The 143,100-nt window shown below is 51.7% G+C and overlaps 2 protein-coding genes across 2 annotated transcripts; both read left to right on the forward strand.

The window, feature by feature from the left end:
* The first annotated feature begins 10,196 nt into the window (after window positions 1-10,196).
* LOC130531886 (C-type lectin domain family 4 member M-like) lies at window positions 10,197-12,870 on the forward strand. Its single transcript, XM_057044063.1, has 6 exons — window positions 10,197-10,625; window positions 10,766-10,850; window positions 11,125-11,226; window positions 11,300-12,130; window positions 12,410-12,587; window positions 12,735-12,870. Exons 2-6 carry the CDS (start codon window positions 10,778-10,780, stop codon window positions 12,868-12,870), a joined length of 1,320 nt encoding a protein of 439 aa, XP_056900043.1. The 5' UTR covers window positions 10,197-10,625; window positions 10,766-10,777.
* Window positions 12,871-16,737: 3,867 nt separating this feature from the next.
* fat4 (FAT atypical cadherin 4) lies at window positions 16,738-87,663 on the forward strand. Its single transcript, XM_057043448.1, is given in 19 exon segments — window positions 16,738-22,461; window positions 52,718-52,849; window positions 56,780-57,041; window positions 57,118-57,468; window positions 58,345-59,267; window positions 60,239-60,413; window positions 68,088-68,268; window positions 70,116-70,366; window positions 70,540-74,889; window positions 75,747-75,851; window positions 76,649-76,956; window positions 78,873-78,958; window positions 79,459-79,638; window positions 79,899-80,023; window positions 81,165-81,382; window positions 82,958-83,219; window positions 84,763-85,343; window positions 85,345-86,167; window positions 86,170-87,663. Coding segments are annotated over 19 exon segments (14,919 nt in total). The 5' UTR covers window positions 16,738-17,358; the 3' UTR covers window positions 86,673-87,663.
* Window positions 87,664-143,100: the final 55,437 nt, after the last annotated feature.

A 143,100-nucleotide genomic window follows, 5' to 3' on the forward strand; every position in this document is an offset into this window, starting at 1 on the left:
AGCGGCGGCCTGTCATCGTGGTCAGCTTCTTCCTTTTTTATTATCGCCACATTATCATTCCGGCTCGGTGAAATATTGATTTTCTGGGTCATCGCGTTGGTGGCGGGGGCCTGAATAGGATGCAGGGGCGTGCAGCCGCATCTTTAGAAGGGTTCCTCCCCCCTCCCCCCCAACCTTTTAGGAAAAACAGCATCTGTATACACACACACACACACTTTTCCTCTACATTTTCATTTAAATGTTTGATTGTTTTATGTGCTCGTGTGTCTGTCTTTAATTAATCTGTGATCTCACCGGCAGATGTTGCCACATTTTACACACGTGGCGTTTAAAGACCGGCCGACATTTTCAGTTGTTCGCTCCTCTCTGAGCCTGGGAACCTTAGAAGGTCCTGAACGCCACGTGCACAGGTGCTGACTTGTGAACTTCTGGGGTTCGTGCATCGAGATTTGTTTTTAAAAAGTATGTACATTCGGCCATTGGCGCTAGCTGAGGTGAAATGCATTGTGGGATACGTAGCTGTCCCAAGTCTACACAGGGCACGTCTGAGTCCTTGATAAAAGGGGCGGAGCCATTAAAAGTAAACAGTTTGCACACTGTTAATGTTTTGTAAGTTTAAGAGAAACAAACACGGGCACACCAACAATCGTGTCTTGTACAGGGGTCGAAGGTTAAGTTCATTCCAGGCAAAGCTCAGAAATATTTTTTTCAATGTCAGTATTACTTTCCAAAACTTTCTTTTCCCCAAAGTTTTCCTGAAAATATAAAGTCATCAAGCCAGATGTCGACCCGCTTTATTTCTTCTGTATGGATCATAAACTGGTCATGAACTCCTCTCTAAACTGGTGTTCGCTCCGTCTCTCCAGGCAGATCCAACCCAGCAGACTGGAACTAACAACAGCCCCCTGAAATATTTATGTCCCCAGAGGGAGGGAGACAAAGCGAGGGGGGGGGGGGTGTTCGGCTCACATATCGACAACGTTTGTTAAGATTTGATTGTTCTAAAATTAAACTCTATGTAAATTTAATAGACAATCTGCGAGTTTCAATCAGCAGGCTCGCCGATTCAAACAATCAATGGAATCGAACAAACGTTGACTGTAGCTTTAAGCTAGGTACAGCTAGGTACAGCTAGCACAGCTGCGAATTTTATTGGTTTGAAGTCAAACAAATGGAGACATCGGCTGGACTAAGTGTCAGTGTGGCTGTCGGTTAATGCTTCTCCCTGTGGTTTTACTTTCACAAAGTCGCTATTATAAATTCATAACCCACATTTTGAATGATTGATGCTAAAACAACACAAGACCTCTCTCGCAGTGGTGTATGAGCCTCAACGCTAACGAGCGCTAGCTGCCCAACTGCAATCTTTGTGCCTAAACTAGTTAGTTGGAACAGAAAAAACTAAATAAATAAAGGGATAAAATAAACTAGTTTGTCATCACTAGGGGAAGATATGGTTTTAGAGATTCAAATAAAATTTTGTAAAAGCTCAAAAATATTGTTAAATCCTTTTTGTTCAGCAGAATCGCTATGGAAACCTGAGCTAGCATAATCCATTTTTAAGACATCACCCTTAAGAGGAGGCGTATTTGTCCTGTGTTTAGGACATTTGCTGACCTTGTTCTAATGATCCTCCCTGTGTGGAGAAGGACGTCGTGTTTCAGGGGAAGGCGCTCGGCCGAAGCTGCACTTTGTGTTTCCAGGGGGGGCAATAAAGCTAATCGGAGGGGCACTGTAACTGGATTTAAATGTTTGAATTTTTATAATTTTTTTTAACTTTTGCCGCATCAGCATGCTGATAATTTCACTTCCTCTGGACTTCCACTGAATTACCACGGTTACCAAGGAAAAAGGTGGGCGAATGGCTTATTTTTATTTTATTTTATTTCTTTTACAGTGTGCAGAAAAACAAACAAACCCCTAAATGATGCTCCCAGCGTCGTCATCATTGTCTGAAATGTAGGAAATCATTGAAAATTAGTGATTAGTGGAACAAATGTGTGATTGATTCGCTGTTCCTGTTCTTCCTGTTTCTGATGCAAAGACAGAACTTTTCTGTCTAAAACAGTATTTTCTGTCATTCTGTTCGCAGAATTTGCTCTTCTGCTGTGTGTGTGTGTGTGTGTGTGTCGGGGGGGGGCTGCACTGCTAAGGCCTTGGAACAAATGGCTCAATTATGAGGTACCAATGTTCTCCATACATTCTTTATTTAACCGCTTGTTGCCTCACACACACACACACACCACACACACACACACACACACACACACACAGAGTCTGATGGGGTTAGGGGTCACTGCACCTAGAGCACAGGGTCTTAACTTTTCCTCTCTCTTTTCCACTCGGATTGATTTGGCATTTTAATGCGAGGGTGGGTGCTGGGGGGGGGGGGGGGGGGGGTGGCTGAGGGGTAGCTGAGGGGTAGCTGAGGGGTAGCTGAGGGGTGGCTGAGGGGTGGCTGAGGGGTAGCTGAGGGTACTGCGCAGTAAAATCCCTCGTAAATACTCACCAAAGTGTATCAGAGCTGTAAAATGCTCCATAAAGACTCCGTTCGGATTCGACAAAGACGTCTTTGTTGCCTTTCCGCCAGAGAAGTCGAAATCTTTCACGCAAATTAAAGCGTTTAAAAGTAACTTACACTCGCAATCCGACAAAGAGATCACGTAAAACCAACCCAGTGACGATACTTTTACAGTTAGAACTCAATCTCCTCATGAAGGCGGAGGGATCCGTTAGATTTGCTTTGGCTGTATTTGGCTCATTTGCCCGTTAATTCCAGGCTGAACTCATTAGCTAAAGGCTTCGCTGCTGCCGGATCGATACGCTCGACATCAGTTATAGAGACACGTGGCAGCGAGAGACGAGCTGCCCTTGTCCTGCTTTGGTGGTGGGGTGGGAGGGGTCAGGGGTGGGGGGGGGCCTCAATTACCCTCGTTGAACTGAAGAAATAGGCCCATCAGGTGGGTCGTTGCCATGTTACTCCCATCTCAGGACAGTTGTTGAACTTCCTGTTCCAACACATCCCTCTCTCTCCCTCCCCTCTCTCTCTCCCTCCCTCTCCTCTCTCCCTCCCCTCTCTCTCCCTCCCCTCCCTCCCCTCTCTCTCCCTCCCCTCTCTCTCCCTCCCTTCTCTCTCCTCCCTCTCCCTCTCTGCTCTCCCTCCCCTCTCTCTCCTCCCTCCCCTCTCTCTTCCCTCCCCTCTCTCTCTCCCTCCCCCTCTCTCTCTTGCTCCCTCTCTCTCCTCCCTCTCTCTCCTCTCCTCTCTCGCTCCCTCTCTCTCTTGCTCCCCTCTCTCTCTCTCCCTTTCTCTCCCTCTCAGCGCTCTCTCCCTCCCCTCTCTCTCCCTCCCCTCCCTCTTCCCTCCCTTGCTGTCTCCCTCCCCTCTCTCTCCTCTTCTCTCCCCTCCCTCCCCTCTCTCCCTCCCTCCCTCTCGCTCCCTCCCCTGCTGTCTCCCTCCCTCTCCTCTCTCTCCCTCCCTCCCCTCTCTCCCTCCTCTCCCTCTCTCTCTCCCCCTCTCCTCCCTCCCTCTCTCCCTCCCCTCTCTCTCCCTCTCTCCTCCCTCCCTCGAGCTCTCTCCCTCCCTCTCCCTCTCCTCTTCCTCTCTCCCCTCCCTCTCTCCCTCCTCCCTCTCTCTCTCTCTCTCTCCATCCCTCTCTCCCTCCCTCCCTCTCTTCCCTTCCCTTCCTCTCTCTTCTCGTCTCTCCCTCTTCTCCTCCTCCCTCTCCCTCTCTTCCTTTCTCTCCTTCTCCCCGTTTCCCTTTCTCATCTCCCTCCCTTCCCTCCCTCCTCCTCGCTCTTCTGCTCTCTCTCTCTCCTCCCCTTCTCTTCTCTCCTCCCTCAGCTCTCTCTCCCTCTCTCTCCCCCTCTCCTCTCCTTGAGGACTCTTTCTCCCTCCTCTCCTCTGCTCCTCTCTCTCTCCCCCTCTCCTCCCTCCCTCCATCTCCTCTCTCTCGTCCTCTCCCTCTCTTTCCTCTCCTCCCTCTCAGTCTCGACCCCCTCTCCCTCTTCCTCGGCCCTCCCTCCCCTCTCTCTCTCTCCTCCCTCCCTCTCCCTCCTTCCCTCTCTCTCTCCCTCCCTCTCTTCCCTTTCCCTCTCTCTCTCTCTTCCCTCCCTCTCTCGCCTCCCTCTCCTCCCTCCCTCTTCCTCTCATCATCTCTCTCTCGCCGTCTAAAGCCCTCTCCTCCCCCTCCGCTCCCTCTCTCCTCTCTCCTCCCTCTCCCTCCCTCCCCTCTCTCCCTCCCCTCTCTCCCCTCCCTCTCCTCTCTCCTCTCCCTCTCTCTCTCTTCCCCTCTCTCTCGTCCTCTCTCTCCTCTCTCTCCCTCCTCCCTCTCTTCTCTCTCCTCCTCCGCCTCTCTCCCTCCCTCCTCTCCCTCTCTCCTCCCTCTCTCTCTCCCCTCCCTCTCTCGCTCCCTCTCTCTCCGAGTATGCCTCAACAATCCTCCAACGCAGAGAAAGCTCTGAGCTTTCAGAGAAAATTGCTCCGTCAACCTCTTTAGGCAGCGATTCCCAGCATGACGCTCACTTCCTCTGCACAACCAATATGCAGTTACCACCTAAACTGGGCTCTGAACTGAGGCAGCAGTTTTGACAGGCGTGTTGGGTCGTGGGTGGAGGTTTCAAATGAGACAAAACGAAACAGGCAAATGGAGAAATCATTAGCAGTTCCGTGTTAGCATTACCGCTCCTTGTACACATCGTGGCAACCCTAAACGAAGCGGTGTCACAACACATATCGCAAAAGCTAGCCCCAGAAACGCCAACCAGCTACGTTAAAAAGATACCACAGCAGTACAGGGGTTAGCGTAGCACAGCTTACTTATGCTACATTCTCTTCAGGCTTTCAAATATATGACAGTCGGCTAGCCAAACACAAGATTAAGTGGATTTTGAACAAAACATTAAGAGCTAAATATTCACGAAGTTCTGTGTGCGTGATGCTTTTGACAAATTCAGGTTTTGATACTCATAAATGAGTCAGTTGGACCTAAGGCTAACCCCCGGGGCAGGTGCAGTCGTGACGCGTTAAACACGTCATTATCGGGTGTTAATTGTGTGCAGAGATGTAGCCAACAGCAGTTTTCACAATAACAATAACCAAGCATCATGAACAAGAGTCGGCTTGAGCCCTGGCACAAAATAATTAGTCATTCTCGCTTCTTCCGCTCATTAAGAAAATGAAGATGGGGCAATTTTTTGGGGAAAAAAGAGCCCTCCCAGTATTCAATAGCGGATCTTTATAGCGGGCCATTTTTCCCTCCAATTTTTCTTTTTTGTGGCAGAAGTCGGATCAGATGCTCATCCAGTAATGAAGCTCTGAACTCGTTAGGGCGCGTTACGATGGAAAAGCTTGTGACGGAAGTCAGACCGGGCCGTTTTGGCTCACACGTCGGGCGTCCTCGGTGTTCCGTACACCATCTGCTGATGGGTTTTAGACCCGTGGGTGGGTGACACGTATGAAGCGAGCTTACATATGTGAACGTGAGGTCTGTGTTACACCATATAGACCAGAGTGCTAGCGCCAACAGCTTTGCTAATATTTGCCAGTTCTCCAGAATTTACTAGCATTTTAATGCTGTCACAACTAGCTAATGCAGGCTAATTGTACTGTATGCTAATATTGACATGATGATAACGTTCTGTGAGCCTGACTCTGGTAGGCTCTGGGTAAACCTGTTTTAGGTTAAGTACACACACACACCCACACACACACACACACACACACACACACACACACACACACATGCAGGTCTCCACTGTGACAACAAAGAGCAGTGAGTCCTCTCTCAGATCAGCTGTTTTCGTGTCTCCTGCTGCTGTTTGTACAGCAGAGTCATGTTTCCACTCTGTGTGACGTCCATAACGAGCCGGCGGCTAATGGCTGTTTTGATAGACTTGGGTGACTTGGATTGGATGAAAACGAGTGAAAGGCAGAAGATTTTCAGACCGACGTGAAGGCGATGAAGACGAAAAAGATAACACATCTAACAGAAGAAAGAATTTGGCTGGGAACCAGGACAGAACCGGAGATCCTCCGGTCTAAACCAGACCACACTGGCAGAGCTGAAGCCCCCAACAGGATCATCACGGCTGGGTGAAGATCCTCCCCCACGGCCCCTCACCCGCCTCAGACAGGAAGTCGATCACACCGTTGGCCTGCTAATGGGAAGGATCACACATGGCGGTACAACAAGGGTGGGACAAGCTGTCACCGCTTCTCTGACAGGTGCAGATTTCCCAGAATGCACTGCAGCCATCAAAGCCCCCGGATCTCCAGCTGCTCCCTGCTGACGAGCCAAACGAGTCTGTTTATCTCAAACTCGAGTGGTTTTTAGTCAGGCAGGCAGCAAACTAGGTTTCACCCCGCAGCTCTACCAGCACGACTGCTCTTCTCTGCTCGTAGCTCAGGGTTGCAGGGGAATCAGCCAGACCCCCCACCCCCCAGCCACTCCCAACCGGCTCCTCAGGTGAAACCCTAAAGGGCCAGCCAAGAGATATCATCTCTCCCATGTGCCCTACGTCTCCCCCAGGTTCTCTGACTGGATGGACATGCCTGAATCACCACCCCAGGGAGGGCGCGCTGGCTCCAACCTCCCTCAACCGGCTCCTCTCAACCCGGAGGAGTAGCGGCTCTATTGTTACCTCTAAATGAGAGGCACAGATGGGACGGAATCTTGTTGTTTTTGGCCATTTTCATTTTATGTAAACAGGCCCTAAAACTCGTCCATTAAGGGCGGTATCGCCGATCCACGGTGGGCGATCCACCCAGATTTATCTGTGTATGTCCTGTTACTGAATACGTGACAGCTAGCTAACATCCGTACCAGATTACTGTCACGACAAACATCCGTCACGTAAGTCACAACAAGTTTCTCAGTGTTTTCGTACACCTACAGTTGATTCACGGCCCTTCTCCTGAAACAGGCAAACGAACCAAACCATGCTAGCACACAGTCTCTGGTCTGATGAAACGGCGGGAAACCATCTCAGGCCGCGATGGTTGAGATTTATGCTTGTTTGGTGCAAATATCTCAAAAATTTGATAAATGTTACCGCGGACTCGGGTCGGTATTCGCGAAGTCCCGGGTGCGAACGGACTTGAGGCGAACAATATGGATCCTGGTTTATTTCCTGACACACTTTTCTAAACAGTGGACAAAGAAATATGCAGCGAGCGCACTCCCCCTCCTCGGTTTTTAGGGCCGTTTGACGTAAGTAGGGCGACACTCGACATTTTTCGGGGGGATGTTTGCGGCGCAGAAGTGATGTTTTTGTTTCCCGCAGCTGAAAAACTCGTAAATCTTGTTCCGTGTTTTATTACTGCGGCAGATTCATGGGAGCAAATTTGTGTTGGCTCGTATTTTCCTGGCCGGAGCTCAACAAATATCGTGTGAGGAGTGGAGCTGTCGTTGGTGTTCTGGTGGATTCTCCTCCAGCAGGCGGTGACAGTCGGTGTGTCGGTGTGCGCGAACAAAGAAATCGCTCTGTTTCTGTTGCCTGAACCCTCGTTGGCTCTCTTTCCGAGCTCTTTCTCTTTTTTGAAAATGTCTCAGAAAAGTTTCCGTCCGCTGCCGGATTTTTCGCAGCGTAAGCTTCAGTTTGAGCGACGACGTCGTCTGTGTCCGGCGGAAAAAAAAAACTTTTACGAAAACACTTTTCAGGCACAAAAATCTCTTTTATTATTCGCTCCGACAGCAGGTCTGAAAGAGTCAGTCTGAGGGAAATAAAAGTTGGGGAAACTGTCACAAAGCTTAAAGAAACGTCAGATTTTACAAGCTGTGAAGGGTGAAGAGGGCAAATAAAACCCTTTCATGATATATTAAGTTTATGTACGTCTGAGTCTAAAAAGTGACGATAAACTGGAATCAGAGTGGAAACTAGCGAACATGCGCTAATGCAACATAAACATTTGGACTTTTTTTTGTGTTTTTACACAAAGGAATTTGTGTTATTCTAAGCAACTGATGCGTTATAATCACTGAGATCAACATGCTAATCAGCTAGCTGACTCTGAGAGGCCCCAGGTGGGCAACAAGACCGTCATCCCCACCCCAAACGCCCAGTCTGGCTACGACCAAAGATAAGAAGCAGCAAGAGATTCAAAAAAGTTCCTAAATGATGCTGTAAATAAAGTACAGTCGAATTAAACCCGTTAGTAAATGGCTTTTTACTGAGCTAATACTGAGCTAAGCTACCATTAATGTCCGCAGGTCTGTTGTCCGTATATATATTCAGCTTGTAACAGATCATTTTACTTCCATCCCTACAGCTACGACTACTAAAATTAGTTCATTTTTAAAAACAAACATGACGAAGTGACATGAAAAATCCCCTTTTTGGTGAAACCCTGAAGAGCGTGAGCGGCGTTAACGAGGACGAGCCGCTCTGCTGCCGACAGGCTCCATTAGGAGGCGGCTGGGCTGCAGATTGGGGTTAACTGGGGCAGATCGGCCCGATACGGCCGCTGGAGCGAGGAGCTCTGTTGTCAGGAGAAGAGCCTCGAAAAGAGCAGGAAGACGGAACCATCCCAGCTCATCCCACTTTTACACCTTTATTAAAACGTACACACTCTGGTCACTCCGTGGACGCCGTGTTGGACCTCCTGCCGACTCAAGTGTCAGGTTTGTTTCGCCGTTTCGCCACCTCGGAGTTGTTTTCCGCCGTTTTTGGGTGAAATCTGAGCCCGTGTGGTGGAGGCGGATTCACACTAAGCCCCGTCTTTACGCTCCGCTGGAAAATCCGTCAAAATCTGGCAGGACGGAGACGGTATCCATCAGAATTTTCCACAGACTTCCCGATTCCTTCTTCTCTCGCTTCAGGAATCCCAAATGTGAAGACCAGGTTTGACAAAAGCGTGTCAGAGGGATCCAGAACGGGTTATTTGGGACTGGCTGAAACGCAAAGGTCCGAGCCTCTGGGCCTCAGCGTCGTGCTAGCAACCGCGCAGCGATAAAGCTGCTGCTCTTCAACACACTTCCCGACCCAAACCTCAAAGGAGCGTTTACGTCCAACACAAAGAGATGAAAGAGCACGATCGGTGAAACGGGAACCTTTGATTAGGATTAATGGAGATTTACGTCCAGCAGCCAGAGAGTCCGGTTGTCCTGGGAGGGACCCCGGTGTGTGCTAACGGAGGCTAACGAGCTAAAGGCGAGTCCCATCCATTAAAGGGTGAGTCGTCTGTGTTTCCGAGGTTGGACCGGCTCCCTCGCCGGCTTATCGCACTCTGGACTCACGCGCTGATGAAAGCCGGCGGTCCTAATCGAGTTGTTTAGCGCCGTCAAACTGTCAATTTAATCCGGAACGAGAGGGAGATTTTCGCAGGACGATTTGGAGAGTCGACTGATGGTTAATTACCAACGGGATCGTTTGCAGGCTGCTGGAGCTCCGGAGGCCGCGAGGTCGCCGGGTTTGGGCTGAGTTTTGATGAACAAACGAGTCGTTCTGCACCGGCACTTGGTTCCAACAACCCGGAGAAGCCCTGGAAAATCGCGTTTAATCATATTTTGGAGTAATTATTAATGTTTAGTTTGTAGTTTCACCCATGGGATTCAGAACATAATTAAAAAAACGATAACTTTTCTAATGGACTCTGAACACCATCGGGTCAAAGGTCACCGGCCAAGCTGGTTAACAATGGCAGAAAACAGATGTTTGTCTTCAGGCTGGAAAACAAAACACGTCCAGTTTTTAATAATTAATTCAGTTAATTACAGTTAATGTGACACAGAGGGATTCCTCCCTGCCGTCTATAGAACCTTGTGTTGATGTCTCTCTGTCCCTCTGTCCCTCTGTCCCTCTGTCCTCTGACCCTACAGGTGACCTGCTGCGAGGCTTCCATACACAGCATGGCCACGCCCCCACCGCGTCGTTATCTCCGTCACCTTGGAGACGTCTAATTGGCCTCTGTGCCAGTCGCACCTCCCTCGGCTCGGGATGAACGACAGACGGAGGTCAACTCATAACCAGCCCCATGAATATGGACGAGGGCCTTCGGGTTTTGGCGAGAGGACGGCCCAAAAGATAACGGCCCCTCCCCCGACTCCCCTGGGACCCAGGCGCTCAAGGCTGTAACTAAAACAGACACAGTGCATCATGGGAGTGGGGGCTGATCTCAAATCGCCTGACACGTTTGCCACAAACCCCCTCCGACGTCTCATCTCTCAGCTGCTTTTTTCCGGTTTATTCCACCTTAAGATGAACACGGCTCTTGTCACTTGGCAACGATGAATGCTAATGCTACACAGCTGCTAGCTGCTGCTAGTGGATGCGTTCCCTGTTTGACCGAAATAAATGAGCACAAATGCACCACTTTCACCTGTTTTGTTAAAGGCAGACGTGCTGACGAGTAGAAGCTGATTATTATGGGCTGCGCGGGCTGCGCTAGCCTGAAGGACGGACGGCCTGGGAAGCGTGAGGTCTGGTGAGTGACACCAAGTGAGCAACCTTAAAGCCAGAGTCATGGAGTTCAAAGAAAAGGGAAGTAAAACCAGCAAAGCTGTAGAACTCAGGCCGCGGAGGGTAACGCCTGCCATAAGCAAAATTCACATCCTGCTTTCTGCGCGATAAATAACGGAGCGTGATTTTAATGATGATGAATCCGACGCGGCGGCTGTGGCGGCAGCGGGGTGAGTGCAGATTTATGGATTTTACACTTCGGCTTCATTTTCTATAATTAAGTCACCGGGTTTGATGTCAGATTTATTGCAGAACAAATCCGCAAATGTCGGAATTAAACATCCGATCATCTATTTTTATTTAAAATTAGGGATTTGACAGGATGGACAAAATGGAAATAGATGTCAGCGTGTATCAGAGGAAGAACCTGAAGATGGAAGGCCTCATCCCCAAAGGTGCGTGATCACCTTCAGCAGAACCTGAAGAACCTTGTGGTTCTTTATCTTCTTGGATGCTTCTTTCCTGGTTTCGTGCGTTCACGACAACGTTCCACCAGTTTCAAAGGTTCTCCTTGGAACCTTTCCGGTTTACAGGATGGATCAAACAGATTATTGAAAGGAAAATGTCCTCATGAGGCTCAAGATCAAAGCAAATGCCCTTTTTTCATAGATCTGTGTCTAACTTTTCCAACAGAGATTCTAAATCTTGTTTACCCTTTTTTATTTTTAGGGAATGTTCAGAGGAAAACGTCACCTTCCCGGTGCCTGAGCGTGTGTTTGTGGTTAACGTGCGCTCTCCTGCTGGCTGGAAACATCGGACAGTTCGTCTACTGTGAGCAGCTCTTCGTTTGGAGCCGGTAGTGATGAGAATCATCTCGCTCCTCATCAAATTTTCCCTTCCACAGATAAACTAATGGACCATCTCGTCTTGGGGACTCAAGAGAAGGGAGACCTTGAGGCCAGACTTGGAAACCTGACGGAGGAGAAGGAGCAACTACAGGAGACTTTGAAGGCGGCCCACACCGAACGAGATCAGCTCTCTGTTACCCTCATCAACCTGGAAACCACCAGAGACCGACTGGAAGCTAGCTACAACCTCTCGAAAGAGGAGGTTGGAAGGTTGCGGACGCGGTACAACGATTCCCGTGAGGATCTGAAAGAGCTGCAGGCGAAGTTCAACCGACTGAAGACGGAGAACGACAGATCAAAACAGGAATTTCGGCAGCTCCAGGGCAACTTCTCCTCACTGGGGACGGAGAAGGACCAACTGCAGACGCAGCACAGGCAGCTGAGCGACGCTAAAACTCAGCTTCAGAGCAGCTACAGCTCCCTGGAGAAGAGGTTCACGTCTCTGCTGACAGAAAAGGATCAACTCCAGAGCAACTACCAAAACCTCCAAACACAAAGTGACCAATCCAAGCGGGAACTTCAGCAGCTCCAGGGCGACTTCTCGTCCTTACAAGCTGAGAAGGACCAGTTGCAGAGGAACTACGGGGCTCTGAGCAACGGCAAGAGTCAACTCCAGAGCAACTTTGATGCCTTGAACAGGGAGAAACAAACGTTGAAGAGTAATTTAGATTCTTTGAGCCACAGCAAGAGTCAACTCCAGAGCAACTTTGATGCCTTGAACAGGGAGAAACAAACGTTGAAGAGTAATTTAGATTCTTTGAGCAAGGAGAAAGGCCAACTCCAGAGCAACTTTGATGCCTTGAACAGGGAGAAACAAACGTTGAAGAGTAATTTAGATTCTTTGAGCAAGGAGAAAGCCCACTGATCAGCTGTGAGGGCTATAAATGCTCCACAGTCTGGGCAGTCACTCTCTTGCTTGGCTCCCTCCAGGACTGCTTGGGTGTTCTGCTTTGGTTTGTTGTTTTGCCTGATCAATCAATAAATTCCCTTTGTTCTAAAATCCATCCTGTGTGTTCTCCCTACTTTGTCTGATCCATGAGCTGGTTCATGACACAAGTCCAAAGTTGCCTTCCAGCAGCTCCAGGGCGACTTCTCGTCCTTAAAAGCCGAGAAGGACCAGTTGCAGAGGAACTACGCTGCTTTGAGCCACAGCAAGAGTCAACTCCAGAGCAACTTTGATGCCTTGAACAGGGCGAAGACGGAAGTTCAGAGGCGCTACGACGACGCCGTCAAAGTCAGGGACCAGCTCCAGAAGAAGATCTGCCAAGTCAGGAAAAGTAAATTGTGTGATGTTTTTGTCGCTGTTGTCCGCTGGTCGTGCGACGGCTGTGTGACTTCAGCTGTTACTACGTTTCGACTACGACCAAAAGCTGGAAACAGAGCAGAGATCCGTCTAGCTGGATCCGTTACCGATCGCCGTTTGTTCTGCAGGTACTGGCAGCCCGGACAGCCCAACAGCGACGGAGGGAACCAGGACTGTGGGGAGCTCCTGCAAGACTCGTCGGGGGCGGGTCAGTGGAACGACAACGCCTGCACGGCCGAACAGACGTGGGTCTGTGAAAAATAAGAGCGGATCGGACCCCAAAGGAGGCGTGATCGGTCCGATTGGTATTGTTGGTGATTCTGGAGGCGGAGACTGAGGGAGGAAGGCTGGTCAGTCAGGTGTTAGCCCCACCCATGCCCCGCCCCCAGCTCATTGGATATGCAGAAGCTTGAGACCTGATCAACATTATTATTATTACATGTATTAAAATGTCAAATGTAACTTGAATCAAGGCTGTTTTGAGGTTTAATTGCTTCCATGTGAATTTTTTTTTTTACAATTTTTTGGTTTTTTTGCCTCCAAACACACGTTGAGAACGTTTCTGCTGAGTCGTGGCTCCCTCTGGTTAATGATTCTAACCCAGGAAGGTCCAAACTCACGTGTGAGACCGGAGACGACCCGTCTCTGAGGTCGCTCCGGGGTCGCGGAGCGGTTTGGGGACCCAGCGTGCAGTTCAGGTTGGCCGTGGTGGAGGTTAGCCCGGAACGCCACCGGTCTTCCCCTCAGCCATTAATCTGGACTGTGATGTAATGCAGCTGTGGTCAGGTGGTGAAGGAAGCCCCTCCCACTAACCTCGGCTATGCCGAGGTTACCTCAAACTGCGGCACCACAGAAGAAGAACCACCGCGGAGCATCTGCTACTGCTGTTCGGGGTTTACCCAGAATGCTCTGCTTCAGGACCAGCCAGCAGATCAAAGCTTTTCTTCACAGCGACGACCTCGGCGCACGTCGCCCCCCCCCCCCTCGGCTGCTCATATCCACAGGTGCGTTTTCTGCCCGCAGGTGCGTCTGACTCAGCATCACGCCGCTGCATCAGGACGCCGCCGGCCCCCAGGACCACACAGCCTTGTTTACCGCATTCTTCTGCCACCTGGGGTGAACATGATTGACACCTGTGGTCAGTGATTCACCAGTACGGCTCCCCCTCGACCCCCCACCGACGCCGGGGGGCGGGGCTAACTATCTTGTTGCTCTTTTATCTCTCTTCTCTGATCAGAAAAGGCTAAAACGCGGCCAAAGATCTTGCATTTTATCTTAAGACTTTTTGTAGCACACGTAGCCAGCGTGCTAACATTAGCCAGCATGCTAACACAACACGGATAAATTAAAAGACTCGACACACCGAAATGTCACCATGAAGGCCTCATCGCCGCCGTTTGTGGGCGAGAAAGAGTTTAACGCGCCAAACGCCCCCTGGTGGTCGATCCTGGTAGCGAACAGGTTTATTTAGCAGTTAAACCGAAATAGAAGTTTAACCACATAATTAAGATGCGAAATATTCTGTTTTTAAAAGTACAAACAAGGTAAAACGGCTGCATTCCTCTTCTGCTGCGTGCAGCTTTGTTTCTGATCCAAACACGTGCAGACACGTCCGCAGCTGCCGAGTCCCGATTTCACCGAATTATTACACGTTTTATTCGTCAGGTGCGCTGCAGATTCACACCCGTCCATTTTCCACGTGCACAAGTGTCACTGACGGGCTCCAGTAAATAGTGTAGTCACGCAAACGCACCGCGTCAGCGCCACTTAGTCAACACTCGTCTGTCCGCCGGCCTCCAGGAGGGGGGACACAGGTGATCCGACGCCCCCGCTAGGGGACAATCAGAGCTCCCACTCATCAGATGTTCCCGGCGTTCCCACCAACACTCACATCGTGTTTTTATGTAAACACCCTGAGAGGCTCGGCTTTAACCGCATCTGCAATAGCCAGGGATTAGCGTGATGACGGTTAGCTGAAAGAGCAAATGTGAGTCACCATTACGGAGGCTGAAGTTCATCAAAGACGTGTCGAACTGGTTTGAGTCATCAATCACCTGGAAGGTACAGACGTCACACAACGAGCCCATTCAATACAGAGAACACACCGGCTAACAGAGAGCTAACGGAGGGCGAACAGAGGGCTAACGGAGGGCGAACAGAGGGCTAATGGAGAGCTAACGGAGGGCTAATGAAGGGCTAACAGAGGGCTAACAGTGAGCTCCCGAAGGGCTAACAGAGGGATAACGGAGGCCGAACAGTGGGCTAACAGAGGGCTAATGGAGAGCTAACAGAGGGCTAATGGAGAGCTAACAGTGAGCTCGCGAAGGGCTAACAGATCTGCCCCTCTGCTTTTACCATGGCAACCCCACAGACAGGTTATTTACTCGTCCCCACAGGAGTTGGAATTAAAACACAGCTCTGGAGATGGACACGGATCATTTGCCAGGCTGAAACACAAACTGGAGCCGGTCACAGGGCCCCGTTCCGTGTACGGAGGAACACGGGAGCGGCGGCGCTCCGACATCAGGGCAGATACGATAAACACGGCATTTCCCTCAGACGCCGCTTTTCAGCTGAAACAGACGTCTGAGGAGCAACAGTGTGGAACCACAGCGCATTATCCAGCCTGATGGAACTCCAGATATGCTTTCAGCTCAGGATGGGGGGGACACTTGAGACCCACAGCGTTAGCTTAGAAAGGCTAACAGCACAGGGATACAGAGTCATGTATTCATTTTCCTTTAAACATCAAGATAAGGTGTTGGTGCCCAGCTACTGGTACTTGTACTGGTGCTGGTTCTGCTGACTGGCTCTGGATCTGGTTCTGCTGATGGTGCTGGTTCTGGTGCTGGTGTTAATGCTGATGCTGGTTCTGGTACTGGTGCTGGTTCTGCTGACTGTATCTGGATCTGGATCTGGTGCTGTTGTTAATGCTGATGCTGGTTCTGGTATTGGTGCCCAGCTACTGATACTTGTACTGGTGCTGGTGCTGGTTCTGCTGACTGGCTCTGGATCTGGTTCTGGTGTTGGTGCTGGTTCTGGCGTTGTCCCCATATGCGATGCTCACCTTTGGGGCGAGAGGTGGGCGGGGCTTACTGTCTGAGGTACTTTGTTGTGGGAGGGTCACAACCCGACCAGGTGCTCTTAACGAGCTAACGAGGCAGCTTTAGATGTTGGGAGTTCTGGTTCTGCTGAGTTTCAAACCTGGGCGACGTGGGTCCAAACAATCCTGACGGACCTGGTGACCTTTGACCTCAGGTAAACTTCCTCAACAACCCGGTTGAAAAGCAACAAAAAACTGCCTCTAACAGGCAGAAACCGTGAGCGGAACCGCTTCGCATCAGTTGTGGAAGCTAAACCATGATGGTGCTGATGGGGTTTTTCTGTGAGCAGGTCCAGGTTCTGCGGTGCTGCCGCCCATCGACCCGGCTCAGAAAAATCACCAGTCAGCAACTGGATAGTTGTGCTTCAGCGCCCCCGCTGCTGCTACATCAGCTAACCTGATTAGCTGTAATCTACTTTGATGTTTCTGCTACCGACGCGTCCGATCCGGACCGGGAGCGGCTCCCACCGGCCCGACCCGGCCCGGCCCGGCCCGGCCCACTCTGTAATTGAATCCCAACGGTCCACTCTCCTCCTTCCTGTGTTTGAGCTGATTGTGGAAGCCAAAAACTGTCCATTTAGCCTCTGGAACGATCTCCCATCAGCAACCTCCTCCTGCGCGAGCATCACATCTCATCATCGGATCCTTTAACGCTGTTTTTATTTTCGTTTTCATTTAATGACGGATCGATCCACTTATATTAAAGTGCGTCACGGTGCAGTACCGCGGTGTGACCGGTAGAGGGAGCCACAGAACCACGTTTGATGAACCCTCGCGGCGTTCAAAATATCACCAGTTAAAATCTCCAAATGAAGCAAGAAAAACCTTCATTACAATCGATTTTTACTGTTCATCGATGTTTATTATTGAAAACGGTTACAATTTGAAGAAAAAAAAAAGAATTTCAAATGCGCTTAAAAACGCACTTTTAACGGATCTTTCAGGCGCGTGGACAACATTCAACTGTTGAATGAGCATATTCATCGCATCTCGAACCCCACGTTTCTAACTTTTTATTACTCCTTTTGCCCCTTTAGGTGTTTACGTCTCTCGGCTGAAGGTAATCTATTACTGGCCGATGCCGCTGTTACCTGGACCGGAGCTGAGCTCCTCGTCCAGGCGGGGCTGCGCCGCGGAGCGGGCGGTGGGAGGGCGCGCAGGACCCCGCCATCCAATGGGATCGATGCTGGGAGGGAGTTTGTGCAACTCCAGCTTTGTTCTAACTTACTGGGACTCCTGAGCACAATATGCCTGCAGCGGCTGCACCGTTATTTCACGGGACGGTGCGTTCAGGCTCTGCGCGCACGCACTCCCAACGCAGCTCGGTCGCGTCCTGAACTTTCGGATTAAACTTTTCCACGCAGGCACGAACTTTCCCCTCCGTTCGTGGATGCCAGGTCCTGCTTTTAAGCGCGGCGTGAGGAGTTAGAATGAAAGCGGGATTCTTTCTGAGGACTTCTGTGCGCCGACAAGCGCGATAAAGCTGCACCTCTGGAGTACGTGAAGAAGTTCTTGTTTGGATCCCCCCCCCCACCTCCGCTCTGCACATTTACTGGAATATAATGCCTCAGTTGCTGGTGCGCGCCCAGTGAAGTGGATGCGTCTGAGGCATGGACTCTGTCTGAGAACGGTGGAGTGGCTCAGTGACCATGGCGCTCGCAGGTAGGAGCTCAGGCCGCTTTCATTTAATTCTGCTGCTCTTGTGGACCCTGGGGCAGCATTCGACATCCAGCCAAGTCCGCCAGGAGTTTCAGGTGCTGGAGGAGCAGCCCGTCGGCACCTACGTGGGCACCATCGAGACCAAGCCCAGCTTCACGTACCGCTTCAGCGAGAGCCACAAACTTTTCTCCATCAACGGCAGCAGCGGGGTCATCTCCACCTCCGCGGTGATCGACAGGGAGGCTCTGCAGAGCGGCGTCATCAACGTGGTGGTCCTATCCAGCCAGCCCACCTACCCCACAGAGGTCCGGATCCTTGTTCTGGATATTAATGACAACTCCCCCGTGTTTCCAGACGCCTCCATCGTGGTGTCGTTTAAGGAGGACGCCAGTAGCGGCAGGCAGGTGATCCTGGACACCGCCACGGACACGGACATCGGCAGCAACGGGGTCGACCACACCACCTACAGAATAGTGAAGGGCAACGAGCAGAGGAGATTCCGCTTGGATATTACAGTCAATCCCAGTGGGGAGGGGGCATTCCTGCACCTCGTTTCGACTGGAGGGTTGGACAGAGAAGTCACTCCCTTTTATCAGCTGCTGATCGAAGTGGAGGACAAAGGAGAGCCCAAAAAGTTTGGCTACCTGCAGGTCAACGTCACCATCCAGGACATAAACGATAACCCACCTAGTTTTGAGCAAGATCAGTATCAGACCAGCGTGTTCGAGGACGCGGCCGTGGGCTCCAGCGTCCTGCAGGTCGCCGCTTCAGACGGGGACGAGGGGGCCAACGCTGAGATCAGGTACTTTTTAGACGAAGGCACGCCCTTTCAGATTGACCCCAAAACGGGTACGGTTGTCATAAAAGAGGGTTTAGATTACGAGAGTAAGAGGGAGTACTCGCTGACGATCCACGCGGTGGACAACGGCGTTCCCTCGCTGTCGGGCAGAGCCGAGGCCACCATCAAACTCTTGGACGTGAACGATAACGACCCTGTGGTGAAGTTCAGGTACTTCCCCACCACTTCCAAATTCGCCTCCGTCGACGAGAACGCGCAGATCGGCACAGTCGTGGCGCTGCTCACCGTTTCAGACTCGGACTCCCCCGCCGCCAACGGCAACATATCGGTTTCCATCCTGGGGGGCAACGAGCAGAGACACTTTGAAGTGCACACGTCTCCTGTGCCCAATTTGAGTCTGATCAAAGTGGCCAGCGTGTTGGACCGGGAGAGAATCTCCTCGTACAACCTGACGGTCTCCGTGTCGGACAACGGCCGGCCGGTGGCCAGGTCCTCCTTTGCTAGCTTGGTTATTTTTGTGAACGACATCAACGACCACCCGCCCATATTCCAGGAGACGGAGTACAGAGTGGACGTCAGTGAAGACATACCCAAAGGCAGCTACATTAAAGGGGTCTCTGCAACAGATGGTGACTCCGGGCAGAACGCCAACCTCCGCTACTCGCTGGTGTCTGGAAACGCTTTAGGCTGGTTCTCCATCAGCGAAAACAGCGGTCTGGTTACCAGCGCCGGGTTGCTGGACAGGGAAACGACATCTGAAATTGTGCTCAACATCAGCGCCAAAGACCAGGGGCTGCAGCCCAGGGTCTCTTACACCAAACTCGTAATCAACATCACCGACGTGAACGACCAGGTGCCCACGTTCACCCAGAGCACCTTCCACGTCTCCCTGGTGGAGCACGCGCCCGCCGGCACCGAGCTGCTGGTGCTCTCTGCCACCGACGACGACCTGGGGTCCAACGGAACCGTGCACTTCTCCTTCGATGCAGAGACCCCCGCCTCGGCCCAGGAGCTGTTCCGTCTGGACGCTCTGTCGGGGCGTCTGAGCACAGCTGCCGAGTTAGACAGGGAGGAGCGGGCCTCCTACTTGCTCCACGTTCAGGCAGCAGATGGGGGCAGCCCTCCGCTGCGTTCCGCCGGGAGGGTCAACGTTACTCTGAGGGACGTCAATGACAACAGGCCCGTTTTCTATCCCGTGCAGTATTTCGCTAACGTAAAGGAGAACGAGCCCTCGGGCTCTTACGTCACCACCGTGTCGGCCACGGACCCCGATTTGGGTCGAAACGGCACTGTCAAATACATGATCACAGCTGGAGACACGGTCAAATTCCACATCAACGGCAACACCGGCAAAATCGGCACGCTGGTTCCCTTGGACAGAGAGGAAAAAACCACCTACCAGCTGCAGGTGGCGGCGGCGGACGGCGGCGGCCTGCGCTCGCACACCCAGGCCATAGTGACCGTGACCGTGATAGACACACAGGACAACCCTCCCGTCTTCAGCCAGAAGGTCTACAGCTTTGTCATGTTCGAAAATGTGGGCGTGGGAACGGTCATAGGGACGGTGTCGGCCACCACCGTCGACCTCAACACCAATATTTCCTACCTGATCACCTCTGGGGATCAGAGGGGGCTTTTTGGCGTGAACGGCGCAGGTCAGATCACAGCGTCCAGTCAGATAGACAGAGAAGAGCAGAGCTTCCACCAGCTCAAAGTGGTCGCCAGAGCCGGCGAGATCACCGGGGAGGCCTTCGTTAACGTCACGGTGAAGGACCTGAACGACAACGCCCCTCACTTCATTCACGCCGTGGAACACGTGAGTGCGGTGGAGAACTGGGGCACGGGTCACGTCATCTTCCAGGCCAAAGCTTCTGACCCCGATGAGGGCACAAACGGCGTGGTGGTGTACAGCCTGAAACAGAACCCCAGAGGACTCTTCCACATCCATGAGAAACACGGCCTCATCACGCTCACCGGCCCGCTGGAGGTCACCACCAGCTCCTACGAGGTGGAGGTCCTCGCTGAAGACCTGGGGGTCCCCAAGCACACGTCCAGCCTTGTCCTCATCATCAGCGTTTATGACGTGAACGACAACTCCCCCGTCTTTGACCAGCTCTCCTACGAGGTCACCATCCTGGAGTCTGAGCCCGTCAACAGCCGCTTCTTTAAAGTGGAGGCCACTGACAAGGACTCGGGTTTCAACGGCGAGATCATGTATGACATCACTGGTGGCAACACGGCTGACGTGTTCGGAATATTCCCGGACGGACAGCTGTACATCAAAGCCGAGCTGGACAGAGAGATCCAGGACAGATATAACCTGGTGCTGGTGGCCAAGGACCGGGCGGTGGAGCCGCTCAGCGCCAGCGTCAACGTCAGCGTGCTTCTGGACGACGTGAACGACAACCGCCCCCTTTTCAACAGCACCAACTACGTGTTTCATTTTGCCGAAGAGCAGAAGAGGGGCTCGCTGGTGGGCCGGGTTTTCGCCGAGGACAAGGACTTTGGGCCGAACAGCGAGATCAGGTACGCGTTTGAGACGCCGCAGGCCAACTTTGAGCTGAACGCCATCACGGGGGAACTGACCAGCACCGCCCAATTCGATCGCGAGTCGCTCATGAGACAGAGAGGCGCCGCCGTGTTCAGCTTCGTGGTGCTTTCCTCGGACCAGGGTCTCCCCAGGCCCCTCAGGGACCAGGCCAAAGTGCAGGTTTACATCCAAGACATCAACGACAACCAGCCCAAGTTCACCAAGGACATTTACCAGGCCTCCGTTTCAGAATCCGCACCGAACGTGACCCAGCTGCTGCGCGTCTCCGCCTCCGACGTTGACGAGAACAGAAACGGGCTGGTGCATTATCGCGTCGCCGAGGGCAACGAGGAAGGGCAGTTTATGATTGACGGCAGCTCGGGACAGGTCACGCTCGTAGGAAAACTGGACTATGAGACGACATCCTCCTACTCGTTAAAAATCATCGCTGTTGACGCCGGAGCCGAACCGCTGTCCTCCTCCTGTATGCTCAGTATCAGCATCCTGGATGAGAACGACAACGCCCCCGCCTTCCCCAAACCCTCGGTGTCCGTGGACGTCCTGGAGAACATGAGGATAGGCGAGCTGGTGGCGTCGGTGACGGCCACGGACGCCGATTCGGGCCAAAACGCCGACATAACCTACAGCATCACAGCCACAAACAACCACGGCACGTTCAGCATCAGCCCCAGCACCGGCAGCATCTTCCTGGTTAAGAAGCTGGACTACGAGACCCAGTCCGTCTACAGGCTCAACGTCTCTGCGAAGGACAACGGCAGGCCGCCCCGCTCCTCCTCCATCCCCGTCATCATCCAGGTCAGGGACTTCAACGACAACCCCCCCATCTTCACCCCAGGTGACATTTTCAAGTCCATTCCTGAAAATCTGCCCGTTTCCACCTCGGTGATGATGATCACGGCTCACGACACCGACGCGGACATAAACGGCCAGCTGGAATACTCCATTGTCCAGCAGGTTCCGAGGGGAAACCACTTCAGTATCGATGCCAGCACGGGGGTCATCTACACCAACCAGGAAGTGGACCGGGAATTCTCAAATCTGTTCGAGCTGACGGTCAAAGCCACCGACCAGGCGGTTCCATTGGAGTCCCGTCGCTTCGCCCTGAAAAATGTCACAATCTGGGTGACGGACCAGAACGATAACATTCCCACCTTCATGTCCCAGAACGCCCTCGTGGCCGAGCCCAACATAGTCATCGGCTCCATCCTGACAACGGTGGTGGCCTACGACCCCGACGAGGGAGCCAACGGGGAGGTGGAGTATGAGCTGGTGGAGGGGGATTCTGGTACCTTCATCATGGACCGGTACAGCGGAGACATCCGTCTGGCGTCCCAACTGGTGCCGTCCCGACTGCTCTACACCCTCACGGTGTCTGCCACCGACCACGGCATGGAGCGCAGAACCTCCAGGACCGAGCTGACCATCATCCTCCAGGGCCTGGAGGGGCCGGTCTTCTCTCAGCCCAAATACATCACCATCCTCAAGGAGGGCCAGCCGCCCGGCACCAACGTCATCTCCCTGGACGCCTCCAGCCTGCGGGGCTCCGGGTCCAAAGTGGAGTACTTCATCGTGGCCGTGCGCAGTGGCGGGAAGGCCGCGGGTCGCCTTTTCACCATCGGCCGCCACTCCGGAGTGATTCAGACGGCGGCGGAGCTGGACCGGGAGCAAGGCTCGGACCTGTACCTGCTGGACGTGTACGCCATCGAGAGCGACGCCAGCCAGCCCAGGACGCAGCGGGCGGAGGTGAGTACACTGCTGACTCGTCTGCTGCACGCAGGTACTGGAACGCCGCCCCGCTTCTGGCTCCGGCGGCCGTTTCGAGCGGTTCTGGCAGGCGCGGGGCATGAACTCACCCGCTGGCATTGTTGTAGACGCTTGGATGGAATAAGTGTAATAAGATCAGGCAGCGAAGTGGAAGAAAAAACAGGCGGATACTTTTCCAAGTCACACATAAATCAGAGGCACCTATTGCATCTGTCTGCTCGTTAAATAGAGTTTTAGATGCGTTCGGTCATGGTTTAGCTGCACGGTTATTGTTCTTTATTGTCCCGAATCAGCGGCGATACCTCTCAGACTCGCGTATCTGCTGCTTTCTTCACAACACACGTGATTCCAGGCTGTTGTTTCAGACTTTGGGGCAGGAATGAGAACCAGAGCAGCACACAGGCTCTTCCAGTGCAGGTCTTCACCATCTGCTCCAGCATTAGCCGGAGCCCGGGGCCGTTTTGGTACTGGGGTGGTCCTGGGGTACCTTTATACCCCCAACAACTGCTCCAAAAGCAATAAGTGACCATTAAAGTCAGGTGACCTCTGTGAAAGAGGGACCAGGGCCGCACAGGGTGAAACCTAAGCCGGCCTCTCCGTGAGTTCTTTAGCGTTCTGTAGCTTTTTAGCCACCATCAGCTATTCTGAAAAAAACCCGGCAAAATTCTCTGAAGCGTAGTTCTGGAACCCAAAACCAAGTTTTGGGTGGCTAAGGCTTTGCCGCTGGTCAAATCAAAAACACTTGTGAGGCTATATATGTTTTGGGAGTCTAACCAGCGCCTTAAATTGCCGTATTATTACAGGCTCGATGACACACTTATAGCATTCGAGCTGGACTTTTTTATAGCAGGAACTAAAATCTGACTTCCCGGCTCGACAAACGTGCTCGCTTTTGTCTTCAAAACAGGCGAAACCTGAAACGCGTACGGTTTGAAATGGAGGATCGGCTGGAGAAGTGGCCCGAGTTAACCTGGAGGCTTTTATCTTCCAGGAGGGAAAAAATCACGTTTCCCTCGGATAAAAACCAGCCTCCCTGCAGACTCCGACCGTCCGCCAAATGACTCGACTCGGTACTCCGTTAGCCGCCCTTAAACTCTAGATTAGCTTCACGCTGCGCTCCGACTTTCTCACCGCGCACAAATACGACTTTAGCAAACCAGCTGGGTTAAGTTTGAGAGGCGTGACACCCAAAACCACCGTCACAGTTTGGGCCCGTGTGTGTGTGTGTGTGTGTGTGTGTGTGTGTGTGTGTGGTGTGTGTGTGTGTGTGGTGTGTGTGTGTGTGTGTGTGTGTGTGGTGTGTGTGTGTGTGTGTGTTGTGTGTGTGTGTGTGTGTGGTGTGTGTGTGTGTGTGTGTGTGTGTGTGCGCCGTCAGTGGGATGGCTCCATACAAAAGTGTAAACTTTCAGACTTGGACTAATGTTTTCCCAGTGCCCTGTTTATACACCAGATACCCAGTAGCAGCCGGGGGTTCACATCCACCCTCGGGGTCGTGACCCTCTCACATTCTCCATTTCCCATTTTCCCCATTGATTGGATGCACGAGGGAATGTTGGGACCCCCCCCCCCCTTACCTGATGTTTTGGAAGCAAAGAAAACTTGGCTGGTTCAGTTTTATCGATGTTCACGATGGTGGAACGTCAGGGTTCTTCTGACCCAGCCGATCCTGGATTAGATCCGTCGGTGGACGGCTGCTGGTGTCTGGGAATGACGTCTCCTTCCTGCTTGGCAGGAAGACGCTGCAGAAATGTAGGATTTGGTTTTTCCGTTATTTAGAAATGTTGAACAAATGACTTCATTACTCAGAAATCTTTGTTTCTTCCTCCGACTGCGAGCGGCTTGGCAGCAGGTCTGCCCATTGTTGGAGAATCCACATTCCATGGAGGATGTTTTTAATGGATCAGTCCATGTTCTGCTGAGGACTCGAACAGAAGACTTCTCCTCCCGATCTTAAGTGGCTCCACTTTTGGAGTGAAACACCTGAACCGAGGAGAACCGAGCTCTCCAAGTTGTTTTGGACGGACCGGTGACCTGAGCAGCACAGACACGTTCTTCCTTTAATCTTTCTCTTTCTTCCTTGCTTTGATCTTTCGGCTAATGCTACGACGTCGCTTTGCTCACTGCTGCTGCTGCAGCTCTCGTCATCCCTCCAGATGTTCCTCAGCTTCAGCTGGAGGTGTCGTCCTGGACCTAGAACGCCCTGATTGTCTTGTGGAACCTTCCAGAATAATTCAGCAGAGTTCTGAATTCTTTGGTTACTTTCTTCTCACCATTTCTTCTAAATTCCTTTCATTCATCTGCCTTCCCGCACTCCAACCTTCAGACTGTCACGCCTGTTTTCCTAACTTGTCTGAGAATTATGCTGGTTTTTTTTTGGTGCCACATTGCCCCCCCCCCCCCCCCCCCCCCAATTCATTGTTCCCTGTTTAAAGCAAACAGTCGGGGTTGTTCTAGGCCGCTCCACTGGTGGAGCTTCACATCTGTCCGGACAATCGGATGCAGATGCTGCCGCTTTGGTTGCATGTGAGGGCACGAATAAACGTTAACGTTCGACAGCTTTTGCTGGGAGGAAAGTTCAAACGGTGATCTCCCAGCCAACTCCAGCGGAAGTCCCGCGGAGTTTTACACCGATTTTTCACAAGCGCTGGAACGGGAACAGTGCAGAAGGGACTCTGATGTAATTCCGAACTTTTAACGCGGTGCTGAGAACGTTCGGTTCGGGCAGAGTTCCACGTGGATCCGAGCCTTCGAGGGGAAGGGAGGGTCTGGTAGGTGGTCGCTCGGGGGCCGACTGCTGTGTGGCCGGGGTGGGGTTGTCCCAGGACCGCCGTTTTTGACCACGGAGAAACCCCTTGTGCACGAGTGCAGGTATCGCCTCGTGCAGTTTGATCTTCTGAACATTGGAGCTTATTCTTTAAGTGTTCTTTAAGAGCTGCGGGGTGGAATTGTTCCGCCGAGCCGTGTTCTATAAAGCTAAGCCCAGTGTCGCCTCGCTAATGAAAGAGCAAGTTTAACTTTGCTGCCGGCAACAACCCACAAAGGCCGTTAAATCCCACAATTCACAGCGTGTTTCACGACCGCGGCAGATGTGTAGATGTTCTAATCTACAGGATTTCTACGGGTTTTGTTATTGTGGTGCTGAAAACGCACAAAGATGAACAACTCTGAAGACCTGGACCACTTCGCTCCTGTTGAATTAGCAAACAGTGCTTGCTAAAAACAGCTAGCCCCGTTGCCTCCTACCCTACATTAGATGTTCCTCAGGTGGGTTTCTCTGGTTCTGAAGGGCCTGGATGAGCGGAAGCATGGAGAGTTGCGGCGTTAGCCTCCGGTTAGCATCGTTAAACAAAAGAACATTCTTATTATTTGGAAACGAAGAGAAGCTGTTGCAGTATTTTCCATTTTCCTGTTGAATTCTGCAGCATCACCCAAGTCTCCTTAAATCAGCTTCCTGTTTTGACCCCGCCCCCCCCCCTTCGCAGACCCAACGCGGGTTAAAACAATAAATGGATGCAGGCAGATTTTTACGCCGGTTTATTTTCGCACCAGAGATGCATTTTTCATGTCCGTTGACTTTGATTGTCACGCCTCATTTGGGAGTGGGGGGGGCGCACATGTTCGGACCAAATGGGCGACCGAAATAGTCTAAATCTCTTCTGGGAATTCTGGGGGAAAATATCGACGTTTGCACAGATCTAATATCTTCTCAGGGGCGCCTGGATCCAGCTGGGTTTTCCGTCCTACCAGGCAGAAAACGCTGCACCAAGGAAAACGGAGCAACAGGTGGAGGCGCCGCCTACTGGGTAGGACGGAAAACCCGTCCCGGATCGCGGCCCTCGTGGACTGGATCCGGGCACCCCATGACGTCAATCCGAGGTCGCATTCGTTCGTCTCGTCTTTCATTCCTGAAGTTCTGCAGAGTGGGGAAAAAAAAAAAGTTCCACTGACTCAAAGTGCGAGAAGGAGGCTTAAAGGGTTGATTTTTGGCAAACGTTATAAATGGCTCCGGGCCACGGAATGATTTGTTGTAACACGTGTCTCGCTGAGCTGCTAGCATCAGCAGACTTCCATCGTTCCCAGGGCTCCTCGCTTGACTCCGGAGACGCCGAACCCGCTCGCCCAGTTTGCGGATCCTCCCCAGCAGTAGCGGGACTTCCTGCTTCGTCGTCTTCTGCCACTCACTCGTGCTAGCGGTTTAGCTCGGGATCATAAAAGTTGGCCGTGACGACGTGCTAATCGGAGCTGTTGCTTCTCGGTCAACAAAACAATGCTGAGTCATTCCCGGAGGTCTGGATCTGATCTAAAGTCCAGCTTTTCCTGTCGGTTTTCGATTGTTTCTGCGGGTCCAAAGGTCACACAAACATACACAGAATTCCCAAGCAGGAGTGGGAATCTCCATCCGATAATTTAGGAGAGGAGGCCGGGGGAGGTCCCGCTGTTGTTGTCGCCCTTCTTATTTTATGAGTTTTCCATCGGAGATCCTCCAGAGTCGCCGCCCGGCGTGCGGCGCTCGCTCCCGACTCCATCAGGAGGTTTGGCGGCGCCGCGAGCCGCACACGTTTTCCTACGCCTGGATTGCTTCGGCTCTGCAGCGCCGCCGTCCCGAGCCAAACCGCAGTCAAATTGCAGCTGTTTTCCATTTCGGAATTGAAATATTTCTGCCTTCAAAATGTCCCTGCTCGACTTTTCCGGAACTGTGTGTCTGTGCGCGTTGGTTAATTTTCATGCATGCGCTCGCTGGCCGTAACTCTCCCCAGGCTCTCCGCCTGACGTCTCTTTGGCCTCGTCTGCAGCCTTGAAGATGCTCTGGCTGATCCGGGCCGCTCTTAATGGCTGTTTTTGGCCTCATTTAGCAATTTTTCCTGATCAGTCATTCTTTTTTTCTCCGCGCAGAGGAAACTTTAGCGACATTTTCACACCATATAGTACAATTTGCAGATTTGCTACACAAACTGGGAGGCTAATCGAGCGTTAGCATAACGCGGCCCATAAAACGTGGAGCGATGACTCCGGTGGGCGCTGACGTGGAACTGTTGATCTCATCCCTGTGTTATTGGAAAACGGGCTAACAGGTGCTCCGTATCAGGTGTTCCCGCTCCGCCATCGGCGCTGAAGCGCTCCACAAAGCCGCCCCCTCATTTAAACGGCGTGTCCACATCCTCCTCCTCCTCCTGCGGGCGGAGAGGCTGCGGTTCTTTGAGCACGTAGCCGAGCGGAACGGCTGCAGGGAAAATAGCCTGTGGTCAGGGAGACAATAACTGCAGCGCACGAGCCTCACGTCAGGGGATTAGCATCTCGCCCGGGGCTCTTTGTCAGTGCTAGAATATCAGAGAGGACCCCGGTGGCCTGCAGAACCATCTGGAACGGGAGTTCTCCAGGAATAGCCTTCTAGACCGGACCGAATGGGAGCCGAGAAGGCTCCGTGTGGAATGGAGGGTTCTCCTTGAGGAGACATGGTTGTCTTTTTATTTTGAAGAGATCCTGGTCCGAACCGTCCTTCCTCTCCCTCCGGACCCGTCATTGATCCAGCTGGCGCCGGTTCTGAGCGGCGGTCCGGTCTGAAGCCGTGACCTCCACCAGCAGACCCGAGTTGTGTCTTTATTAAAGCCGAGAGAGAGAAAAGATGTGAGACCGGACAAGAAAGTGGCAGCGCTGCTTCCAATTACACCCAACATGACAATGTGCTATTTTCTCCTCTTTTCTTCTTCTCCTCTCTCGTGTCTCCTCTGGCCCGATTCCTTTGATGCTGCTTCAGCTGCAGTTTAACTCTTTTTCATTCTCTATCAACACACAAGTGTTTCAGCCTCCTGCTGGAGGTCTAACTCGCCACTTCCTGCATTCTCCTAGCAACATTCCCGGCCCTCTCGTCACTCTTTTGGTGCAGTTTTCCGGCCCGGCGTCTCTGGTGCTGAAGCTCTCCGGCACAATCAGAAATCTAGTAAAGATTGTGGCAGCGGAATTCGCTAGCTTCCCAAAATAGCATCCACCTAAACATTTGATTCAGCTCGATTTGGAAGGTGAGCAGAGGCGCCGCTACGTGCTACATGGAGGAGGACCCGCTTTAAGGTTATATTCATAAAGCCACCTTTGCATATGAACCCAGACGTGATGGCTAGCAGTGGTTAGCTAGCGTGTTACATAAATTAGCTAGCGGTGGTTATCTCCTGTTTTAGCTCCGCCCCCTCGCAGGCCTGTAAAGGGGCTCCATCTCACTCATTGCTCTTTGATGGAGGAGCGGACCTCCTCGGTGACCTCTGACCTCACTCCCCAGAGCCTTTGAGCTGCATTGTTCTCTTCTGGCTTCGCGCATCTGAGCGTGCGTGTTGGTGTACATCCCATAATAGAAGGTGTGATTGTGTTCCACATGGCGGGCTCAGATGTGTGACTGAGTGGGCCGGTCCGGCAGAGCCTGGCAGCCCGCGTGTGAACTCTGCACGCTTCCTTTATTCCTCCGACGTCTGACACGGCCCGAACGCCGCTGGTAATGATGTGGTTATTACTTCCCATCATGCCTCACTGCGGGCTGGCCCGTAAAACAGTGTGGTGCGCCGCCTTTGTCCCCCCGAGACCGCCGCTCTGCTGAGCGCGACCTCATTCACAAAATCCGTGCGCAGCATTTTTTTCACCCGTCAGATGAAGTTTGAAGCGTTTTGTTCACCTTTATTGATGTTGATCCAACGCAGAGCAGCTAATCGTTGCTAATGCTAATCTGTAACCACACTGGAGCTCTTGGTTATTGATTAGATAGAAAACTAGGTAGAAAATTAGACATAAACATTTCGTCCATAGTGACAAAAACCAGAGAAATAAAACATTTAAGTTACTTTAGCATTATGCTAACTAGCGTCATAGCCAAATTGTGAACTTTCACGATTAAAAATAATACAAATGCATTTTTTGGGGGGGTAAAAGGATACATTATTTAAAAAGGAAAACCTAGTTTTTACACATACATCGTCATTTTGAAGGTAAATTAATTATAAATGAACTTTATTTTGTGGTTTTTATGGTTTAATGGTTTTTGTTGTGGGGGGGTGCAGCCTTATCTCACAGCTTCTCCTTCTGAGCTCTGGATTTGCTCTTTAAATGTTCCTCCTGGAAATTAATGTGGCCCAAGTTTTAGATTTCAAACATCCTCTGAAACCCAAGAGTTGCCCTCAGGCTTTATGTGCAGCCCCCGCTGGCGTGCGGGGGCCTGTCGGGCGGCGAGGAAGCCGCGGTTTTGGCCCCAGCCAGCTGTGGCCGTATGGAAACGTTTTGATCCCCCGGCTGTCAAAAATGCCCCGACTGCCCCCTGCATGCGACTCCCGACGACTGTACGACCCCACTCCCTCCCCCACTCCCTCCCCCACCTTGGGGGCGGTGCTCCGGTGACGGCGTGGTATTTCACCGGAGCCGTTTTCACCCCCACTTTAATTAAATCCACTTTTGCTCCCTCATTAGTTGCTCTGGAGCCCCCCCAGAATAAAATTCGTACCATTATGACACAAATTAGACGGCGCCATCATTAGCCCATTGTGGAGGCTTGTTTACATGCCGCCGCCACCGCCGGTTCCCTCCCGCGTTAATTAATTCGTGCAGTGAAGTTAACTCGGAAGTCCCGGGACGACTCGTTTGGGGTGGATCTGATTAGGACCGGCCCGGAAGATCAGAGGATCTTTTTAATCTTTCGCGCTGATGCTAATTCATCTAGCATCGACCTTCCAATCTGCCCTCCCTCTCTCCATTCTTCCCTGCCTTGTTATTCTTTCCAATCATAATTCCCCCCCCCCCCCCCCCCCCCCTTTCATGGAATCTGTGTCAGATGGAAATGAGGTCTATCAGGTTCTGGGATGGGTCGGGGAGATGGTGGATGGAGGGGAGATTACACGAGTCTGGATCGGAGGCTGTAAGAACTCAAACCCTCCACTGGCAGAAGTGACTGACCGCCCCCCCCCCCCCCGGCATTGTTAGCCAGGGATTATTCTTTAGGTTGTTATCCTATTACCCTATAATGGCGGCAATTTTCTGCTTTGGAATTCAACTTTCTCTTATAAAGACACACTAGAAAGTTCATAAAGTCCCACCACCATTTTCCTTTACGAGGGGGGGGGGCTCTTTCAAATGTTCAAATACTTCATTTATGTGTGTAAATAGTCTATAAATGGTTATAAACTGCATAAATGCGATGGAAAGCAGGTGCGACTGGAATCCTATTCCAAAATTTCCATTTCATTCAAATTCCAGGGATATTTTCAGTGGGACTTTTCAAAATAAAGCGCCCAACAGGTCATTAAGTTTTTTTTTTTCTCTCTCCCTCTAAACACTAAAACCTTGTGTCTTTCGGGTCTGATTAGTGACACTTTAATAAAGTCGTTTAAAGTTCAGCGGACTGAATTTTCCAGCTTTTCTGCCGTTTCCATGGTCACGAGGAGACGACCCGCATTCAGACCGGCGCGGAAATCTTTTAAATGCAAATGGCGGAACAGTAACTGTGTAATTCCGCCTGTGGGGACTCTCCTGACTTGGCTGCGGGGGAAAGTGTTTTCCTCTTTGTGTTTTCCACGGCTGTTTCCCTTTCTGTCCTCCCGATCTGACAGCAATTGACTGAGCCGGTCCTCAAAGTCGCCACAAAAGCCCGGCGAACTCGCTCTTTTCTCCGGCTCTTTGCTCCGCCCCCTCCCTTTTGGCCAACTCTCCTTGGATGGGCACAAGTGGCCAAAGGCCGTCTTCTCTTCCACTCCATTGGGTCAGAAAGCTGGAGATCCCTGTTTGCTCCGAGCATTCCCGGCATCATTTGGGAAGACTGTGTCCAATCGGCCACAATGGCGTCATTTACGGTGAAGCGGCGGCGGAGACGCTAATGCGTCTTATACGAGGATGCGGAATCTGAAGGAACATGTGGGAGAACTTCCTCCTGCTCTGTTTCGCCGTTCGGAATTATAGCTGCCACCCTGTTGAGGAGGAGGAACGCCGAAGGAAGCAGGTCATTGACTTGATTTTCATGGGAAGGCTGATTCAGGCCATTCAGGCTCTGATAGGTTCGGTATTGACAGCCCTTTTTTCCTTGAGGGAGGGGGACATGCCGCCTTCATTGTGCCCATGGTTTGCCGAGGAAAAACAAGAGAGCGGCGAGGAGACAAAGGGCTGAATGGGAACAGTAGCCCCTGTGTCCCCCTGCCTCCGACTGCTGCTGGGAGGCTTGTGTCTCCCATTCTGGACTCAAGTGCTGCTCCCACCCTCTCCGTGCCCTCCCCAGGCTCCTGCTCTTTTCTCCCTCTTCTCCTTCACCCCCCTCAAGTGGCTGCAGAGGTGTTGCCGTTTCATTCCCTGACCCCCGACGCCCCTCCAACCCGCGTCCCCGTCGTCGAGGTTGTTTGTCGTCTTCATTTGGAGGAGTGGGCCCTTCACCGGGACACTCCAGACGGGCGCTCGCCCTTCGCGGGGAAAATCAAAGCGGCTGTGTTACAGAACGCCAGGGCGGCGAGCAAATATGCTAAACGGGTTTAATATTCAGCCCGGTTACTCCGGGGGGTGGGGGGGGGGCAGAGGGGTGAACCCTCTACGATCCGATTCCCTCTAAAAAACACTTTAGCGTCGTCCCGTAATCTGTGACCTCACCGAAGCGCCGTCTGAAAACATTTAACAAAGGAATATCAGTCTGGACCCGGAGGCGCGCGCCTGTTTTCCCCCGTCGGGGCGAGCGCGCCGTAATCTGGCGGCCCGTCCTTATCGCGGCCCCTCTTTGAAGTGAGCCCCGGCTCGGCTCCGGCCCGATAAACGCTGCTGCATGTGGGCTCCGTCTGGGCGGACGTCCAGGGAGCGTGAAGGATGGCGTCGTTCCTTCAGCGCCGCTTCCAAAACGCCGGCTAATATATCGCCACAGATTGCCAAAAATAATCTTCGACCCGGTTTCTTTTCTGAGGAACGCTGAACCGTGTCGCTGGAAACTCTTTCCACTTGTTGAACCCCTCTTTTTTTTAAAAGGAAAAAAACAAATACAGGACATTCGTTTCTGTTTCCAAGCATCTTTTACGACTCGGGGGTGAAAAATCGTGCAGTGAGTGTGTTTAGAAAAGAAAATGGCAGCAGCCGGGGTGGGGGTGGGGGGGTGGGGGTGAAGTCGGGTTTTTACTGGCGGGAAAAAAAGGAACACAACGGCATCGGTTGAACGTTGACCCCTCCCGACCTCCAGGAGCACCGTTCTGACCCCTCCCCTCTCGGCTCGCTCCCGGTAGCCACTGCTGCGGCCCCCCCGTCGGGGGCCGTGGGCGCCACGGGCCCGGTCAGGCATCACGCGGCGTGGACAGTGGGGCAGCACAGTCCATGAATTTCAGGCTTAAGATGTCAGGACGGCGATAAGCCCGACTGGTAACCATTAGGCCGTTTGAAACTGAATCCCTCAAAGAATTTCATCAACTCGCCCCAAAAAAACCTCCCCCCCCACCCCCCCCCTCGTCTGTTCTCTCGGCGACCAATCGCCGTGGCGACTCACCCCCTCCTCCCACGTTAATACCACCTTCGTTTGAAGCGTGGATTTCGGAGAAGTGTCTCCCCGCCGCCACCCAAATCTGTCCATTGATGTATCGGGGACCCTCGATTCTGGGTCTCGCTGAGCTCTTTATGGTCATTTACTGTATCAGGGGGTGCTTCTCTCCTGGTATGTGCGGATTGAGTGGAACGGTCATGTGCTGGACTGATTAAGAAGTCGGCGGTGACCCGAGGTTAAACCCTCGGCGAGGAGGGGGCGGGTTAGAGCACAAAGCGGGCCAGGCGACCACAGGCTGGACGTGGAGTCCCGCTCGAGGAGTGAAACTTTGCAGAAACGGAGGTCAAGGATCGGCCGATAATGCCGCTAAAAGCCACCTCGGAATTGTCATCTTGTTTTGTTAAAGCCTCCCCCCTTATCGCGGCCCATTAACTGAAGATTACCTCACCCCCCCCCCCCCCGGCCTCCTCTCGGCTGCAGCCATCTCCCCATTCCAGGCACCAGCGGGCTGTTTTTGTAGCTGGCTTGTCTCTTCGCAGGACTGGAGTTGAACTGAATAGTGACAGCTTCTCCTGCCAGGCGAGCTGTGTGGTGGACCCCCCCCCCCCCCCCCACCGCCACTTCTCTCCGTGTATGATGAGAATCAGACAGATTTAGCCTGAGGCTGAACATCCGCGTGCTAACAGCGCCGCGGCCTGGCGGAGACGTCACCAGTCGCCCTTTTGGGTTATCAAACAATAGAAACGAGCGAACCGTCTCACAACTCTTGTCTCGTCACATTTTATAGCCGTTTACCGTCCCGGAAAGTCTGGCAACAACGGGAAATTGAAAAGTACTGACCTCTCCGGATGGTTAACCTGGCCCAGGTGAGCCGAGCTCAGTCCAGCAATCTGATGGAGCCGATTCCTCTGATGTTATCTGGAAAAAGTGCGTTGGTAATGATTTCTTTGGGGTTTGATGGTCATAAGTTGGATGACAAACACTGGATTCTTGTGTGTCTCTGTCGGTCTGTCACTCAAAATCTGTCGTGTGTGTGTGTGTGTGTGTGTGTGTTGCTGTATCCAGGTGATGACAGCACTTTTTCCTAGGAATCCCATTGTTATCTGTTTCTACATTTTTGGCCTTTTCGGGCATTAAAACCGGACACTAGGGGGCGTTTTCTGCTTCCTCCAGAGGTCTTCACAACAAGAAAAGTGTCGACAGACAAAGATGTCTCAATGCAGCCTTTGAGAGAATCTCTGTCAATTGCTCAATGCGGAGCGTTCAAAATTGCGCTAAGTGGAATTAATGAGCGAATTTTACCCCCGCGACCTTAGCCGCCTCCGTCTTTGTTTGTCCGATTGAATGTTTTCGCTGCCCCCTATTCGGCCTGGCAGGGGGGCTTGCCAAGATCTCTTGGTCGAACAGGTAATTCCCAGGCATCTGCGGAAGGGAAAAGTACCCTTTCTACCCATCCCTGTGTGTTAAAGTCATCAGCAGGGGCAAAAAAAAAGAACAAAAAGGACCCAGAAAGTTGAGGTTAGTGTGTGCGAGAGGCTCCTTAATGCTCATTACAGCACTGAGAAACGATGTGTCCCGTCCTGGGAAACGTCTTAAAACAGACCCGGTGAAACAAAAAGGGATAAAAGAGGCCTGTCAGCTAAATAGTACTTTCCTTTCTGTATCGGTCAGGATACATTTAGGTCCATTTAATGGAATTAAAGTTTACTCGAGGAGACATGTATGTATTAAATACGAGCGTTTCCATTTGCTTCTGTGTATATAAGAAGAATAAATAGTTCTTTTTCTTCAGCTCAGATCCTTTTTCAGGTGAAAGAGTCCTCGAATAAAACTGCCATTAATTTGATGTTGTCTCGGGAGTTTTTGTTCCCTTTTTGTGGGTTTTTGCTGCTGTATCAAAGTGTTGGCGAGAATGTGCAGTGTATGTAACATAAACAGGTTTGTGTGTGTGTGTGTGTGTGTGTGTTTGCAGCTTTGTGTAGCTTTGTGTCCCGTGGGGGGTGCCGATCCTCCCCGGCCCCACTGAGACAACCATAAAGCCTGGTGTGACACTGATTCGCTGGCCTTTCCACGGCCCTGAAAGGGACGCTCCCACTCTGGTGGTCTCGCCTTTGGCAGCGTCTAATAACTGTATTAGCAGCTAAGAGAGGCGCTCCGCGGCCGCAGACGGCCTCCGGCCCGTCCGCCGCTGGACTTAATGGGCCGCGAGATGACTTCATCGCTTCTATCCCTCATCCGTGGTGTTGGGGGGCTCAGAGAAAGTCACGGGACCTAACGGGGTCGCCCGAGGGGGTTATTTTATCGGTACCGGGCGGGTGATGTGTGGCCCGGCGTGGGACCTCCTGAAGGATTGTGGGTAACAACATTAATGTGCTTCAGCTCTGACGCCCTCTCAGAGGAGTGTTTGAGTTCCAGTCGTCTTGTCTCCCCAGAACCGAGGGGCAGAACCTACAGAACCTCCACCTCTTACATCCTAACCTGCTGCTGAAGGTTCTTCAGGGTTCTACGTTCCCAGAGGTTGAACAAATTAGCATCTTCATGCTTTTACCCTTCTAATTTTACATCTAATTTTATCTCCTTAGAAATTAAGGCTATTTATAAATCGGTGCCATGACTTCGGCGCCGAGCCTCATTAATCCCAGCGAACGCGTAAACAAGCTTAAGTTCGAGTCGTAAAAGCTGCAGTCGACGTTTATTGCCCCGTTTTCTGATGCACGTGGGACGTAATCAGCTCCCGTCTGAGCAGGAAGAATAATGGAGATTATGCTGGTGCTGCGGAAAAACGCTTGTTCTGTTGGGAAAACCGGGTTTTTGCTGCTCAAACCCCTCAGAAAGAACCGAATCCTGCAGGTTCTCCGGCGTCTGTCTCCTTCTCTGGTCAGTTTAGAAGTTTGAGGGGCACACTGACTCCTCTGATCCCCCCCCACCGGTCCCACCTTCCTTTATCCCATCCTAATAGGAAATCATGGAGATTCATCCCCAATCCCCCCCCCTCCTTTCACCCTCAGAGGCCCATGACTGGAGATGTGTATGGAGGGGAGAAACCAGGGATGACAAATAAAGGCTGAACTCTTGAATGGCGAGGTTCTGCTTCCCGTGGCTCTGTTTGCAGCGTGGACCCCGGAGGCCGTAGCCCCTCCACCCGGGGGGTTGTCAGTTACTGATGGCACTGTTGTTGGTTGCAGTGTGAACGGGGCCGAAGAAGCCCCGCCACAATCCCACTTGTTAAATAGCATGAATTAATGAAGTGGCGGAGCTGGGAACTTCCTACCCCAGAGCGACTTGGAAGGAGGGGAGAGAAAAAGGGGGCCACTTCCTTAGCATTTCTATGGGCCCCCAACTTCTTTTCATCCTGTCGGCTCCTCTGTGAACCCCCCCTGCTTTATCCTCCGCCACCCTCCCACACCCTTAAAAACGTTTTTTGAAGTCCTTTAATCCTCCGGATTTATGCTGGGCTGGGACCAGCCGCAGATAACTGGCACCAATAAGCAGGAAGTCAGCGGCCTACGTCCATGCTAGCATGGTTGCTAGTGGCCAGGGAGGTTAAGATGGAAAGATATTTGGGTAAACTCCCGCTTTTGTCTCCGTCTGGAAGGTCGGGGGCAGCTTTGAGTCCAGGCTTCAGATATCTGCTCGTCCGACCCGGCAAAAGCTGAAATAAAAATGCCTGATCAGCGGGACGCTTTTCCCATGGTGCAACAGTCTCCGCTTTTATGAGCACCCCACCCTCTTAGCATACGCTATTTATGATGCGCCTTCAGATTGGGTTGCTGGTTTTATTAGCGCTCCGTTACGCTGGACATCAAACGTGCACGCACCTGATTTACAGACAGGTAGAGACTCACTAACACTTTTATAGAACTGTTAACGGTTCTGCTGACAGCGGCGGTCGAGCGGCGATGGTCCCACGCTGCCGGTGCTGCTGATACCAGCGCAAACAAACTATTTCCATGTGTTTTCCTCACTTCCTGAATCATCTCCAACTAAAGAGCCACATGTCCTCCCGCTGTCGTGAGGCTCACAGGTCGTGGTGATGTCATTTGCAACCATACTGTGTGGTAGTAGCCATTAGCTTAGCTGTCATGTAGCCGATAGCTTAGCCGTCCGATGTTTTTATCCCATTTAATCCCATCCAAACTGACTGGTAAAATTAGCGCATTTAGCTAAGATGGCAGGGGGAGACTGGAAGGGGCTTAATTCTTCCAGAGAGAACAACTCAGTTTTATGGAGACGAATTGGACTTTCAGGACCCAGCTGAACCAGAACCTGGCTCATCTCAAAGCTCTCCGCAGCCGTCTCGGCGGTCAATCATCTGGATGGGGATCGAGGCCGTCTCGCAGATAACGCAGATCCGTTTGAGGTAAAGGTTGGTCGGCGGCCAGCTCCCCTAATGGGAACGTGTTTATTCTGGAGGTTTTTATCTCCTGACAAGCGTCCTCCACCGTGCGCGGGATGGAGTTCCTCACGTAGAAAAGCTCACTACTGCCATTCCAGCCCGTGAGCGTGCACGTGTAGTCGAGGTGCGCGGAAAGGCAACGCTATACTCGTCACATGCTAGAGCGAGAGAGCTTCTGATGCTATCTGCTCCCTGGTGTTCTGGCTGGCCTGACCTTGGATACGATGGCCAGGTTAGATACGGATGTTTCCGCGTTAGCATTTACACGGTGGCTTGTGCTAACTGGATAACTGATGTAGACGCCTCCGCGTCTGGCGACCTGCTTTCAGGCGCTCGTTTTTACAGTTGGCGACTTTGGGTTATGAGCAATTAATCTTTCGACAGGTCAAAGGTGGGAAATCTGTCTTCAGGCTAATGTAGCGTGAAGCTAGGCGGCCTCTTGGCGCGAGTGAGTTTGAAATGTTCGGCTTGCTGGAGAATATTCATAAGCAGGGTGACTGTGATAGAGTTCCGCCCTTTTCCTCCCTATCCCTGTCATCTCAGACATGATTATGAATTTCTTTTTATGTAACTGCCAGTTTTATGCGGCGCGGCCACACAAACACCCACTCGGCTTGAACCGAATGAACTGGGAAAACGAGCCCGCTCGGAGCGACTTCCCGACAGTTGTAGCCGCGCTATCACAGCAGCCCGCCGGACTCTCAGGCCACCACCAAAGACCTGCAGGTAGCGCCCCAGAACGTAGCGCCTTCTGGTTTTCCCGTCAGGAGGAGGGTGGGCTTGAGAAAACGCCCTGCGAGAACTTTATGAAATTAACCAATTAGGACCTGCAGGGTTGTGAGACGGGGACAAGAAAGGAGAAGAAAGAGCCTTCTCTTTTTCCTCGGCCTGTCCCAGAGCCCAGCGTGGATTAATCACTCTGTCTGGCCGAATGAATGCTCGTTCACATTGCCCAGGCCTGTTATTTACCATTAAGTAGTGGGACAATAAAACTCACGCCATGGAGTCTGCCCAGTCCTCCACGGTTGGCTCTCACAGCAGAACCTTCTTAATTCTTCTCCTCTTTATATGTTATCACATTTTGTTCCACACCACCGAGTAATTTCAGGGTCGTAAAACTGAAGCGAGTCGAACTTTTTTACGCTCTTACAGTTTTACCTTCTATATCTTTCATCTTTCTCATCTTTGTTTTAAGATTATGGGAAAAGTTGTAGCTCTTCTCTCTGTCCGCGGCCCGCTGGATGTTTTTTAAAGCTCCTGACAGGAGGGAAATTAGTCCTCTGGTGTCCAGCTGTGCTGTCGGGGTGATGGATGCAACACGAAATGATCAGCTTCAAACCTAATAAAAAGTCGCTCCAGCAGAAGAAGAAAGACTCCTCACTCTGTACGGCGCCACGTTTGAATCCAGCTCTGTGCTGCAGGTGGGGGCCAGTTCATTTTTTTTTATTATTAAAAGACGAGTCCAGCATCTCTGGGAACAGCAGCACCGCTCACATCTGGGATTAATCCGGGCCCCTGTAACGTCCAGAGGTGCGTGCGGGAGCGGGCGCGATTAGATCGCTCCAAATTCACCATTAACTGCTCCTGAATGCACGGATCAGACTCTGGAAACAATGAAATGATCCCAGGAACACATGCCCTCCAAGCTGAGGACAGACGGCGACTTGTGTCCACCCCCCATCCCCAACAACCCCCCCCCCGAGTCAGCATTTACTACCAAACAAATAACAGGAAGTTATGCTAGCTGCGCGGCGAGATTCCCAACAATCCCCACCCTTGTGTTCCGTTCCTTCCCCTCCTGCTGCTGACTTGACTTTACGACCTCCCTCGGTCTCGTGTCGCCCCGGTCAGATGTGGGCTGATGTGGTTTGACACCAGGCCGGCCCGCCGGGTTATTGTTCCCATCACATTGTGTTACTCCAGAGTTGTTTTTTCCTCCAGACCCCCGCCCCCCCTTCCTCGTTGAGAAGGCCAAAGAAGAGAAGCTGGTTGTTTCTATTTTTTAGGAATCGTTTTTTTCCCCCCCTGGCCGAGAGCCTTTTGGTAATTTGTTAAAGTGGTTCTGGCTCCGTCCGGAGCGTATTTGAGTGACGTCATGGTGAAGTAATGAACCTGTCGAATATTTCCTCCGCCAGGACATTCCTCTGATGGATGATTCAGACAGCTGTTGCCTCCAAACTTCCCCCGGATTTCTTTTTCCTAGAAGCCGCCTTGACAGCGGCACCTTCGTACAGCCGCGGTCCGGTTCTGAAGCCCCCGTACTGGTTGAAGGTTGGTTTGCAAACACGGTGGCCACGTCGTGCTCCGTCCTATTTGTCTTCCAGATCCGATCCGGACAACGTTTAATTAGCATCAATAGTGCTGTCATTATTCCCGTCGTTGGCGGCGTCCTGAGCAGCGTAATTCCACCGGTGGAATGCAAGCCGGTACCCTTAAATCTGACAGCTCCACCCTCGGCCAACCGATGACGCTCAGACGGGGAGTAAAAGTACGTTTTGGCTATTTAATCTTTACAGAACACAGAGCTGTTTAGACTTTTCTTCGTCAGGAAGGAAGTCCTGATGTTTCAAACCGGAGCAGGAACCAACTTTGTGTCAGCGTCATCAGGGTAGAAATAAACAGACTGGCCGGAGCGAAGGCGGAGAGCTCTGGAAAACTGATTACAGGCCTGTGATTTCTAACCCACACTGACCAGGAAAAAAGAATGTTTGAATATTTATTCAGAAACAGAAGAGACATTGGAAATAGCTCTGTTTACCCTTAATGTGACCAGCAATATCCCAAAAAACTTTTTTTGGCGTCTTGGCTAGTTTCTCTGCACTCGGTTTGACTCGGGGAGGAGAGTTGGCTTGTGTGATCTGTGTTTGTTTGAGTGTGTGTGCGAGCATAGGTGAGATAATGGGGATGACGTCAGGCCGGGCCAGATTAGGTCCAGGCCACGCTGACTGATGCATCCCGGGTTATCTTAATTCATTCGGATAAGGTGGACGTACTACGACTCCCACACTCTTGCTCTTCCTCCGAGTCCACCTGAAGTCTGGACGGAGGGGATATTTGAGTAACCGTAGCAACATCATTCACTTTAAGCACACCCCCTTCCCAAGTGCAACTCTTTCCTGTCTTTCCTGAAAACCTCTCCCCGCTCGTGGTGACGGACACATTCATTAGCGTCGCTGCGTTTGTCCGAGTCGTTTGGCCGCTTTTAGCCGGAGCAGACGAAGGCTGTCAGCGTCCCTAATGGTCCCTCCAGCTGTTGATGCATCAATTGTGCCAGGGGTCTATCTTGTGGGGGCCGTGATGGATCTATTAGAACAGTTGCAGGAGAGGCCGGTCCCAGATGAGGCGGCACATGCTCAGCCGGGGTTACCTCAGAGGGGCTTGCATATATCACTCAACATTTTTGATTAATAGTTTCCTTCCCTAAACACAGCTGCTCCGTCGAGTTTTGATCCCATTTTCCATCCTCTTCCCCCCCCCCCCGAAAAAACCCAGGAGTTTGAGTATGGATGTTAGTCTCAGTCCCACCTGACGTTGCTCAATAGAAGTAGAGTGTGGGATGCATTATCCATGAGCGTGTCCGCCTCTGGAACACCGTTCCACTGTCATCAACTGTAAATTATCACACTGCAGAGGTAAAAGCATAGGATGGCTCCCCAGGAGAGCTGGAGGACTGGGAAGGTCAGCTTCAGTTCCATGAACAACTTCGCAAACGGTTGTAGCTACTATTCACTTTATATTTCATTATGGATCAGCTTTCGGCACCTGCCCCACCCCAAAAAAGTTACATACGAGACACAAACATCCAAACTGTGCAGTCCGCAAGCATGCTTCGCACCTAGCTAGCTTACAGCAGCACCTGGTTGTGTGGTTCTTTGTTAGCATCTTCGTTGGCTTTAGCTAAAATTTTAATAAAATGTAAAACATCACTTCTGTGGTTGAGGCACAAGATTCTGACTCCTGTATTATAGTCAGATGCAACGACCGCAGCATTCTTTACATTCTGAGGGTATTACTGCATACCGGAGGAGAGCGGCTAGCTAAGGTCCTGATGCCATTTGCTAGAGTTCAAGAAATGAATCCAAGTCACCGACAAAGCCCCTTTTATGAATGTGGCGGCTTTTTTATTTAGTGCGCCGTGCTGATATAAATCAACAGAAAAGCTTTTCCCCCACATTAATTACAAGGATAGCACCATTTTTCCTAAATACTGCAAACTTCCCACAAAATCCACGACTCAAAACCCCAGTTAGCATCAGCCGGCCGTGAAAACTAAATCGCTGGAATTTGATAATCTGGGATTTAGAGTTGAGCATTGCAAAATAAAGCTTGTAGATGGATTCTTTTGCTAGTTTATAGATTTTTTTCATATATATTCAAGTTGATTTTGAGGGAACCACCTGAGACTCAGCAGACAAGAGCAAAAAATATGTTTTAAATGGCCCCAAATCAACAAGATTCTGGTCCAATCTAACGGGGTTTTGATTTTGCATGTGTGACAATGACCCGCCGATTCTTTCTCACACTTTATCGGTATTCAGGCGTCATGCGAACCCACCAAATGTCCCGCTGTGCATTGATGTGCTGAACGCAAATCTTTCCGTGTCCCGGGAGAATGGGACGGTTGCCGGAGCAACGGGGAACCATCTACTAATTTTGGTCTGCGACCGCGGCTATAAGCGTGCGCGATACTGTCGGAACGTTCAGGAGGAAGTGTTGAAGCTTTCTCCTGTTTCGTAATAATCTCCACCTGTTCGGATCCAAGCCTCAGGGTTCCGCACGGATCCGAGTCTCAGGGTTCCGCACGGATCCAAGTCTCAGGGTTCCTCACGGTCCCCCCGTGTTCGGGTTTGCAGTAATGAGCTCCGTCTTTCAAAAGGTGCTCAGCAGGCAGGAGAGTCGTCGACCATTCCGTCCCCCGTCTGGCCTTCCTTAATCTGGATTAGTTGATTTGTTTCCTGGGATTAACAGTGTGGGGTTTAATCAAACATCACGCAGCCCAGTGAGTCTGAATGTTGGGATAACTGGATTCTGTGTGGAGCTGAAAGAGCTCAAAGTTTAGTGTTTCCATTACCGAGAGCTTCCACCGTCCACCCCGACCAGCTGGCCCTCACACTTTTATTTATTGACCCCTTCAGTTTTTCAATGCAGAGTAAATCCCAGGATGTTGGGGATTCGTGCCTAGCCGGTAGCTAAAGAGGCTAAAGTCTCCACCGCAACACATTCCTCGGAACTTTCCTCCGTCTGAAAGTTTTACATGTGAAGACAGGGAGATGTTTTTAATTGGATTAGCAAAATTAGTCTGAAGTCCAGGGAAGGCAACAAGAGTGGGGTGCTAACGTCCTTTTAGCTGCTTTAGCATGTGAAAGTGCTAGCTATGGCATTGGGAGGGGATTCTAGGACTCTTGTTACATTTTGGAAGAGCTAAGGGTCAAAGTTTTCATCCAGAGGGACACAGCTGCGAACAGAACAAACTAAATATGAAACAACACCTCGCTAAATAGGACGGAACCTCCTCCCTGTAGCTAGCGGTAGCGGGCAGCTCTTATGTGTGAAACCACTGACGAACGACACTGAAACGATCTGTGATGAACTGAGCTGTCAGCAGATGTGGTTACGTCATTCCTTTTATGAAGAGATACGAGGAGGCGGCGGCGGCAGGTTAGCTAAAGAACTGGAAGAATCTGAACTAAAAGTGTTGCTTTTGGGTGAAGCCGACATCACTTTGGGGAGGCGGATAAGGGTGAAGGATGTGAGCGACAGTGTTTATTAAAGGAGGACAGCGCCGATAGCAGCAGATCGCTTCTTCGTTATCGCTTCTCCGCAGAGAGTTTTCCACAATTTAGCTCTCGCCAGGCAGCTAAAACGATGTGCTACGCTAATGTCGAAAGGGGACTTCGGCCTCTTGCCTTGACGGACCAATCGAAGGAATAATGAATAATCCAGATTGATCACAGTGAGAAAGAGGGATTTTTTCAACCGAACGGCCAGTGTTGCTACGCTAGCGGCTAAAAGGGCTGATTTGCTGTCATTCCCAAGTGAAATTACAATCTGGACAGTTTGTAACTGAAACCCTCTAATTATTTCTGCCAGATCTGCAGAACAAGCGCATTTTCTTATCTGATTCGTCTGATTACTGGTAAGCTGCCAATGTTAGCAAGCAAGCTAATAGGCCGGGCTTTAGTTACAACAAACATCAACACGTTAGCGCCGAAAGTGGACGTTTCTCCCCGATAAAACTCCAATAACTGCATCCGATCCAGGACCAGCCTTCATGCAGCCATGTTGACTCAACTCCAATGGAATAAACATCTTGTTGGCTGTTTCTTTGGAGGCCTCAAACATTTACGGCTGGTTTTTGTTCTCCTTCACTTCTGGCTGAGCGTCGGTGTCGGTTTTTCTGTCGGTCTCGGGTTTCTCCGCTGCCTGATAGCGGAAAACGAAGTGAAACCGGCAGCGAGGAGCGTTTAATTCACTGAATAATCCCGGGAACGCACATCTGTCGCTAGCATAATTTATATCCTGGCGCTGCGCTGAGTGAAGCGCTAATATCTGCGCCGCACGTCAGTCGCACTTTGAATTACGGTGGCGAAAAAGCTGCAGCTGATGGGGAGAAAAAGAAGGGATCCGAGATCCGAGAGGCTCCGTGGCCTTCGGGGCCTCACTCGTCCTCTTCCCTGGGGGGATGGATGGGTGGAGGTGGAGGTGCTGACGGGTCCTGTCAGGGACCAGATCATGTGTGACACCCTAAGTCCTCTAACCCCAGTAGATCCCCTCAGCTCTCGGCCCCACAGACGTCCTCCAGCGCTTTGAAGGCTTTTGTTTTCCACTTCCCGCCATCAACCATCCGTAAATCCGAGCTTTTTGCGGGACGGAGCGGAACGCCGGTCGCTTCTGTCCCCCCGCAGCCACCGTAGCTGGACGTCTCACCGGCGAAAGTTTCGGCGTCATCGGATCCCGGCGAGGATCCGATGTTCGTGCGCTCGCTCGCTCTTGTTTGTGCGCGTGTTTATTTTCCAACAAGACTTTGGTGTCATTCCCAACCGTTCCGGTTTAAACAGCACGCAGCTTTTCCCCCAAACGCTCTGTTTGGAACGCTGAGTAAATGTTGAAACGAAGCGTCGGCCGTCGCGGCTCTCCTCGCGTGTTTACGCCGATTTCAACCCTGCGTTGTTATAAACAATTTCCCGGCCCAGCGAATGCCAAGATTGATGGAATTTGGTGTTTTTCAAGCTCTTTTGTTTGGAAATCTGCTGACTCCTGCGTTCAGGCCGCGGAGCCTCGGAGCCTTTCAGAGTAAAAGTCCGCCGTCTTACGGGCACTTTTTTCCCCCCCAAATTTTTAGGCTGGAATTTTAAAAGTAAACGTCCGCATCTAAAATCCAATGGGTTTAAATATCGACGATATAAGTGCAGCGAGGAGAAACGACGTTCCCAAACGTTTTTCCTGGTCTGCCTGTCGGAGCTCAGCTAACAAATGGCAGCCTTGTGTTGAACCGGGGTTCTGACCCCAAAGTAACCACGAGCTCCCACAATGCAACAGCTCCCAGGAATTAATCGCCACCTTACGACCCGGCGCTCCGACCCCCGAAACCCTGGAGAAAACCTGAAGGTGTTATAGATGCTAGCAGAGGAGGGGGCGGGGGGGCAGTTTCCTCTCTCCGGGGGTGTCCGGGGGGCTTTTATGAGTTGACAATTAATCGTCTCTGTTGGTTTCCTGAATGGCGAATTGGGAATTGTCTGGCCGCTATTCAGCTGCGTTCAAGCGTGTCGTGACACGAGGTTTAAAAAGAAGATGGCTGTGAAGCGGAATTACCCAGAAGGCTTTGTGTTCCCCAAGGTTCAGAGGCCGGGGTGAAGGGAACCACTTCAAACGCTGGTCCGGAATGGCCGCACGAGGTGGGAAAACACCCATTTTTGCACACTGCGGGAGATTTTGGACTTTTATTGGTACCATAAACTCGGAACAAGAGCTAATCGGACCCTGTAGCTGGCAACTGGACCAGCCAATCGGGGAGGGTTGCTGCAGGTGTTAGCTTCTAAAGCTACCATCGCTAATGGGGAGCGTTGGTGCAACAACTGAAGGGAGAAGGAAAGTCCAAACGGGCTCCGTAGAACCGCCACAACAAAGATCTCTCGGCTCTTCCTGCTGCGAGTCCTTCGTTACGGCAACGTTGACGAAAAGCAGATCCTATTGGATCCGACATTTGTTTGTTCGTGCCTGACATCTGAAGGCCGAAATTATACGCAGCCATCTCGGTAGCCACGGAATAGCCGCTAGCCGAGCACAGACGGCCGAGCATTGATGTCCCGGCCGGCCCGTAAATCCCCCTGGGCGCCTGGAATGATGCGGCGCTGTGAAGGAGCGGAACGTGAGGCGTTCGCTGCGCGTGTTGATCTGTAGACTGAGAGGATGAAGCGCTGAGATAATGAAATGTGCAGAAGCCCATTGAAGCCTTTTGGGTTTTTTTTTCCAGATCCGCTAATGATGTCTCGGAGCCTGTAATTCCTCTTTGGCCGCGGGTTTTCTTCCCATGCTAGCTTACAAACGGCGCGCTAATTAAGATGGATGTTACCCCCGAAAAGGCCCATCTTCATGATAATAAGGGAGTTAAACGCGGAGCCTTGTAAGGCGTCCTCGGTGGGTGGAAGTGTGCGCGGAGGTATGCGGCGTGGGGGGAGGGGCGCGTCTGCCACCGCACACGTTTGAATGAGCGTAGCCGCCTGTGTGATTGGCGCGCGCTTGACATTTTCGCCCATTTGTGCGTGAGAAAGAGGAAACAGAGGTCTGGTTCTCTGAACGGCCTCAGCAGGGAAAAACTGTCCAACTGCTTCTCTTTTTTTTTTTTTTTTTTTTTTTCAACTCCACCTCATGTTAAATTCATCAACTTTCTCTCCCTCTCTTTCCGCGCACGTAGCCGCTGAGGCTAAATCGACCGCGATAGATATACGACGTGCTCGGAGAAGAACAGCAGAACTTTCTGTTTACGGCTCCCGAATGTGGCAACAATTAGCAGAAATTCTGTCCATCGCGTCTGAAGCGGAGCGGCACCATTGCTGTGGCCGCTCTCGGGGCGTTTTTTTTTTGCTGAAGTGCTTTTGTTAGCTGGTGAGCCGGCGTGGGAACGCCGCCGCCGCCGCCGCGGCGCGGTTTAGGGGCTGCAGAATGTAGCGAGCTGAGCAAAATATGAGCCTTCGATTGTTCTGTGCTTTGGTTTGGAGCACAGAACCAGATCAGCGCTGACGTTAGCCGAGGGTTTAGCTTAGCCAGGCTATGATGCAGGCTAGCATGGTAGCTAGCAAAGGTAGCCTGACCTGCTGGAGCGTTCTGGGCTCTGCGGTTATTAAACGGTTCTTAATTAGCTCCAGCTGAACGCCGGCTCGTTTTCGTGCTTCCGCTCAGACGACAGAAACGAGCAACGTCGCCGAAGCTCTCGTGTTGTTTTAGCCTGATCAGCAGTAGTCGGACGGGAGCAGAGGTCAGGAGGTCGACTGCTCCACGATGACCCCCCCTCCCCACACACACACACACACACTCTTTAGCTCTCCTCCTCCACTAACGTGTGTTTTAAAGCGTTATTTCTGTGTTCGGACGCTTCAGCGTCTCTACAACAGTGTAGAAAATAGAAAACAAACGTTTATGTGGTTAAACGAGACAAACAATCTGTTTGTTTTTTTTTAATTTTAGTTCTTTGGTGACATCTGAAAGTGTGCGATATGGGCTCCTCTGTGCTTGAAAGAATATTTTCACTCCAGAAGACACCAGAAAAGTCCTGGAAAAGCCGAGCAGATGAAAAGATTTAAGGGAAATATCGGTTTATTAAATTCACTCCGTCTTTTTGCAAAAATCACCTAAAACCTTAAAAACCACCTTGAAAAAAGGAAGCGTGCGGGAACCAGGTTTCCTCTGAAACACGAGCCACATTTATTCCAAATGTCGGCTTATTGTTTCATTTAAATTCCTCGATGGAGAACTGGGCTCACAGTTGTCGGGGGATGGGGTCAATAAGTCGGTCCGATCAGTGGAATTCTTCTATTTCGGGCCCCTCGGCTCCTGGAAATCTCACACATTTACCACAGAGTGACGACAGCTGCGAAGAACCGCCTTGATAGTCCTTGAAAAGTCCTTGAAAAGTCCTTGACTTTGGGATAAAACGTGGCTGCTGGGCCTCCTGAAAAGGAGTTAAAATCTGACCTGCAAGAATTAAAGAGACGTTTCGCTACGTGAAATTTAATGTTTGAAAATGTTTTTAAGCTGCTGCTTTTTCCGCGCTAATCTGGTAGCATCTTTCTTTCCTGAAATGGGAAAACTTTGCGAGCTTGTTGGTGTTGACTTAGCAAACTCGGCGATTATTTTTTACCTCTAGTTTTTCTCCCGGTGTTTATAATCCGAACAACATAATGGCGGTAATTGAGGAGCGGCGTCGGGATAACGACACGGAGTCAGCGTGGCAGCGGCGCGGACGATAGCCGGCAGATACGGCTCCGGTCTGCCTGCGCTATTTAACACGCCGCTGATAACAAATCTTTTTCTTTTCCTCCGTCTTCAAAGCGCACTTTTCACAAATAGGCTCATTATGTTGTTTTTGTTTCTACCTTTCATCCCACGACGTGGAGAAAAAGCTTGTTTTGAAGCTAACGCTAACCTTTAAAAGCAGGGAGACGCAACCTGGCGGGATTTAATGGGTTATGCTAATGTTTACGCCGACGCCTTCGAGTCGTGGCGTTCGAGGTGAGCTCGCTGTCGCCGCGCCTCCGTTCGCTCTGATCTCGATGAGGTCTAAAACTTAAAATAGTATAAAATAAAAATAGTAAAATTCTGGAATTTTTGAAGGATCTCGGCGCCATCGGACGTTCTCTCAGCACGTGTTGAGGGGCACCGGGGACCCACTTAACCCGAGTCTCTTCTTCAGAACCACTCGGGTTACATTAGGCCGAGCCTGTTGATGCGTTGTGTCTCTCGCCCTCTCTCACTTCATTTCTGGGGGGGGGGGGGGGTGTCACGACTTCCCCATGTCCCAGCTCCCGTCTCCGGAGCCCACTTGCGCTTCTCCGAGGCCCGATGCCTGCGGTGGGAAGAGAAACGACTCTGCCGGCTTTTGTTTGACAGATCGAGCCAATCGCCATCCTACAGGCTTTAAAAACAACACGCGGTTCTGCCCCCCGACCCGGGCCTCATCGCTCAACCGCGCTTCCTCCTGTGGCCTCTCCCGCCCGTGTCCTTGACCTTTCCACGTCTGAAATTCCCAGAAATCTGAAACCAAGAGCGCTTAAGTGGGGCCTTTTTGACAGGAAATAAGGCCGACGCAGGTGTTCCCGTTGATACTGATAGAGATTCTGGTCCGGTAGGAGGTTCTGGACCCCGTTGGGTCAGAGGAGACGGCGAGGACGCTCCTTTCCCTGCAGTTCTCAGGAAATGAAATGTGTTGAATCGCCTGTGATGGTGCCGCTCCAGCAGCTCCTCCCGCGGAGCCAGGCATCCATCAGCCGGGCCCGGATCGGGGCATACGGTTTTCAGATCAAGGAACCCAGACATGGGCCTGGGCTTTCTCAGACGGTCCGTAATCCATTCTTAAATTTGGTAGGATGACGGACTCCTCCGCTCGGAGCAGCGTCTCTCCAACGGGCTTTGTGGGAAAGTCGGATTCCAGCCGGTTCGGTCCGATGCCCACGGGAGGCTAACGTCTGGTCACGCGCACGCCCCGGCTGACCTGCAGGTACTGCGGTTCTGGTTGAGGTTCTCGATGTCAGGGCCTGGAAAGGATGTCACTTCTCAGGTTCTGTGATGAGAAACCTTTGTGGTTTCTCCTGAAATGCTCCATTAAGCGGGCCGAGCTGCCCGGACTTTGGCGCTGTCCTCACATTACCGGGCCTGCTGGAGACATTAGCCTAGCGTGGCCGCGCACGGCACCGTCCTTTGACTCATTCATTCATCACGCCAGTGGAATCTCTTTTTTTTTTTGTTGACTCTCATGTCAGGGCAGGTTCTCTTGAACCCAGGTTCTTAAACACGGTTCTGGCCCGGGTCCCTGATGAGGTGCTACATTTGGGTCGTCTCACGATGGCGTCGTTGGGCCTCCAGGGCCGCGTCTAATGAGAGCTGGAAGAGGGCGCTTCCCGTGACCCCTGACCCCGACTCGTCGACGGCATCCAATCAGATATCCCATCATTTCTCCTCGATGGGATGAGTTCGGCTCCCCGGCCAAATGTTGCATCATTCCCTTCTTCAAATGACGGGAATCTTCCCGGTGAACAAACCGGATATCGGAGCGGAGGAGGGCCGGTACGTCAACTTTCCTGATGTTGGAAAACCGTCACGACTCGCTCCGTCTGACGGACGTTTATTCGTAACCAGGCGCTGCTTGTCTCTCCGGGTTGGGAATGGCGTGACGCGAGCTTCCTGCTGTCTTCTCGGCAGCTGAGTCTTTTTAAAGACGGCTAAATGCAGAGCGGCGGAGCTGTGAACGAGGTGGAGGTTAGCGGGATTTTTGTCAGCGTTCCCAGAGCAAATTTAATTGCCACACGTTCCTGAACGTTTATCTCGCCGGAGCGTCGCACCTAAATTTCCAAACCACCTGCTCGTCTGTGGCGGGAATGCTGAGTTTGTGTTTTATGATAAAAGCGTCTTAGATTACACCACCTGATCCGAAAGGTCTGAATCGCCCCTCCGGACTTTTCACGGTGTAGCGAAGGAGCTGTGGGAATTTCAGACGAATCCATTCCGGTGCTCGCAGTCGGATACCGTCCACCACAGGCGTGCTGGTGATGGGCGGCGCTCGGGAACGCCATGAATCATTCAGAGAAGCACATAAATAATAAACAGCTGGAGCTCCACCTGCAATCTGACAGAGTGGAGGCTGAAACTCGAGCTTTTACCTGGTAAACTAATGTGTTTAACCTGCCCCCCCCCCCCCCCCCCCCCCCACAGGAGCCTGGTTCAATGATGCATAATAATTAGCTCTCAAAACCCCAATTTTCCCCCTAATTAGCTCACTCCTCAGAAGTGGGCCGTGCATTATTTACACATCAAGGCGACGCTAGATAAATATTCAGTGTTGACTTTGCCCCGTCCCTCAGCTGGGGGGGTGGGGGTCGGGGGGGGGGCTGGGAGTCTCTGCGGATCCGAGCGACTTTGCTGGGCTCATTCCTGCCAGAACCACGTCCTCGTCCAGCAGATCAGATGGACGGACGACCTTGAGCTGACCTGCCGATGAAGGCCGACCCTGCTGGTGACAAGAGAAACGGACTCTTCGGACTCTTACGGAGCGTTTCCTGCTTCTGTTAGCCGCCACACGGATATTCAGGACGCACACGAAGACGGTTTTCCTGTCGGGCATGAATAGGTGGCGACGCCGACCCCCCTCCCAGGTGGCCACACGGCCTTGAGCTCCATTGTCTGCTGTGAAAACGGCGACTCGGGGACAAAAACTGCTGCAGCCGTCGTTTGTTTTCAGACTTCTGTGCGTGTTTGTGGAGGAGAAGGTGGGGAAACGTCCCTCCCGGACCCAAAATTACCATAATCACCCTCCAGATTAATGGCGATTCCATCGCTGGAGAATTTAAACACGGCTTTTCCATATTTATGGAGGCAGAAAAAAAGGGAACGCGCAACAAAATAAGTGTTTACTGGCTTTGAAATGCATATTTGGGTTAGTGGATACGAGTGGAAACGTAATATCGCCGCACAAGAACATCTGAGACCATAAATGTCTCACTCCCGCCGTCTCCAAGGTTTCCACTTTCTCCCCAACTCCAGCTTATGTAACTCCGGCTCCGCCTCGCAGGGTTCTCCTCAGGAGGGTGCCTCAGGGTTCAGGGTTGAGTGTTTACACGTTCAAACAGGAAGCGGCGCCGCCACAAAGTTGGACGCGTGTATGTAAAATGCTGTATGGATTTACACCAATTAGCCTGAAAGTGAGGGCGGCGTTCCAAACAACGCGACAAAAGCGAGCCGTCCGCATACTTTCGGCCCGGCGGGGTAATTGTAGGTTCGGCTGGTGGTGGTGGTGAGCTCTGCAAATGAGGTGGAAGAACCTTCGGAGTCCCTCGTGGGGGCCGTATCTCCTCTAAATAAGAAAATGTCGCTGTGATTTATGTCGGATGAGTAATCACAGCTCTTTCTGTTGCCACGCCGCTAAATTTGGATCATCAAAGTCTCTCGCCTGGGTCGAGATCTCAGCACGCCGGGGGGGCTGGGGGGGGGGGGGGGGGGGGGGGGTCTGTGGCCCGCAGGAATGTTTACTTTGGCTTCGGAGGACATTAAAGCGAAAATCCCCGGGCTCCAGTTAGTTTGCGCTCCCGTTACACTCACTGTAAATCTCTACGGAAAAGTGTCTCCAGCCAATTTGTGTATCATATACTTTCCATGAGCTCCAGTGACACCGAGGTATGTGAGGTCTACCATGGAGCCGCAATGTTGATCTGCAGATATGTTTATGGCAGCCCCACGGGGGGTGGGGGGGTCTCAGACCATCAGCTCGGCTCCTCGCTGCTAATATCACAACAAACAACTGTTTGACGATTTCCCTGTCGAACGACTTAAAGGCTGAACAACTGTGAAGACGGATGCGGTTGTGATAGCATTGCTAATTTTGCATCCTTGTCCTCCATAACTGCTGATTAGCTGCTGGAAGCTAATAGAAGATTGTGAGTCGAGGAAAATCCTTCTCGGAGAGCTGCAGTGGATGGAAAAGTGTTGGAAGCAACGCGCCGGCTAGCTCAGGGTTGAGGAATGTTTGTGCCGTCGGGGTCATTTCGAACTCCGTCCAAGCTTGTGTGTCAACAAATCATCAGTTTAGCCTGTTTCAAAATAACCTGCAAGATGTGAAAACCCCAAATATGCCGCGCTTGGCGAAGTCGTCGCGTCTGCTTTCTCCTTTAGTTGCAGCTTCTTAGCAATAATGCCGACACTTGACGTGGAGGATCTTGTTCCCGCCGTCCGCGGCCGTCTTTGATGCTTTCCTGCCGCCACGTTTGAGTGCTACAATTAACCCCAAACGTTAGCTGGAAGAGACAGAACATTTTCTCCACCTGTCAAGACAGATTTCCCTGTTCCTTCGCTGCCTTTTTAACATTTGTACGAGTTGCCTCGGGGGTCTAATCCAGCGCTCCCGCAGGCCTGGATCCCGGATGTTCTCCACCCCTGGTGTCCAGACGCCACGTTTTAAGCGCTCTTGTTCCCACAGCTTTCACGTTGTACTTACATGCTGTGTCTCTGACAGATGTGGAAAGACCCAGATGTTTTGGCTGGACGAGAGAATATTCGGTCAAAATGAGTTGACTTTGGATAAAGTCGTAATTCGCCCAGAAGTTTCACCTGCTCTTCATCATCTCAGGCTTTTTGGACACCGACTGTTGTTCCCTCTCCCCCCACAGGTGGAGATCACGCTGCAGGACGTCAACGACAACCCGCCCGTTTTCCCCAACGACATTCTTGACGTGACCATCGAGGAGAACGTCGGGGACGGCTTCAAGATAATGCAGTTAACAGCCACAGACGCAGACGAGGTAATTGCTCCCCGCCTTTCTCTTCTGTCTGACAGTGTTTCTGCGCTTCCCTGCGCCAGTTTTCCTCTCCACCACTTTCCAAATAGACGTCCCGGGAACGATTAGCATTAAAAATGCTCTAAATGTTCCCCCCAGTAAATTGAAAATCATTGTTTTAGGCCAGAGCAGATGTCCCTGTTGCGACGGAGTGCAGTCGATACGGTATTAAGTGTTTATTTTGGACCTTTCCGATGCCAAAAAATTGGGATATTAAGACAGAAAAACAACTCTGTGGAGGTTGTGGCAATTTAGTAGTAGCAAATATATCAAGGTAATTGAATTCTAATCCAAATAAACTGTAAAATTGTTGATAAAATTCAAGTGCGTTTCAGAAATGTGCCTCTAACGTCGGTTCAGATCACGGCTGGACGATTCTTAGCACCTGTAAACGTTCCTCAACGAGTCGGGGACCAATAAATTCAATTAAAAGTGCAGAATTGGCACGATGAGAACATCTGCGGCTCTCCGTCGCCCTCTGGTGGTTGGCTGCAGTGGCTGATAAAGGCCTCGCCCCTCCCAGTAATCCTCTAGTCTTTGTTACCTGTCTCCATCTTAGCAACCGCACAGCTTAAAGCTGCTAGTGTGGATAAATAGACCCTTCCATTGATATGGGAATGAAAAAGGTTGAAAGAGAGCAGATTTAACGCTAACACGTGAGGCTCTTTATCGCTCGGCTGTTAGCGCGGCGCTCTTTCAGCGGTGGGCGTGAGAGGATTCTCCCTCCTGGCTCATTTCTGGTATGAGATTATTACTTTGACTGTAAATCTTCAACCCATCTTTAAAGATACCGTTTGATTACGTTCTATTTCCAGCGCCAAACCTTTCATGTCTTTGATCCTCAGAAGTTCAGCATATGGAATTGAACTCATCCCTTTTGTCTGCCGGCCTCAGCCGTGGCTGCGAGATCAAACTTTTGTCCTTTTCCTCAGAATTTATGGACACGAAACTCCCAAATGGTCAATATAAAAAAAAATCTTGTTAAGAAGCTGCATTTTACTGAAGACAAAGAGAAGAAACGGCGTCCGCGCACATTAGCGTCAAAGGCCGTACACGTTCAGGAGCATCAGCGCTAATGTGGCTAAAGAGAAGCCTGTTCCTGACTCCAGCTTCTTCCTGCCAGATATGGTGCCAGCCAAGTCTTTGCCCACATCCTCCGACGGGAACCCTAAGTCGTGCTGACATCGAGCACGCCGGGCATATTTGGCGCCTGCGTTGGGAAAACCACATGTGGGAGCCAGCAGAGACCAGCCAGGAGAACAAGCTGTTGGCCAGCTGAATTCAGACATCAAAATCAGTCCGGTTTAACAGCTCCACGTGTGGGATTCAAGCGTCCGGGCATTAAAACTCCGCTTCGGAGCATCCGTTTTTATTTCCACCCCGAAATTCCATCAGCGTTTCGGGACAAAACTTCCCGCTCAGAATTTTTGAAATGGCAAAAGGAACTTTTTGTCACATTTGTTGGTGGCGTTGACTCTAAAACCACCCAGATTGAAGCTGAATGGGCTACGGGGGGGTTCTAACGTGCTCCGGCCCGCTCGTCTATCCAGGAGTGTTGTGACTGGCCCGCTCATTTGGCGCCGTAGCGTACAGGAAGCCGGCCACTCCGCCGCCGCCGTCGGCTCCTCCCACCGTCCACGTGCAGCGTGCTTCCAAAAATCACTCATCTGCTCAATGAGTTTCCTCCTGCTGCAGTCTGGCACGCCGGAACGCCACCGTTTAATTGGCCCGCACAACAAACCCGGGGCGTCTTTGGAGGGCTGTAAAGTGGTCCGGCCCTCGAGTGCAGGTCAAGAGGGCGGGTGAGTGTTTGAGCGCGTGTTTGGGTCCAGAGGAGCTCTGTTACTTGTGTTGGCTCAGCCGGGCCGGAGAAGAGACGGAGGAATCAGTGCTCTTTAATGACAGTTAAGGTGTTTCTGAATGTGTGTGTTGGATCCGGGCCTAGACGGGCCCTCCTGCTCGGCCCCTGCCGCCTCCCTGCTCTGCCTTTGAACCCTATCAGAAAATTAATTGGCAAACCGTGGGTGTTGGGTTCCGGACCGCAGCCCAGGTGGCTGATGGGATTGCCAGACGTGCACGGCTGATTAATGACAGCGGGGTCCTTCGATGAGCGCAGCCTCCCTCCGCCGGCTGCTTTATTGGGCCCTGGCCTCTGCTAATGCAATGAGAGTCTGGGTCGGGACGGCGGAGGTTTTATCCTTCATACGGGAAACAGATAAGAGCGAGTCATGAACTCGGACTCCAGATATTGACTCTGCCTGAAGCTTTTGGCAAACGTTAGCGGCGCCCGTGTTTATTCTGATCTTCCCACCATTGAAAAGAGTGTAAAATAAAAAAAAAAATGGTGCCGCTCTAAGGAACCCAGGCTCCGCTATGAGTAGGTTATTTAAAAAAACGGCTTGGTTGATTTTAAAAAAAGCTCAGTGGGAGGGACGACTTTTAATATTAGAGGACTAGCAGAAATATGCGCGACTGTGCTAACATTTATCGCTCTGCATCGCAGCAAAGAGGGTAAAACGTTCCACTGCAGAAGGGAAAAGCCGGATAGAGGATATAGCAAAGTTCAACGTGCACGTCGCGCACGTCAGGTCCACCAGAGTATTCTACATCAGCATCGATCATATTAACCGAGGCAGTAAATTAGCAGCGCTGCTGCTCAGGAGCTGCGTAACAGAAAATACTGAGCGCCGCGGGCTTCCACGGAGGTCACGTGACATCCAGCGTTCCATTGTCTGAAGGATCAATGCGGCCGCTCCGTACGAGCCCCCCCCAAGATCAAAAAGCAGCACGGCGGACATCACAGAAAGTGTCTTTTAGCCGAGCTCCCGGGGAGCCGTAACCAGAGCTTCACCTCGCTCGATGGCAGCAGCGTTTTGATCCTTTTGGGCAGAAGACGGGAGGAGAGACAGTCGGCCGCTCTCTTTGTCCCCGTCCTCGGGCTCTTTCAGCGGCCGTATCGCTTTTTCTTTCTCCCTTTCTGACCTGCGCATGTGTCACGGCTCTTGTTCTCAGCCGAGGTAACAGAGGCTCCATTAGCCGCGTTTCTAGAGAAGCGCCAAAGCACCGGCAGTTCTGGGAGAGCATCCTTATTCAGCTCCCGTGTTCCCTTTTGTCCGTCGGGCAGCATTCTTTCTGTCGGAGCGAGGCCGTGAATGGATGTGCAGTTAAAGCGTGTGAAAGGTATTTTCTTTATCGGGCAGGCAGACTCGGCGGCTCCTGGACCAGGAAAAGTGATAAAACCCTTTAGTGCGTCAATCACAACCTGCCTGGGGTTTCCAGAATTGGGAATACTGGGAATACTCAGCCGAGAAGAGGGGGACTCAGGTGCGAGACACGCCTGAGGGAAAAACAACCACATGGCTGTGAAAGAGAACGGGAATGACGCCGGGCTGTTGCTTCCTATCTCAAGGGGAAGTCTCAGATCGCGCCTGCCGCCATCTTGGCCCCTGATAGTGTACGTAGCTGTTGGGAAGCGGAGCTGCGGGGCGGCGTTCCGGCCACATGCCGTCCATGAAGACGGATTTATGACTTCACATTAATTAAACCAAAGCACAGGAACCAGTCAAAGGTGGCCTGTGTGTGAAGAGTCGCTGTAAATTGAATCACTCAACAGATTCAGATCAAAAGGAGACAGATTTCCTGAACCCTCGCGTGATCCCTCTGAACTTCTGAACTCCTCCTTTTTCTGGCGTGAAGAGGTGAACACGGACGGCGTCCTTCAGGGGCCTTTGATCTCCAGACCTGCGCTAACCAATCTGATTTGCTGATGTCCTGGGTGGCTTTGATGCTTTTAAACATGGGAACGTGTCCTGGGAACGCTCGGATCTCGCCATCCCGCAGCCTTTTCCTTTGGAACTGAGAGGGAAACATGAGGTGTTTGTCTTTTCTTCTCAGGGTCCGAATGCTCTGGTGACCTACACCATCATCAGCGGGGCAGACGACAGCTTTCGGATCGATCCTGAATCCGGAGATCTGATCGCCACCAAGAAGCTGGACAGGGAGCGGCGCTCCAAGTACTCCTTGCTTGTGCGCGCGGACGACGGGAAGCAGTCGTCTGACATGAGGCTGAACATCACGGTCAAGGACGTCAACGACCACTCGCCCAAATTCTCCCGGGCCACCTACTCCTTTGATATTCCTGAAGACATGGCAGCTGGTAAGTCCCGGTTGGTCGGCATCACCACGAAGTTCTTCCTAACCGGGTCGGTCAACTCACTTCTCGTATCTCGCAGGCTCCATCGTGGCGGCGATCCTGGCCAGCGACTCTGACTCGGGGATCAACGGCGAGGTCACGTACTCGCTGGAGGAGGACGACGAGGACGAGACGTTCCTGCTGAACCCGGTGACGGGGGTCTTCAACGTGACGCGGCCGCTGGACTACGAGGTGCAGCAGTTCTACATCCTGACCGCCAAGGCCCGGGACGGCGGCGGCCAGGCCAGCACGGTGAGGGTGTACTTCAACGTCCTGGATGTGAACGACAACCCGCCAGCCTTCAACACCAGCGTCTACAGCACGTCGGTGTCCGAGAGCCTCCCGGTCGGATCCAGTATCGTCACGGTGGGGGCCAGCGATGCCGACGACGGTACGTAATCGAGCAAACACACTGAGACCTGATGAGGTCCAAATCTTCAGAAGTGGGGACCTGGCGTGAAGGGCTGTAATTGCAGGTTCCTGGACCTAAGGTGGTTATCGTGACCTACATTCCTGGAAAATTCCCTGTTTCGTTCTCAGCCGGAGTCTGGCATGTCCCTCCGCCATCCACCGTATCTGACTGGCAGCGTCCTCGCTCACGTATAGTTTCCTCCGTTAAAATAAAACACGGCCATTGTTAGAGCTTCCTAAGCTCTGACCTCCCACCCCCCAGAACGCGACCCTGATGGCGTAGTCCAAACTGGGATGGAAGTAGCTCTCAAGCTTCTGATAAGGGATTACTTGTGTACTGTAAATACATGTGGGAGTGTGGGAAGGTGCCGGAACGTTCCACTTGAATACCCCGTTGAGTTGAATTACCGACGCTCGATTTAAGCTCATTCTGGGGGGGGGGGGGGGGCAACAACAGCTTAGGCCAGATTTCAGCATCGGGCTCCTCAGGCATCCGCTTCATCTGACGCGGCCGTTTTGTTCAAATTAATGATGCGATCGAGGGGATTTTCTTAGTTCACTGCACAGAAACAACAGCAAAATATACAATTTGTGGAAATGGAAGTTGATAACGTGTTTAAGTATCTGATTCAGACACGGGCAGAAGATGTGGAACAATGGTCAACAAGCACTAAAAATATCACCACATGTCATCTGTTGCTTATCTAACCCACTTTTTTTAAAATCCAAGGTCATGAAACAATAATGCAGATACTGTTTGTTTTTGCTCCGGTGACGCGGCTACGATTTCCACCTGTTCTGAGTCCCAGCAGCGTTCATCAGAACTGACTTCCTGCTTATTTTCTTGGGTTTCCAGGTCCAAACGCGCAGCTCTTGTACAGAATTGCATCTGGTGACCCTCAAAGCCACTTTATCATCACCAAGGACGGAGTCCTCAAAACTCAGAAGGCCTTGGACAGGGAGAGCCAGTCCTTCTACAACCTCGTGATCACGGTCAACGACCTGGCGCCGCCGCCCATGACTCGCTTTACAAGCACCGCCCAGGTGTCCGTCATCCTCTTGGACGTCAACGACTGCCCGCCGACCTTTACCTCTCAGAAGATGACGTACATCCAGGAGAACACGCCGGTGGACACGGTGGTGTTTGCGGTCCACGCCTCAGACTCCGACAGCGGCCCCAACAGTTATGTGGAGTACTCCCTTCGTGGACCCTTCAGTAACAAGTTCAGCATTGGAACCATCGATGGAGATGTCAGGTTGGTTGGGGAACTGGACCGGGAGGAGCTCTCCAACTACACCCTCACAGTCGTTGCTACAGATAAAGGAGAACCTCCTTTGTCCTCAACCATGGACGTGACGATGGTGGTCCTCGACGTCAATGACAACACGCCCAGCTTCTCACAGAACATCTATGACATCGAGATTGAGGAGAACACCTTGACCGGGACTGATGTCATCCAGGTGTTCGCCACTGATGCGGACGAGGGAACCAATGGGCAGATCCGATTCTCCATCCCAGGAGGCAACACCAACTCGGACTTCAGGATTGACTCTGTCACCGGGGTGATCTCCGTTGCCAAGCAGCTGGACCGCGAGGCGCGTTCCTCCTACTCTCTGGTGGTCCAAGCCGCCGACCGAGGCAGCAGCCCCAGAACCGACCAGGCAACTGTCAACATTGTGCTGCTGGATGTCAACGACTGCTCGCCCGTGTTCGAGCTCTCTCCTTACACCATCGGAGTTCAGGAGAACTTGGAGAACCTGCCGACCAACATTCTACAGGTTAGATGTCATTAGAACTCACAAGGCAGGTCCACAACCTTTGAATGACAGTTCTCAGACCTCCAATAAGCTAAGACCTTAACCAAATTTCTCTAACAGTAACCTAATAAGTGCAGGTATGCGAGCAGCGACGTTTGAGCGATTCCCACATCGGTCTTGCTTTGCGGGACAAGGGTAATGGGACCGAATCGATAAAGACGTGATATATGCGCCGTAATTTGCTCCGCACGATTAGAGCTTTGAATGAAAGTGGCTAAACTGCACGTCGAAGCAATTAACATTCCGACCACCCTGATGACTAAATGAGCCGTGCCGACGGAAAAGAGGGGAAAAGCTGATTCCCAATGACAGGGTCGTTTCTTATGCTTGTGCTAGCATACCTGGTGAGGAAATGGGTCCAGAACCAATGGGTTCCAGGGTGGCTAAGAGGCTGACTAATGGGTTAGGAGGCCCTGCGGCTACCTGGCATGGAGACGCCCGGCTTTTCTTACCATGGACTCCCTGGAAAAGTCTGATTGGGCGAGGGGAATAAACAACATTCTCTCCTCAACAATTACTTTCCCGATACTGCGGCAGTGGAAAGATGGCGGTTCTCCTGGGCTCCTTCCAGTTATATTTAGCTGCAGGAAGCAAACACGAGCTGGTGCGGGGAGGAAATTCAATTTTTGCCTCCCATATTTTTAAGTGATTACGCTACAATTTTATCCAAGAAAGACCCAAACGGACAATTTGAGTTGTTCCCGTTACATCACAGTGGGACAAAGTGGCCCTCTGGTGATGCAAACTGAACATTTTTATCAACTTTTGCAGCATAAATAGAATAAATAGCCCCCGTTAGCCTCCTCAACGGCTGCCAGCCGCTAGATTTCCTCCAGACAAGCCGCTCTGCTTCAGCCGGAAATGAAAAACACACACAAAATGAAATCTGAGCCCGGAAATCTCCTCAAATCTCCCGTCTTTGTCGTTTGCAGGTGGTCGCCAGAGACGACGACCAAGGTGCCAACGGCCAGCTGAGCTACATGCTGAGCGGCGGGAACGACGAGGGCGCCTTCAGCCTGTCGTCCAGCGGCCAACTCAGCCTGACTCAGACGGTGGACCGGGAGGCTCGGAGCAGATACGTCCTCCTGATCACAGCCACCGACTCAGGTGAGAGCCGCAGGCCGTCGCCATCTTGGACTGTGTAGAAGAGGATTTTATAGTGTTACCGTTCACGTTACAGAGCGGTTTGTTGGGGGGCGCCGGGCTGAGTGTCCCAACATGGCCGCCGTTGGGGCCTGGGTTAAAAAAAGGAGTGTTTCGTAATCAGGAAGCAAAAGGAAGCTTCGCGACGGGAATGTCAACAAACAACGTTGTGATTCCCGGGCCTCTTTTCGTGTGGTGCAGGAACCTAAACATCGGGGCTTTTTAACCGGGCAAAATAATGGGCGCCTCTGGACCCGTTTCCCTCGCAGAGCATCCCGCCGAGCGGCGTCCTCCACGTATTTGTAAACGGCGGCGGGGCTTGTTATACTTAGATAAAAGGTTGACTTGTTATTGCGTAGAGGCCACTTAATGTGCAGTTAAATGAGCACATGCATATCCCCGCTGCAGCCAAATCACATGGTTAGCCATTTAAAGATAGGTTAGCGCCCGCTGCAGCGGCGCGGCCGTCATGGTCTGAGGGTGGTTTCATTCCTGGACGCACCACGTGAGCGCACATAATGCGAGGTATTTTTGACTCGGTGAGAATCGGAGCGCTGGCGTGGGTCACCTTGTTGCACGCTCGCTTCAGTTTCCCGCTCTGTTGCCGACGCACGGCGATAGATTTGCCCAGATTGTCGCGCTCGCTGTAGCGTCCAGAGGTTTGTGCCACATGGACAAAGTTAGCCAACGAGGGAACGTACTAATTAGGATTTTCGTGCTTCGCATCAAGTCCAGATTTAGAAGTCTTGACAGTTTCCATAATATTTTGACAAGATGTCTCGGTACAGTCCAAAAAAAGAGGCATTTGGGGGAAGAATATCAAAATCTAAAAAAAAAACACCAAAAAAACGTAAAGATAGCAGTGGCCGAATTACCCTGGAGCATTTTTCTCACATTTTTGAGGAATTGGGCTGAGACGGTGCAGGGAAAGGGTTCTCCCAGCCGCTCTCTGGCAGGACGTCCTGGAGGTGGCCGGTGCCGTCACGTCTCCCGCGCTGCTGTCTAGCAAGGCCCGTTTTCAACCGCAGACGTTGGCCTTAGCATGCTAACGCCTGCCTGTATCCTCCCTGACTGACATGTTCAAGCAGCTTTACTCCAAGACTGGAGGAGAAAAAGGTTCTGAGAGGATTCGTCACTCGCATCCTTCAGACTATTTATGTGCTAATCTGGTGCCGAGAAATAATCAAGAAATAATCTTGTGTTTTAAATTATATAATAATCCAAAAACGGCTTTTGAGATTTTTAAAAAACAAAAAGTTCCGTTTGTGAGGATGTAACTGCAATTTCAGTTTCTTAAAGTCAAATATCACCCGAATTTAGTTCCAGGACATTTAACAGGAAAAAAAAAAAAAGTTTGTTGATTTTGTTGTTCGTATTTACGACTCCACGTCTGAGCGTTAGCTTCTCTCTTTAGCCGCGGCGAGACTGCGCGTGCTGGTGAGAGCCGCCCGGGGCCGCATTGACATGCAGCGTGTTTGGGCGCATTTATTAAAGAGCAGGCACAGTAGATCCCTTGGCCCTCGCCCATTACGGCTGATGCATCGGAATCCCTCGTCTTTCACATGCTTCTGGCACGTCGCGGCTCGGCGCTGGACTGTTTGTGTAGGTCCTTTAAGCCGTGGGGGGGGGGGGCGAGGGGAAGTTTTTAGGGAGGCCAAACGACCGCTTAGCAGATCAAGAATTTTAATGACGGTCCCTATTTAAAAGCCAGATCTTCATTCTCCTTCAAGGCTCCCATGAGCAGGACAGGAAGGTTCCTGTCCTGGCTCGAGTGTTTGAATAAACCCGTGTCCCACCACGTTTGTCCCAACGCCGCCCAGATGCGGCTCCATGAGCTAACGTCCAGCTGCTGAAATCGCTGCGATACCGGTGCCGTATTGGAGGCATCGCCTGGCCGCCGAGCTCCCTCCTGCTCATTAACTGTGAGAAAACCTGTGTTTGCGCTGTTGTCTTTGGCAAACGGAGCAGCGGGACACCCCGCGCCGAAGCCTTTCACCGCCTCGGTCGGCTCGCATTAAAAGCAGCTTTGTCGCAGAGCAACAGGTTCTCAGACGCAGAAAAATGCCAATTTCGCCTTCGGTGGTGGCTAGTTCCTGCTCCTGTCTGAGTAATGATGTGGCTTGTTTACGCTCTCCCTTAAGAGCACAATCTAGCCGCAGTCCATAAACCGTAATTAACCATGTAGCCTTAAGCCTCCGGCTACAGATGGGCTGTCTCCAACATTTACACATTCATCCATCTTCCCTCGGTCAACCTGCGCCAGAGCTGCCACTTTAATGAAGCCAGTTGTTTGGACGTCCCGGCTTTGCTCTTGTTTGTCTGTTTATGGGTGAAACATGTGCTCGAACACGCTGGAGAACAGGAGGGTCCCAAGTGCCAGAGGAGACGCCCTAACCTGCTTCTTAGCACGGCTTTAGCCTCTTTCCCAGGAGGTGGGCGCTGGACCCCCTGCGAGGCTGTCACAGTGGCGCCCGACCACGTGGCATTCAAAAACCAGATTAATCCTCATTAGCATGTGTGTTCCCACCCCCACTCTGCTCTGGAAAGTATGTCCGCAGCACCTTGTTGGAGGCTAATGTGATTTGTCTGCTGGTAATGTACACTAATAAGGCGCTTAGAGCCGCCATATGTCTGCGCCAGACAAAACTCTCCGGGTTGAGAGGCTTACGCAGAAAACTGTCTGTGGAGGTCAGGGGAGGAAGTGGCAGATGGTCGGCTGCCGGGCCCTCAGGGCTCGGTTCTTCTCGGGGTCGTTGGCGTCCAAACGGGATCGCCGGAGATGTAACGTTAGCCGTCAGCGCTAACGACGCTCACGTCATCTGTTCTCTCAGTTCTGTGCAGGAAGGTTTTCCTTGTCCCAACTGTGTCATTCCCAGATCTGAGAGGCGGTGCTGTATTTAATTAAATCGTAATGGTGTTTGTCAAACGAGGGAGGAACCCTCATGTGGCCGGAGGGCCCTTGTCCTCCCGACAGATTCCACCGCTGTGTGAAACCATGTGACGCTGGCTACGTTAGCATAGCTCTGATGAGAAACACCTATCTGAATTCCATCGGTCTGACGTGTTCCCCTGGAGGATCCCCCGGGCCTCGGAGACGGGGGTTATCACCAGGACCGCCTGGATTTATCTTTTATGGTATCCATACCACTTCACAGCTCCGTGACCCCGGCGCCGCCCTCTGGGTCAGAACCTGCCCCCCGGGTGCAGGTTTTTTCTGGACTCGACACCAACGAGTGAGGTATGAGGGCGTAATCCCCGGAAGAATCGTGTCAGGCGCTGGTGGCTCCGTTTCCTCGATGACCAGAGATTAACCTCTCCAAATGAGATTATGCTCGCGGCACCATGTTCAGACAGAGGTGAGCTAACTCCCTGGTTCCTTCCTCGCTTTGGACAAACAAATTACAGGTCTTAGAGCGCAAACATGGACTGAGCTCTTCCTAAGGACTCTACGTCTGTGCGCGTGGTCCAGGTGACCCCCGCGTGCCCCCGCCGGCGACGCTAATGTAGCTAACGCAGCTGTCGCTGTTGGACCTTCGCGTCAGATCCACGCGTGCTGATCCAAAACACTCCGAGCTGCGCTGAGCTAAACTCCTGAGCTCAGAGAGAGTCGAAATGAACGATGAGTCATGGCCGTGTGCGCTGTAAACCACCGGCAGCCTTAATCTCTTAAGGTTATTTAGCATTTTCACGACGTCTAATCACATTTCAAAAGTCAGCCAGTCTAAGTGACTAAATTGGGCCGCGCGGGCCCTTTAAAAAGTGAGGTCGTTGTGAAACCGACCCCAGAGTAAAAGAATAAAGGCTCCAGAGTCGCTCTAGCCAGCGGAAAAATACTTCAGTAACCACCGAGCATGGCAGCCACCAGGCGGTAGCCAACCCCCCTCTGCTAGTTTCCACCAGCTCTCTTTCCATGGCGCGATGATGTCATCCGTCAGGAGGGGTGAGCCAAGTTGCACATTGCCAAATTTAGGCATATTTCCTCGCCAGACCCCCGCCACTACAGCCTGGAACTGCGAGGCGCGAGGTGACCCCGGCACCACGCCGGGCTCCTTTTGGCGTGTCGGCATTTCTCGGCGCTCCGGAAGAACATTCCTCTCCGGTGGAGTCGCTCCCCCAACAAAATCGGTAAAACTCGAACGGATCGGAGGCTATTTCCAAGGAAATCAGCCGCTCCTCCTTCAGTTACGGCCTCAGCGCCCGGATGACGTTTAAGAATCGGAACCGAACCCGAGCTGAGGCGTCCGCGGCGCCGCCCGGCGACCCCGAGGAACGTCTCAGCCCTGATGGAGACGACAACTGACATTTACATAGATTTGCATAGTCGCTGTGATATAATGTTCGGCGATGACCGTATCCATCAGCCCACGCCGTGTAACAAGAGCGAGCTGAACTATCAACACGCCGTGCAGCAGGTACGGGGGGGGGGGCAACAGCTGCCAGGGGTTATGTGATATCGGCCAGGCCCCCCCCCGGCTGCACATGATGCTGTGAGAAGTGATACGGCAGCAAAGATGTGAAAAATGCGCCGTTTGAGCCCAGTCTGTCAGCGAAGGCGGGGTCAGGGGGGGGTCAGGGCCGCGGGGACGGGCGTCAGGGGACCTGGGGGCCGGGCCGGTCTTTGCCAAGGAAGGTGTTCGGGGAGGGGGGCTTTGCTCTGCGCTCACTCAGGATTAGCGCTGGTAACAGTGTCCCCGCTGGGGCTGCTGACGCGCGGGTCAAAGGTCACACAAGCGGTGGCCCGAGGAGGTTGTTTGCTGCGCGGGGACGGTAAACAGGTTATGACATCACATCCTTTTCCAGGACCCGCAGACACAATAGCCGCGGCTTCGCCTGCTTCCGTTGGAGTTGGGTGAAACAATGCTGCCGACCGTCTCGATCCGTCCCCCCCCCCCCCCCCCCCAGAACGTGGACACAGTCGCCGCTTCCCCACGCGGGCGCTTTAAGCCCGACCGATACAGACAGACTGGGATTGCTCTTTAATTAAGAGGATCGGCCCAGGAGGAGTGGGGGGGGTCATCTGTTGCCACGACAACACGGCAAGAATGACTCGTGTTGATCTAATCTGGTTCTTGTGTGTCGCAGCTGGTGGATTATAAAGACACCTTTGAGGGCGTTAATCAGTTAATCCAGGTGTCGCATTTTGATGACGCAATCGAGCGCTGATGTATAGCCTGCGTAGATCTGACACGTATAGATTAGAGGGAGGTTGTTATCTTATCGGATCACAAATGGTAGTCCGATATTGCAGAGTCAGCAGATCTTCTTCTAGTCAAAAGTATTTGTCGTTTTGGAAGCGGCGCCACGTTTCCTGTATTTGGGAATAAGCGGCGGCCCGAGCGACCTGCGGAGGACTCGGCTCTCACCGGTGACTCACTCCGGATTAGCTGGATGATTTCTGAGCCTGTGCTGAAATTAAAAGCATGTTTACTGTTTCCTCTGTTTGTTTCCTTTCTCCGGCTCCTGGAATTCCGCTCTGTTTATCCCGAACACGCATGCGAGCCACTTCTGTTCCGACCAGAAAACCCGGGACAGCGACGAGTCGAGGGCCAAGCGTCTGTTTCGCATCAGAAAGCCGCAACGTTACAGTAAATCTCGGGTCTCGTTCTGGGAGGAATCCCCTCCACCTCCTGCGCGGAGCCGCGGTGGTCTCGGGTGGTGCTCGGATCTGGGGGGGGGCGCTCGGCCCCTGTGCCCACGGGCAGGTCATTTTCATTCCTCTGGATGCTTGGAAAAACATTTGTGACGCGCTAATCCTCCTAGATTCTCCTCCAGCCTCTAAAGCGGGTCTGAGGCCACAGCACGGGGCTTTGGCCAGGACCTGGTTCCGGTTGATTTTTATTAGTTGGGTTTTTAGGGGGGGATCCAAAAGAGAAGAGTTCGAGGCCCCTCTTCAACCACGCTGTCGCACCTTCGCTCCATCCGATGGAAACTTACGTAACGCTTCATCAGCCGGAATTTCTGCCCTCTTCCCATCTGCCGTGACCAGCGGGACAGGAACGCGTCGTCCCACCGACGCTGTAAACGCGTCGTCTCCGGGGAACGCCGTCCGAAACATAAACCCCCCTTCAAAGAGGAGAATTGGCACAAAAAGCCGCCGCGCGTGTTGTCCTGATTTGATCATATTCATAAGATAATCCTGGCTGGCGGAGCAACAGAGCCGTCCCGTCCCCGGAGACTCCCCCTCTCCTCATCACCCGCCTCTCCCCGATTCCTGATGTTTTGATTCCGCGACGCTCCTGGTGGAGAGACGGTTCTGGTGGCCACGGTCCAAGTGTTTTTTATTATCTCTTATTAATCCGGGCCCCCGCGGGACGCGGGTTCAAGCATCTGATGTTTTCCACAGCTGCACATACAGAAACGCCGGGGACGGCGTGTTTTCCATTTGATGTATCGGAGCGGACGCACTCACACGGAATCCTGCGGAGCGCTGCGGACGTGTCGGAGGTGTGAAAGTGTAAAAGACTCCAAGGAAAGAGGTCCGAACCCGGGCTCGTGAGACAGAACCCAAAGTCCTCTCATTGCACACGTTACAGGCAAATGTTGCCCCTTTTCCAACTGCTTTGATTTCAAAATCGCGTTGTGGTTCCTGTTTTTTTTAAATTGGCTGTAAAAAATTGGTGCAATCCTGGAGAAACGTGTCGGCGGTTTATTTGAATTCTGGTTTTCTGATTCTGGGTACAAAAAAAATATGGGAAACCAGATGAGAATAATGTGCACCTGCCTCTTTTCCCTGTGGAAATTCTGCTTTTCAACCTCAAATAAACATGTGACCCCGTGTAAAACAAATGTTTTGAGCAGCAGATTAGCCATATTAGCATGATGCATGTCTATACTCTTCCCTTTCCGTCCTCCTTTGCCCTGCCCCCCCCCCTGTTTAGAGGCATCTGATAATAGAACATTACACATGTGGGTTCTAAAACTCTCTTTCTCAGATTAAACACAATCAGGACGATTCGTTACCGGATAATTTAACAGTTTTACTTCAGCGTTGGTGAGTTTTCACTCTAGTGCTGTCAAATCAGCCACCTCATCGCCAGATGTCTAATTTTCTTCTTTTTTTCATCCTTTGGGTTCTTCTGTGCTGCAGCTTATGTTCATCTGCTATTGATTTAAAACCCCCCCCCCCCCCCCCGGTGGGGGCGGTGGTAGTGGGGGGGGCAGCAGGCCCCATTTCATCACACCGCGCTCTTGGAAGAAAAAAAAAACCCTCCTATTTTTGCTGAAAATAGCACTTCTCTCTGCTCAGATTCCACAGACTTAACTCGCTGAGCACTGCACACCTTTAAATAGATTCCTGGCTGTGGAAATTAAATCTGTGCCGGTCCAAGAGCCCAGGAAGGGACGCCTGGAAGATTTGGTTTCACAGACATTGAGCCCTTTTGATGTGTTCTGCATTCGTGCGCGTTGAAGTGGCGCTGCCCGGGCTGATGGAAACCCAGAGTGATGGCCAGGCAGACGCGCCTGAGTGAGGGGCAGCGGGAGCATTTGTCAGATTCGTCCTCACGGGAGCACAAATTAGTTGCGTGTTGATCTCGGAGCGAATGACAAGTCGTGTGTCCGGTGTGGCGTTCCGCCTTTGGTTCACCTGCTGTGGTTTAAGGGAATAACTCCCGGTTGTGCTCTCCTCTCCATCTCCAGGCGTTCCCCCTCTGAGCGGAACGTGCACGGTGACGGTCTCCGTGAGCGACGTCAACGATAATGCCCCCGTGTTCACGGCCTCCTCCTTCCACACCACCATCACGGAGGACGCCCCCACAGGGACAGATGTGCTTCTGGTCAACAGCTCTGATGCAGATGTTGGCAACAACGGCGTCATCAGGTAATGCCTCTATAGCGCCGTCAATTCCCCAAACCGGCCACTAGGGGCAGGGTCGTGAAAACAGCCCCGATTTTACCCGTTTAAATGCTACAACTTCCAATTGGGATCCAGATCTTTTAGGTTCTTTGACACTAGGAGACAATAATTCAAATGTTTAAATAAAATCCTAAAACAATAAAATAAAACCTAGCTAAATTATTTTTTGCACACAGCTGCTAATGAGAATCAAATAACTAGTAGTTTTTTTTACATCACCTCTGGCACCAGTAACTTTCTTTTTTACACCCACCCAGTGATGTTAAAAAGCTAAATATAAACTGTTAGCATGTTTCATGGCGGTATTGTCATGCGAGTGAGACGTGCCCTACTTAAAGCCTTAAGCTGTTTATGAGGGTTTATTTTTACAAAGAGTGGCGAAACGCGCTGTAGTTTTAAGCCATTTCCTGAAGTAAATGTGAATGTTATTATTTGCTAAAATCCCTCTAACGTTTTCAGCATTAGCTCAACTTTTAATGACAGACGGAACGCCGTTCGCTAATAAACAGGAATGACCTCATAGAGTTTTCCCAGCATTGTCTGGAGGAGCCGGTTGGGTGTTGCATGATGCATCCTAATTTGACTTTATTGCACACAGACAAGGACAATAATAAAGTAATGAAGCCGTTTTTACAACTCAGCAGAGATCTGTGTCGCTCTGTTCCAGTAACTACTGTGAGTAATCGGGTCACTCTGGGTTAGCTTTGATTCAAGACTGGGGTTTGGCTTTTCTGAAGGAGTCGGCCAATCGTTTTCCTTAACCAGTGTGGTGAAATTCCAGGCCAGTGCTGCAATTGTTTAGAGCTTCTGAGCAGACTGGGGAGTTTTAGCCAACACCCCGAGTCTTTGTTTGTGCCGCCATCGCGAGCTGGTCGACAAGCTGGTTCACACCCGCCGTCCCCGAGATGGGAGAGCTTGAAAGAGTTTGTGATCGGTCCCTCTCACGCCGGGCGCTGACTCAGGTCTGACCCCTCCTCTATCTCCAGTCGCCCCACCAGTTGCACATTGGGGGGTACAGCAGCACGCTCCAGATTCCCAAAACACCGTAATGAGGATATTAATCATCTATGACAGTGTGGGCTGTGCCCATCAGGGGTTCCAGGGGCTAGAGGCCTTTAATGGAGACCAGAACCTTCGGATATTAGTTTGGATTCTCACAGCCCATTAAATGCTAGTCCCCAAAGTGGACTTGTCCCTGGACCGGGTCCAGACCACGAGCGTCGGTGGATGGTTTATGTTGCTTATGATGTCAAAATAAGCCGTGGATCCACTCTGCTTACACAGATTTCTGTGCAATTTGTCCTCCATTTCTGGAGCGGATCGCCGCTTCAGGAGCCTTTTTAAAATATGCACTGGCGCGTACACGTATGCGTCAGTTTACATTTACGTCTGGGTCCCGCGGGAGCCCTGTGAGATACGTGCTGAAACGTGATATTTGTTTGGCAGCCGAAGACTGTGCCCCCTCGTTGCACAAGAATTTAAGGTTTATGTGTTGTTATTTATGTTTTCAACATCGGTAGCATACGTAAAACACATGTAAGTTACATGTTCCGTAGCTAGTGATGTTGTTCTTTCTTTTAGAGCTATGTTAGAAGGATTTGAACCCCAAAAAAATGAGGATATTCCAGTAAATGTTCAAACTAGGCAGCGAGTCCTCAAACTGTGCTGGATTAAAAAGAAAACGATGAATACGTAAACGTGAAGGTTGAAACAGTGCCCCCTATGGGCCACAATGCAACACAGTTCAGGTTTTACAGGGCAGTTCTGGACAGACTAAAGGCTGATGCCAGAAACCTCCATCTTTCCCACAGTTACAGCCTGAGCGGCGGACACGGCCAGTTCTCCATCAACCCGGCCACAGGGCAGATCATCACCAGCTCGCTGCTGGACCGGGAGGAGAGGGCCAATTACCAGCTGCTGGTCGTGGCGACAGACGGGGGGCAGCCGCAGGGCCTCTCCAGCTCAGCCACCGTGTCCGTGACGGTGGCCGACATCAACGACAACCCTCCACGCTTCCACCACCATCCTTATGTCACACATATACCCGCCTCCACCGCAGCAGGTTTGGATCTCTGTTTGAAGTAGTACTGCGATTATAGGGCCCAATAAAGAAGGAATGGGAATAACAATCTCTCCCTACTGCATGTATGAATTCATAGACCCTATATTGGAAAAAGTACAGAATTCTGTTCCGACCGCCCAAATCTGAAACCAGAATTTCACTGATGTCTTCAGGGTCTCTGGTCTTTGCCGTCACCGTCACCGACGAGGACGCTGGAGCCAACGCCCAGCTGCACTACTCTCTGGTCGGCCGCAGCTCCGAGAAGTTTAAGATCGACCCCGTCAGAGGCGCCATCACTGCCAACGAGAAGCTCACAGGGACTTCGGAGGTCACCCTCTCGGTCCGAGTGAAAGACGGCGGCGCCAACCCCAAAATGGACATGACGACCGTGACCGTCCGTTTCGTCACCGGAGGAAGTTTCCCGGTCATCAAACTGAAGGAGCGCGCGTTCACCTTCCCCGAGAGCCAGCCGACCAACCACGTTGTCACCACAGTCACCGGATCCTCCATGAGAGGGGGACCTCTGTCCTATTACATCGCCAGCGGGAACCTGGATCACGCTTTTCATATCGATCAGCTGTCAGGAGAGTTGTCCATCAGACATCCTCTAGACTATGAGCACATTCAGAAGTACGTTCTGTGGATTGAGGCCAGAGATCAGGGCTTCCCGCCATATTCCTCCTACGAGAAGGTGGAAATAACCATACAGGATGTCAACGACAACCACCCAGTGTTTGATAAAGATCCGTTCCAGGCTGACATACTGGAGAACCTGTCCCCTCAACGGGTGCTCATTGTCTCTGCGCTTGATCTGGATAGTGGGCCCAACGGACAACTGGAGTATGCCATCGTCGACGGCAACAAGGACAACAGTTTCAGCATTAATAGAGCAACTGGGGAGATCAGAACCACCAGGCCACTGGACCGAGAGAAGGTGGCCCAGTACGGGTTGAAGGTAAAAGCCACAGATCGGGGACTGCCTCAGAAAAACATGGCCGTCAGAGTCTTAATTAACGTTTTAGATGTGAATGACAATGCTCCCAGATTCTCCAAGATCTTTAGCGCTACGGTGGCTGAAAACGCCCCGGCCGGTTACACCGTCACAAGAGTCACCACCACAGACGAGGACGCCGGCTCCAACGCTGTCAGTCGCTATTCAATCGCAGACACCGGCCTTCCTTTCAATATCAACCCAAGCACGGGAGACATCACAGTCAGCCGGCCGCTCAATAGAGAGGACACGGATCATTACATCGTCAAGGTGTCCGCCCACGACTCCGGCTGGACAGTCAGCACGGACGTCACCATCTTTATAACGGACATTAACGACAATGCGCCCAGGTTTAGCCGGCCCTCTTATTATCTTGATTACCCTGAGCTGACTGAAGTGGGCTCGCTGGTCACACAGGTCACCGCCACAGACCCCGACAAAGGCGTCAACGGGAAGATCTTCTACTTCATCCGCTCCCAGTCAGAGTACTTCAGAATGAACGCCAGCACTGGGCAGATATTTGTGAAGCAGCCGTTAAAGTATCAGAACTCAACAGGTGCTGGAAGCCTAAATATAAACCGGCACAGCTTCATCGTCACGGCCTCGGACCGAGCTGTCCAACCCTTGATGAGCGAAACTACGGTAATCGTAAACATCGTAGACAGCAACGATAATCCCCCCCAGTTTGATTTGCCTAATTACTTCACTCCCGTTACTAAAAGCGTGAAAGTCGGCACCAGGCTAATACAGGTTGTAGCTAACGACAAGAAAGACTTTGGACTAAATTCCGAGGTGGAGTACTTGATAACGGGAGGCAACAGCTCCACCAAATTCAAACTGGATAAAACAAGTGGATGGATCACTGTTGCCTCCTCCCTCGTGTCGGATGTAAATAAAATCTTCCTCGCGGACGTCACAGCCACCGACCGAGGAAATCCTCCTCTGTCCGCTCGGACCTCGGTGCGAATCGCCGTCACCGAGGAAAACCACCACACGCCCGAGTTCTCCCAAAGCCAGGTCTCAGCCACTGTACCTGAAAGCATCGCCGTGGGGACAGCAATCAGGACCCTGTCGGCCAGGGACAAAGATAGAGAAATGAACGGCGTTATCACCTATAATATAACTTCAGGGAATGACAGGGGTCTGTTTTCCATCAACAGTAGAAGCGGAGTGTTAGCGCTCGCTCAGCCTCTGGACTTTGAAGAGAAGCAACAACACAATCTGAGAGTTTCGGCCACCGACGGCGGCTGGATTTCTAAAACAAGCTATGTCTCCGTGACGGTCCACGTGACTGACGTGAACGACAACCCCCCTGTGTTCGAGCCGGACGAGTACTTCCCTGTTGTCCAGGAGAACGTTCCCAGCGGCACCACTGTGGTCAAAATGACCGCCACCGACGGCGACTCGGGAGCTAACGCTGTCATGGCCTATGTTATCCAGTCATCTGACAGCGATCTGTTCGTCATAGACCCCAACACGGGCACCATCACCACCCAGGGCTTCTTGGATTACGAGGCTAAGCAGGTCTACCACTTAACAGTGAAGGCCTTTAATGTCCCAGACGAAGAGCGCTGCAGCTTCGCCAACGTCAATATTCAGCTAAAAGGAGCCAACGAATACGTCCCCCGATTTGTTTCCAAACAGTACTACTTTGAAATCTCTGAAGCCGCTCCAAAAGGCACAGTGGTCGGGGAGGTTTTCGCAAGTGATCGGGACCAAGGAGATGATGGAGTGGTGTACTACCTCATTTTTGGAAAGAGCAGAAAGAAGGGTTTTGGCATTAATAGGACAACCGGCCAGATTTATGTCACAGGTACTTTAGATCGTGAGAAAGAGGAAAAGATTTCGCTGAAGGTGTTAGCAAAGAACGCGGGCAGCATCCGAGGAGCCGACATCGATGAGGTGTTTGTAAATATCACAATCCTCGATGCTAACGATCCTCCTGTTTTTACACAAGAGCTGTATGACGTGCAGGTCAGCGAAGGCCTCTCACTCGGTGGTCTGGTGACCTTTGTGAGTGCTGAAGACTCGGACTCAGTCCCGAGCTGGAGCAGGTTCTCATACTCCATTGCTCCAGAGTATGACCAAAAAATTTTCTCTATCAATGCTAAAACGGGCCAAGTGTCTGTGGCCGCACCGCTAGACAGAGAAACAACCCCCGTCTATAACCTCACCGTTCTGGCTGTGGACACTGGCACACCTCCTGCGACCGGAAGCACCACCGTGATCGTGAACCTGGAAGATATCAACGATAATGGTCCAACGCTGACAACCTCCTATGCTGAGGTCATGGAAAATCAAAGGGCCGGCACCGCTGTCACAACATTAACAGCATCTGATGCTGATCTCCCACCCAACCAGGGCCCTTTCTTATTCAGCCTTCTGAGTTCTGGATCTGCCAAAAGCTACTTTAGCCTGAGCCAGAATGGAGTGCTAACCACTAGCCGTGAGATTGACAGAGAACAGATCAGTGACTTCTATCTCTCCGTGGTGATCAAAGATGCCGGCGTGCCTCAGATGTCCTCGACGGGAACAATTCACGTTAAAATAAACGATCAGAATGACAATCCCTCAGAGCCGAGGTCCGTGGAAGTCTTTGTCCACTACTTTGGAAACATGTTCCCTGGGGGCTCGCTGGGAGAAGTCAAACCCCAAGATCCTGACGTTCAGGACAGGTTTCACTGCTCCCTCATTCCCCCCTCTTCTGGCCTTTTTAGCATCCCTACTGGAAGCTGTAACCTCAACTCGAAAGCTCGCTCCACGGATGGAGCCTTTGAAATAACAATCCGTAGCAGCGACGGCGTCCACGGTTCAGTCAGCAACACGGCCCGAGTCCTCTTCATGGGCTTCACCAACGCCACCGTGGACAACAGCATTCTGATCCGACTCCAGTCCCAAGGAGTGAAGAGCTTCCTGACCAACCACTACCTCAGTTTCCTACGCATTGCCAACTCTCAGCTAGCAGGACTGGGTACGGGGGTGCTGCTTTACGGAGCATTTGAGCTGAACAATCAAACCTTCCTAATGGCAGCTGTGAAACGGAGCCACGGACAATATGTGAACCCAAGCGGCGTGGCCACATTCTTTCAGAGTATCAAAGACATTTTATATCGGCAAAGCGGGGTGCAAATAGATGCAGTCGACTATGATCCGTGCACTCATAACCCTTGCCAGAACGGAGGCAGCTGCAAGAGGCGTCTGAGTGTCGGGCCCGACATGAAGACTGAAGAAAGCGTCCCAGTGATCCTGGTTTCCAACCACCCCCTGCAGCCGTACGCCTGCAGCTGCAGGCCGGGCTACACGGGGGCTCTGTGTGAGACCGACATCAACGAGTGCCAGCCCTCGCCCTGTCACAACGGCGGAACCTGCCACAATCTGGTGGGCGGGTTCTCCTGCACCTGTCCCGAAGGCTTCACCGGGATGGCCTGCGAGAGGGACGTTAACGAATGCCTTTCCAACCCGTGCAAGAATGGGGCGCTGTGCCAGAACTTCCCCGGCGGCTTCAACTGCCTCTGCAAATCCGGATTCGCAGGTAATTTACACATCGGAGGAGCATTTTTTTCGCGGCTTATCTCGAGTTCAGTGCGGGTATTCGATGAGTCTGTCGTGGGTTTGAGGCCACTTAAGATATTTGCTCCAGAGTGTTTCTGAGGTGTAGCTTTAGCATCCAAACTGCCAAGAGTAGTTTGTTTTTCAGGTGGCCCATGGAGGGTATCAGCTGTGCCGTATATCATTCCGCCATGTTTGTCCTAATAAATACAGCGATGCACAGCTGAGCCCGTCTGGACCGGAGTCTAGACTCCCCCCACGGTCCACCAGTATCACATTTCAGTGTGTGTCCAGCAGTTCTGACCACACACAGATACAAACCCAAGTGTATACACGAGGATTTATTAATCGGGGCCCCGAGCTGACAAATGAGCAGCTTTGTTAAGATCCAATCGGACTCGGTGGCGGGCTAATGTCACTGAAATGTCTCATATTAACTGACGCTGAACTTTTGATGTTCTCTGCCTGGTTTTGAAATCAGTCCAGCCCGACACAGAGGCTTCAGCTGTAGGTGCACGTCACCCCTTAGTTTTGAGTGTGTTTCATGCATGAATCATTCGTTGTCCTTCTCATGTCTTTTGTGCAAGTTTGAAAACCTGATTAGCGTCTACGTCCCATCAGACGTTAGAGGACATCAGATGTTAACGGCTCTTCTAGCTTCTGTGCATTACAGAACTTTTCGATCAGATTCTAGGAGTGTTTTTGCTGTTGGAGTGTGTTCTGGAGCTGGACGGAAGGACCCGAGCGTCTGGGCCTGATGGCTCAAAGGTCCCCCGCAGGTTCCCCCTCGTGCCATCCTTCACCTCATCCATTTTGATTTGTGTTGTTCTGTGAATCCAGGCAAAACGTGTGATTCCATCATCAATCACTGTGAGTGTAACCCCTGTTTTAACGGCGGGTCCTGTCAGAACCGGGTGGATGGATATTACTGTCACTGCCCGTTCGGTGAGTAAAAGCAGGAGACCGTGGGCGTTCCGTGAACCCTGCTTCATCCAAGCTTGCCTCATCCTGCTGTTTTTGCTTTCATGCTACATCCTCATCTGTTGCCAGTTAGCTTTTATTTTAACTGGGCTAATTTCAGTCAAACTATAGTTGTTAACAGCCTTTCCGGACCACCACAGGTGGGTCTCGAACCAAGTTTTGACGTAACGTTTGACACATTACTTAACGAGCTAATTATTTTCTTACGAATGCTAACTGAATGTAGCGAGCAGACCCGATTTTCTTCCAGTAAACACGTGCAGCGGGTTGTTTTGTTTATAACTACAGTTGAGATCAGGTGATACGTCGCTTCCTTTGGCCTGAGAGTCAAAACAAATATCAATATCTGATGCTTTGCTCTCAGGTCATGGTAGCGTTAGCACGTCTGAGAGCCGATTATCTGTAAAGTTTCTTAACAGGGCCGTACTCTGCCTTCAGGCAAAAGCTAGTTAGCAACTGTTTAAATATGAGCGATGATCTGATCACCCTAACCCGATGATCTGACCCTACCCCTAACCCAATGATCTGGCCCTAACCGATGATCTGACCCTAACCCTAACCCGATGATCTGACCCTAACCCTAACCCAATGATCTGACCCTAACCCGATGATCTGACCCTAACCCAATGATCTGACCCTAACCCGATGATCTGACCCTAACCCGATGATCTGACCCTAACCCTAACCCAATATCTGACCCTAACCCATCTACCCCTAAATAAAAAACGGCCTGATCCCTAATCAGCTTCTTCTGTCCTCAGGGGTTTTCGGCAAACACTGCGAGCTGAACAGTTACGGATTCGAGGAGCTTTCCTACATGGAGTTCCCGTCTCTGGATCCCAACAATAACTACATCTACATCAAGTTTGCCACCCTCAAGAGCAACGCGCTGCTCATGTACAACCACGACAACCAAACGGGGGATAAGGCGGAGTTCCTGGCCCTGGAGATCCTGGAGGGTCGTGTGCGCTTCTCCTTCAACTTGGGGAGCGGAACGTACAAACTGATGACCATGATGAAGGTCTCAGACGGGCAGTTCCACACCGTCATCGCCCGGAGAGCCGGAATGGTGAGAAGGTCTCCTTCCTGCTTTTCACGCATCCTTGAGAAATTTCCCATTTAGCGGTTTAACGGTTCCTCCACGTGGAAAATCCGAGCTTCCTGAGGCAGAAACCTGCATCCCAGTTTGTTTGTGCGCCACCGTCCGGCAGAGAAAACTCCAACCAAAACCGGGAGGAGCCCAGCTTATGTTCCATGATTGGGAATATCATTCCAATATCTGTGCCCCGGCTTCTGAAGTGGACCTCTTCTGCTGGACTTCAAATCTGTCATTTCCCTCCGAGACTTTCATAGGAAGCTGGTAAAATCGTTAAATCGTCGGTTTTCAGCTGGTGAGGAGTGACGGGATGGAAAGCTGCATAGAATCCGAGGAGTTCTGTGATACTGTCTGCGTTCCGCGCACGGCGTGCATGGCCTGTGCGCACGTGTGTTTGTCATGTCTCAAGTGCCAAGTCCCCTAAGTGGTGTAAAGTGAACCCGATCGCTCTGTTTGCAAAAGCTGCTGGGCGTCATTTCAGGGGTCGGGACTGAGGTCTGGTCCGCTCGCCCGTACGTTAAACACTGGCGCTGTTAAACTCATCATCCTCCTAATGCATTTAATTGTCAAATAAAATAAATCACACATGGAGTGAGAACGTTTGCAGTGGAAAAAGGTCCCGCTTTCCCCTCGGAGTCGACCGTAGGCCCCCGTGAAAACGACTCGCCTCAACTTTGTTAGCATAGCGAGTGTTAATAAATGCGATAAAGTTAGCGAACGGTTGGGTTATTTTCCAGGTTGCGTTCAGTCCGAATCAAACGGGGAGTTTAAAACGGGAGTTGGAACCCAAGTTAAATAAAAAGCCTGCTCGAAATGAGGTCTGACAGCTGGAGCTGCGCTAGCAGCGGCGGCTAAAAAAGCTCTGGAACATCCAACCCTGGAAAAAGTAAAGCAGCCGTCCTTTGTGGCACTTTCCCTTTGTTCCTAATAAAACTTCAAAGTCATTCTTTTAGGTTTTGTTGGGATTAATGAGATAAATATGGTGTGAGACATTTGGGGGGTTAACTGGGTACACGTCTGTGTCTCATTCAGGAGTGTGTGTGTGTGTGCGTGCGTGCATGTGCGTGCGTGTGTGTGTCTGCTGGATGATTTGTGTCAGGGCTCCGGGTCGGTTTGGTCCGTGTTTACTTTAGACCCAGAAGAGGTGGAGCACGGTTGCTCCGCTTTTTTCAACACTTTCACACACTTTTCCGGACGGTTTCTTCACCAACTCGGTTTTTTTTTTTCCCCCTCTCAAGCGGGAGAATAACCCACATCTGGTCGAACGCTTCTGTGCCATTAACGGGAAATAATAGGACATTTCCTGTGATGCATGGCGCTTTTGTGCACCAGCAAGCTGTGATGAATTGATGAAAAATATCTGGCGCTCATGCCAGCCGGTGGACGAAGCTCCGCCCACAACTGCTGCAGAATCCTGCAGCACAAGTTCGGTGCACTTTCATGCAATTCCCAACAAAAGGAATGTGCATAAAAATACTGTTGTTTTGTGGTTTGGAGTAAGTTTTCAACGTCAGCCTTAACGAAAGAGGCAGATGAGTCAGCAGTTTAGCCTCCATGCGAGTTCGACACGATCCCTCGCAGCAGAAAGTCTCAAAATAAACGAGCCAAGTCGTTGTTTTTGTTACAGTTGTTGTTTCTGTTTATGTGGTTAGGAGGAACACTTTAGCCGTGACACCGCCCGAGAACAAGCTAGCTGCAGGAATGCGTTGTGGGCTGCGAGTCATTTAGCATGGCTAGTGTGTAAATACTTTGCTAATCTTTTAGCTATGTCTTTTCTGTTGCTGCCTCCAGGTTCCTGACCTGTGGTGGGGACATTCATGTTGCCTTAGCACGCTAACACAATCAGCCTTTAATATTCCCGGTGTGTGTGTGTGTGTGTGTTCATGCAGGCGGCATCCCTGACCCTTGACTTGTGCGGCGACGACCAGGAACCAGGTTATTGCGCCGTGAGCAATGTGGCAGTTCACACCGACTGGTAAGGAAAACACACACGCGTGTGTGAGAGCAGAATTAGCATGAAATGATGCGGTTTCACCTCGGAGGCTTGTGAAGCGGAATAGTACCAAACCAGTAAGGATTTGTTCCACTTGCTTTGGGTTGAACGTTCTGAGGCCCCCCCTCTACTGGTCCCTGACCAGTTAAGGTTTTAGAGCTGCAAGTGACATGATACAGACGTTAGCCGTAGCCCTCAGACTAACCCGGGGAATGCTAGCAGAACCTAAAACGTAAACACATGCATCTCTGCAAAGAATCGAAGGTTGTTGTTGTGTGTGTGTGTGAGAGAGAGAGAGAGGGAGAGAGAGAGAGACACTTGGCAGATGAGGGAACGCAGGGAACACAATGACCTCCAGCTTCTCTCAGTGTTGCTGTGTGTGTGTGTGTGTGGTGTGTGTGTGTGTGTGCGCGCTGTGAATGACATTTCTGTGCATATGTCCTTTTGTCCTGTTGTGTATTGAAGCTTCCCTCCGTCTGCAGGATTCTGGACGTGCAGCCCAACCGGCTCTCGGTCGGTGGCGTGAGGTCAATAGAACCCGTCCTCCATCGGCGGGGGCAGATCGCCACCCACGACTTTGTGGGCTGCATCATGGAGTTCGCCGTGAACGGCCGCCCGCTGGAGCCGAGTCAGGCGCTGGCGTCCCGCGGCATCCTTGACAGGTCGGTACCATCTGTCGCTCACTTCCCTTTTCTGCCCGCCGTGGTCTCGGCCCGTCCCGCCTGCTCGCCCCCACTCTCGCTGTGGGACATCTGTTCCAGCCCCCAGGAGGACTCAAAAGACGGTTTTCTCCTCCTAAAAGCAGATTTTTATTGCAGAATTCCCGAGAATTTTCCCGTGAATGGCGAGGACGGATCCTTTAACATGCAAATTCCCCCCCCCCCCCCCACGCTGTCTGATTGTGGGTTTTGTGTGTCTGCAGATGTCCGAGACTGGAAGGAGCCTGCACCGCCAGCCCCTGCAGACACGGGGGCACCTGTTTGGACCACTGGTCCTGGCAGCAGTGCCAGTGCGTGGACGGCTTCACCGGCAGATTCTGTGAGAAATGTAAGCGCAGCTCCTCCGGAGTGTGTGTTCCCTCCTGATTCTTCCTGGTTCTTCCTGGTTCTTTCCTCGTGACTCGTGGATCCGCGCCCCCGCCTCACAGACGGCGTGATGAGCGTTGCTTCAAAGCCTTTTGTGTGTAAATACCCGTTTCGAGAACCTCGAGAACCTCTGAAGGTTCAGCGCTACCAGTCGTTAGCCTTGCTGTCAGGGTGTCCTCCAGTCCGGAGGGTCAAAGGTCACGGTCGCCTCCCCAGACACCCTAAACTCGACTGCGGTTCCCTCGGCGTTCCTTCAGCGCCTCCTTCCAGTTGTTCCTGTGTATTTTCCCAGCAGAACTTTGCAGTTAACAAGATGATGGGCTGTTGGTGGTTTCGGTGTTGCGTCTGCTCGTACCCAGCAATGGAGCCGAGCCCGTGATGCAACGCCGGGCCACAATGGCTCTGACCTGCGTCCGACCCCCGAGGTTTGGATCAGGGATGCAGGTCAAACGTGGCTCTTTCACACATTAATCAAGAACGTTTGAGAACGGAACCAACACGGATTTCAGGGACACGCAGGCGTTTTTAGCTAGTGCGCATGAGGCCATCCTCAAAAATTCCGAAGCGTTCTCAAATTCCCCGGTAATTTCTATGTTTATCTGCAGATGTATCTGGATTTCCTCCACGCAGCTAAACGGAACACGACCTTAAAAAATAAGGAATTTCCATCCCGAGTGGCTGCAAGTCGACTCCGTCTGTCAGTCTAAATCTGAAAGGAACTATTTTATTTGCCACTTGGCGTCACGGTCGATTCTTGCGTCGGTGGCGAGCCAGCGGCCAACTTGGGTCCAGCTCGACAATGAAGCGTGAAAAAAACAGCGATTCGAAAGTGGGCGGCGCCGCCGATGTTGCGCTGCAGCTTTAAACACGCGGCGTTTCACCGGGGTTGGGGGGCGCCGGCCGCCGCCGCCGACCCACATCTCTCAGTTACGGGAAGGTCTTTGTGACCGCTGGTGAGAATGTAAGAGGCAGTTTGTGGTTATGGCAGGCGGATTAGGAAAATCATTTAGTCCTGAATATGCACCAGCACCAAAGTGGAAACATCAATTTTACAATGGCCTGTGAGAGACGGGCGCACTGACGAGAATCTCCTCCCCCCGCAGACGTGAGCGTGGACACCGCCCTGTCCCTGGACGGCACGGGCCGCCTGGACTACGCCCTGAAACCAGGTCCCAAACGCGACGTGCTGTTGAGACGGGCCCTCCAGGGGGCGGCCTCTGACCCCTCGGGACCCAGCAGGCTGGAGGTGAAGTTCAGGACTCGCGGGAAGAGCGGGACCCTGCTGCACGTGCAGGAGAGCAGCAACTACACCACCGTGAAGGTACGCGCTCCCATTCCTCCTCCAGAACCTCCTTCAAGCCTTTTTTTGGACATGAATTCAAATCAGAACCAATGTTTACCCACTCACTGATTCCTGTAAACACGCATCCTAGAGGTAATCAAACACCCTGGAAGCTGCTTGGACGTTGGGAACGTCTTGAATGTTTGCTAGCCTGGAAGCTAACTCAGAAGCTACAACACTTTAACAACACTCGATGCTTGTGTGTCCTGTTTCTGTCCTCTCTCTGAAGACTTCCTGTCTCCTCACACCATTAGCTAACATGAAAGTCACCATTAACGGATGTTTTCTTCGCCTCCCGGACAGTTTGGGAGACCCGATCCGATCCGGGAGACCCAACTTTTCACCTACTAACAGTCATTTGGCAGTTTATTCCAACTCCTCCGTCTCTTCCTCATCCGGTTTTTGATCCCGGGCAGCAACCCAAACAGGCCTCAGTGCTCGTTCATCCTGTCCGATATGTCTTTTTGCCCCCCCCCCCCCCTCCGGTGCTCATTGAAAGGCCGTCGCAGCTTCCTGAGTGCTGAAAATCACCAGCGCAGCTAAAAAAGTGGAGCAGCTGCGGCAGCACATGCCGTCCGTGCGCACGTGTCGAGAGTCCGAACTAAATATACTGAGATGCATTAAACAAGATGTTTAAGAGATAAACTGGCTAATCTCTTTCCCAGGTTTGGAGCACTCGGCGTTCTTTGGCAGGGGGGACTTTCCATTTTCCTATTTTAAATCAGCTCTTCCGGAAACGACTTATCATTACTGATTTTGTGAGTCTTTGAAAGACGGAGAACGGGATTACTTTTCCATGGAAGTGAAGAGTGCACATATGAGATTACCATGCGCAGCATAAGCCGCAAATTTGTTGTCCATGCCAGAGTGAACTTGATTAATTTCCCTCCCTCTCTCCGTCGGAAGGCCCCCGTGGGCGGACGAAGAGTGAATTTCGTTAAATTTGCTGTTCGCGGGTCGTGATTCGGTTCAGTCCCCTCAGCTGCGCCGACAGCCGGCGTGATGATGACATGATTGACTGCGCGGCCTCCTGCTGGCAGGGACTTTCAGGACTGCCAGCCTTTCAATCTTTGACCCCCTCCTTTGGATTCTGACGGCTGAGTGGTGAAAAGACCTTCCCCTCATCGCCCGTGATGGATGTTGACACCCGGAGCCCCGATGCGCCCGTCTGAGAGGAGTTATGGGAGTGTATTTGTGTCCGGCCAGGGCTCAGCTCGCCACCCGCTTTCATTTAACCAGCGATTTGATCTATTTACATACAGCTTCAAATCTTTTCCTTCTAGCTGCTCCTCCGCTAGCATGCTAGGCTCAACGTAGTGCCAATCTGAGCGTTATGTTGCTTGCTTTAGCTAACGGGCAGAAACCCGATCTCTTCAATCTCGACGCCAGGCCGAGGCGCCGCGCACGTGTCGGCTCAAAGAACCGCGGTTCTTCCCCCGGCCGGCCTTTCGTCACATTGGTTCAACCCCAAATCCGAGTCTGGAAGGTTTTATAGGCGTGAAGTGACGATAGTAACAATTGTGCTGCATGTGTTTCTGTGTTTCCACCTCCCAGCTGAGGAATGGCAACATCCAGTACATCTCCGACGCCGGCGCGGTGGGGAAGGTGGAGCGGACCGTCGGCGACGCTCCGCTCTCCGACGGCCAGTGGCACACGCTGCAGCTGGTCAGGAACGGCTCCGCCACCCTGCTCCAGGTGGACGGCACTCACTCCAGGGTCGTCCAACACACCACCCAGGACTTCGGAGGTCTCGGTGTGCTCACCTTGTCCCTGGGAGGGATCCCACCAGGACCAGCTCAGCAGAAGACAGCTGCAGGTGAGCCGAGTCCGCCCCCGAGGACAGAAACGTCACTTCCAGTTTCACCACAGGATAAATACGTCAGTCTATTTCCTCTCCGTCGTTAATGCAACCGAAGAGCCGCCGACCTCAAAATGGTCCCGACGTGTGTCCAAAAACATCAAACGGCCGCGCTCGGTTTTCAGTCCGGAGTAGCTAATGTATGCGGCGAGAGCGCTCCGTGTTCCCTTTAAGGATCCGGAGGAATGTTGTTATTCCGATCCACGGCGGACAGCTCCAGCATCCCACCACGACTCTAGAAGCTTCCTCGGAGGCTTTTCCGCCCCGCCAGGGGAAAAGACACCAGGAATTTCGGACATTTATCTTGTTTGCTTCGTCTCTCACACGTCTCACACACACACACACACACACACGTGTGCTGCCCGTGTGTATTTACATGTTGTGTCAAACACGCTCGGTGAGGCTTTCGCTGGAAATTGCTAATGCAGCTCTGTTTTTATGTGTTATGGCAACCTCTTTTACACGCTGGGAGCGGGAACGCATGGATCCGCTCGTATACGCCGAGCTCAGGAGCTCCGGAGCCTCAGAAATCCAACTCAACCCCTTTTTTTGGCAGTGAATTATTTGTGCTGCGCAAACTGACCATATTTGGTGTCGGTCCAACACACTCGGCGATCCGAGGCCCTTCGACCCGGCAGAGATTTACCTGCCGTGAATAAATATTTCTTTATCAGAGCATCATTTACAGACAAAATAGCCAGTGTTGGTTTAATTTGAGTCTAATTGGGAGCGAGAACCTCTGAGAACCTCCACTGTTCTCCGTCCCATTGACTCTTTGATCGGATGTCCTGGAGCGCGTGGGAAGAGCAATTAGTAAGAGGTGAAGGACAGGGTTTCCAGGGGGACGTGATGCAACGCGGGGAGTTTCAGGAAACCTAATCGAATCTTCAGAAATGATATGGTAGAAACCAGCAATTCCAGCGATTTGTTCCAGTTTTAATCTTGAGGACCAACACATGTGAAACCAGCCTCGTGGGCGGAGCGGCCGGCGCTCCGCTGCGTCCTGCTGAGAGCCAACGAAGAGTCCAGAATGGATTTAATCTGCAGAGGAATAATTGAATAAAACAAATCGATTTGCGCTAGTGGGGCAGCGCTGTCAGGCAACGCGCAGTCCCGCCATGATCCGAGCCAGATGTGCGCCCCGGAGCGACCACGCAGATAATGACGGCGGTGACGTGAAAATATCTCGATTGATTCGGCTCGTTTTAACAATCCCTTCTTTTTTTTCCCGCGGTCCAAGCTTGAACCAATTAGCCATCCAAACAAAATTCCTTCAGCTCTGATTCCGTGCGCAGGTTCCTGTTGTTAGTACGGAACCAGTTGAAGCTCTGCAGACTCTTCCCTTCTAATGACGGTCTATAAAATGCCCAAAATAAGCTCCGCTGGTTAAAGGATCCGGCTGCTTATCAAACTAGCAAAGTTAAATGACAAACAAGAGTCTTGATGGGGTGGCTACTGGAACATCTGTTTTCTGAACTGCTTTCCTCTCATTGGTTCGCAGGTTTTGATGGCTGCCTGGCCTATGTGAGGTACAACGGGGAGAACCTGCCCTTCACCGGCGAGCACAGCCTCGTCACCCTGACCAAGACCAGTTCGTCTGTCAAGATCGGCTGCAGGGGTCCGAACCTGTGTGAGAGCAACCCGTGCTGGGACGGCTTGATGTGTGTCAACCAGTGGTACACATACCAGTGTGTCCCGCCCGGTGACTGCGCCTCTAATCCCTGCCAGAACCAGGGCAGCTGTGTGCCGGGCCTCCACTCAGGTTTCACTTGTGTCTGCTCCGAGTTCTATACAGGAAAGAGTTGCGAGACTTTGGTGGCCTGTTTGGGTGTCCAGTGTCCCGAGGGTACCGTCTGTAAGACGGCTAACAACGGCGCATTTGTGTGCAGTCCAAACCCCACAGCAGAGACCATGGTTCTGCCCATTTGGGCGGTGCCAGCAATCGTTGGCAGCTGTGCCACTGTTCTCGCCCTGGTGGTGCTCGGCCTCATCCTGTGCAACCACTGCCGGGGCCGCAACAAGACCAAAGTGCCAAAGGAGCCCAAGGAGAAGAAGCCCAAGGAGAAGAAAAAGAAGAAAAAGAAAAAAGGGCAGCGAGAACGTAGCGTTTGATGACCCAGACAACATCCCACCGTACGGAGACGACATGACAGTCCGGAAACAACCGGAAGGGAACCCCAAACCGGACATCATTGAGCGGGAGAACCCTTATCTGATATACGATGAAACGGACATCCCCCACAACAACGAGGCCGTCCCCAGCGCCCCGTGCGCCCCCTGTAACGGCCAGGAGGCAGACATCGAACACTACGACATAGACAACGCTAGCAGCATCGCCCCCTCGGACGCAGACATCATCCAGCACTACAAACAGTTCCGCAGCCACACGCCCAAGTTCTCCATCCAGAGACACAGCCCACTGGGCTTTGCCAGACAGTCCCCCCTACCCCTAGGAGCCACCAGTTACACATACCAGCCTCAGTACACCCAAGCACTGAGGTCCACTCCGCTTAGCCACTCCCACTCTGCGTGCCCCACCCCTAACCCTCTTTCCAGACACTCCCCTGCACCATTTACCAAACCTTCTTCTTTTTACCGGAACACCCCGACTAGAGAGCTGAACTTGGCCCGCCGCGAGGGCAGCCCGCTGGACCTGCACAATGACATGTGCCAGCCGCCACCCATGTTCAACTACGCCACCCGGCTGGGGAGGCGGAGCAAGAGTCCGCAGACCATGGTCAGCCATGGCCACACCTCCAGGCCCAGCAGTCGGCTCAAACAGCCGATTGAACAGATTCCCCTGGAGACGGGACCTCCTGTGGGGCTGTCCATCGAGGAAGTGGAGCGGCTGAATACTCCGCGGCCACGCAACCCCAGCATCTGCAGCGCCGACCACGGGCGCTCCAGCTCGAGGAGGACTGCCGCAGGCCGCTGTCGAGGGTCCGCAATCCAGCCGACGGCATCCCTGCCCCAGAGTCCTCCTCAGAAAGTGACTCGCACGACTCCTTCACTTGTTCCGAGATGGAGTACGACCGGGAAAAACCGGTGTCCTACAGCTCCAGAGTCCCGAAGCTCTCGCAGGTCAACGAGTCGGACGCCGACGACGAGGACTACGGCGGGAGGATGAAGCAGAGGAGATATTCGAGTCGGAGGGCAGAAGGAGGGCCGGGTGTTGCCCAGATGCCTCCGACGGACCAGCACTACACCCTGCCCCACAAGCTAGGCCAGCAGACTGGGGGCTTCAACTGGGACAATCTGTTGAACTGGGGCCCAGGTTTTGGACAGTATGTGGACGTGTTCAAGGACTTAGCCTCGCTGCCAGAGAACGCGGCGGCGAAGGACATTGAGATGAACAGCGGGGACGGCTCAGTGACCATCCTGAACGAGGGAGAAGCCGAACAATATGTATGAGAATATTTATTTGGACGTTGTAGAATACGAAGTTCTCCGTTTAAAGAAAAAAAAGGAAGTCTGTAAATTTCAAGAGAACTTGGACTTTGTGTTGTTTTCGCATTAATCAGTAACGAGACGACTCTCAGCGCGGTAAGGCAGCGAACCTGCGGGGATATATTCTGTACAGTCGTGCACTCGCGTCTCAGAGGCCTCGTTCCCATTTACACGCACACATGAATCCCATATAGGTCCTTTCACAATATCTCCATCAAACACTTCTGGTTTTTATTACCGATGCGGCTGCTCCTCTCCAAAAAAATAAAAACAGAGCGGCCTCACAGCTGCGAGATAAGACTGCCGAGAACTTTAACACGGGAAAAGAACTCCAGCGATCCTAAAGGCAGCCCGGTGTTTTCGTCTTTGTCGGGGTCCATATTGAACTTAGCTAAAAGGAAGCAGGTGTCGAATGCGGCCGCACCTGCCGACAGGACGCGGCCCAAAACGGTGCCGTGGCGACTTTTCCCGTCCGTCTTTGCCGGTGTTTCCCGCCCGTCCGTCCGTCCGTCCAGTCCCTGCCTTACAGACATTTGAGGATAATGTTCTCCTGGACTTCAGGGGGTTCTTTTCAGATTTGCCATGTTTTTTTTCCTCCCTGTGTGACGCCATGGTGACGATATGTGGATCCTGTAAAACTAAAACGTGTACATTTTTTAATTTCACGAGAACTCGTGGAGTCGTTGGTGTGTGTGTGTGTCCACCATTTTGACATGTACGGTTTTGACATTTTTGTACTGTTTATTAACTTAAATTACTTAAGCTGTGTTTTTATGGATATTTTCATATGCTGAAGTGTAAGTTCTTGCTTTCGGGGAAAGTAAGTTTGAAGACTTATTTTTTACATTTGTTACATATGTAACATCAGTATTTTCCACTTTTGATAAACTATAACATGCTGTATGCTTTGTACTTGTAAAAAGCCAATAACAGAATAAAAAAATATTTATTTAAAGGCTGCTTCAACGGTCACGTTTCCATCGGAGTGAAGCTAAAACTTAGTTACGTTTGTGCTGCTCTTGGTCAGGGAAGGGTTTCGGAATTCTTCTGCTGCTAATTTGTTGCTATCGAATGGCAAATTTACTTGATTAATGTCCAGTAGAGAGCTGCACGCTACTGCTCGGTGGAGGGTCCAAGCCCACTCGAAAGCTAAATTAACGCTAATTAGCTAACGAATGCTGCGTGCTCTGGGTACTATTTTTTAGCAACTTAGCATGGTGGAGGTGGTGTTCATGAAATACTCTGTCGGTTGGCTCCAGACTCCGTGTTGTTAACCCGTAGATGTCTCCTCTGGCTGGTATCAGATGTTCTGACTGTCCTCGTTTCAATTTCCGTCTTTATTAGCTGCAGTCGTGAGCACCTGATTCCCACTTATTTACCATTCCAAGCCGACGCGATGCCATTTTTAAATAGAAATAACAAAAATGGCACATCGGGATCATAGGGAGGCTAATCCCCCTCAATCTCAGCCAAGTCAAACAGCCAGCAGAGTAAGCTAGCCGGGTCCGATATTGCTTTCAGCCATTATTTACATCTGGTTTATTGAGCAGAACCTGTTTTTTGTCACAGCTCACTGAAGCGGCGTGCTTATCTCCTCCATCGTCGACGTGAAAGAGGCCACGAGAGAAAACGCCGGGAGCCGCGAACCCGGCCGAGAGCGACAGCCCGAATCTGGGTAAATTACCGCGGGCTCGGTCCCACGGAGAGACCTGCTGACCCAAACCTGCCGGTCCGATAATCCCAGCGCCGTGATAATGAGGTAAAGAGGAGAGTGGATGCAAATCAGACGGCGCTCCGAGAGACGCTGGGCCGACTCCACCACCTCACCTCTCCCCTCCCCCCTCCCCCGTAGGTGAACAGCACAAAGGCCACATTGTTCTACAGTACGTTGGGATGTAAAACACTCGCGAGCACTGACATGAATCTGTCTTCCTGATTTTCTTGGGGGCAGGGTTGAGGCTTGGGGGGGGGCGGTATGTGCTGTTTTTGGATGTTTTCCAGATGGCTGCTGGACGAATGGCGGAGGATCTTACGATGTGTTTAAGGATTAATTGCGGCATATATCCTCCGTGCGAACATAGCATGTGACATTATGGGACATGGCCCTTACAGAAATACCACATGCGTTATGTCTGTCGGGGACGAGGACGGCTCGCCTCAGCAGCCAGTTATTTGTGGGAGATGTGAAGCGGCCTGATGGGAACGCCGAGCAGCCGTTGAAACCTGTAAAATCGCCATCAGACTCCAGCAAAGCGGTTTCCGAAAGACGCGCGTCCATAATGTGTTTCTCAGACCGAGGGAAGGTGTGAGGGAGCCGTCTTTTCCCAGGGAGCTCAGAGGCAGTGCTGACTTCTTTCTTTTTCCTCCGTGTCATCGAAACACAATTCCCATTAAGACGGTTTTCCATGTTGACCTAAGAGGTTCTCGAGTTTTTGGAAGACGGATGTGGCTCCGAGCCTCGATTGACATCCTTGAAATAGAAAGTTTGAGACCGCAAAGGCCCAAAAAGCCTTTTAATTAAATAAAGATTGATTGTTGTGGGGCGTCTTCGCACAGCTGCAGCGCCTCCCTCTGTTTCACTTAAATGATGGTAATTAAAAGCACATTCAACCAAACGAGGAATGTGTTGGCTCGTGTCCTCATAGGTCGGCTGGTGCTTCTAATTTGACTGTGAATGTGTGTGAAACAAGATTGACCTTTTTAGAAACTCCAGCTCACAGAGAGAGCGAAACCAAATCCGAGATTCTCTCCGTCTATCCCAGAAACTCTCGGCTTCTGAGGATATTTTTCATGTAACAGGTTGGAGCGATGATCATTCCCAGATCCCTCCGTGTCCTCTTCAACTTACTTGTTTTTATCAGAGCGTCCAAAAGCCAAGAGACACTCCATTAACAAAAGCGAAGAACGAGGATAAAATCTGGAAGTGACTGAAGCTAAAAGCTATGAAAACATGTGAAACAAAAGCTCCACTTCCTCTGGGTTCAATCCTAATCATTAAAATCAAATCTCGATTTTGCAGAAGGCTCTGGATATTTTTTTGTCCTAACTGAGGTGAATTGGAGGCCATTGCCCTCGCAGAGCACCATTGATGGGTTTTAGCATAGATGCTAATTCAGCAGTATGGAAAGGGCTTCCTTTTTTAGCCTTAGCTGACAGACCAGCTCGGCTCGAAAAGAAGCTAGCTGTAGCTGCTAAAACAGCTAAAACAAGCCTGGCTTCATACCCAAACATCTGCCTCCCATCCTCCAATATTTACAACACCATCTCCGATATTACAAACACAAAGATGCAGCTTTGGTGTAAATATTAGGAACTTTCTGGGTCCCGACGATCCAACAACTCAGTAGCATGTAGGCTACCTGGAAGCAGGAGTCCAGGGTAGAGATGTTTACTGTCCAACGTCTCCGATGGGAAGGACACAGCCGTCTCTTTGGTTACGTCCTTTGTTTCGCGCTCAAGGAAATACGTGGCCATCGTCCGCAAACGTGCGAATAAGACAAAACCTTTCCTGGGATCTCGTTCCCCTCGGACCGCCCTTCTGGACTCGTACTGGGCAGATGTCGGGTTGCCCCTCCGAGGCCTTTACGTGTGAAATAACGTTTAGCACTTCACAAATTATCCCCCGATCCTTGTGGCACACTCCGGATCCCATCTGCCTCAAAGCTGAGCAGCTCCGAACATCGAAGCCACGATTCCGTCTGAGCGCCCGCCAGCTGACGTCTGTCGAGGCACATGAAAGCTCGGCGCTGCTGTGAAGTGAAAGAGAAAGATGGATGTCAGCGTGAGTAAGACGATGACATCTCCGGATTAGCAGCCTTTCTTCTTCCCACTTTGTGGTTTGTTCTTCTTCTCTGGTGCCGAAGAACGTTGATGAAGCTGGACGCCGCCGGCTTGGGAGCGTTCGTAACCTGCGCGACAGATGCTAACCAGAAAGCATTGCCCCGTCCCGTCCTTCGCATCTGGTTCCGATCCCGCCTGTGACATTTTGCTCTTTCAGTTATTTGGCTGTTTTGTTTTCTCATTTGCGGGCAAACTCGCCGCCGCCGCCGCCGCCACCTGTTCCGCTGTGTCACAACGGACCTCGGTGGTTACGCTGACCTGAGTTCAGCTGAGAGAGAGAACGATGACAGCCTTCACGGGGGGGGGGGTTTACAAGATGAGGACACATACACACACATCACCTGTGCATTCACTCACTGGGACGCTAAAGGGGCGGAGCCACCCTGAACTCTGACCCCCGAGTGGAACAACCAGAAGTAGCGTTTAATCGTGAAGAAATGAGGAGAGTTGATAAATGTTGATGTGGAACAGATGAGAGAGCTGATTTTTGTTTTCCAGAACATTTGACCACAAAAATCAGACTTTTCTGCCTGAAAAGACCCAAAAACACGGTTTGTTCCCGCCAGAGAGATTTTGTTGCGTCAATTTGACCACAGTCCTGGTTCTGAACTCCGAAAACTGGACTTTCTCTTGTCAGTGATTGATTTTCAGCGTGTTTTTAGGGCCAGTTTAGGCATCGTTTACTGTGTTTATTTACCTATAAAAACTCATTAGCGCTGTTGCTTTGCAGCATTTTACTGAGTTTAACTGGGCAGGAGAAGGTTGGCGCCAGAGAGATCGTCTTTCCCGCCCTTTTTTATTAGCATTAGCTTCTTAGCTTAGCGTAGCCTTTGGATTTTTGATAGAACAGAGCAAAGTTCCGTGTCTGGTGGCTGTTTATCATTACAGACCCACAAATCAAACTTGGTGCTGATGGACCTTCCTAAATGTGTTTTCCTTATCAAACGTTAATCAAGCTACAGAAGAAACTGCTGCTAACGCGCAGAGTGTTTGGCTGCGTGTCCGTTAGCGACACCAGCCTGATCCTACGGAGGCCTGCAGGGCTCAGGTGAGAGCAGACAACTGATGCAAATTCATGACAGCAGAAATGTTTGAAGCTCTGAATCGTCAACGCTCCCCCCATTGCTGGATTTTATGCTAATTAAGTCTTTTCGGGCTTTGAGGTCGGCACATTGTTGCTTGATTATAAAAACCTGGAGCAACCAAAGCATCTTTCCAGCTCTGGAGACACTCGGATTGTTGTGTCTCCAGGCAGTGACGGCATCTCCTTCACAAATGTAAAAAAATCTTTTCAGGCTATTTTAGCCTCGCTAGCACAGCCGATGCTCTGTGCTCCCCTTCTGGGCTTCACGGTGCCGCGGCCGGTAGCAGTTCTGGTGCTGTGGCGAGGCGGTAAACGGGCCGGACCCTTCTCTCTGAACAACAGTATTTGTTTACCTGATAAACAGACCTGCAACTTTTCTTCCTCTCCAGTCTGGGAGTGCTGAACCCTCTGGGCAGCTTCCACGGTCCTCCCTGATCTTAGCGATCCTTCATCATGTAGCATTTTCCAGCATGTGAAGGCGCTGGTGGGTGGAGCTCCGTCCCAGTAACAACTGGCCTCAGGACAAGGCGGGCCGGTTCTGTCTGCTGGCCTTCATCATGGTCGCTCGGGGGACCCCAGCGGAGCTTTCAAATCCCCCAATACGGAGAGGCTAATAGATGCTAATGATGAAGCTAACATACACCTGCAGAGCTCCTGCACTGAAATGTGATTTTAATAAATAGAAAAGGCAAACGTGCACCTGCAATAGCTGCAAATGGTCGACACAACCTCCACGTTGCTTTCAGATTTGACAAGAAGCGACTCGGTTCATCAGAAGCCGACGGCCCCGAGTCCCACCAGAGCTTCGCTATTTACATTTCAGATGTTTGCGCATCATTTTCCACGGAAAACAAGCAGAGCCGAGACAGCTTCTACCTCCAGGCCTTCAGCAGAGTCGCAGCTGAAACCAACAGAGAAGGAAAACAACCAAACACAACAACTTTAATCACATTACGGTGTTCCACCAGGCCGGCGGCTCCAAAACTTCACAGGAAAACTCCCCCGTCGCTCCGTGACCTCAGGAACACGTAAACAGGAGAAAACCAAAGTTCTTCTGAGGAAACCAGACTCTGACTTTAATAAACACTCGTCCTCTTTTTCAGGTTGTTTTACGACCTCCACACAACAAGCCGGGCTAACGTAGCGCCGTTGTAGCATGTTTATGGAACAGCTGCTACACGGAATTACCGCATATTTCTCAGCAGACTCCATGTTGGGATTTTTCCGCTCGTACGTGCGCGCAGGTGTGCGCTCGTGCGGCGAGCGGCTCTTCGCTCCTCTTGACCTTTCCGCTGCTTTTCCGGGTCCTGGCCCCTCGGACGGTGATTGGATCTGATGCCTGGAGGAAACGGCAACAGGATAAGTGTCACAATCTGCAACGCCGGCGTGGATAAGCTGTTTCCGACATTCCGACTTGGCAGGGCTGGGAGAACTGGGAGTTGGCAGCGCTGCGATGGGGCCGGGCCGCTATTATCTGAACCGATCCGGCCGACCGAGTCCATACGGACGTGTACTAGATGATCTATATGCTCCCGTGTCAAGAGCGGGGACGCCAGATGTTACCTGTGAGGGGGAACAGAACCGTGTGATGACTGATGGGCGAATAGAAGATGAAAAATATCAGATTAATCTCAGCATTCGTTTGTTCCCTCCAGATGCAGTGAAATATACCGTCTGTCCGACCTTCAACCGTTAGCATAAAATCTAGAATATTAAAAGTGGGGGCGCGACGTAGCACCAAACCAGCAGGTTCTGCGTTGGATCGCAGCTTTTCTCTACTTTTAGGTTAATGGGAGACCGGAATAGGTTGCTGGCACAGGCTCCGCCCCCAACCCCATGCTAGCATCGTGCTGCGCCCCCAACCCCATGCTAGCATCGTGCTCCGCCCCCAACCCCATTCTAGCATCGTGCTCCGCCCCCAACCCCATGCTAGCATCGTGCTCTGCCCCCAACCCCATGCTAGCATCATGCTCTGCCCCCAACCCCATGCTAGCATCATGCTCCGCCCCCAACCCCATGCTAGCATCGTGCTGCGCCCCCAACCCCATGCTAGCATCGTGCTGGTCAGTGATAATGTTCAAAAACTCCATTTCAGCAAGACCTTTGACCTTTGGACCTTTGTTTATGGAGCCGTGTCCGTTGTCGTGCGTGAACGGCGCTCCAGCTAGCGAGAAGCTGGCGCCGCGGTCAGATTTGGGCGCCGGTAGCTTAAAGAATGATGCATTTGCGCGATATTTTCAGAGGAAACTGAACCACAGCAGCATCTCATTAAAACCATCCTCACAATAGGGGCGCTAACAGCGTCTGCTGCTAGCAAACACCTGGTGGACTTCTCCTCCGTGAATCGTTTGTGTTAGGCTCCGCCCCTTCACTCCGCTGACAGCTTTCACACGACGGGGAAAAGAACCAGCCGCCGCCTCATTGTTCGTGCGCTGGCTCCTTGGGTCGGCCGGTTCCTCCTGGATTTTCCCAGGCCCTGCTATCATTCTCCAGTCCTAATCTTTTCATTCTCCCGCACCACTTCCAAAGCTCCGGGCTTCATGCTAATTGTCCCCCAATAGCGCGGTTACCTCCCACCTACATAATGCACCTTGTCTCCTCGGCTCGGCCCGGGCGGGAACATCCCAGCTCGTTAAGATTCAGGAGGGATGAGGGCGGCAGAAGCAGCACCTCAGGCTGCAACCGGGCCGGAATTAGACGCTGGAAATGGTATTAAAGCCACATTCTTGGCATTTTTGGGCTGTTTTCTGGGTATTAACGTGAACCTCAGTCAGGTTCTTGTGAGCTGGCGGCGGTGAGATCACGGTCAGGGGGAGAACGGGGCGGCGTCTCCGGGTCAAACAGGAGCGCCGTCGTGAAAGCCGCTCTTAATTTGTGCTAATTGTGTCCACGTAGACCCCTGATTGGCTGCTTTTCTTTGGCTCAGAGAGGTTTGACCCACTCTGTGAGGACAAGCGAAATGCTCGATTAGCATCTATTCAAGGACTCACGCTTTGATCATGGGAGAGAGACACAGAGACCCAGAGAGAGAGGGGGGGAGGGGGGAGAGAGGGGGGGAGGGGGGACGTCAACAATTCAAATGTGGCCAATAATTGGACCATAAATAAAAGCCTAATTAGCATCAATTGCTTCCACATTGTTGCTATTTTTGCATGTGCGGCGTTCCGTGTGTGTGTTGCTGCGAGTTATGAAGGAGATGCTTCATTTCATAGGCAAATCGTGGCACTAATTAAACCCGCTGGGTAAATATTTGCTTTCTGCCCCCCCCCCAGGTCCACAGGCAGGAGCTCCCACGTCGTCCACAAACCCGATTCAAGGACTTTCCAGGACCGGCTCAAATTCAAGGCACTCAAAAGAAGCTTTGAAAGAGTTTTTGGAGAAGAAGAATTCCGGATGTGTCATTCCGTGGTTCCTCCTGACCAGTGAAGAGTTTTCCAGGACCAGCTGATCGATGACGTCATCACTGCCTGGTTCTGGTCCAAAAAAGCACTTGAGGTTTGTGCTGATCCAGTTCCACTTCCTTTACAGAAACTTTCAAGGACTTAAAAGTGTTTTAGGGATTTTCGGAAGGAAGTGGAACTTTTGATTAAACAGAACTTTCAACCACCTTCGGCTCAGAGGTTCTGATCCGTTTCAGCCATTAAATAGGAAAAATTCAGAGTTCCTCTGAGGTTTTGTCTATCATGAAGGAGACCGGCCAGGCTGCTGGGTCCGGTTCGGGTTATGAAGTGGCTCTGGAATCCAGGAACACGGCGACGCGGACCAGGCCCGATCTCGGCTCTCTCCCGCCGTCCTCAGCGCCAGAGGTTTGGATCCAGGTCGTCCAGGAACAACACCTCACCACTTCCTTAATCCTCCGTCCACGGCCTCGCCTGCAGTGCCTGCTGGGAAATAAAGCGGCTCTGGTTGGTTCTGGTCCCGTTCCTCCATCAGAGGGTGGTTACGATGGATGGAACGCGGCCACCGTCCCACACAGCGTCAACGCCGCGGGTTCGACTCCCAGACCCGTTTGTTCTCCCGCCCCAGCCTTTATTACACACTCCGATTCATCTAATTCCAATTTATTGCAGTCGGATGAGGCCCAGAAGGTTCCGATAACAAAGCAGAACTCCTCCGCGGTCCGAGTGTTTTCCTTGGTCACTGCTGATGTCACTCGGACATTAAGATGCCAAAGATGACTCAGTTGTGATTGGTCCAAGTCCTGGAGGGAGGGAACAGAGAATTCCACTTAATATCCCGGCGGATTAGCGGAAAAGTGGATGTTTCTGGGTCAAAGGTGGTCGGACGGGCGTCAGGTGCCGATGGACGAGGAAATCTGCTGGAATGTTGGGATGAAGCCTTCAGAAACGGGGTTTTAGGGCGGAGGGCTTCATTAGCTCCGCCCCTGAGTTCAGGGGGAGGAGACGAGCGGTGAGGAGGGTTGAAAGGTCGAGGGTCGCACCCTCCGATCACCTCTCCTGTCTCACCTGCTCCACCCCGACCACGTCTGACCCCCCGCTGAGCCGTCCCCACGCCGACGCCTCTCCGGCCTCTTCGGGCGTCTTGTTTACGACGCTCGAAACCCTTTAAAAGAGTCGACGGCGTTCCGATTGGCTGGCGGAGCCGCTGGTCTCCAGCTGGGAAGCTTCACTCCTCTGAACTTTCCAAAGCAGATCTATAAAATCCTTATAAAAGACCTCCCACCTGGAAGTGTCAGGTTAGCCATAATGCTAACAATAATTTTTCCTTATCAGGATGTAAAGTTACGTGAACAATGTCCAGATTTCTTTCATCTTTTATCTGATTGATTTATCAAAGACAAGATTAAAAGGCAAAAAAAAAAAGTATGAAAGTGTTCCGAGGAGCCAGTTTTCATCCATCTTTTAATGACTTGGAGAGGCTAGCTAATAAAATCCATCATGTGGGCGTGGCTCCCCGTGAGTAATGTCTCCTCTTTTATCTCTTTGACTGATCAAAGAAAAGATTAAGATGGGAAAACTCCAGCAGAGGTTGGAAAAGTTTCAAAGAATCAGTTAGAAACAACAAAATCCATCAGGTTCCATGAACCTGTGGTGACATGTGGGCGTGGCTTAATGCTTGCTGGGCAGCCACGCCCACTGTTAATGGTAACAGCTAGCGTTAGCTCGCGCGACAGTGGCCAAACCTGGAGAATTCTCTCGACCAAAAGGCAGAACCTGCGTCAAAAGTCTCCTCAAACACTCACAAATGTCGGAATAATCAAATAAATTGGGAAACGACGCAACCGGATTGTTTTTTCCAAGAATTTTTTCAAGGATTTTAACTGGAATAATCTTCCATGTATGTATTGACGGTCAAAAACCAGAACTATAGCTACCAAACATAAGGAACCCCCCCCCCCCACAACACCCCCAGGCTCCATCCCAGCCGTCAGTGAGACATCGGAAGCCTCCGAAAATTCCAAACTGCCTGGATACGGTAACCGGGCTGCTCATTCCTCCGACCCATGAACGTGTGACGGGCCCGACGGGCAGATGTGCCGCGGCGCCGCCCGTAAATGAAAACTGCTGGACGCGTGGCGAAATGAGCTGCTAGCCCGTTAGCGTTAGCACGGTTCTCCCCGGGATGGTCTAGATTTGGGATTCTAGAAGCACTGGGAGGTTCTTAGATAGCAGAGAATTCCTCCCCTCTGAGTTAGGGCCGGAATAATGGAAGCTGATGGCTTTACTGCTCCTCTAAACGCTCCTCTGGCTCCGATCTCGGAAAAGCTGCATCTGCTGGCAAAAACAGGGCGATCCATCAGAGACGCGCTGATATCCAAGTCATCAAGGTCGGAGACGGCGGACGCTGCTGTCAGCGGCGCCGCCGCGCGTCCCGGATAACGAGGAGCTGAACGGGGCTCCGCCAGCGGATCCAGGAACCAGCCTCCCTCGGGTTTGATCCAGCCCATCAAACCGACCTCCTGATACTGGGACGCTAACATTTTAGCTAGGCTAGGCTAATGTTTTGGTGTATTTCATCATGTCAGATTTCTGTTTCACCTCCTCTTGATGCTGTGGTTCGTCGCGGCTCATTTCCACACGCGACCTCTAGCGCCTCCCGGTGGCCAGGTGTGGTGCGGCGCTCCTTTCTGCTCCAGCCACACCTGCACACCTGCACCCACTCAACAGTCCGGCCCAGGAAGCAGCCATTTTCTGTGTCAGTCTGCTAGCATGCCAACATTAGCTGCCTTTGCTAGCATCACGCAGAAGGTTGTTGGCTAGCTGCTCGTCATGTTCTTGGATGGTTTCAGGCCATTTTCTGGTTCTGAAGGAGCTGATTCGCCCTTTGGTGCTGTGCTACATCCTGGTGAGTTAGCTTCTTCATGCTAACTGTGCTGGTTTTTATGCTAACTGTGCTGGTTTTTATGCTAACTGTGCTGGTTGTTATGCTAACTGTGCTGGTTGTTATGCTAACTGTGCTGGTTTTTATGTTTCTCTGGTTTGCTGCTGCTGATGTCAGGATGCATTTTGATTGATGGTTTTTGTGACGATTGTTTCCTGTAATCACGCGCGGGGTCGGCCCAAACGGGCCGGTTCCGATGGCGTTTATATAAATGGTTCCCCTGAAAACCGAGACTTTTGAGAGTGTAATGGGAGGCGATGTCTCACAGATGTTGGAGCTTTGCTCTTTCTGGGAGCCTGAGCGGGGGGGGGGTCATGTGACCGGCGATGTCGTCCCACGTTTACAGTAACGGGACGTGGACGCGGGTCATGTGACTGGGCTCAGTCATTTGGGCTTCATGAGGCCCTTTAATTCTTATTCCAGGTCCCATCGGGGGCTGGAATCGCTGGGATCTGAACATACGTCCTTTATACATTTATTTCATTTGACAGTCGAGTGTGTTTTTGTTTTTTATGTAACCTGGAGATTTTCACTCTAAGATTTTCCACCACTTCAGAGCTCCTATTTTCTTTGGTCCACAGTGGCCTCGTGTCAGGTTCTGGTCACGGTGGAGAATATGTGATATTTGGTGTGTGTGTGCGTGTGTGTGTGTGTGCGTGCGTGGACACACACATGAGTGATAATGTGAAATGACAGTTTATATGACAAAGGCTCAGAGGTTAGCGTCACCATGACAACAGTGTTAGCGTCACCATGACATCAGTGTTAGCGTCACCATGACAACAGTGTTAGCGTCACTATGACATCAGTGTTAGCATCACCATGACATCAGTGTTAGCGTCACCATGACATCAGTGTTAGCGTCACCATGACAACAGTGTTAGCGTCACCATGACATCAGTGTTAGCGTCACCATGACATCAGTGTTAGCGTCACCATGACATCAGTGTTAGCGTCATCATGACATCAGTGTTAGCGTCATTATGACATCAGCACTTTTATTCCCCTATTAAAGGATCAACGGTCAAATATTAATTATAATATAAGCTAAACATGCTAAGCTTGTGGTTCCCCCCCGGGACGGTCATGAAACAACGTTTGTTGTCGGCTGTTTTTGTGTTGTTTGCGTCGAGCCCGCAGACGTTTTTAAAGGCTTCTCTTTACGCTCCCCTCTTTGATTCACTGTTGCGACTTTAAACGCGACCGCAGAGCAGCAATTACAGAAGCAGGAAGTGAGTTTGGATGGTCGAGAGGAAATGAAAGCGCAGGCTAACCCGTTAGCCATCGACACGCTAACCCCCGAAAAGAGACTGTTTTTGCTTCAGAACGTCTTGGCTACCGCTCGCTAAGCTTCTCCTGGAGCTCCACTTTCCTCCAGGATCTGCCCTAAACTCTCCGGGGACACCATTACGGACCGGGAGGCTCCGCCCTCCACGCTGGAGCGGGTCAGCGACGGCGTGGAGGGCGGAGCGATGCTTCCCTGCTCCTCTCAGGAGGAAGACGTGACTGCTGGAAGCTCTGCGCCGCGTTAGCAGCTTATTGATGAGCTGCAGCAATGAAAAGCTTCCTCTGACAGCGCTGTGATGTCTGCAGCCAAGCTCCGAGGCTTCCCGGCCCGGATCACGGTCTCATGTGACTTCCCAGATCCAGAACCACTCCTGGTTGAGGACCTCTTGGCTGCCGGTTGGATTTTTGATAGTCTTTTTTTTATCAAAAGTTTTGGCCGCGTCGGGAGGAAGAGCGATCTGGTGAGCGCTACGAGGAGCACGGCCCAGGGAGCTCATTACGGGATCTTTAGTTTTTCCAGGCCGGAGGAGACACGAGCTCGGGTTTCTGCCTTTTCCTGGCACACAATAGCAGGAAGCGCTGCCCCGCTATAAATGGAGGCTGAAATGGTGGCGAAAATCCGTCGGCTAGCTTGTTTTTTTTTTATCCAAACACTGAAAACGAAGGTCGGTGCCAATAGAATAGCAGGAAAACAGTTTTCCCAGCAGATACCGAGCCGGAATCTTTGATCGTTCTCCGCCACCAGCGCACGACGGCTTCCCTGATACGATAGAGAGCTTTAGCTTTAGCCGCCGTTAGCTTTGCACCAACAGTTCTGGGAGCCAGGTCAGTTCTGAGACAGATGAGATATCGCTGGGGCGAGGAGGCGGATCCAGGAGGTGTCAATCAACCAGATTACGTAAACCTAGCCTAGCATAGCAGTTAGCATTGTGCCTCTCTTGCGTGCCACCTTCCTGCCTTCTCTATTCCAACATTAGCAGCTTTCTGTCTGTCCCAACGTCAACATTAAAGCCTTTGGCAGCTCTATTGAAGGATGCTAAAGGCTGCAGTGGCGGCGACCTTTGACCCCTGCGCTCCTCAGGAGCTTCCCTTGACCTCCTGGAGAAACTGAACCTTTTTAAAAGAATGTCAATATTTTAAGCTTCCTGCAACTGGACACAATCATGTCGGATGAATCTCAAACAGACGCTGAAACCTGCGGCGTTATTCCGTCCAGATCCGGAGGGTTTGTTCAGCTCCGGCGAACCTCAAATGCTCTTCGAGGGGGAAAACTGGGACACAGCCGCAGCAGAGATTATTTAAAAAAAAAAAAAAAGGACTTAAAAAAGTACAGGTACCGAACTTTTCTGCTGCTCATACGAAACAAAGTTTTTATTTATTTTGCCGAGCTGTTTAATATCGGGATCTCTGGTGCCTCTGAATTCCAGCTCTTCTGGAGGACTCCTCCCCCCCATCGTCTCCATGGCAAGCGCCTCTGCCTGACGTTAGCTCCTGCTAAATTTGTTTTCTCCTGTGGTCGTTTGAGCACATCGCTAACAACCTTCTGCTACGCTAGCACCCACTCGCGATCTTTGAACTCGGACATGGGCACTTTCGCCCGTGGCGCCCTCTAGTGGTGGAAGATCCTCTTATCTTTAATCACAGAGGAGCTAATCTGAGCTGCTAGCTGAAGCCTCGTCAATCCAAGTGTTTGCTTCCACTTTAATGGTCCATAAAATCCAAACTGCATAGAGGGGGGGGGAATCCCCCATAATTCCGGACGCCGGTATGTTGGATGTGCCAGGCTGTGATTGGTCGACGATCAGGTGGTGGATGATGTCATCAATGCAGAGCAACCGTGAGACGAGCGAGTGACAGTGAAACTTTAGCTTCAGCGCTAGCCCGGCTGAACACGTGACCGGGGTCCTGAACCCTAGTTAGCCGGAGCGCCGCGGTGTCCAGGCACGGAACGGAAATAGAAACGCGCGGAGCCGTAAGGTTCCAATTTCTCCGCCGTTTGCAGGATCGCGCCGCGCCAACGCCGGCGTGATTGATTGGGCTGCGCTGGATAAATCACCGTTGCCTGAGCGATACATCTGTGCCCAATATGTTCAACATTTCGTTAGCATCCGGGAGGCGCGCGGGCTGCGTTCGGCGAGGACCGACCCGGACTCGCCTGTCAGGATCGCTGGCAGCTCCGCCCCCTCGCAACATCCCTCCGCCTCCAGCGGCACCTCTGCGGGCTCGCGGGAGGATGTTCCGCCAAATTGCCTCGTGACAACCGCGTAATCGAACGCTAAAACCCGAAACCGTTTTTTTTTTTTTTTTTTTCCCTCTTACTCCAAATGGAAAAAGTGAAACGTGGCGGGTCTGGTGGGGGGGTCAACCCAAGATGTTGACATGACAGAGGTCCAGAGTACATAAAAGTGCACTCCTCCTCCTTTACGTTGCCATGGATACGCCAGCATCTACGCCGAGGTCGGCGTTCCGGAAATGTTCCGTATCGTAGAACCGCCTCCTGTTTCTGGTCGACGACCTTCTTCTTTTCGTTGCCTCGGATGAAACCTGGAAAAGTCTCAAAGGTCCACGTCTGCTGACCTTTGACCCCTCCGGGTGTGGCGGCTGGCGAGGAGCCTGACGAGGTTGGATAATGATTCCGCCCGCTGGGACTCACGCGGGGGCGGGGGGGACATTAGCGTAGCCGCCGTGCGGTTCTGGCCTGGTCCACCTGTCTGCGTGTCACAGGCTAATTCAGAACTCCTGAAGAACGTTTCAGCCTTAAACGGGTCTTCTCCTGGAATTAGCTCCACACTGCCGGGCTGTAATAAGACGTGGATCTAATTCCAGCCATAAATTAGCCGGACCGAGGACGTGATAAGTTCGTTACTGCCGTGTCGTCATGGAGACACATCTCCAGTGTTCCTCGGGTCCTTTAAAACCTCGTGGTTAATCAGGTTCTGTGGCGCCGGCCTGGACTTCAAAGGCCGGCGCGGTGACTCCAGCATGTGGGGGCGCTCCGGCCTCGTCGGGAAGCCTCCGATTTAACGGAGCTGCTGCTCGTGTTCGACTAAATCGTTCTCATTCAGGCTTCCTGGTAGGAAATTAAAGGCAAAAAGGGGATTTTGTCGTAAAACTAAACGTCTTTAATCTGGATCTTCGTGAAGACTTTGAGGCGTTCCGAGGACGTTAATCTGAATTTCCTGTTGGTTTTTGTCTCCTAATCTGACACATTAACGCCTGATTGACGCTCCGTTGGCTCCTCCCCCTCAAAATAACTATACGATAAAGTTGTTAGCCTTGTTTTAGCGATCCGCTAGCTTTGTCTCCCACCTTTGCGTCGATGGACTTTTGCCGTTGAAATGTCGAAACTGTTTATTTCTGTTCCGGATTTGCAGCTCGTATTCATCCGCTGTTGCCAGAATCGCATCTTTACAACGACAGTTGCAGCTCAAACGTGGGACTTTTACACTGATGCGGAAAATTATGCTAATCGCCGAAACTTCTTAAAAGAGGGTAAAGTGTGTTTAAACCACCAGTCCTTCCTCTGGAGTATCGAAGTACCTTACAGCATCGTTATGTGGCTACATGCTAATGACGGCGCTTATTTTCACAGATGACTGAGCTCGTCATGGTGACGCTTTTCACTCCTTTTAGCCGCGGGGACGACACAAAGCGCCGTCCTCTCTCAATAACTTTGAACTCTCCTCAAAACGGCTTTAAAACGCCGGTTCTCACACACACGGCGGCCCCCGAGGTGACGGCGGTGAATCGGGCTATAGATCGAGAGCCCGGACCTCCCCGCACGCCGCCCCGGAAGAAAAACGCTAATTAGCTCGCCCGTGGAGGCGAGCGCGCGGCCCGACGAGCCCGGGGAGACGTGGAAGTGAGACGATGGAAGTTTTCATCCCTCAACCTTCGTGGCACAAAGGGAACCAGGCCGGAGCGCCGGGTTCTGGACTGGATCCGACACGCCGGCCGCAGCAAAGTTGATTTTGATGGTTCGGATCAAAAGGGGACAGAACGCAGGGTTCAAAGCCCCCGTCCTGCTAATCCCATTTGGATTATTTAATTAAGAGCCCAGGAATACCAGAGACAACGGGACCGTGGTCACATGGAGGCGGCGGCCGCGACGTCAACGCCGGCTCACCGCCATGTTGGGGAAAAACACATTTCTGCTCTCAGGTCCCGAAAATCCGGCCGCGGTCGCTTCGCTCCGGTTCATTGAACAGATTCCACCTTTAATCGTCATTCCAGGGAACATTCCCCAGCTTTGGTTCGGATCAGTTCTACGACGCCTTTGTGACTGAGCTGCTGAAGCCCAAACGTGGCGGGTTAAGGACGGAGGTTGGTTGTTGTTGAGCAGAGCCCTTGTTTAAGCCCCGCCCACTATGGGGCCAAGCCGGCCGGTCCTTTTGTGGGTCCGTGCGAGCGTCCGGCCGCTCGGTGACGTCTGTTTATCTGGAATAATCGCGCTGTTATGTCTCGAAGATGAAAAATCCGAGTTACTGCGGTGACTCATGCAATAAATTTGAAGGATTTACAGCTAAGCCGTGGCGGCGGCGGCTGGCCCCGCCCACGGATCAGTCGGACTTTAGGGGCCTTCGGAGATCTCAACGAGGCGTTCAGGTGTCCGACGACGGCTGTGCGACGGGAGGTTGATCATCGCCGGGCCTCTGCTCCGGTCGGTGCCGCTTCCATTAAAATCCCTCCGAATATACATCGGGAACGTAAACACACTCGACGGGAAGGGCCTGCTGACGCTCCAGACTTCCCGACTCTTTAGTGCGGCGAGGTTCAAACCCTGAAGCGCGGCTAAGTTCAACAATAAAGCGAGCGGCTTTGATGTCTGCCGGCGCTTCGGGGATGAGACGTTTTTCCCGCTCTCTGAATCATTAATCACGCCCTTGAAGCCGGAAAGTTTTCGGCACTGATAATAAGGAGGACGCCGATTGTTCATCTAGGCCAGGCCGCAGTGGGAATTCCATAAAATAAAGCCTCTCCGGCTGGACTGGTGGCGGTCCAGCATCAGCAGGGAGGACGATCTGTGAAAACACGGAGCAGAAATCGGATCCCGGCCGCTGTAAACGGACTGGCCGCCTATTTCGGATGAAATAAACCGGATCGTTCTTCAATAAAAGCTGCTGAGGTGGTCCAGGACCAGGACCAGGACCAGGACCAGCTGCTCTGGTCTGGCCTTAAATCTCCCTTAGCTATATAGTTTGACTGGATGTCGGATCGTAAGCGTGTGGAGTCCATCGGCGCTCCGAGACCGTTGGGTTCCTGCTTCCTTCTCATTTGAAGTCCCACTGCGGGAATTCCGTCTCAATAAAGTTTGTTTTTGAATAAAATGCAGAAAAAGAACATCTGAGCCCGAACAGCATTTCTGGAGCCCTGAGGGACGGACCTCATCTGCAGGTTTTTGATTAGCGTAAGGTCATTACCCCCCCCCCCACCCCCCGAGTAAACACAATGATTCCTAAATTTGGAATCTTCAGTTTTCCTTTTGAAGTCTCTGAAAATGAGGAATCAATTAGGACGCGAACACCCATTTATTTACGTTGGCGTTCCTCCGTCGTTGAACTGTGTCGGAGCTCTGGAGCTGATTAGCGCACGTGCACGTGTGCACGGCCGCCAGCTTGCGCTGGCGTTCCCACCTGTGCCTTGGAGGGTACCTGGACCTGCTCCCTCCTCTTCCCTCCGCCTGTGTTGGGATGAGGCCGCCTGCACCGAGTCGCCACGGTAACGTTCGCGTCACCGACTCCTTTCGTCAGCGTGCACGAGAACCTGCTGCTGGCTGAGTGAACGCCCTGGACTCCTCGGACCTCGTGTCTGGTCCTCCTGTGTCTCAGCACACGACCTTTGTGGAGCTACTCCAGTTTCGGCGTTCCCAACACTTCCTCCTCCACCTCCCTCAGCCCGCTGCTCTCCTCACCTCCACTGGAGGAAGTCGAGGAGTTTCCTACAGCTTCAGATCCTTATTCTTGGCCTCCCTGATCTTTCCTGTTTCCAAACGTTCCGGGCCACCGACCTGTCATCTGCCGCCAACCCCTCGTTTTTTTCCGTGGACCCCGTCCGCTGGCCACGCCCTCCCACGCAAACAACTCTGGCTGTGATGAAAGAGTCTTAATCCCTGAACTGGCCAGTGGGATTCCGGTGTTAAAGAGCATCACCGTCACCGTGGTACTTCCTGCTCCCCGTGGCCTCTCCCGCTGGGCTCCTCCTCTGAACTGTGCGCTGACGGATAACTGGAGCCGACAGGTTAACTTGGGCAAAAACGACCGCCGGAACGTGTGAATGATGCATTTTAGGGCTCTTTCTCCCACTAATTGGTGGCTGAATGGGAGCGAGCGCTCCTCGTGTTCGGGCCGCCCCGCCTGGTTTAGACGGGAAGACGGGAACAAGTGGAAAAACCCTCTGACAGTGGTCAAAACGCCACCTGACCTCCGTTCCCAGATCCACGGAGGGACCGGGAGCAGCTTCCAGAGAGAGAGAGACATAAAGGCTGATTACGGTTTGATCCTTAAATATTCCGAAGTGTTGCCTCGCATGGTGGGATTCAATTTCCTCTGTGCTCCCGATCCCGTGGCGGCTCGCTCTGGTCAGCACGGATCTGTTGGGCCACTCCCAGTTAGAGTGGAGGAACGTTCCCAGGATGCAACGCTGGGCTGGCAAACGAACGCCGCTGCTTAAAAACTGCGATTTCACCGTCAAAATGAGCTAAAATTACGAATGTTTGTCCAAAAGTTCCCCCCTGTTTTGTTCCACCACGTTTCCAGAAATCGCCTTTTTCTTTTCCAGCTGATCTCATAAATCACAGGCCCGAGATATTACGTTTGGGAATTAGACTTAGAAATCCAAGACGGTTGGAAACGCACGGTCGCTGGTGCACGTTCCGAGTGTGACCGAGTGTGATCGTGTCATCAGCACAACACTCAGACGTGACCTCAGCGGGAAAAAGGGCCAAAACATCTAACAAAGAGGGAATAAACGGGAATCGGCTCCGTCGAGGTCGCGCGACCAACAAAGTGGAGGAATATGTTTGAAAACAAAGAGGGAATTGTGTCCCTGTGCCTTCTCCACCCTCCCTGTGGGGATTATATGATGGCACCACACCAGTTTAATAAGTCTTATTGTTGCCACAGCACAGCCATAAAAGCACAAACATGCTTTCTTTCCTCCAGCGGAACCATGAAGAGGCCGTTCCCGGGGCCCAGTGGTCTGAAACTACGAGAACAATGCTGGTTCCAGTCTGGTCCGGGCCCTTTTATTGCACGTCAACACGTTTCTCTCCCTCCAAATTCCCGGCTCCCGTTGGATAAAAGCGTGGAGATGAAGCAGCGGGTTTTCTGGAGATGGTGGAGGGATCGTGAAACCTTCCTGGATGATGGTAGCAGCGTCCCGGAAGGACTGAGGGACCTGGTCCATCAGGAGCCAGCGGGGCTTCAGGAGCACGACACGGACGCGGTCGGATCCATCAGCTGGATCTACCGGCGTTCCCTCCAGATCCAGAGCCAGCAGGCCTTAAAGGACTCTTCCCTAATATGGTTCCCAGTCCAGTTTAGGGTTCCTGTAACTGGGGAGCTCCTGGTAACTCCTGGGATCATTCATGCTGTATCTATAGGAAAAGTTTATTATAGAGCCACGATCCCATGGATCCTGACACAGGAGCTTCTCTTCCTGTTTGGATATTTCTGTCCAACTTCTGCTTCAGCCCGGCGGGTGGAAACGTGCCGAGTCCTTTTTAAACAGGCACGAGACTGTGACAAATCCGTATTAATCCGCAGCAGTCCCGGTTCCCCGAGATCGGCGGCGTGACCTAAACGTTCTATTTTGAATCCGGATCTCGCCGGGCTGCTTCCACTGTGAAACCGGAGCGGCATGTGTGGGAGACGCGTGTCACAGAGCTATGCGTCGGAAGAGCCGGCCGTCATTTATCAGTCTCAGGCTCGGGGGCCACGGCGAGGAGGAAACCGGAGCGGACAGCGGAGCTTAACCCGCGCAGGTGTCCCTCGGCTAACCGCCAGCTGCTGCTGCCACGCCAACCCCTGCGTCTCGCTAACGTTGGTGCCTTTAGCCGAGCTGCAAATGTTGCTGCCGTCGCCCCGAGAGGTGGTGATCCTGTGATCCAGATCGCGCAATAGTCGGTAGCTAGCTAGCACGCTAGCAACCCGAGGGAAACTGGCATCGTTTGCTCCCTGTCTGTCTGCTCGAATTTGCATGAGGATCAGATGTTTTCTCCGCGTCCTCCTCTGTTTACCTGTTGACGTGCTACCGGGTCGGGATTTGGCGCCGAGCTCAAGAACATGTGGAAGACAGCTGGCCCCGTCCCAGTCCGACGGGCGTATAAACACGCTGGAGTAGATCGACTTTCAGTCACACTGTCTGGACGACTTAGCTCAACTTTTAAAACTTCCATTTCAGTCAAGCTAACATGCTAGCGCTCGCTTTCAACACGTGACCTTGTCATCACGCAGGGGTCGCACAGGTCAGGGTGTGAACCAGGGTCCAGGTCCAGGTCCAGGGTCAGTGGTGTCAGTATCTCAGGCCAAGTTTTACAGTTAATATTTGAGCTGCGGTCGTGGTTTGAGACCACATCAGCCTGGGTTTCGATGCGTCATTAGCATCCAGGTGGGTGTTTGTGGGAACCGGCTTCTGTGTTTGTGCTCGGACTGATTTCAGACCGCTCGGATAAATCCCTGTTTGTTTTCCCAGGCGTCCTCTAATGTGGCATCCCAAAAAAAGCAAACGCGCCGTCCAGACTCGGCAAAGATTAATAACGGCACGAAAAAACAAATCTCTCCTCCAAACCCCAGAAACTCACGCTCAAGCGAGCGAGCACAGAGACAATGTGGTTTTGGACGGACTGGAAAAGTCCCAGTGGCGGACTGGTCCCGCTGGGGCTGAGCGGTCGTGGACTGTGGAGTGTACGGAAAGGTCACGCGCTGTTACCCCTTTCACTGGGTTTGTTTTATGTCGCTCCGGGGACGGCGTATCTGGGGGCGGAGCCTCACATCTGCGTGCAGCATGGCGCCCCACCTTCTCATAAATCACCTGCTGAGGATTTGTGGAAGAACAGTAGCAACATCTGAGGACGGCCTCACGCTGAATTTGAAGCACAGCTCTGAGGGCCAAAACCTGCTCCAAACTCCTGCTGGAGCCACGCGTGGAACAGCTTTTTTTACCAGGTCATTTGAATGACCTTTAACCCCAGTGGGAACGTTTGGGGAGAACCACCTCTTCCACCTGCTGGTGACCCGCCTCCCCGGCGTAATGTGTCGTCTTTAACGATTTCCCGGAGCCTCCAGCTTGTCCCAGACTAAGCTGGCGTGCCGGGAATTTGTCCTGTTCCACCATCAGGAGCTCCTGATCGGGGTTTATCCCTGTCTGCAGCACGGAGCGAGCCGACCACATGGAATCCCTGGTGGGCATGAGCACACAACTTCCATTCAACAAAGTGACTGGAAGCTTTGTTTTTGAACATGAGCGTACCACACACACACACAGACACACACACACACACATCCTCACTTGTCTAACTTTGTGGGGACTTTTACAGACGCGTCATACTAACTAATCATACTAACCCAGCTCTGTACCCTAACCAGTCCAAATATCACACTCACCCTGATCGAAACCAAATTGTGACATCAGCCTTAAAAACATGACTTAACCCTCTAGCTATCCTTTGAAGTAATGAGGACCAGTCAAAATGTCCTCACTTTGTTATTAGAACGAGGATGTGTGTACCCAATATGTAGTGAATGTGAGGACGTGTCCGCACACACACACACACACACACACACACACAGAGGAAAATATGTGCCCAAGTATTTGGAATAATGAGGGATCACGGCTGGTTTGGCTTCAGATAAAACCGTCGATTCTCTTCCAGTGTGTTTGGCTTTTAATGTAGCTAAGCCTACATGAAGGCTGCACAGAGCTCCGGGTTCTCCGGAGGCTTTGATGACCTACCGCATTGCATTCGCCGACATCAGTAGTAGTTGGGCGCCGACGCGTGCCGGGTGGCTGGAGCGTCACCGAGCCGACGCTGGATCAGGCGGCAACGTCACCTGATGAAATCTGCACGTTCCCACATCTCCATGTCTGAAATATCTCCCCTCCCATCTGTCTCCTTCAGTTTCATGCTCCCTCAACTTCCTCTCCGGAATAACCAGAAACAGTTTTCCCAAGCCAAATTAACTTAAGCGTGGATCTGGATGGCGAGCGCCTCTGCGCTCCCTGGAGTTCGGTCCGTGGCTCCGGACTCCGGTTCCTGGCACCTCTCGCGTTGTTATTTAGGTTTGGACGGGCCCAAAAAGATAGGTAGCAATAAAATGTCCTCCTGAAAGGTTTTCCTGCCCCGAGAAGAGCCGGAGGGGTGCAGGATTAATAAAAATCTCCTCTTCTAAAAGCAACACTGACAGTCTGGAACAATAGTCTGGCTCCCAGCCCGTTCCCGTTGTCTCAGAGCCTGATTTAAAGCACAGAAACAGTTTCCATTTGTTTCTGGAGAGCTGTTTCCTCTGAGTCCTGCTGGCCTACCCTAACCCCCCCACCCCACCCCACCCGGCCCACTTCACTTTATTAGCAGCTGACAGCCCACCCCGCGCTGGTAGCGGAAGTCCGCTCGAACCAGCAGGGACAGGAAACCGGCGTCCTCGTCGCCGTGCCAGCTGCTTCCAACTTAATTTGTCTGATGTTTCCTCTCAGCAAATGTAATTTTGGGGGGAGATACGGGTAATAATCCGCAGGCTCCTGCAGCTCGTCAGGCTGCCGAAGAGGATCGAGCTTCTTCACGTGGGCAGGAAGTGGAGGGACCCAAGTGCCTCCGAGAAAACAGGAGGTTTGTGGGAAAATGGTTTCGTATAAACAGGAAACAGAATACCTTTGTCCTGTTTCGCCTCAAGTTTATGTTCCTGGTGGACGAAACCGAGCGAAACGGTAGCTAACCGCTAACCTGCTAAAGATAAGGTGAGCAGAAACGTCACATTTCGGTTCAAGAATGTCAGACGCGAGCGAGACCTCCTGTCAGGACTCCAGTGTTGCGGAACGTGGGATAAAAAGGTCCCGAGGACTCTTGTAACTGCGTCTATAATGGTTTGAGTAGAGACCGATTAGCAGCCTGTCTGGGCTCCATGTTGGATCTGTACCTATAGAGCTCTTTTATTTTTTCTTTGTTACTGGTTCAAGGCAAAAGATGTAATCTTGGATGGAGGAATGAGGCCTAATCCATTTTCCATAGCTGGAAGTCTGTGTTGTTATGTTTGGCTAAAAAAAAAAGAACAAAAGAGCTTTCATACAGTGGCTAAGGTTTTGTATTTCAGGCTTTGTAGATTGTGTTTACGTTTTCACTGCTTCGTAAAATCTCTCTTTTATCCGTCACAGATTTAACGTTTACGACAGCCATTCAAAACCAGGCAGGCGTGTGGTTTCCACGGCATCGGACTGACAGTCTGATTGGATTTTGTCAGCATTAGTTCAACTGTAAATGTCCAAAAAAAAAAAAAAGGAAAAAAAACAACATTGGTGTGGGAGACGCTGGGGGCCGGCTGGATCCGGTTCTGACCAGATGTAACCGGCCGTAAACAAGTCTTTTACATGACTGTGAGCATCGTTAGCGAGTGCTGAGAATCATCGTTGTTGCTGCTAAATGTTCCTGTGTGAGTTTCTGTTTCCGTGTCGTCACACTTAACGACTTTATCTCCGGAATAATTTCATTAGCGTTGTTTGTTTTTGGTATCGCGGCCTCCAGCTGTGCCGCCGTAGGCGCGCGGGATCTCCGAGCTCGGTGGAGTGTTTCCATTTAAGCTGGTTGGAAAGACGCTATTGACCTTTTTTTCCTGTTCAACTGGTTCACCAGCGGATCGATTCGGTTCCACGTCTCCACTTTTCCAGATTTGTCGTGGACTTTACCGACTTAGCTGCAAAAACACATAAACTGTTTGGACAAGAATAATGAGAAAATCGCTCGTTGTGGGATAACGAATGTTCAAATCTCCGGGCGTAAACATCAAAAACCAAAGTTTGCGTAAAGTTTTCGGCGATCTCTGCTGTTCAGCGCGACTCCGACTCTCTTCTGTCCTGTTTCCAGGTGAAATCCCAAAATGTTGCTGTGTAACAGGGACGTTAGCGGAGACGAGCGGCGTCGCTAGCAGGAGGAAACAAATCATCAGAGCCTCTTTCTGATGTTGCTCCAGGAGCTCAAAGGTAGTCGCGGAGCGGCGAAGATGCAGGATGACGCGGAGACGGCGAACATGTGCTGCTAATGACCAGCATGTGCCACGTCGGGAGGATTTCGCTCCTCCAGCCATCCGGGAATGAGAGACACGTGCGTGGCGGCGGTTTAGCTGCGGTGTGAGTGTCCTCTACCGCAGATGAGGAGTCAGTCGCCACGGAAACAGCTGCTCAGGGCTTCAGGTCCCAGTTCAAACACCAGAATGGCGTTTCTCCGTCCGTCTTTAAACGTGAGCAGTGAGCGTTTGCTGCTGTTCCTCTGGCTGTTTGAAGCTGAACGCCGACACTCGACGCTAAAATCTGCAGATGTTCAAGTGGAAAAAAGTTCCCACAAACAGCCTCTTCACATTTGCTGCTGTTAGCATCTGGCTACCAAACATCTGCTGTCTCTCTCCATCCCGCCGGGGAAACACTTTCCACCTTTTCTTCGCTTCATTGCTGCATTTCCACTTTAATCTCTCACCTGTGACTTCAGTTCCTGTTATATGCATTAAACGCTGTAGCGAGCGGAACAACGCTGCGATTCCATGTTCAAGAAAGAAGAAAAGCTAAGAGCGGCGGTGCGTTCAGGGTCCGTGGTGTAAACTGGCAGAAACCGCATCCGTTTCTGACACTTTTATCGCTGTAATCGTCGTGTTTTTCCTTCCCCTGCCAGACGTCTAAAACAGAGAAGGTTGACGCCATGTTTCTAGCAGCCTGTCCCCCCGCCACTAGTCACCGCCAAATCTAACATGGCGAAAAGCATCTTTAAATCATCTTTAAATTACATTCATCTAAATGAACAAACTGGGACCCTTCACAAATACAAGTAATTTCATTGAATTAGGTTTCTCTCGTCCACATAGTTGTGAGTGTTTAACGTGGAAATCAAGGCACAAGAAAACAATTAGCAGTGAGAGGCTAATTCATCCTCTCGCGGCCGCTGATTATTCCTCATTAGAGGTTCTGGAGCTGATCCCAGGAGAGGTGGGAGTACAGTCCAGACAGAGGGCGCTAATGAGAGGAAGGTCCTCATTCACTCCAGGTCGTTGCTGAATATTGAGATTCCCGAGGGGAACGGGGACGCGTGGATCTGCTTCCTGTCGCGGCTCCTCTGAGCCGATCCGAATCCGAAGAACACAACTGGTGCGTGACGTCCCCGGGAAGAGGTCTGAGGCTGGTTCGAATCTGGTGTTTTCAGGAGTCATGGCGTAATAACCCGGTCCGTAACGCAGGATCCCCGCTGCTTCTGATCCAAATGGATCGAAAAGTGAATGTTTGACAATCCCAAATGAGGCAAATTAGCACCGACGGAGAAGTTTCCACTGAAGAGGCGGATGAAGCCGAGGGCAGCCGAGGCCGGAACGGGAGAGAGAAACCGCACGATTCTGCGCAACACCAGATACCGGTTTAAAGACGCGCGCTGCCAGAACATCCAGCTGCGTATTGAATTCACATGAAGCTGGTTGTGAGGTCTGGAGCTGACGATTGTTCCAACCCTTCTGGAGAAGCTGTGAAGTGGCTGACACGAAGATCCCTCGGCAGAGCTGCCAGACGCCCGTGCCAGCGCCTCTTCGGGTGACCGGGAACCTTCATCGACGCTCCGTGAACAAACGGCGGGCTCAGACGCTCCTGCCGCTCTCCTCGCCGTGGAGTCGATGCACTTTTCTGAGCAACTTCGGCAACGCGTGTTGTTGCTTCAGCTCCGGAATGAAAACAGTCCGGAGCTGACGCATCACTCGCATGGAATCATCTGTGGAAAAACAGGCAAATGAAGAGCAGGGCCGACCCCCCCGAGGGCGACGCTTCCTGACGCCTCCTCAGATATGCTGGAACCATCCCGTTCGCTGGTGTCTCCGGAACCTTCTGACCAGTCCCAAACACCCAACACAGCCCGTCCCAGTGGCCCCAGTTGCTTCCTTCCTGCGAGCGGCCACATCCTCTGGCTTCCAGGGCCGAGGGAGAGGAGGCGTCGGGATGCAGATCCCAGCTCCGACAAGGGAGAGACCCCTGGTCCCTCATCTCTCATATCCATCCACTTTTATTAAACGCACCCTCACAAAGTGTGTGTTGGGGCGGAGGGGCTGCCTCCACCTCCACCACCACCACATGGAGTGGCTCGGCTCCAAGGCAAACACTCCCGCCGGTGTGCACGTAGAGGCAGATGTCTGCAGGACTCCAGGCCTGGCCGGCGCTACGTAGCCGCGCTCGCTATTTATTTTCCCAGTTCAAAGCGCTGGCAGCGGCCCAGCCAGCGTCTGCAGGCCCGTCCAATGTGCTCCTGATTGCCACACTGAGGCTTCCCAGCCCACAGACTCATATAACGTTACATGTGCCAGCTCCTAAGTCCACATCTGCAGCATCCAGCCGGGGAGGAGGGCAGGCTTAAGGGTAGAGGGGTGGTGGGGTTCTTCTGAAACCACACTTTGCTGCGGCTTGAACGGCTGCTTTGTGCAGCCTGGCGCGCTCACACGGGCCACATGAAAGGAGCGGGCCGGTTATTCCGCAGAGCGGCGATAAGTTACGTCTCCCGGGCCGCGGATCGAGCGCTCCGCTGCTGGCTGTCAACTTTATCGCCGCTCCGACTGGATACGGTGACTCCCGCCCACGCACACGGTCCCAGAGACGCAGCTTCAGACGTCCTCGGACCGCCGTCGTCCCCCGGATGTGTTTTACCCGCTGGGAATTCCGGAGGTCTGATGACTGAAGGTGGAAAAGCTGTTAATCGCTGAAGGAGCCGCGGAAGGTTTTTAGCTCCTGCTGAAACTTTCCGTCTGTCCATCCAGCTGATATGGAGCAAACTGCCTTGGCGGTGCCGATGAGGCTCCAACGGCGGCTATCGGCTTTCCCACGTGTCCCTCTGCTTGGATCACACGTGTTTGCTTTTGTCCGGCGTTGAGGGCAGAAACGGCGAAATGCAAATGTTGATCTTCGGTCTCTCGCTAGCCGTTCTCGGAGGTGTTGCGGCATCGGCGCGCGAGTCCCAGGGTTCCAGCTCCCTTTAAAGTTCAAATGCAATAAAAGATCTGATTGGTGATTTGCATGAACGCAGCAAAACCAAACAAAGGAGTGGAAGCAAACTCCGCACAACCCCGCCAGCGCCAAAAAACATCTTATGCTTGGATGGCAAGAACTTCAGCTGCATCCAAAGTTCTAATTTAGAAAAGCTTTCCTGTGAAATTAACCCAAACTCTTCATTCCTCGTCCAACTGACTTATGTGTTTGGTATTTTTAGACTAAACAGTCGATTTGGTGCTTTGACCTCCAGTGTCCTTCAGCCATGCGACCATGAGGCTAATGTTACCTTCTGTGCGTCTCCAAGCTGGACTGTCACATGCACTTGCTAGCTCATATGCTACACGTCAGCTAGGGCTATTACTCACAATAACATCATCAGCTTAGCTGTGTTGGATCACCTCTCTGTGGTTATTAGTCTGGGCAGTCAGGACCACATGACACAGCTTTCCCTTTTCTATCCCAGTTCATTTTTCGGGAAGCGTCCAGAGCAAACGCAACATAGATTTGGTTATTTCCTCTAAACTCTTAACACTGTTATAAATCAGTAGTCACAAAAATAAAAAAAGGTTTCTAGAGATGTGGTTATTAGCGAGACTAGCCAGAGTAATTTTTGTTAGTTTTTTTCCAACATTAGCAGGCGAATGCTAACCTACCAGGCCAGCGTTTGCTTATCCAGCCAGTCTGCAAAGCATGTCAAACTAACTGTGTAGCTGTTAGCAAAGAAAAGCAAATATTAACAAAGTGGAAACTCCAACAATGAGCTCCGACCACCCGGGAGGCCGTGACACTGGCGCAGTAGCTTTAGCAGTGATCCCCCAAAAGACACCTGGGAAAATCTACTCGGAGCCAACTTGGAGGGAAAAAGCCCCTTTTGCTAGTGTGCGCTAACAACCAATTAGCCAATTTGTTATTGTAGAGCGTTTGGTTGTGGGACCAGATTTTAGGTGCTCCGGACCAACCGGACTTGATTTGACGTCTCTTTTTGACAACATAGCATGAAGCTAAATTCCATCCTAATGTTCCTTCTTCAGCTGCAGAAGACTTAAAGGAAAAGAGTCGTTTCAGGGAGATCTCGGCCGGTTGTGAGTGCTTGTTTCAGGGAAACGTCGTGCCAAGACAGAACTAGCTGCCAATAAATCGATGAGGAAATAATCCTGCTGGGCAATCCCGGTCCAAAGGAATAGGAAATTGAGTTTCCCAGCACCGCGTGTGAGGCAACAACACAGAGTTTGATGTGAACAGGTCCAGTTGGGCCTCTCCTGAGCAACACACAGGCTGCTCGCTGGCACAGATGCCGATTCAGCCCCAGAACTTCTCTTATTCCACGATAAGAAGCGAGAGCAGAACCGTATCATTCAGACATCAGCGTGTTGGTGGGCCTCAGGCAAACAACAGGAAGTGGTTCCATCCAGACAGCCATTTAACAGACTGTGTCGGAGTGGGTCTATAAAAGCCACATTTCAGGTCTGCACTGAGTGACAGCTGTGCACAAGGCGTGTAATTCCACATGAAGCAGCAGCCCACCCACAGCCGAGCACGTATCCTTCCACGGGAGCGCCCGGCCCGCCTCGTGGTGGCCGAGTGGTTTAGATTAGACGGCACGTCTAGTCCTCCTACAACTGTTCGTGTTTACACACAACTGATATAAGAGGAGATGAGGAAGCATGTGGGGCATTTGTTAGCATTAGCATTGAGCAATAAGTGTAGTATTTAGGAGTATCTGGGCTATGGTCTTTAATCAACTGCGCCTGGACCTCCAAAAAGCTCCCAAGATGTTCAGATTCTTATTTTTATTTTTTTTCTTTTGTGGGTCATTTTACGACATCGCAGCCGAGTTACTAAAATAAACAGTGGAGACAGAAACAGCAGATAGAAGTTTGTGTGAGAAGCCAAAAAACAGGGAGGATTTCTTCTCTAACTTCTGTAAAACTGTCAGAGGAACCAAGCAGTCGAAACCCCAGTGAGATATCATCAACTGGAGGTTTTCTGAAATATAAATGCTGACGGCTGCTGAGACGCGTTTCCAGACGTCTACTGGACCAAACAGCAGCGCCGAGGTGTGACGTGTCCCAGCGGTGACCTCCTGGACCTTTCAGGACCTCCTGGACCTTTCAGGACATCATGGACCTTTCAGGACCTCCTGGACCTTTCAGGACATCATGGACCTTTCAGGACCTCCTGGACCTTTCAGGACATCATGGACCGTTCAGGACCTCCTGGACCTTTCAGGACATCATGGACCTTCAGGACCTCCTGGACCTTTCAGGACATCATGGACCTTTCAGGACCTCCTGGACCTTTCAGGACGTCACGGACCTTTCAGGACGTCAGAGATGACGTCCGACATCATGAACATTACTCACGTCAGGCAGCGGCGCTCCAATCGGATGAGATTTTGGGATCATCCTGGGGCAACTGTGCGACTCTCGTCTCCATGGGGACATTCTCACCCTCCACCTGCTGAATGTATCTGCCTGTGTTTGAGGGCTGGAGCCAGGAGATGAGCTAACAATGCTCCAGGGAGGAGGCTGCTGGGGAGCTTTGGAAGGTCCGCCGCGTGATCAGACAATTAAGAAACGTCATTAATTCAGTCAGTGGGGCAGGAGAACGTGTGAGTTGATCATCTGGGGCAAATATATGTGTAAAACCAGGATGAGATGCCCTCTCAGCTGAAGATAATGTTTTAATCAGATACGATAGGAGCACAAAAAAGGATTGGTTCATCCAGTGGAGCTCCTAACCAGACTTCTCCTGCTCCTCACACATCATCAGTCTTCATCAACAGCAGAAGGCAGTTCAGAACTTCCAGAGCTCCATGATCCAGACGATGATCTTCAGCCCTACGAAGAGTTCTGCTAATTCCCAACATCTTCTGACAGAGGCCACTGAGCTCCTGAAAACCTTCAGTCTTCTCCCAGTCTGATGTTGTCGCCCTTCCGTTCCACAGGTTGTTCCAGCTTCGGTCACCTCCGGTGTTGACGGTGGAGTTTATTTCGTTTTCAGGCAGCTCTTTTTTCCAGATTCTCCCCAGCTAACTCGCAGCGCTCCCGGGTCCGTGGTGTGTTCAGTGGGCGGGTGGAGAATCCGAACTCCCTGACTCAGCACTGGTGTTTATCAGCTCCAGCTTCCACTCGCTGCTGTGGAAGAGACCAAAGTTGGAACAGGTTCCCGTCTTTCCCAGTGTGAAGCCTGGACGCCCAATTAGTTTTCCACCCATCGTTATTTAAGCAGCGCTCAAATATCACCGAGTGCGAAAGAGAAACATTCAATGTGACACTTGAGAAAGAAGAGACCAAGTTTCCCACTGGGAAAAAGAAAATGGAACGAGTGGATCACCTGCTTCCGGGGGGGGGGGGGGATGGAACAATAAGAGTTTAATCATCATGTCTTCATTTGAAGCAGTGAGACAGCGTAAATGAAAGCAAAGATCATCATAAATCCTTGGACTCAGCTCAGTTCTTCAGGCAACTACATCCCATAATGAGCGGGTTGGGGAAGGTTTGGGGGGGGGGGGGGGTCCTCCTCTAATAAGGAACATCTGAAGGCATCTGAAAGTTGTGTCTTATTTTCGTGGTTCTTTTACTCGTCTCTTCTAGTGAGGATGACTGGTTTTCCTAATGTCTCCCAGCTGCACCCCCCCCCCCTCCCTACACACGCACACACACACACACACACACGCACACACACGCACACACACACCACCATCCCCGCTCTTATCTTCACATGAGGTGAAGTTTCCACTTGCTCCGGGCGGAGATCACAGTTCTTTCTCCTGACTTAGGTGAGCTCCATTAGAGGATCCTGGATCACGTTTCAGCCGTATCAGCTGATGAAGCTGAGATGAAGATGAAGCTGAGATGAAGATGAGCTGAGATAAAGAAGAAGCTGAGATGAAGCTGAGATGAAGATGAAGCTGAGATGAAGATGAAACAGAGATGAAGAAGAAGCTGAGATGAAGAAGAAGCTGAGATGAAGAAGAAGCTGAGATGAAGATGAAGCCGAGATGAAGATGAAGATGAAGAAGCTGAGATGAAGATGAAGCTGAGATGAAGATGAAGCCGAGATGAAGATGAAGATGAAGCCAAGATGAAGATGAAGCTGAGATGAAGAAGCTGAGATGAAGATGAAGCTGAGATGAAGATGAAGCCAAGATGAAGATGAAGCTGAGATGAAGATGAAGCTGAGATGAAGATGAAGCTGTGTCTTACGTAACGGTGCTCCAGTGATGACCGTCAGCAATGATCTGTGCAGGAACCCAAAGGTTGGAGCAGCAGAACCTGGTGAGGACCAGCTGATGTCTCTTTGAGGACCAGGGTGCTGCTGAACCCTGGGATTCACCTGGATGCATCTTTGATGTGTGACAAGTGTCCGCAGGCCCTGTAGATCTTGGAGTCAGTCTTGGAGTCACCATCCACGAGGAGCACGGCGAGGTTCCTTCTCCCAGGCCAAATGGGCCCTCAACAACTGCGTATGGACGCTACCGTAGCACTGGAAGCTACTCCAGGACCTGCTGTCCATCAGTTTAACTGACAAGCCCGTAAAATTCCTCTAAATTCTTTTACCAACTGGGAAAACTCACATTTATGAAGTGGAGACTTGGCTTATTGTTCTTGTATATCGTAGTCACAGATCCCAACCCCCCCGTAAGGGAAGCTAATGTTAAGTAAACGCCTCTAACTTGTGGAAATTACCTTTTTTCCCAACCTTCACTCATTCTTCTCCACAGTCACACTGGTGGAAGACCATTCCCAGTCTGTTGTGAATGTTCTTCCTGCTCTCCACGTGTTCCTCGGCCCTGATTTCTCCGTTTTCATGTCAGGATTCTCTCATCCACTGAGATGAATCCGTCTCTGTTTTGACAGTAATTAGAATCTCATTTCACCACCTGGAAGTTGGAGCAGCGCCGGCGCTTCCGAGGACGTCACGCTGTGGAATCGTCAGGCTCCGGGATCTGGACTTTGTTTCAGGAGCTTTTTGAAATGAAAGCATCATGACTTTCACAGCGGTGGAACAAGTCGGACTGGAACGAGCCTCCCAAGACCCAAACTCGGCCCCTTTTCAGCTCCCATGAACAGAAACAGTGATGAGAAGCCAAGTGAGAAAATCTCCTCGTTTCCCTCCAAACCGCAACGTTCTGCCGAAAGAGGACGAACACTTTAGCATTCGATGTTTTGGGTCTTTGATAAGCAGCCTGTCGGATATGGATCAGGCCTCGAGGGGCCGGGATCGAGGACCGTTCAACTGTGACTGGTCACCTCACAGATGTAGGGGGACCAATCGGTGGGCGACACCGCAAGGAGAACTCGAACCTTCCCAGCTGCTTTAGAAGGTGTGAACGTCTTTACAGTGTTGAATCTGGTGGGCGGAGAACTTCCCACCTGGATGGGATCAGCAGTTCTGAGCCTTCCTGCCTCCGGAGCAGGTCTGCCGGATCGCTACATCTTCATCTTCACAGCGATGCGTGAAGCTGCGCGGACCTCCACCGAAGCCTGGACCTGGCCCACCTCGCCAGATGTTGTGTGTAACGGCCGGAGGGAGGGGAAGCCGCCGCCGCCGCCGCCGCCGCCGCTCCGTTTCAGGGGCTGTGATGTGGCAGCTGAGAGGAACACAGCGCACGAACGTGACGCGTCCACGTCTGATTTGGCAGGAGGCAAAAGAAGCTGTCAGGCGTCAGCAGAAAAATCCAAGCCCAGAAAGAGGTCGCTGTCATCTCCACCTCACTCCCACTTCACACACATTAGCCAGAGAGAATTGATTATCTCGCTCGCCCGCTAAACAGAAATCAATCACCTCCCGCCGCCGATGCTGCGGCGCTCCAGGATCAGGCGGGTTTGTGCAGCTGCTCTCTGCTCCTCCCTCCACTAAAAGAAGAGCACATCTGTCGAAGCAGCTCCAGCGTTTTTGTCCCACTAGCTCACAGTTAGCCGCCGCAAGCTAACGCCTAAATGAAAGTCGTTTAAAGTTGGCGGGGTTTCTCCAGCTCATCCCCATTTTCTACCCGCTCTCGGGGGCTGATGTGTGTAAGAACGTCTGCCTCCTCGGCTCGTGGGACTGGATCAGATTTGGATGAGCAAATCTTTCCAGGCACGATTTGTTTATTCGCTAGCTCGACCTCGGCTTTGCAGAAATTGCCGCCGTGCCGAGCGCCAGATCTGTGGAGGGCATCTTCATCATCAGACTCGTGCAATATTCGTTTCCTCGATCTGAGCTCCTTTGTGAAAGTATTCGATTCAGTACTTGATTGTTTAAGACCCCCGGCACCACCTCCGCGGGACCTAGCAAACAAACGTAGCGTTTAGATCATTATTAGGGGATCTGTGATCGTCTAAGCCCCCCTGAAGGCAGGCTGAGGGGATTCCCTTGGATGGAAGCTGCTTTATCTCCTGTATCATCTCCGCTGGGTCGTCCACACGGTGGCGAACTTCCAGAATGGGCCACAGCTGCGTCCCCCTAATCGATAATCCCGCCAATGATGGCCGACGGGAGGGCAAAGACCACTTTATTAAATCAGGACTACGGCAGTTTGAGGATTGAATGACTGTCAGAACCAGTGAGGAGCAGCCAGTTGGTTCAGGGTTTGGCCCGATTGGATTGTTTGGGTTCCTCACATGCGTGAAGTTAACGAGGAGACGCAGCGATGGTCACCGTAGACGTCTGACTCGGTCCGATTGATTCAAGATGTCTGCCAGTGGACGTTGAACCAAAGCACGTTTAAATCGAGTTAGTAGATATTAATTCAATACGAAGGCCTATTTGCTTAAATCCTTTGCGATTCCCCTCAGACGGTTAAGCGTAATTGTAAATGTTCTCCCAGAAGTTTCATTTCCCACTGCAAAGTCTTCCTCAGCCGTGCGCGGCGGCGCCCGAGGCCGAGACCCGATACCCACGACACAGAAGAAGAGAACGGGCTTAGAAATATTTAAGATTTGCTCGACTTGCGGAGGTTCTCCCGTTCCCGAACTCCTCATTGTCCTCGCCGCCTGACCCGCGTTTGTCTCCAGTGATGCCAGAAGGTCGGTGGTCGGAACCACCAAGGGGACCCAACCTAAAGGTGTGGACCTCAGCTGATCCGACTGTGCTGGCCGGAGCGCTGCGGCCGGCCCAGGAGAGCAGGAAGAGTGGGATAAAAGGGAGAAGAGGCTGGCAAACGAAAAGCCCAACGGTGGAAATCCCTCCCGTTTGCATCACTTCAATAAACAGTTAACAAAAGAAGTAAATCTCAACATCAATTTGCTCGTTTCTCAGCTCAACCGCAGCCTTTTTCTTTCCCTCCTCAGCAGATTCCAAAGTTCGAGCGCCGGTTCACAGTCGGACGGGATGCAGCTCCGAGAGTTCCCTTCGACGTACGGGGAGACGCGACCGTGACCCAAGGAAGTGGGAAGGAAACGGCTCAGCGGGTCCTGGCGCTCCTGCAGCCTCGTGCCTACGATGATGCTAAAGGTTAGCCGCTCCTGTTCTGGTGTTAGCTTAGCTGCACTGACTCTAAAGACGGAGCTTTGTCGGCCTCTTCTACCCGGACAGGAAGCAGATTTAAAGGTTCTGGAAGCCACAAGCAAACCGTCACCCTGGAATTATGGAGTTTCTGTGCTTCAAACGTACTCCGTCCGCAGCCGTTAGCCTCTGAGCTGATTCAAACTCCAGACATTAAAGTTTTGTGGCTTTTGCAGCCCAATTCTGATGTGATGAATGCTGCAGATACGGGCTGAAAGTTTTAACATTCTGGAGTTCTGTTTCAAAGCGGCGCTCTCCCAACTGTTTTCCCAAGAATGTCCGATGAAGGACGGTGGCGAGCTTTGTGTATATCCATTTCAGGCTCGTGTTGTGCGTCTTGGATGGGTGTCCTGGACCGTCGCGGTGAGCTGGACTGACCCGTGAGTTCCTCCACACCATCCGAGAGGTTCCTGCTCCGGTTCCAGCTCACAGAGTAAGAAGAAAGGTCACTTGAGCTGATCCGAGGAGGAGGGAGAGGCGGGTCTGTGGCTCCTGGCTCCCCGGCCCAGCTCAGACTCGTTCTGTTTACACCAGCGAAAAAAGCTCGGCGACCAAACGTGACCTGAGATCTGCAAAGCGCACGTAAACATTCCACCCTCCCGTCCACGTATTTACCAGACGGCTGAATAATAATTCCCAACTCTGAGGAAAAACATTTGCGGTTATTCATCAAGACGTGTGGACGCGACGCCATTTCTCACAGATGTTCGGCAATAAGTGCATATTTCCCCCCCCCCCCGGTGTTTATTTTGTCCCTCATGACGAACGGCCGCTCAATGGATCACGGGGACATGCTGAAGTGGGATCCTGTCAAAGTCAGGCGTATCCCATAAACATCTGGCTCTGGCCGTGCAGCTGGGAGCCCGGCGGGCGCTCCGCGTTGGCCACGCGTCCTCCGGGATGCCGTCACGACTGGGGGGGGGTCGCCAGAACCACCCAGGCCAGAAGAAAGTCCCTGGGAGCTCCATCCTGCTGGTGGAAGGGCCACTAAAGTGACCCCCAACCAGGGCTTTGAAACAAGGATACGTCCACGATTAATTAACGGATGAAAGTTCCTCTTCCTGTTTGGAAAACTGACTCTCTGCCGCCCTTAAACGTGGCCCGGAGAGCTGCTCCAGGACTGAGGTAATAACAGAATCCCATCAGGATTCTCCAGAAACATAAACTGGCTTTGCTCTGATCCCCCTCTAATCCCCTTTCTATGGGTCGCATTATGTGACAGTTTGTGTAAACACACGTCCGCGGGGCTCATTTTTCCGTAACGGCGGCCCGGCTAAGAGCGCTCCCTCCCGTTCTGCTCTCTGCTCTTATTTAGACTGAACCGTCAGCGCGGGAGGACGTGCAAGGCGCTGAGACGATCCAAAAACGGGGGAATCTCCGGGTTGTTGTTTAAACAAGAGCCTCGCAGCAGCTCTGGACATCTTAGCTTCTCTCTAGCTTTGCTAGCATCGCAGGCCTTTGCTAGCATCGCAGGCCTTTGCTAGCATCGCAGGCCTTTGCTACTGGCTGAACGGCTGAAACAGACCCAAAACGCTGCTGCGTTGCGGCGCTGAGCGTTTCATCAGAGCCTTTCTGGGAACTGGACTCGGTGTTCTGGTTCTCCAGAGTCGCGGCTGTTTGTCAGGACGCTCATCTGGTCCTGACTGTTCAACAGAAAAACGGATTTTCTGTCCCTCGCGTCAGACTTGTGAGCTTCATTCATGCGGCTGTGAGCACATCAAACGCTGGCCCGGATGGCGAGTCCTGGCTGCAGAACACAGGGCGCCGGGAACATGTTCCCTGTCACACACTGGCCACGTGCTAACAATACAAAGCTAGCTGAAGGTTCCAAATGTTCTGTTAGACTCCAGGTCCTCTCGTCCACGTGGCGGGAAGAACAGAGACGAACAATCAATTTATTCATTATTTTTTAATCTGAATATGCGTCACGAACCCGCAGAGGCGTTCGGGAACTTCTGGGCCAGTTTTGGCCTCCGGCGTCTGGCCCAGACCCGTTGCCATGGCGACGACCGCAGGGTCCTCTGTTCGCGGGACGAGCGTCCGCACGTCTAAAAGGGTGGCGACGGAACTTTAACGCGTTCCGGGCGAGCGGCGACCCGGCGGACGTCGGCTCGAGAGGCTAAGAAACGAGGAGCGGAAGAGGCCTCGGAAGTTCGGAACATTTAACGGGAAAAAGTGCTGATACGCAGGCGGAGCCCGAAACTTCTGGGTTTTCTACTTAGCGCAGCCACTTTCACTCCGAAGCCACATTAAAACCTAATCCGGAAGTTTCGCCCGCGATGGCTCCGGAGCTTTAGTCCTCCTGAGTTCTGATAAAAGCAGGTGCCGGTTCCATCGATCAAAGCCGAGGACGTTCCGTCTGCGGCTGCGAGATAGAACCGACACCGCCGCCGTCTCCGGGCGCTCTGAGCCCCGCGGCCTCCGCCGCCCCTCCCGTTCTATCCCGTCAGGCCCAGGCGGGATTTACACCTGGCAATTTAAGACATAAAAAAGAAGAATTAGCTCCTCCGGGTTGGCGTCCAAATGCCGAAATGGATTTTTTTGATCCCGTTTCCTTCTCCTCGTATCGCGCCCGGCTGTCGGAGAGGGCATTATGCAAAGCCGTCTCCTGAAGTGCAGCGTGCACATGGCGGATTAATCAGCGCGCCGCCGCCGCTCCCAGCAGGTCTGACCGCGAGCGAAGGTGTGGGCGATTCCGTTTCCCTCCCGGCGGTCCTGTTTTCTGCAGCCCAGAAGGTGGAAGAGGCGTCCGGCCTCTTCTGTGTTTACAATTACCCGCTCTGTTGTTTTTATCCAGAGGTTCCCACCGTCGCCGACATCGACTGCGTTTGCAATCACGCCGCGGCGGCACATGCTACATCCATCCGCACGCCTCGACCACAAAACCTGAAGTGCTTTCGGAAGATCAGGCGACACCTCGAGGAAGAAACATCCGCCCACTCGCCGCCTGTTTTCTGCGTCAATTGACTCCAGCTTCCTGTTCTCGGACCTCCTGACACGGCCGGATCTGCGGCCGCACCAACGGTTCTCCTCGTCGGGCGAATCACCGCAGGGGGCGCTGGCGTCTCCACGGGCTGAGGAGCAACCTGATGCTGCTCCTGAGGAACGCTCATGACCTTTGACCTGAACCTCCATCTGACGGGGCTGTGAAGGACCTGACGTGAGACCTGGGGCAGGTGAAACGCTTGTTTTGTCATCGTTAGGCGGCTAGCATGTAGCATGTAGCATGTAGCGCCTGGTGACCGCAGGACTCCAGAGGAGGTCGGAACCAAACGCCTCCGTTATGAGCCGGGATACGTGCGGCGCTGATCCTTGAGATCCAGGTTTTCCGGTCTTCCGCAGCTCCACCGTCTGGACTCTGACCTGAGGGGGGTTCTCTTCAAAGCCATCACAGAAACCTGGTGTTGACAGGAGAAAATCAGGCCGCTTCCAAACGTTCCGACTTCTGGGATGAAGAAAAGAGGCTGTTGAAATGCATTCGGCACGTTAGCGCGGATACATCCCAGCGTGAGGAAAAACAATTCCTTTACGACGTGACGCAACAGTTTACATGCGGAATCAATGAAACGCGCGGGAGCAGCGACGGCGCTCCGGTTTTACTTCCAGTCTCTGGGAACGAAGAGGAAAGCTGAAGATGCAGGTGGATGAAACCTCGGAGACGGCGTTCCTTCTGCCAGCTCCGCTCCAGCGGACCTCTCAGCAGGGATTAGAACAAATATCCATCATTTCCACGCTGAATTATTTACCTACATTCCAGCATCATCGGATCGGACGGGAAGATGGAAAGGGGCGCTCCATCATCCTTAAGCTCTTGTTTGGGGAAGTGCACAGTGAACTTGCCGTTCACTCGATCATGACAAAATACCTGCTGCGGAACACGGACGGGAATCCTCCACCAGGAACAAACGGGAGCCTCCAGCTTTCTTCCTCATCACTCATCGTCTTCTTCAGTCTAATATGATCCTGCCTGAGGGATCCAAATGATATCGTTCATGTTCGGAGGCAGAGCCGATAAAACACGCCCGTTAGCTGCGCTACAGGCCTAATTCTGGAATTCTGGCTCCCGCTTTAGACCCGGTGTTGAGTTCTGTGGGTTCAAATCCCCCCAACATCCATCAGGACGGCTTCATCCTGCAGGTCAGATGTTCCACATTCGCCTGCTTCGTTAGCAACATGATGGTTCCCAAACTTAAAAGGTGGACTTGGAGAATCCCGGAAGCTCCGGAGAACCGCCGGAAATGTGCAGCTGCTGATTGAGCTTCCCGGTCCTTGCTGGAACGCTGCTGTCCGTCCATCCGTCAGCAGCCTGACCCGAGCCGACCTTTAGCCGCACCGTGTAGCAGAACTCGAAAGCGGGATCTCGGAGCAGGCTTCCCTCGGACCAGCTCGGAGAACAATCACACGTGTTGGGAATTTCTGGACAGCTGCAGTCGATCGTGTGGGGGGAAAAAACCCTGAAAATGAATTTTAAAGTTAGCGAGGGTGTGACGGTTCCAGCGGCTACGTGGATTTATCGTTTGTGTCCCGGAGCAGAATCAGCCCAGCTGTCAGGATGCTCCGGGATTGGCTGATGAAGATCCTCAGCTCCTGGATCCGGAGTGTTACCGACACTACATGTGTTTTAAGACAGGAAAGACATCAGTGAAGAAGAACTCGCTCCGGGTTTGGACTCCGTTTGATCCTGATTCTGTTCTAAATCTTCCGAGGAAGGTGGAACAGTTTCATCGTCCGCTCCTCCCGCGCTCCATCTCCACTGCGGGTTGCGCGCGATCCAGATGCAACATTCCTGCTGGCACCTGCGCTAAGCACATCTGGAGCGCCGGCTCGCTGCGGCGCTCATCTGTTTGTGTTAGCGGCGGCCAGCGCGGCTTCGGGCCACAGGCTTCAAAAAAGACAGGCGGGGCGGCGGGATCGATCCAAACACTTTCCGAATGGGATTTCTGAAGAAAACGTGAAGCTGGAGCCGGGAGGCAGCTAGCCTAGCCTAGCCTAGCCTAGCCTAGCCCGGCCTAGCCGAGCAATACAAGATGTACAGTAAAGGCAAGCCTCCGTCTGCTGACTCGTGATTCCGTCTTTCCTGTTGTGTCGGGGGCTGGAATGTGGCTTAAACGCTGGATCGCCTCTTGGCTGGGGGGCCGAGACTCCTTTGATTCCAATCATCAACTTCCCAGGGAGCTCTTGTGATCTCCTCTCCCGACCCTGGGCAACAATGCTAATGAGGGCATTAACCAAACTGCCAAACTTTTCCTGTGAGTGAAAGTGAAGCTTGATTAAAAGGTCTCCTTTGTTGGTTTTGTTCCCGCTCCAGGAAAAATACTTTAAACTCCCAAATTGTCATATCTGGAGTCTCCAAGCGATGACATTTCCAAGTGGGAGACGGTCTGCAGAGCGAGCTTCTCTCCTGACTCATTTGATGCTCGGGGGTCTCTGATTCAGCGGCGATCATCTGGGCATCGACCGCACGGCTGTGAGATTTAGCATTTCCATTCACGGGGGGGCATGAAGGCATCTGCAACGTTTTCCCTCTCCTCCGTGATGCGTTCAGTGGTGTAGCTGCCTGCACGCGTGAGTCATGGTGGGCTTGTGTGGAAATATGCAGGATGATCAGCCACACATGGCTGGAAATTAATCACTTGAGACCTGTGGGGTGAAGTTCTCAAAAGTGCTGCGCCGCGCGTCTGCTGCCACGTACGCATCCGCCCACGGAGGGTTGTTGCGCTTATGCTAATCGGCTCGTTAGGGATCTTTTGTGCTAATTCATAGGGAAGAATCGTCTCCTCGTCTCCGGGCCGTTTGTTTCTTAGCTGCTAATAAAGCTGTGATGCAAGGAGGTCTTTCATGTCTGGAGCGCCGCTGCTCCGCTCAGCACAATCCGTCTGTCGCCTCCCCGGGCGCCGCCGTTTCCATCCGGAGGTCGTCGGGCGGCTCCGGTCCGACCTGATCTGCCGTCCGGACCTCGCTGTGAGCCATCGCCATCGCGATCCAGAGGTCAGACTTGGACCAAAACCTGAATCTGAAGCCAGAAAGAGATTCTGGTGTCGTGGTAAATAGAGATGAATAGTATAGTTCCAATAGCTGTTAGCTTGCTTCTGCAGCTAGCTTCCTGCAGTCCAACACCGGTGGCGGATTATTAGCAGCGTGTGCATTGTGTTGCTACGACAGCGTCAGTTACCATGGAAATGCAGACTCCCTTTTTCTCATCCTTGAGGTGAGACTGGCGGTACTTCATTACGCAATCGACCTAATAAGGTTCTCTTTAGCATGTTAGCATTAAGGCTAATGAGAATCATACTGGTTTTTCCTAACTGGAAATGTTTGAAATGATCCAGACGGGCTCTCGGCTGAAGCTGCGACGCTGCTTTAGCTTTAGCGTCTTTATTCTTCTTCTTTCTTTTCTCAGGTATTTATTTAACTTGTTGCTGCGGTCGGTGTTTTACGGGTCAGGCTTCAAACAGGTTCCGTCCTCATCAGTGGTTTGTGTTTCGCCCTCCGTTTGTTACCTGAGGAGATCCAAATATTTTCCCCTCGGACGGCAGATATCGGAGTCCGAAACACACCTACAGTGACCTCTGACCTCTGACCTCCACGTTAGCCTGGAGGTCAGAGACTGAAAGGAACCGTGTGATTGTTGTGTTGTGCACCTCACAGTTGGCCGCCTGCAGACACCCGGGGTCAGTTTTCCTGGGCACGCCGCTCCTCGGACCTTCCAGGCGGCGGCTCCACAGCTGCTTTGTCCTACATTTCTTGCTATTACAGATGTTTTGGCCAAATAAGCAGCAGCAACACGCCTGAGTTTGGGCCTAACCTCATCTTCCCCCTGCAAACATTCTTTCCTAGTGAAGCTGCTCACTCTTAGATTAGTCCAGCTTTCCCAAATGCCAAAAACTTCTTCTGTAGGCTTCAACATGTCCCTGGCGGTCAGTCGGAGGTGGGGGCGGGGCTTTTTGGACTCATAAAGCCCCGCCCCCAGGTGCCGCAGCGAGCAGGGAATCCCCGACAGAGAGGCGAGTTTCCCTTGACCAATGTTCTGATCTCATCTAGGAGATTATTTCATTTAACTTAGGTCAAATTTGTCGTGTCGTTTTGGGTTTTAACGACCGAAACGGATCAAATTCAAGACGGCAGCTTCCACCAACACTTATCGAATCCCTTAGCCTGGATTTATTTACGATTTAGGAGTCAAATTATGGCGGCGAGCGAAGGTCATGCAGCATTTGTAGCAATAAGATCCGTCATGAAGTGTTGCGGCTGAGCCGCATGAACCAGCACGAAGGGTCTGGAACAGACACAAACCAATATTCCATTAAAAAAAAACACAAAACAAACACTGGCTTTAATTGTCGGCAGCCCGACATCTGTTCTGTTCCAACTTCTCCAAACAATCCGAAGGTAAATCACGCCACTGACGTCTGCAGCGAGTCCAACGCTCAAATGGAGAAAATGTGAAATCAAAGAGCTGCGATTTGAAATTTACTGTCTTTGCTTCCACAGCCGACTTTAATTAGCACAAACAGCATCTTTTCCAGCTCTTATTTACTCTTAACTGCAACTTCAGGCCTGGTGATGACGTGTTACATTAGTACGGTCCTGGTCCTGCTCACGGTTTCTTCCTGTTAAAGGGAGTTTCTCATGCGACTGCTGCTTGCTCAGGGGTCCGGCGTTGGCTGCTACAGATGCTAAACACTAACAACGCTAAACAGTAACATCATGGCCGCTATGACTCCCGGTTCACTATTCTAGAAGCTGTAAGTTTGAGTCAAGATAGCGTGTTAGTTCGTTATATGCTAGCAACAGGCGCAGCGCAACTGAGCGTCAACATTGCTAACATTGCTAACCAACAGGGACATTTACAGGAGAAAATGATGCGTCTCGAGTTCAGTTCGAACAAAAGTCTGTTATCAATTAGCAATCTGCTCCTTTGGTAATGGTCTTGTGTTTCGTGCTAACATTAGCACTCTTCCATCCTTTATGCAGCAGGCAAATCTTCAGGCCCCTCAGCGTTAGCAGATGCTGAGTGACAAAACCAAAACGTGTTGTGCACACCAGTTTGAAACCAGTTGGGACGCAATGAAACAAACTGGTGCTCGTGTAAACGCTGCCACATGTGACGTGAGGAGTGACGGAGTTCGCCCTGGTGAGCTTCTGCTCCGCAGATGCTGCTGCTAGACATGCAGAGCGTAAACACGTCCTACGCTAATGCGCTCACCTGCTGCCGCACTTAGCTTTGATGTTAGCATGACTCGGCTCTCTTTAGCTGGAGCTGTAGCTGGATATGGCCTTTCATCAAGAAAATTATGATAAATCTAGGAAATAACAGAAATAATAGTATGAATGCTATTTCATAGCTTTTATTAGCTTCTTGCAGCTCATTGAGATAAATATTCGGTACTTAAGAGATTTTAAAGCACGAGTCAGGTTGGAAATCGGATATATTGGGCGTCTTTTCTCATTTCTCTTTCGCTAACGTTAAGTTCAAGACAAAAACAGTTGCAAAAACTCCACGATAATGAGGACGGAACACTCCGAGAGGAAAATCTCGGACTTGCAGCTGCTTTTAATGATATAGTAAACAGTCAATACAAAATTAGATCGGATAACCCCGTGGGGGTGAGCTAATTACCTTATTTTTCAAACACAGCGAATGTGCACCAGGACATCTGGTCCTTGGTTAACACCATCATGAATATCTGTAATATTTCAGATGGAATCGTGAATATATTTAAAGAATTTTGCATAAAGTATCTTGTCTGTTTATATTATGCTGAAATCAAAGCTAATCACAGCAGGGAGGAGACATTTTCTGCATCTATTAGCATTTGTACTTTTGATCTTTGTATCCTTAAAGTTGATCTTAATCTTGTGTTAAATCTGTAGAAATGATCTTTAATGAGACCACAATTGTCGGCGGTAATCAGTCCATAAACAACGTTAGCTCACAATGGAGAAATGTGCTACGTGACAAATTACGACGTCTTGTTAGCTTTGGGAGGAGGACGTATGTGGACGGATCCAGCTTGGATCTTTGTTGAATGAGCTGTTGCTTCATTTGGAGCAGATAAAAGTACGTTAACAGGAAGCGGCTGAAGGACGACGCCAACGCCACCAATCTTATCAATCAAATGCCAAATGTGGCTGAATCCCAGAATTTTTCCCATGAGCCCTCTCGTCAAACGGGATGGAAATGGCTCAAATCATTTAGGCCCCTTTGTAGTTCTGTAAACTTGCTTTGATTGAAAACATCAAAGCGTTCAGCATCCTTTGATCTACACATACAGAAGCCTTTGTTCTGCATCAAAGAAAATCAGTTCAAAGTGACGCCCAATCACGTCACATGAGCCAGAGTGACCAATGGCTGGGATTCCTTCGGTTGAGAGTGCCACGCCCCCACCCCAGGACCTGTCCCTGGTCCCGCCTCGTGTGATGGATTAGCCCCCAGTCATGAGACCGCAGAGTGATGGAGCGCTAACAGAATAGCCATTCAGCGAAGACTGAACCTGGACCAGCGTCTCTTTGGGGGTGTCCACATGCTGGGACATGTGGACACCCCCAAAGAGACGCTGCGAGCGGCCACAGTCGGAACATTTCGGCTTTTATTTGACGTGAACCACATCTGATCAACATTAGCGCGTCTGTTCGGATGAACGAACGCTTCCTCTCCGCCTGCCTCCGCCAGGGTCGGATCTCTCAGCGCCGGGGGATTAGGCCCGTGCGGCTCGGACCATCTCTCACTAATGATTCTGAATGTTCTGGGTTTCAAACCGGGCCAAACCACATTGTCAGGCTTGCGCAGACTCTGGGGCCAGCTACCCCGGAGGGATGAGCCCCATTTCCCAGCGAGACCAGTTTCGGGTCGGGCGCTGGGGTTTAAACTGGCGTGATGAATCGTTCCGAGGCTCCGGATTCCAAAAGGCATCAATAAATGCCACCACTGGGGCAGAAGGCCTCAGGCGTTCATGAGGAAAAAGGGGGAACTCCATGTGGATCCCACAGATCCTCCTATCAGCGAAACTGAGGCCACTTTTCCCATTTCTAGCAATGTGGATAAAAACGGCCTCAGCGCCACCACAAGGTGACCTTGGGAAAGACGTGGGGGGGGGGGGCGGACGTGGTTGCTGAAGATGGAGCCTCCAGGTCGGGGCCGCAGCGTTAATGTCCTGAGAACAGCTGATCTCGGCGAGAGCCTTGAAGGCAACAGGCGGTCCGCACAGCTGTGCAGGCGTTGGAACCACAACAGGTGTTGGTCCTTACCTCACACCTGGACCACGGCGGCGTGCGGCGGCTCAGGTGCGGCTGGCACCGGCTCGGACCCCGCCAGATGTTGGAGGTGTGAGAGGGGATGGAGTCAGCGTGCAAGCATGTGAAGCTGGAGTTAACGATGGAACCCTGAAGGCACCAGCGGGAATAATAAACAGAAAAGCTTCAGCCGCCCAATGAAGCCGGATTTTATCCGCGAGGAAACGACAACAACCGTTGAACCAACTGTGAGAGTCTCAATCAAACATCCACGAGGAGGAAATCAGCTCGTCTGTGTCACATTTGCTGACGTGGCTTCTGCCTCCGGGGGGCAAAACTACCAGAGCTGTGATTAATGGAGCAGCTTGTCTACAGCCCCCCATCCCCATCCTGCCCCCCCCCCTTAAATATTGGGCTTAATCTGTGGGCTCTGACCCTCTCTCGGGGTCGGCGGGTCAAGTGTAGCCTGAAATATTTTCAGCCGCAGGTCAGTTTACGTCGGCTTAAATAACCGAGCGTGATGACGGAGCGTCGCTGCAGGATGTGCGGCCATAAATCAGTGATGCCACGAGCACGTGCACGTGCACCAGTGCACCAGTGTAGCACCCCCCCCCCCCCCCTCCCCCAGCCCCCCATAAAAATGACTTCAGAGGTGAAGACTGATGGTGGCTGGAGTTATCGAAGGATCTGATTGGGTTAGGGTTAGGTTAGGCGCAGGTTGCGCCCGTGAGGAAAGAGGAAACCAGGCTCTGTTCTTCTGCGATAGGAATAATCTGGAGCCTCACTCCAGGAGTGTTTTATGGAATTTCCACTTTAAAAAAGTGATGGTTCCTCTCGTGGAGTCGGAGCGAAGCTCAGATTTTGATCTCAGCTCTCCTCTTTAGCTAAACAAACACTTTTCGCCCATCGAGAACGTTCAAACACCCTGAGTTCACGCCGCTCTGTCTTCCTTTACTCTCGCGTGTTGTCCCGGGAACGCTGGTTTTAACGGCAGCTCCGTGTTTATTCTCCAGGTTCTGTCCGCAGGAGCAGATTTATGGTGGCTGCTCCTCGGCCGTGTTCTTCTGCGGGGTGACCTCAAATTCCTGCAGCCTTGTTTAAACAGGGAGTCGAGCAGAACCCGAGTGGTTCTGAGGACTGGGAGCCGTGATGAAAGCCAGACGTGACGTCCCGTCTTATCGTTCCTGGGTGTTTCCACTCCAAACAGCGGTGAGGATGATGGAAGCGGAGAGCGCTCCTGCCACCTTTTCCTCCCCTTCTCCTCCTTCCTTCCTTCCTTCCTCTGACTGGATCAGGAGCGCTCACCCCTTTGTTTTTCTCCAGGATGTGGCCGCGTTCATGAAAACAGTGGCGGCAATGACAGGCGTCGGTGTCTGGCTGCTCCCTCACACCCTCCACATTCCAACTTTTCCCATCTTTGTCCTTGAAAATGAGGTGACACTTTTACTGGTTCGCCTCCTTTTTCCTGCAACGGCGCTCCAGCCCGGTTCGAGCTCCCAGTGTGTGCTGCTGCCATCTAGTGTCAGCACGGTGCCAACCTGGCCAAGGTTCCACCACGTTCCGGCCAAGAACCTGGACCAGAACCAACAAATATTCCCCTAAAAACGCTGTTTAGGAAACTAGAGACACATAAAAATGGGACAGGGTCCACATTCTGAGTCTTAGACATCAACGGGGACACGGACACGCGAGCGCGTGTGTTTGTGGGTGGGTGTGTTAGCGTGTTAGCATTATGTGGGCAGGGGTCGAGTTGCAGGGACAGGAAAACCCGTTCCCTCCTGGACTGGTCTTCAGATGTAGGTCAAAGACAGTACTTTGGGTTTGGTGAGGTGTCGTCCTTCCTCCGGTGGTGACCTCCCCCACCACCCATCCTGGGGGGTTACTTGTGTTATTGTAGCATCTTCTGTTGCTAACAACACAGATCTGGGGTGGCTGTTGCCAGAGAGTGATGTCATGTTCCAAATCATCTGATTTTGGCCCAAATGTGATCACTGTCCAATGTCTTTTTGAGACAGCTGCTGGTCAGCTGGACGTTGGACGGCAGGAGACAGGTGGAGCTAACAGGACGCTAATTAGCCGACAAGGATGATCTGAAATGGAGCCGAACCACCATTGAGGCCTGAAAACAAAAGTGTGGAGCTGCAGCAGAGACAGCTGTGAAATGTGTCGTCCTGGACGGACAGCATCGTCCCTGGGACATTGTCCCCATTTCCCTGCTCCTGTTTTCCTTGCATATATTTTCCCGGGACGGTCGGCTCCAGGGGTTTGGTGACAGAGAGGCTGAACAGCAGTGAGTTACATCCTGGACCGCGAGTCCAGAGCTGCTGCTGCGACTCCACGTCTCCGCCAGCAGGATTGTAAAGACAACCAGTCTGTAGCCTGAACCAGAACTAGGAGGGACGCGGTTCACGTGGATGCACGTCGGAACCGTTCACATGCACTGTTGGAGCTGACGCAGCACGTCTGCTTTTATTTTAGCGCTCGCTTTTGGGAGGTTTTATGGCGCTTGTTGTGATCTGGCTTTGAAGCCTTCATAAATAACCTTCGGATGATATTTGGTGGGAAACATCAGGCGAGTTTGACGGACAGGGTCGTCGGTTTAAGGAAAAGCTGGGATCAGCGGCGGCCGCGTCTCACTTCATCAATATTTTCCGTGAGACGAAGACGCTGCTGTTTGCACAGAGATAAACAGCGGCTCTATCGGTCCCAGCTGTTTACATCGGCAGTGGGGCCAAACTGGGCCGGGCCAGGCTGCTGCCGCCGGAGGATGATAGATGTGTCGGTACTGCGGGCGGAATCGGCAGGAGGCAGCGAGTTAGCGATTATCTGATTTTACAACAATATACGGTGGCAGGGGCCCCCTCGATGTCAAGGATCCTGATATTTGGGTGATTATTCCCAGTGTTTTGTTTGGAAATGACCTGTTTCTCCGTCTGACCTCCCGGCAGAGGCCGTGTTACCCCCCTGGCGGTTGCGTTTTTACCTCCGACTGCGTCGCACCTCCGCCGCCTCGACCCCTCACCTCAGGTAGTAAACCCGTGGCTCCTTCAGGGACCGCAGCGAGACGATCCCGCGGGACCCAGGCGGCTCCGCTAATCGCGTCTCCTGGTCTCTGCGCAGACGTTTGTGGCACCACGCTGGTATAAATCTGAGGACCTGACATCGAGGACCAGCGCCAAGAACTATAACTGGGTCTCTGTGGCGTCCTTGAACCCAAGGACCAGAGTGGAGGGGGTTCACGGCCCTGCAAACTGGTCTGAAACTTGTCAAACTCACATACCGGATTATGTGGAATTCATTTATTCATTGTTAGCGCAGCTCGAGCTGTTGCTAAGAGGTCGTTTCCAAGGTGATCCTGTGATCCAAGGTGATTCGTTTAAGCTCCCTTGGTTTTGCCAAACCGCATCATTATCATCTGACCAGCACATGTTCGGTCTTCAGATGGTTCCTCCCGGTTCTGGGCTGTGCCTGTGTGGACTGTGCTGAAACAATGACCTGGGTTCATTTTGCCAGATTTTTACAGACTAGCACTTCCTCTGACAGACTTGTCAAACAGAAATACACTTTAGAAGTGTCTGTGGAGGTGAAGAGACAAAAAAAACCCGCTTCTGTTCGTGCGTCACTGATGTGACCCGTTTGCCTGATACTGACTGCAGCGCGACCCTTGTGACTTCAGAGACACTCGACCTCGTTCTCGTGGCGGCGCTGAACTTGGGAGAAGCTAAATAAACAGCTCAAGCACGAATGCTTCAGTTTAACGGGACAGGAATGAGTTTCGGCAAAGAGCTCTTGGTTCCGTGTATACAGTCGCCAGAAACAGCTGTGAGTTAAAGACTGGTGGCGTTAGCATGCTATTAGCATGCAGAATCCTCAACATCATCCGCCAGTCTGATCCAAAGACCCCACAGAAGGTCGCCGTGATCCTTAACTCTGGTTCCTCCCAGAAGCAACCATGAAATTCAACAGCTTCGTAAACCCAGACGGGTCCTAAATACCAACACGATCCTGTGGGATCGGACCGGACAGGCTAGCATCACTCAGCTCACTTTACGCCTCATTTTATAGAGTTCCACCCTCCTGCCTGCCGTTCAGGATTTACACACGCACACATTTACTCCTGTGATTTGGTGTCCTCGTCACACAACTCTAAGGTGCCGCTTCATCTTGTCTTCATCTTGCCTGCGTGTGATAAACGTGCACTACTGGGCACCACGAGTGGAAACAGCGTGATTATGCGCTTATCCGTCACACAACACGAGTAGCCCTGGATCGGAGAAGGTATTGGCCGAGAGCTTCGTTCACATTAGTCACGTTTGCTGACTTGTTTCATTGTTGTCTGGAAAATGCAAGTACACAAGTCAGGAAGCAGTCAGGAAAAGGTTACCGAAGTTTATAGGAAACATGTGTGGCAGCTTTGTCTGTTAGCTAAACGCTAAGGCTAAATCCGTCCCCCAGGTCACCATAGCTGCTGAAGAATTCATCTCATGTTTATTCATCGTGTTCGAAACACCTTTCCACGGTTTCGTCTTTCGCCGTCGCGATAATAAAAGTCAGGTTGGATTTTCCGCCTCCTCCTGGGCCGTAACTCTTTACCATCCTGTCATGCAGAGCTGCTCCTCTGACCTCACGCCGCAGCAATGCAGGAGCACATCCTACGTGAAGCGGCGTCCGTGCACGCACCTGCTGGAGGCGCGTTTGCGTGCATAAGCGTGGAGGCCGTTCAACAGCCGTCTGATAGGGAAGACAGATGCGATGCTTTATTGCCTGAAATGATCCTTGGCCACGGAGCCGCTCATCGCATTTGCTGAAAATTAATTTCTGCCGGAGCCAAAGCGTTTGTGAAATCACGCCGCGACGTTGTGCAGATCCCACATGTGGCTTCCAGAACTCCAGAACTTTTACATAGGTGTTACCGCGTTACGTGGCAGCGGCATGCGTGCCAAAACGGACAGAGCTCACGGGGGAAGTCTCCAAACGCCGACTCTGGATCCTCGTGTGGGTGACGGATGGAGAACCAGAGCTGAAGTTCTCTTCTACATCAGTGTGAAAAAAACTAGTGATGGGACATTTGTGTGATCGACGCAGGGCCGGACAGCCAGACGTGGAATTCTTGTGTCGCGTTGTAGCGTTGTGCGGATCCTTGGTGGAACACGCCGGTCGGATGTTCCACCAAGGATGGGATGGTGTCTCATCTCCACGTTACAATTGATTTTCCATGTGGCACGAATGTTTTTATCTCCGTTCAAGCTCTGTGGTTCTACTGTCCGTTTTTAATGCTTTTGAATGTCTATGGCCGCTCCTGTTAGCATGAGGGAAAGATTTGGCTGTTAGCGTTTAGCTAAAAAGCTCTTACAGCGTTGCACCTTTTCTATTTTTCCAAATATTCGCGCATCCGACCCAGAGCAGAAAGTAATAACCGACCAGACTTAATGGATGTTAATGTCTTTGGACAGGCGAATCCTTTCATCCACATTCGTCCAGACAGTTTCCACATTTTGGCCTCAGATTTTTCTGCTGGAGACTGAAGGAGGTGAAAACCTTCTCGTCTATCGTGAAAACAGCGTCCAGAGTTTCGAGTCGGCTCGGGGGTTTGAGCTCACCACTCCCTCTCTGAACCCCGGCAATAACACTCGCCGCCTTCGGTGCCAAGTTATTGTCTGAGAGGGTCAAAACAACCGGCCGCCAGTCAATAGCAGGAAGTGTGGGGCTGGCCGACCTCGCGCCGCTCACACAACAGCGGGGCTGTTATTAAATACGCCAAGCTGCACTTCCAAGAAAGTTCTGATTCTGCACAATATTTGTCGAGTCACGCTGGCCGGACAGACGCTGCCCTTCATTGCGGCGCCAAGGACGACAAATCCCCCCCGAAAAGGGAGCGAGATGCTCCGTTTCACACGCGGCGACGGCCAACGTACACAGGCTTCAAGCGTCGCCGCGCAGGGATACGTGGGTCTTATTGACCTGGTCTCAGCGGTGGTCTGCTGCGAGAGGAGACCCGTGTTCTCAGCTGTCTCATCTGGATGCGTGTACTGTCCAGTGTTGAAGGGAAGCACGCAGAAGGGTTGTGATCCTTGTGTGGATCATGTGTACACAACATGTGTGTGGAAGTCGCGTCTCAGCTCGGTGTTTAATGTAAATCAGGCTTCAGCATTTGATGGTCGTTCCGTGGGTCAGAGGTCGAGTCAGTGGTCAAATGTTCTCTCGTCAAAGAAGAGAGGAAACCTCCAAAATGCTGTTTTTCAACTAGCGTTAGCATCTTTATCCTGCTGTTATCATGTTTGGAAGGTGATAATTGAACACATTCTTCAGGAGCTGACGACCTTGGCTGGGGGGTGCCGTTCTTCACTGTTTGTGTGTTGGTGCTTCCACGTGTGCACGCCTGTTTAGACTGATTTCCTTATCCCCTGCAGGCCTCCTTACGGTAGTCCTCACAGTAGTCCTCCCGGTAGTCCTCACGGTAGTCCTCACGGTAGTCCTCACGGTAGTCCTCCCGGTAATCCTCACGGTAGTCCTCATGGTGGTCCTGAACACCTCAGCCAGTGAGACGTCAAAGCAGATTTCTTTTGATATATTTCCATTTCTAACATTATAAAATGTCTTTGCGACACTGGACCAGCTGATCGGACCAGGTTCTGCTGCAGAATGAGTCTTCTTGCAGATTTGAGGGCAAAACAACAAAAACCCAAATTCACACCGGGTGGCACCACCGGCTGTGCTCAAACGGCCTCATCAGAGCCCCGTTTCCTATTAATTCCGTCACTTATAGTTGATTCCCAAACCCACAACTTTGGTATTTAGTCTTTTTTCACTGAGTTTACACCTTCTACCCAACCAAAGCGGGTGTCTGTTGAGGTGTCGGCGAACACGCCGGGCCATGAATATGTACCTGTTCCCAACACAGGAAGTAGTCCAGTTCATAACACTCCCCAGGCCCCCACAGCTGCCCGACACAGATAGAAACAGCCCAAACTGACGAATAACCTTTTTATTGCTCATGTTTTGGCGATACCGCAATTGTGTAAAAGCCGTACCTGCGCAGAGACCAGAACCAGCGGCGTCCTTCTCCATCACGCTCACCTCATCAATCACAGACATGAGAACATGACGGCATGTTGAGCGCTGAGCGGTGCCAATCGGATTACGGCTGTCGGTTGTGATTAATATCGCAGCCCAGATGTTGACAGATGATGGTGAGCGTGTTGAAGAATTCCAGCTCGGAAAAATATTAAATATCCGACTTGCAAAACTGGATTTTAGACCATAATCTTAGATAAAATCAGAATAATATCAAGGATGTTTGTAATTCAGTTGGTAACCACCAGTAGATAATAATATTACTATATTATACTACCGATTTAAAAGATCTGTCACATATGTTGGGCAGTAGATTCATTAGAGGGCGCTCCACCCCCCACCCCCCCAATCCCCATCCCTGGAGGGTCAAAGGGCAACGTTCCCGACAGGGTCCTGAAATTCATGTCCAAATATGGAGGACAGAAACCAGAAGCAGCCCAGATTATTTTCATACCGACTCTCATTAAATGGACACCGAATATTCGTAGAACTTGATCACACGTGTCAGAGAGAAGGTGGAAACTGGAGGCCGGGACAGAACTGATGCTGCCACTGGACTGGTTGATCCAGAGCCAACCTGTCTCTCACATACACAGGAAACGCCAACGTCGGTGTGGCTGAAGGTGTTGGCGTTGGTGTTCATCACTGATGAAGTCCTCTCTCTGGTTCTGAAGGTGCGGATGGACGACTGATGGAGACGTGAGATAACAGGGAACCTCCACGACAGTCTCTTTTTGGTTGCCCTTGACGACCAAAGTTGCAATATAAACCAACCTGGAGAAACTTCCTGTGAAAACAGGAAGCCACCGCAGGTCCTTTAATGACAGTTCATGTGTTTGTATCTCGATTTATTCAGGACTCTGGAACTGGTCTGGGTTCCGTGTCGGTGGCACTCGGCTACCTTCCCCTCGGTTCCTGGCGGTGGAACGCTGAGATGATTCATCCTGGACCGTCACCAGCGGAACGCTTCTGCTTCCACGAGCGCATCAGCCATGGAAATGCAGCAAGTGCAAACGGCTGCAGCTCCAGTCCGGGGCGTTTTCATCCAAACCGTGGTAAATATGGAATATTGGAGCGCCGCTGGCGTTCCGTTCTGTATGAAGTCATGTCTCTTTGGTGGATGGATACCTGCCGTCGGACTCCCACATCCCAAATCAGGAAGATTAGTCCCACATCGGGAATCTCCGGCAGAATTCTTATGCTTTGGTTGTGTTTGTGCCTCCATAAATCTGAGTTATTCCCTCCTTTTCCACGGCTCGATTCCCTTCAGCCCCAGTAGTTTCAGCTAAATTTAGCCGAACAGTCCAGGCTTGTAAAAGGCGCTGGCGTACAGTTTTAATTCTCTCCTTCTGCTTTCACGGTTCCAACTTGAAAGGAAACATCTGCACCCTTGTTGGGAATAATCTCTCCCGAGTCTTCACCCCGAAGTGTCAAAACGAGGTTTTTCTGAGGCGTCGACACCCCGAACGTGTCCTCGGCTGCAGCGTGACATGTCACAGCTCAGCTGTTGTGCCGTCAGACGCTCGATTTCACCTCCTGCTGTTATTTCTGTGTTTCCCACTTTGAATAATTCCAAACTGGTATGGAGCAGCGGCCAATGTTGTCTTTGGCCAGTAAGCTACTGGGCCAGTTTGCACTGGCTGGACTACCTGAAATACACCATATAAAGGTGATAAATTGGTGGTTTGATAGCAGATGACAGGCAACAGTAAATTTTGGTCACATGTTAGCGCTGTGTGCTAATGATGGACTGGATTATCTGTATAAATATGTAAAAGTTTAAATAAGTTCAACAGTAATAAATCATAAGTTTGGAAGACAAACTGTTATTTTGAAGGATTCTGGGTCGTGGTTGTGTGTCTGGGTCCAACCTTCGTGGGATTCAACGTTCTAGCAGGTGCTCCTGGCGGCTACGGCGCTAACAGCTAAAAAAGAAAAATACCACGAGGTTTATCAGCCCGTGCGGCTTTCATCGGGAACAATCACGCTGAACCGACGCTGTTTTTTTAAGCAACCGAGCCGAAGAAAATCAATCAGATCTAATCATCAGAGGGTGGAATTTCTGGGTTCCACTGGAACAAACGTTGCAAAGTTTATACGCAGCAAAGTTTCAAAAATATGGAAAAAAGAATTTAGCCTTTTCGTTTCTCTGCTTTTTGACGGAAAAAAATCCCCTTCTACAGTCGACTGATGCAAAAATGGACAGTTCACACAATGGAGGCCGGTGTTGCCATGGCGATTGATTTAAACAGGCATCATGTGTGTTTTGTGTTTAAGGATGCCACCCTGAAACTGTTCCTCAGGCTTCCAACAACATCTGAAAACAGGGCCACGAACCAGCCGGTCGGGGCCCCCGAACGCTGCAGCCATGGTGGGCCGCCGGTACAATCGAGCCGCAATAATTAATAATAATAACGCAATAATTCAAGAGGCGGAGCCTAAGTAAACAAATGCGTTGCGTGACCACACCAGCAGGTCTGGACCTCCTCAAGATAAAATCTCACAGTTGTGTTTGGGTTTTATAGCAACAAAAACATCCCCTTCCCTGAAAACATGTGTGTGTGGGTGTGTGTGTGTGGTGTGTGTGTGTGTGTGTGTGTGTGTGCTCATTAGCCTGTTGTCATCACACACTTTGTTGTGGACAACCTGAAACTGGAGCCGTCCTTGTCGTCCCTGCACGTTGCCATGTGTCAACGATGGTCTGGAGAACTTCGAGGGCCTGAGCTGCGTTCAGGTGTTCAGGTGTTCAGGGGTGTGGACCACCCAAAGGCTGATGGGAATGAAAACGCTTTGACCACTTCAAAAACAAACTGTTAGCCCTGTTAGCCTCGGTTTACGCACAAATAGGGCAACGTTAGCTTTTAGCTTGCACCCAAACACCATCAACTCTCTGGAGCCGGTCGGCTGCTCATTTCTCCCGCACTGTCACCTGCTAACTTAGCATACCAGCTAACCAGCTCTTTTGTTCATTCTAATCGACCTCTTCTCAACCGTCGCACCGCAGCAGGAATCCAAATCCACCAACGAACGCTGGTAATTCCGATGATTCTGGGGGTCATTTGCTAAAAACATGCGACGCCTCTAAAAGGGCTTCCTAACTGAATCCGTCAGCGGGACTTCACCTGCACGTTATGCACATTTGCCTCTTTGTTCAGGGAAAAATACGCACTCCCGCGTGAACTTTAGCCCGCGAGCGCTCCCAGCTAATGTTTGCTTTTGCACACTCTGACACAAGGACCCACTGTTTTATATCACACAGCACTGAAACGTGAGGCCCTTTAAAGCAGCTTTTATAAATCTTTAAGGTTCGAGCAAAACATCTGCAGAATACCGAAGAACTGGCATCTCAGGTGTGGTCCAGGCCTGTCACCAGTCCGAACTGGGATCAGCCGTTAAATCTGGAGATTTACCAAGCCTGTTAAACTGCTGCCAGCTTTACGGGCCTGAGTTATGTGGCCTGTTTGCAGAAGAACAGGTAGATGTAAGAGGGCGAGACTGAGACTTGCCAGCCAGACTGTCCCCAGCTGGAGCCACAGCAAACTGGAGAATAACCAGTAGATCTGGAGGCTCTGCGTCGTTTGCAGCGACGGCTAATTTTCAGGCCAACAGCTGGAACAGCGATATGCTAAAAAGGGTTAGCCGCAGCGGATTTCATCAAATGAGGGAAAATCAGCGTGATGCAGTTTATCCTCCAGGATATTCCACAGATTAATTTAATATCCAGCTAATGTTTATGCAACAGATTTGATACTTTATTGCTGTCAAATTGTTGCTTGTAGCTTCTTCCAGTATTGTAATATCAGGAAATACGTTCATTCCTTAGTTAAGTAG

Source organism: Takifugu flavidus, chromosome 9 (assembly GCF_003711565.1).
Source record: "Takifugu flavidus isolate HTHZ2018 chromosome 9, ASM371156v2, whole genome shotgun sequence".
In the NCBI taxonomy this organism is placed as follows: Eukaryota; Metazoa; Chordata; class Actinopteri; order Tetraodontiformes; family Tetraodontidae; genus Takifugu; species Takifugu flavidus.

Excerpts from the sequence above, each read along its gene's own strand:
- LOC130531886 (XM_057044063.1), top strand. The coding sequence starts at position 10,778 with ATGGACAAAATGGAAATAGATGTCAGCGTGTATCAGAGGAAGAACCTG. Across the intron at positions 11,227-11,299 it reads CATCGGACAGTTCGTCTACT|ATAAACTAATGGACCATCTC; the intron begins GTGAGCAGCTCT and ends TCCCTTCCACAG. Across the intron at positions 12,131-12,409 it reads GGAGAAACAAACGTTGAAGA|CCGAGAAGGACCAGTTGCAG; the intron begins GTAATTTAGATT and ends CGTCCTTAAAAG.